The sequence below is a fragment of the Falco peregrinus genome, chromosome 4 (assembly GCF_023634155.1).
Source record: "Falco peregrinus isolate bFalPer1 chromosome 4, bFalPer1.pri, whole genome shotgun sequence".
Lineage (NCBI taxonomy): Eukaryota > Metazoa > Chordata > Aves > Falconiformes > Falconidae > Falco > Falco peregrinus.
The window spans coordinates 51,291,402-51,433,864 of record NC_073724.1 but is presented as its reverse complement, the minus strand read 5'-3'; the positions used below and the strand labels follow the sequence as shown (position 1 = coordinate 51,433,864).

The following is a 142,463-nucleotide window of genomic DNA, read 5'->3' as shown; positions in this document are numbered from 1 at the left end:
TGCAGTTGAAATGAGGGTGAGCACAGGGACGCGTGGAGCTGTTAGCCCCTGGTAGCTTTCCCATACACTTTCTTTAGTTCTTCAGTTTCTTTAGTTCCAAGTTTACAAGGAGGCACACCGCTTCCAGAAAGCAGTTAGAGACTTACCGCTCATCATTTGTCTCATGTATGTCAGGACACAGTGCACCTCGGAGTCTGGGCAGGCTGTTGTTAGATCCAAGTAAAGATGTTTATGAGTTCATGAAAGAGACGTCTTTAATATGTGATTACCAACGGTGGGCTGCAGACTGTCAGCTGAGTTTCCTCAGAGTCATCAGTGAGGCCCAGCAATGACGGCAACTGCCTTCATGAAGCACAATGAGAAAAGCTTCTAAGCCTTACTTTATATTTCACACAAATGTCTTTCCTTGTGCTTGCTAATGGACCACCATTATGTGACTGAAAATGCCAGTTTGTTCTGTTTGGAGGAGCTGGGCTGTATCCCTACCAGTGCTTCAGGCCTGAATAGCATTTTGCTGAAATTCTCCTAGGGGCAGCGGGATAGTTTTATTTTCACTAAGCAATAGGATTGTCCTGGGAAGCAATATAAAAAATTAAGTGTTCTTGTGTATGCTTATTATCCCAAGCTAGTCAGCTGGGAAACCTAGTCAATGAGGCTGCATTTGCAGTGACGTTTGTTTAAAGAGCAGCACAAAAAATCACAGAAATATCTCCACAGCTTCCTGAGCATCTGTGGCGCTTCTGCACAGCTCACCCAGCCTGTTTCTCCAGACTGTTTGGCTCACACAAGATGGCAAGTGAATTCACAGGTAGGCTAGCAGTCAGCAGGAATTTCCACACCTCTCTTAGGCCAGAAGCCGTGTCCCTGCTGTGACCTGAAGTCAGTGACCATGTGCTCCCTGTCTCTCAGGGCTCTCTCCTGACCGAGAACCAGGTACAGGCACGCACAGCGCTTTTCTGTGAAATGTTCTGTAAACTGGCTGTGCTACGGAAATGAGACAGCCAAGTGCTCGCTCAGGCAACAAGCAGGAAGGTTCCTTATCTATCTCTGTTGGTCTGCTCTTATGCAAATACCTGTATTTGCCGTGTCAGGAACACCAAACAATATTAGAGACTTACCTTTCATTCTTTGGAAAGTTTAGCCTGTAATGGCTTGTATTGTGATTTTGCTTGTAAAAACGGCTGGCTTAGGTGGATGCTAAAGCTTTCATTTCTATATCAAGGATCCAATCCTGTCACAACAAAATGTGTGGGATTCTTTCCATTGATTTCAATAGGACACAGCGGCTGCTGTGTATTTAGCATTTATTTCTATGCGAACCAAGGAAAAGCTCGTTCATTTTGGTTAGAAAAAGAATTGCACGCAGCCTTATCCTTCCCCCATACCGCACCTCCCCCCCAGGAGGTACATAACATGGAGGTTACAGGGTGGAACACTAAACAGGTATGTGTGCCCTTTTGCTTTTATTTATCAGAATATCTCTTGCTCTAGTAGGGCTAGTTTCTGAAAATGGCTTGGCCATGTTCACTTTTCTACAGTAGTCATTTCCCTGCAGGACTAGGTTGGTTCAGAACTGTGAAAATGCCTGTGATGTGGATTTCATCATATGCCCCATTTGAATGTTTCTATTCTTTATTTCTGTTTTTTATGCCTTTTGAATATTTTTGTCTTGCATTTGGATATGTGAACAGCATAGTTTTGTTCAACTGAACTCCTGTTCTGCAGATTATCTCCAAATCGTAACTCAAGCTGTTTAAATGTAAGTGGCTTTTTAAGACAAATCTAATCAGTGTTTCTCTTGGGAGTGAAACCAAATGAGCTTTCAATTCAGTGCAATTATTTTACAAATCTTTGTTCATTTAATTCCTCTGAAGTGGAACAATCAGAAGAAATGGGTCGGAACTACAGTGCAAACAGGAAATTACAGTTTCTTAACCTAAAGAAAATGAGATTTTCAGACACATTTATTTATTTATTTACTTATTTACTTACTTATTTTTAAACCTTATTCTTCTGTGATGCATCCTGGTGGTGCTATATGGCAGAGCATAGCAGTCTTGAGAGAACCAGTAGAACAATGTCAATGCCTCTCACAGCAGAACCACGCAGGCAAAGCCTCAGATACTGTAAATAAGCTCAGCTCTGTTGATTACCCTGGACCTACACTGGTTTAGAGCAGCAAAGAACTTGAAGTTCACTGGAATGAAAGGATGAGTGAGGTATCGCTTCTTGGGTAATACAATGACTTACGTTATTGTTAATCACCTAACGGATTCAGGAAGACTTCTAGCAGTGCCGCTAAACACTCCTTTTTGGCAACAAAGGACGATTTATTATGTACCAGAATTTCCACCATCTTCCCCATAGGACCTGACTCTCTCTGTGTCTTGGCTATTTATTACAGCAACATGGTCTGTGAGGTGTACTGCCTCAGCTGACTGAAAAATGGTGGTTGTTTTTATCTCAGGTTGTATCAGCTCTGATAACTAGTGCCAGGAATTGGCCTCAAGGTGTGGAAGGACAGCTCTGACATAACGCCTGCTTCTAGCTTGGGGCCTGATTCAACTCAGTGAAATCAGTGAAGCCGAACTCTGCATCAGTACTCTGAGTCCAAGCTAGCAGAGTGCAGGGCAGATTTACAGAACTAAGGTCACAATCTCAGCTGGCCTGATCCTCTTCTTAGATCTACTTTTTGCCTCACAGATTAAGCATTCTTCAAAATGCTGTCCTGCTGAACACAGAAGGACGCTGCAGTGAATCTTCCAGCCAGTGATGAGTTTTGAACGCTTCCAGTCTATCATGGGCTCAGGATTTCATCCTACAATGGACTAAGTCAAAGCTCTGAAAAGCTCCTGTTGCAATTACCTCCGGGTTTTCTGGTGCATTTGGGAGAAGTTACTGCTGCATCATCTGTCTTTTTTTTTTTTTTTTCTTTGTTTCTCAGAGGTGACTCTTGATTAGCCTGAAAACTCACAAGCCAGCTAGTCCCAGAGTTAAAGGGAGCTTCAAGACAGACTAACTGGAGACATCGAAAGCAGCTGGAGAATATCTGTGTGAAATTATTTCTTTCTCAGAAGATTGTGAAAGTACACGTTATAAAGAAGTGCAGTTTATGGACTCAATAGTTGTGAATTTTTCCCCCCAGTTTTGCTTCTTTTTTTGATTTTAAAGAAACTAGCTTAAGATTATGTATAATTCTTATGGTCATTTAGCAATTGTGTTATTGGCAGTATTTCTCTAACTCACAGGCATCTAGTTAACACAACAAAATGGAACTATTTAAAGACCACAGCATGATACAAGAGGCAATTTCATGATATGTAAGTAAAGGCAAATAACAAGACAGGCAGTGTCACAACATACAGAAAAAAAGGAAGGCTGTTTCCCCATTTTCCCTCCTGAAAATACTCTAAGCCATGCACTACAACCAACTAACTGAAGACAAAGATTTCCTAAAATGTATTGAGTGGAAAAAAAGGATTAATAGAAAATATTTTGTGACGCATCACCCCAGCTCGCTAGCCATTTTCTAGCAGCTATAGGATATTTTTAAGCACAGATATTCACTCTGAATTGATGTTGGAGAGATCGCACTTAGTGTTATACTCTGAAGCAAGAAAGGGATACCGCAAAACTAGAATGGGAGAGCTCTAAGAAGCAAAAGTTTTCAGGGGAAGCCAAAGGAATGCGGACTCTTTGCCATATCCCTCGGGTTGGTACATAATATTCCTGCATCATCTGCTTTGCTGATTGGTGAGAGGATAAAAGCATTTCATCTTGGCAAGGTCTTTTGACCAGAGGTTGTGTACTGGGTCTGGCTGATACGGAGTTAATTTTCCCCACAGCAGCCCTGCCAGTGCTGTGCTTTGTATTCATAGCTAGAAAGGCGTTGATAACACACCAGCGCTGGCACAGCACCCAGGCTGTCTCTCCAGCATTCCCCCCTCACAGCAGGCTGGGGTGGGCAAGAGCTTGGGGTGTCATAGCCAGGACAGCTGGCCCAAACCGACCAAAGGGATAGTCCATACCACATGAGGTCTGCTCAGATATAAAAGCTCAGAGAAAGGACGAGAAGGAGAGCATTCGTTATTAGGATGTTTGTCTTCTGGAGCCACCACTATGCGTACTGAAGCCCTGCTTCCCAGGAAATGGCTGGACATTGCCTGCTGATGGGAAGCAGAGAATAAATCTTTTTTTCTTTTTTTTTTTTTTTTTACCCCTTTACTTCTGCACGTGGCCTTTGCTTTATTAAATGCTCTTTATCTTGACCCATGAGTTCTTTCCATCTTATTTCCTCCCCTCCTAGCTGGTTGAGGAGGGAATTGATAGAGCAGCTTGGTGGGCATGTGGTGGCCAGCCAGGGTCAACCCGACCCACTACGGTCCTTTTTGGTGCCCACCATGGCTCCTCAGGAATTCAAGGTAAGGACAGTAACTGGGAGATGAAACAGACAAAACATGGACTGAATAGAGCTAGAGAGCAAAGAGTATAATCGTTATGGGGAATTTTGATGGTTGTAATTGTAGTGAAGGGGCGAGGGGTGGATTGTTTGTAAATCGTCCACTTTTGCTGGTGTTGTGGTGATGTTATTTTGGTGTGGGGAATTCTTTTTGTTGATATAAGTGAAGTTTGTGAAGATTGTAAATTGCGTGATGAATATGTACTTTAGTGAATATTCTTAAATATATGATTCACTGAGGCGAGGGATAGAATATATTGGGTTTTGCGAGGCACAGTTCTGGTAGTGGGGGGGCTACAGAGGTGCTTTGGTGAGAAGGTGCCAGAAGCTTCCCCTTTGTCAGACAGAGCTGATGCCAGCTGGCCGCAAGACAGACCTGCCTCTGGCCAAGGCTGAGCCCATCATTGACGGTGGTAGCACCTCTAGGATAACATATTTAAGAAGGGGGGAAAAATCCCCAAAACCTAGCAAGTGCAGCCAGGAGAGAGGGGCGAGGAGGTGTGAGCGCAGCACCCTGCAGCCCCCCGGCCGGGCAGGAGGGGCAGGGGGGGCTCCAGGCGCCCAGCAGAGATGCCCCGGCAGCCCCTGGCGAAGCCCCCGCTGGGGCAGGCCGTGCCCCCGGCCCATGGCGGCGAACGGGGGAGCAGATCCCCCCCCCGCAGCCCGCGGGGGACCCCAGGCCGGGGCAGGGGGTGCCCGAGGGAGGCTGCGACCCGCGGGCAGCCCGGCCGGAGCGGCTCCTGGCAGGGCCTGTGGCCCCGCGGGGGGGAGCCCGGGCCGGGGCGGGTTCGGGGCCTGTGACCCCGCGGGGGGCCCGGGCTGGAGCCGGCTGGGCCTGAAGGGCGGCACCGCGGGGGGGCCCGGCCGGGGCGGTGCGTGAAGAGCTGCAGCCCGGGGGAAGGGCCCCCGCGGGGGAAGGTCGCGGAGGAGCCGCTCCCGGGGGAGGGACCCCGGGCTGGAGCAGGGCAGAGTGTGGGGAGCCTCCCCCGGGGGGCAGGAGCGGCAGGGACCGCCGGAGGGACCCCCCAGCCCCAGCACCGTCCGCCGGCCCGCGGGGGGAGGGAGAGGCAGAGAAATCGGGAGCGGAGCTGAGCCCGAGGAAGAATTTGGTGAGTGAACTGACAGCTGAGAAGTTTTACTTGCTAGAAAAGAATAAAAATGAAAATAAAATGCGAAAGGAAGCTGAGAGAGAAGATTACGTTTAATAACCAGGTAGCTGAGGACCAAAGTATCAAAGACCGTAACATAAAGGGTTGCTTTTTCTTTCTTTCTTTCTTTCTCCTCCCCGCCCCGCTCCGCGCCCCCCCCCGAGGTGCTGGAGCTCCAGATTTTCCCTTTCTTATTGATTATAATCTCCAGCTGCAAACTATCACTGATGCTTTGCTTAATTATGGACAGAGTGGAACAAAATTGATATTAATTTGCATATAAAACTGCAAAATACTTTGTTCAAATAAGACATGGTAATTCATGATTGTGTTTTCAAGAGGTGTCTATCAGAGATCAATAATTGTAAGTCACTGAGCTAAATCATCAGTAGTGCTTTGCTGAACATAACTATTTTGATGGATGATACCCTGCAGCTGTCAACATGTTGGACCTACTTGTTGATGGCTCTCAGAGGACTGGTTTAATGATTGTGCAATTGAAGCAAGAGCTAAACTTGGAAAGAAAATTTCATGAAAATTAGGAAAATATCGGAAAGAAGGAATATTTTTTCCCTGAATAAGTATGTTTTCACTTATATCTAACAATTCAGAAAATGGGAAAGTGAAAAGGTATTTCTTTTTTCCTGTCATCTTCAATACCTAGGCAACTGGCCAAACTCTGCCAGTTGAAACCTACTAGTAAATAGGTTCAAATAAGAACATAATTAACACATAGGAGTAAATATGAGAACTGGAAAATGTTGCCAATTTAACTACAGGACTCAGGATGGTTTTCCGTCTCTTAATGCTTACTGCTATGACAATGACTGATGACAGTAAACAGCAATTAAACCTTTTTGTCAGTTTGCTGTGTGTACTTCATGCTATTAGCCAAATGTGTTTAGAGCGTTAGTGGTTCTGTGTCAACATTTCTCTGTTTTGTCTGTGTAGCTCTACATTTTAAATGTGTTTGTTCAATCTCTTTTGGGGATTATTTAGCAGAATTAAATCTGTGAGCTTTGCAACTAGTTACATTTCATTTTGGACATAATTTCAAATATAATTACTAGCCACATCACTAAGGCTGCCTTTGAAGAGGTATAGCCCCGATACCAATGTTTGGAACACTGATATTTATAAAAGCACTATATTAGCAAACCAAGTTTTCATTTGGGTAAATTTTCACCAACTAAATGCCTGTTCCAGCATCTTTAGTGGGTTAGCTAAATACTGTGGTGCTTAGGAGTTGTACAAAGCCCTCAGCAGCACCTGTGCCTCAGAAAGCAAACAATGCAAGAGGACCAGAAGGAGGGGTGATTGGTTCAGCAGCTCCCTACTATATGATGGCCACACCATGCCAGAGCATAGAGAGTGCTGGAGCCATTCTGGTCCCCTCTCACCTTGTGTATGCCTGCAGCACACGCTTTGTATGTATGGTGGAGAGGGGCTCTTTTGTTTGACTTGACATGTAATGGGAACATGTGTAATAAGCCTTCTTAAAATTGCAGCAAGTTTAAACCTTCTGTTGCCCTTTTAGGGCATTTTTCAATGCCTGAATGATGCTTGCATCCTACCACTTTGTCCTTCTCTTCATGAACTCCCAATTAACCCTACCTTCCTCCTCGAGGGGATTTTCTTCCCCTTGTCTTCCTCACCATTCCCTACTTTCTCCAGCAGCTTCACCCCTGCTTTGCTCCATGTTCTCCTCTGTTGTTTTTGTTCTGCTTTAGTGAGGCATGCCTTGCTATTTGGACATCAAATGGTTTTATAGCATATTTTGCTGGGAGGTGGTAAGGAGACCCCTGTCCCAGCTATCCTGCGCTAGCATCCATAATTGCTCTGAGGAGCTTCTCCTCCCAAACTGTCACTTCAGTGGGAGAGTAGCCGGACTCTCTCAGCTCTATTTACTGCTCTGTGAAGTTGTACCCTACTCCCCAGTCAATCAGGTGCATGTGGTAGCAGATGGTCACTTGCTGATAAAAATTCAGTGAGCTGTTGGGAGCTTAACTAAGTCTCTCTTCTGTGCTTACAGTCAATGGGAACAGTTGACATGGAATCTGTGACTGGAGGACCTCCGGTTATTTTTACAAAGAGGAACATGTAGCTGGAAGCAGGAGCTGGTTAAAGCACGGTTACTTGCTAGGGGCACAGGAAGGGCAGTGCTGATGGGGAACCAGCAGTTGTGATTTGGTACCACTAATAGCTCTGTTGTTCCAGGTAGTGCCTTTTCTGAAGGGAGAAACATGCAGTATTTCTCAGGGAATACAACTTTTTCAAGAGGCCCAAAGGGCTTCACATGAATTTGATGAGTGGATACTGTTTTTCCTGGTACTACTAGAAATTATATTTTCCCAGAATTTTTTTAATGTATTTGCTATACAAAAGCTTTTAGCATAGAAAGGGCTGTTTGTTCTAATGCAACAGGAAAATTTAATGTTGCTTATGTCTTTTTTATGTCTATTTTAACATAAAATAAAGTACAAAAGAATATTGGTGTTGGAATTTTAGTTTTTAATTAAGGCTTCTACCCCTTTACAGAACTGTAAATGTAGGTTTAGTATTTCTACAGAGAATGATGGTTCTAGGAAGAGCCCAGGAGAGAGAAAGGAAAACAACCAGTGCAGGCTGTACATTTATACACTGAGAAATCAACTACCTGTTCTAAAACGTATGCAAGTCAGATTAATCTAAAAATTGAGAAATCACAGAAAGGTCAGAGTTGGAAAGGACCTCTGAAGATCATCTAGTCCAATCTCCTGCTAAAGCAGGGTCACCTGGAGCAGATTGCACAGAATTGCATCCAGGTGGGTTTTGAATGTCTCCAGAGAAGGAGATTCTGCAACATCTCTGAGCAGCCTGCTCCAGTGCCCTGGCACCCTCAAGGAAAAGATGCTTTTCCTCACATTTGGAAGGAACTTCCTGTGTTGCAGTTTGTGCCTGTTGCCCCTTGTCCTGTCGCTGGGCACCACTGAAAAGAGCCTGGCCCCATCTTGACACTCGCCCTTAAGATACTTGTAGACACTGATAAGATCCCTTCCCAGTCTTCTCTTCCCCAGGCTAAAGAGGCCCAGCGCTCTCAGCCTTCCCTCATAAGGGAGATGCTCCAGTCCCCTCATCACCTTTGTAGCACTCTGCTGGAAAATCTCCAGTAGTTCCCTGTCCCTCTTGCACTGGGGAGCCCAGCACCAGACACAGCACTCCAGGTGCAGCCCCACCAGGGCAGAGCAGAGGGCGAGGATCACCTCCCTCAACCTGCTGGCCATGGTCCTCCTAATGCCCCCCAGGATCCCACTGGCCATCTTGGCCACCAGGGCACACTGCTGGCTCATGGGCATCTTGGTGTCCTCCAGGATTCCCAGGTTCTTCTCTGCAGAGCTGCCTTCCAGCAGGTCAGCCCCAGCCTGTGCTGGTGCATGGGGCTGTCCCTCCCCAGGGGCAGGACCTCACACTTGCCTTTGTTGAACTTCATCGGGTTCCTCTGTGCCCAACTCTCCAGCCTGTCCAGGTCTCGCTGAATGGCAGCGCAGCCTTCTGGTGTGTCAGCTGCTCCTCCCAGTTCTGTATCATCAGATCATCATCAATTCTGAGGGTACATTCTAATAATCCTGTATTTAAAAGAAAGATAGTTATATTGACAATGCATTATTTCCTTGAACAAAAAAATAGTATTTAAACAAACATGCATGTTATGATAAATGCTTAGATAAATTTAGTTAACGTTGCTTTCCTTCATTAAACATTTTTTCTCTCAGAGAGTTACCTCCGTGATGTAATGATTTGAAGAGAATCCTTTGATTAAGGGAAGTAAATTGAAGTACTGTGAAGATGTATTATAACTTTAACATAGTATTTTCTCTAAATTTTCTTACCCCAGTACCACTGAATACAATGACAGACTTTACAAAGTGATGCGTTCTAGATGTGGACATCCATTTTTGTTGATTCCGCCTGATCTCCATATTGTCGAGATATGGAACCTTCTGGAAATCTCCACAGCTTTTTCCTGGATTTCCTTCCCAGGTTTCTTCCCTGACGTGGCAACCTGAACACGGGGGCTAGGTGTATGACCAGACCTTGTAGGAGTAGGAAGCCATGACCTGCAAAGTGTGTGTATCTATGTATAGCACCTGGAAAGTTTAACTGCTGCTTGAGCTTTTTGAGGGACCATAGCAACCTGGTGCTTGGTGGAACTGAAGAGCAAACACATGCCTTTCAAATGCTTCCCATCTTTCCAGGCTTTTCTGTCCCAATCCCCCCAAAAAGCCTGTTACTCTGAAGACTGATGTGATAGCTACATGAGAAAGAGACCTCAAGTTTTTGATGGGGTTTTAAGAGTTTTTAAACATGGCCTTTCCTTCTCTTTGGTGCTTGCTGTGTGATGTGTTCATCTTTCTTATGTAAAATAATTCTTAGGGAGGGGAAAACGGTGAGTAACTCTGCCTCTCGGTAAACCCAGGGCTTACATGCGAGTTTCCAGCGTCATGTGTTCACCCTGGCTGAATCGACGCTGTGCAGCAAAGTGCAACAGCCTCTCAGTTGGGAATGACATGGCTTGTGCTGACTCTTTTTCCACCTGAAGAATCATTTTATGGAGCGGTCTTTGTTTCCAGCTTTTCCCATCACTGCGAAAAGCAGAACTCAACTGGGGAAGTTCGGGAGGGCGCGGAAGCCTTCGGGCAGCTTCAGCACAGCAGGCTGCGGGAAGCGGTCTGAGTCCCGGGAAGGTAAGCTCCCTCCGGCAGGCCAGGGAGAGAGGGCCGAAGTGTTGAAGAAGAAACCTCCTCAGCGGAACACCGAGGAGCAGGGGTGGGTGCCCGCAGCAGTTGGGGTGCCCGGCTGTGGGCCGGCACCGGCTCAGCGAACCCCTCCGGCGGGCGGACCGCGCAGGGGCGGCGGGCAGAGACCAGCCCCGCTGCCGGGCGGCTGCCCGGGGGACGCTTCCCGCGGGCAGCGGCAGGTCCCCGCACGCCTTCCCGACGAGGCCCCGCTCCGCGCCCGGCCAGCCCCGCTCCGCCGGCTCGGCCTTGCGCGGCAGGCGGGGGCTGCGGGGGCTGGTGCGGCGGGCAGCCCACCGGGCCCGGCCCCTCGGCGTCCGCCGCTGGCGGCAGATGGAGGCGCAGGCGGCGGCGTGTGCGGGGCCGCGGAGGCAGGGGCGGGCGGCGGGGAGCCGGCTCGCTCTGCCGGCCCACAGCGCTCCGCCGGAGCGGCGGCCGGCTCCTCCGGGCGGGCCGCGGAGCCTCCCCGAGCCTCCTGGCCTCTCCCCGCGGCACGGACCGCGGAGCGGCGGGAGGCACCGGCGGGAGCGGGGAGCGCGGCCGGGAGCCGGATGGCGTCGGCGACAGGACCCTGCCCGGCCGAGGGGGACCGCAGCTGAGGCGGGCTGCGCCCCGGCCCCGGCTCCGCCCCGCCGGTGGTGAGCGCCTCGGGGGGCCGGGGCGGTGTCGCTGCCGGGGGGCGCCGCGGAGTCGAGGGGAGCCGCCTCGCAGGGTCACGTCGCTTTCCGTGGGAGCGACCGCGTCGCCGCCCGGGGCCGCGGGTCCCCGCTCCGCCAGCGGCCCGGCCCGCCCCGCCCGCGGCGGGCTCCCAACTTTCCTCGGCGTGGCAAGAAACGTGCCGGGGCGCCGCCGGGCTGCTTTGACGTCTTGATCCGCTCCGAGCACTTAACAGGATCGCAAAGCCCTTCGAGCGGCTTTTCCCGGTGAGCCGGGCTTAGGCGTGCGGGCTTCGGCGCTAATCCGCCCGCGCCTCGCCGAGGGGCGGCCGCGGCGGGCCCTGCCCCGCCGCCCCCGCCGGGCCGGGCCGGGCCGCCCCGCCGGGGAGGGCTGCGCTGCCGGGGCTGCCCGGCGCCGCGGGCCGGCAGCGGGGTCCGGGCCGACACCGCGCCGGGGCAGGGCGGCGCTGCCCGCCGTGCTGCGGGATACCGGCCCCGAAGCGCCGGCGGCGGCGGGCAGGGCTTCTGTGTTCGGATGCTGCGGGGGAGAGCGTGGGAAGGTGAGTCTGAAAGCGGCGGCGGCAGCAAGCCCCCGCTCCAGTTATCCCCTGGGGGTGGTGGGATGGATCATGTCCTGCATCTGACTGCAATGTAAACCTTAACTCAAAACCTTGAAATGGAAACGCAACTTAGAAGCGCTCTCTCTCTCCCGTTTTAAAAAGTGTTAATTTTGTTAATTGACACAGGGATCCGCGTATCCGCAACTAAATTGGATTCAGGACACAAATCCGTATGGATTTGGGGCTGGGGGGAATTCCTACACTCCTGCTGGCAGAGGCTCAGTGTCACTAGTTCGGTCCATGTGTCTCTGACTTCTCTGCTGTCCGATGCCTGTGGTGTAAGCGTGAGGTTGTCAAAAACTATGTAAAGAAAATGCTAGTAAATGCTACAAGCTCAGTGCAAGGAAATAATTTTCCTGGGATTCCTGGTGCTCCCACTAAATTGACCTTATTTTGAGCGATATGACATCTTTTCCAAAACTTGTATAGCATAAATCTGGCCATAGTGTGTGTAAGAATGCACAAGATACAATGACTATAACCGGTGTCTTTCTCTAATGCACGGTCCACTTGCTAAGAGGAAATAGCCAAAAGAAGACCAGGAAAAATGACATGAATGTTAACTTTAAATCTCTGGTGAAAGGATGTTTAAATGTGAATATTGCTACTGGTTAGTAGTGGACGCTTTTTGCTATATTTTGTTTTCCAAATTCAGAGTTGTTACTTTTAAAGCCAATAGTACTAGGACTCTTGTATTTAAAATCTGTAATTGCATTGCTACAACTGAGTAAATTGTAGTTTCAGGTGTTACAGTCTTTGAAATGGCATAACTTCGCCTTCAGTCAGCACTGGGTGGTTTTTTTTTTTTTCTCTGATGTTTTCTATCTTGTTTTCTTCAAGTACGCATGCTAAAACCATCTGATTAGAAAAATACACGGTGCAGATGATAATGGGACTGTCAGGATGTCTGATCAGTGAGGGTAGTCATGGTAAACAAGCAATGAATGACTTGAGGGAAGAACACATCAGCTTGAAAAAATTATACACCATCCTTTCATGTCAGCATCTCTCAGCTTTGCCTTCTGTATACCTCTGCGCTTCCCAGCCTTTGTCATCCAATTTGCACCCAACTGTCATTTCAGTTCAGCACGTTATCCTGCAGCCTTCTCCGATGTTGCCATCTCTTTTCATTAGCATCTCTTAAATCCTCTTCGGTCGAATGCCTTGCTACTGCATGTGAAACGTGACACAAATTACCTCTCGTGTTTTCCTTCCCTAGCCATTTAAACGGGATGGCTCTGATAGTTTGCATAAAGTGAGCAGGGAGGGAATTTCAATGGGTAACCCTCACATGTATGCACATGCACACATGTAAACATATATTTTACAGAATACTCATTCAGAAATGTGAACCTGCTGTGCTGTAGCTGTATTCATGCCCTTGTTACGTTCACTTTTAAGAGTTACCGTGGCATATGAATACACTGACAGAGATGTTGGCAGAACTGATAAATTTTAGGCAGTGATTACAGAAGCCTTGCACAGAGCCAATTTGCTGCATAGAACCATGGATATGCATTCACGTTAACCTATACTAGCAACAGAAACAGCACGATGTGGCTTGGTTGTCCAGTCAGCTGTAATTTGTAATTTACTCTGTTATATTTACAATGTTATGTTCAATATACACAGCTAGTTTCTCCTGAATAGTTTCCAGTCTGAAAAACAATACATCCGTAGAAAATGGCCCACAGAAAAATTCAGTAAATCTTAGAAAATTGAACTGTATTACTAATAATTCATACATACAGAAGGGAAATTCAGTCCAAATAATTCCATTTATTTAAAAGATTATTTTGCTACTACAAGGTGCCAGGGACTCAACCATCAAATGGATTAAGGATAACATACACATCTAATTCTAAACCTATAAATTATACGTATATGAATATGCAGTGTTATGTGTAGTATATGCACATCCTGGGGTACTTGTGAGAGGTGGCATATTTGTTTGACAGATCTTTAGTACTGATGTTACTAGGCTATGCGTATAAATTATGCGTATTTTCAGGAGATACCAGTGCCCACAGACTATGGAAAATGCAATATGATGTAGTAGAGGGTAATAAAATTTGAAAAGTGTACTTCAAAAAGAGGTAATAGGATTTAAGAATTGTTGATACAAACTGTTACGCGTAATGATTCATGAGGGTAAAGTGATGCAGCCTGCTCATTATTTTTGCAGCCCCTTGGGTTTGGTCCAGTAGCCTTCATACAAAGCTTTCCACGAGAGTGTGCCAGAGTTAAATCTGCAGGTTTATTTACAAACCTCCAGATCATTGAAGAAAAAAGTTGCACCTTGTCTTCGAATCACATAGTTGCTTAAAGATCCAGTGTCCAGTCTTTGAAGTCCATTTGTTGCCTGTACTGGTTGATATGTTGGAACTGCAGACTGTCACACATGACATGCACAACATACATAATGTACAGCTGAGCTACAACTATTACCAAGTGATGTAACAAGGATCATGTAGGTGGAGGTCAAATCCCAAAGTAAATCCCAAAGACTTACCAGGGTTGAACCTGAGAGGCTGTGTGAGGATTTGGAACGTGACTTAACTAAAATGATGTAAGTGATCCTGTGCAGCTTATCACTGCTTCCATAGCAGTAAGTAAACTGTTGTTGAAAGCCTCAAAAGCAACAGTATCTTACCGACTACACAAATATATAAGATCCATGATAAAATCATATGTAAAGTCACCTTTTACTTTGTGACAGTGATACATATTTCACCTTGAAAAGCTGTTTTTTTTAATTCTGCCATATTTTCTGTCTGTAGTCCTTTTGGCCTGCACTTAGATGCTCAGTTATTTCCAGTCTCCCGTTTTAGCTTCAGTCATTTTGTATTGGCTAGCATATGTAGCTTCCTTCTCAGTGCCTTATTCCTGGGTACCTGATTTTCTGTGTGCCTCCTGTAGGAAATCCACTGGATAGTACGGCTCCTAAAATTTAGATACTGCAGCCTTTGTACCTCTAGTTCTAAGCCTTTAATGTTATAAAGAGATAAGTAGAACCTACTTTCAAGATTAGCAAATGCTTATGTGAATCTGAAGTTTTTGTGTTACTTGAACCTGTGTTTGCTGCCAAACAACTGGCTGTCTTGATTACACAGGTCTTTCATACCAGACAAACAACACATATAAAATATTTTGACACAAACCATCAGTTGCTATTGAATTCAAATGGAAGATGATGAAAGAGTACATGAACTATTTGTGTTTGGACTAGGGAGAGCTATCACTAATGTATAATTTGTTATATTTTTGGTAGGATAGTATGTCTTTCTCATTTAGCTCCAATTTCAGTCAGTGATTTATGTACTGAAAAGCAATATAATTGAGTATGGAATTATTATTCCTTCTTCAGGTTAGTACAAGTGGTAGCATGGAAAGAAATACTAAGTGAGAAAGCATGTTAAAATTCTGCTTAAGTCATTGGTAAAGATGTCAACCTTTCAAGAGCTAGGATTGTTGCAGTTACGTTTTACTTTGTGGACACTGGAAAATTCTTCAGCCTGAGGCAGTTTTTATTTTCCATAGTTTGACTTGGTGTGCTTAAAGATAAGTCACTTAATTCTGGAAAACTAAAAATTACAAGGAAACTTTCGGGGTTCAGTTCTCCAATTTGATTGCCTAAAACTGGGCGACTAGATTCAGGCTCTGAGGACTATGTGGTTGTCCATGTCTCTCTTGTTAAATCGCTTGTGAGCTAAATACCAGTTTTAAGTACCTAACATGGATTTATGGGACTCACCAGCCTTTAGGTAATCAGGTTTCACCCTGGGGTGTCATTACTAGCTTTACATATTCAGAGCAGAGAGTGTACCTCAAAGATAACAGAGATTTTATGAAAGGCAGATATCTACTTGCATCATGGGTGCCCAGGGGCTGGCAGGGGGCTGCAGGGCTCTGTGAGGGGTGGCCGGGGCTGCATGCGCTGGACACAGCGGCACAGGGCACAGCTGAGCCCCGCAGCCACCATGCTGGTGCCTCACGGGGAATGCATTTAAGAAAGGGTAAAATACCACACAGGCAGCATGTGGGGGGGGGGGGCGGGAGGGAGTGTGAGAAGCAGCTCTGCAGCCACCAAGGTCAGAGAAGGACGGGAGGTGGTGTTCCAGGCGCAGAGCAGAGATTCCCCAGCAGCCCATGAAGACAGCCATGCTGGAGCAAATATCCACTATGGAGGGCCCAGTGGCGGAGCATGTAGCTATCTCCTGAAGGAAACAGCAGCCAGTGGAGAGGAACCCATGCAGGAAGAGGTTCTCCTGACAGGAACTGTGGCCCATGCAGGACCCATGCTGGAGTAGGTTTGTCCTGAAGGACTGCAGCCTGTGGAGCGGACCCACATTGGAGCAGTTCATGAAGGACTGCAGCCCATGGGAAGGACCCACCCTGGAGCAGGGGAAGGGTGTGAGGAGGAAGGAGTGGCAGAGAGGAGATGCGATGGACTGATTGCAACCCCCATTCCCTCCCCCCTGCGCTGCCCAGCAGGGTGGGGGAGTTGAGACTGTAGGATTGAAGTTGCATCTGAGGAAAAAAAGAGGGGGGGAGGGAGTTTTGTCTTTGTTTCACACCATCACTATTTTAATGAGCAATAAATTAAATTAGTTTTCCCCAGTTCCGGTTGGTTTTGCCTCTGATGATGATTGGTAAGTGATGTCCCTGTCCTTATCTTGACCCATAAGCTTTCTTGGTTTACTTTTTGTGACAGGACTGCTGAGAGAGCAGCTGGGTGGGTGTCTGCCAGCCAGCCAAGGCCAACTCACCACACTACTGTAACAACTATGTTTTCAAATACAAAGCTGAGCTCTACTCCAGTCTTAAAACCATCTTGTAAGCACCAGCTTTTAGTGGCAGTTTTAGGACTGTAGATCCCAGCTAGCTGGAGCTGTCTCTTTGTAGCCCTGAAAAAGGTGTTTGTGGAATCTTGCGCCTCTACAGCATTTTTGTGCTGGCTCACTCCTGGTAGCTCCATGCTCATTTTAAGCTGCTCCCTAGTCAGTCGCTTGCCAGGTTTTGGATCTAGTTTTGAAATGCTGATCTTCTCCCTAGACTGTTAAAATCATGTATCATTAGGAATCTTGGCAGCCCAGAAAGAAATATTTCTCCTTTATCAGATGGCCAGTAATTTGTCAGAATGTTATGTGCTTCGTGCAAGGCCAAACCATGTTGCTTCAGGAGGTCTCACCACCTGTGCTGTACCCAAATTACTGCATAATTTTATTTCTACTAGTCCTGTGTTTTGTCTCTACCACAGATGGGCATGCATGGCACAATTTAATAATGAACCTTCATCCGCTCTCCCTACCTCCCTCCAAAAATATATTAATGAATTTTACTGCTTAATAGTAGGGTTGTATTTCTGTGAAATTTTCCCTTCCTCCTTCTCTCCAGTCTAGTGCAGAATAAGAGCTCAGACCACATTGTATATTGAATTTGCATTTTACAGCTGAAATCTTTGTAAGGACTCCCAAATTATCTCCAATTCTGCCTACATATTTTTATTTTATAGCTTCTTATTCTCTGCCTTTCTAGGGTGAATAAGCCCCATTTCTCTTTCTCTCTCTTTTCTATGTCCTTAATCATTCTTGCCATGCTTTTATTCTACATTATCTTTCTGTTTAAGAGCAGGGCTAATAGTATTTCAGCTAAGTCCTCCCTGTTGTTTTACGAAGCAGTTTTAGTATTCTTTCTGTCATGAATACTTTCCATGTATACATCGTTAGCTGTTGTGTCAGCAAGCCTGCTGTGCACTGAAACGGGCGTTTCACTGACCTGTACATATTTAATGTTCAGGTTCTCTTCTTGAGATCATATGGTTAATTTGGAAGCCTGTAAGGCAGTAGTTTACGTGCTTTTCACCTGTATTCATTGATATCCACTTGCCTATATTGCACATCACTTGCTGTCAAATTGGGAAATTGATCTAAATGGTGTGGGTCACCCTGAAGTTCCTTGCACTCCTCTTGTTTCTCCTGCCCATAGTGCTTTTTGCCATCCTGAGATCTCGTCTCACCGCTCCTTCTTTTTGTCAGCATCATTAAGTAGAGGTTTTCCTATGGAACCTCGAGGAATAGTGTTCTTAAACTTTTGTGGTGGTAAAGGTGACTGTTTAATCCCGTTCTTGCTTTCTGTCTTTTAAAAGAAGTTAGTTTTCAATCCAAAATAGTGTTTGGTTTCATATCCTATGACTTGTTTTGTTTCTTTAGTGGCACAGCTTTTGGAATTCTAAATAAGGTATCCAACTGTTTCCTGTATTCAGTGCTCCACTGGCATACTCAAGCTGTTCCAGGAGATTTAGAATATCTAATTCCAGTATCTATTAGTGTCTAATTCCAGACTAGCAATATCTAATTTCAGGAGATTAGTAACATCTGGAGAAGCCATTTCAGTTTGAAATTTAAAGTAATATTGTACTTAATGTTTTTTAACAAAACTTTCAGGAACTGATGCAGAAATAACAGGTTTGGAAATCCATGTGTCACACCTCCAGGATTTGAAATGTAGAAAAGCACTGCTAAGTACTCCCCAGGTTCAGAAGCCATGCGTCTTTTCAGTGAGATAATGCATGTTTGGTAGCAAATTAGCTACATCATCCCTAGACTTCAGAGGGGTTTTCTTATCTTATACTTTTATTGCTTTAACAGAGTTATTTATTTTGTTGGAGATTATGAAGCAGGTGACCCTTGTTTAAGAACTGCTGCAGATGGACATCGATCTGACTGTGAATCACCAGAACTAATGACGGGGTTACCGTTGTGTTAGGTGGCATAACTGGTCGAGCTCTTAACTCAGTGCTAACTTTGTGCTGGAAATACATCCTTACAAGAAAGTTAATGCTCTGTCACTTATCTTATGAATTGTTCTTCTTTTCCCACCATCAAACTTTTAGAACCAGGAACTAGAATAAAGTGGAAGTTGAATGGGGGTACACAAGGAATACATGACACTGTTCGATGGAAGAGTGACAACTCCTCCTTCCCTCCTGCAATGTGATAGAGAGTTTTATAACAATTAAAATAAACCCAATAAAATTATTTGCTGGGCTTTAAAGGAGAGCAGGGTCTATACAGAGCAGAAAAATCCGAGCAGCTCATGCCACTTTACTCTTAAATGTTATTTTTTGTGAGGCTTAGTATAGCTCAAAGCAGTGGAAATGAAATGGGCAGCAAGAGCAACTCTCAGTAGGAAGAAGCAATTTGCTGCTGTGCCTTGCCTTCTGTGCGTGCATAACAACCCGCCAGCGGGAAGCACGCTGCCTTTTTTAAATGAAGTGGCTGTGACAACCTGGCTACTGCCTTGTAGCCTCTTGTTCTAACTTCAGATCTTGGAGCCAGGGCATTGAGACAGAGTGTAAATTGTAGGCTACTTTTGCAGATTTTGGTAAGCTGAACTTTGAAGAAATCATTATCAACGGAAGGAAAAACACATTTTCTTCTTACCCTGAATTAATTATGTTCAAATTAATGTATGAGAAATGGGAGTTACCTTAATACTCACTGTTACAGCAAAATAAATGTTCTAATTACCAAAGCACTATTGCATGTCATCTAATTATGTGTTACAAAATATGTAGTAGAAGCACTAATTATAACTAAAAAATGATATATGAAAAATTTTCCTAGAGATGAGATATTTTTGGCATCATACTTATTTTGGAGCCTGCTCATTTGACTGGTTAATTTACTGGTAACAATGCTTATCTCTCAAAGGCTGAATCACTTAAAAAGAAATATTCCTTGGTATTTATAATGGATATACATTAACATATACATAAATAATTCGACAGATGTTTTTTGAACAGACAAACTTGATTAATTTTGTGAGACTGCTCAGTTAACATTTTTATATGTAGTTATGTTTTTAACGTAGGTTATCTGCACTTAAGGAATTAATTCTTCTGAGTGAACATTCAAATCTGAGAGCTGGTTGAAAAATCTCTGGGTTTTTTTTCATCAATTTGTAATAGAAACAGCCATTTTTTCCCAATAAAACTCAAGTTAACCAGTATGTACAGGGCTCAGTTTAAGGTGAGACAGTTATACATCAATGACCTACACTGAGGCAAAATGAGTAATGGGAAACACTAATCAGATTTTCAGGTGTTATATGATACCCAAGGGCTATTTAAAAAAAAAAAATTATTCTGTATTATATTCTGAAATATATGAAATAATTTTAAAACTTGTATGTAATTTACTTTAGTTATCTGGGAGTTGAGTGGAGGGTAAATCAGGTGTCTGGTTTTTAAGAAACTGGATGCATGACAGACTTCATCATGGATTGTGAACTTTGTTTGAGGAATACTTCAGGGCAGAAAGCTTCTATGAGATCTGTATTTCATTTGCTGCTAAAGCTGAATGTTGTATGGTCAGTGAGAGAAAGGATTATAGGTGAAAAAGGGACAGTAGATAGTCTGAGGTAGTTGAATGATCCCAAGAGAATTTCATTCTAGTCGTATCTCAAACAAAAAAGCTTCCTGAATGGAGTTTCAAAACTTAATTTTTTTTTTCCAAAATGTAAAGCTTTCACTAAAAGTCTTTCAGTCCCTGAATTTTCAAGACACTTGCCTTGAGTCTTAAAACCTGTTTTGCAGGTGGCAGATGTGTTACGAATTTGGTAAGGCATTGAAAGCCAAATCTTCCAAAGGAAAGGAATTTAGGTCAATTTCCTAAATCTTGTAGGAACTGGGCTGCTGATTATCTTCACAGAGCTTGTCTTGAAGCATAATAAAAATCACATATGGAAATGGAAAAAACCCTAGTGTATGTGTAGTGCAGAGTTTACATAATACAGAATTAATGCATATATTGGCGTTATGCATATACATGTAACATAATATAATGACATATATCAAACTGAGGGATACACTTCATTAATTATCTGGTTAATATGCATTTTTGGAATAAAAAAAATTAATCATAAAATAGATAAAATTAGCAGAAGAGGATCAACTTGAAGTGGAATGGGTTGTCCTCACACATGTATTACCTAGCATTTTTTTGGTTGATTTTCTAACTGTGACCTTCTTTTAATGAGATTTTAAATGCAATTTCACTGTGGATAATAGGTGTGATGGTGTAGGTATTCAGAAAGTCAGAGACTAAAAAGAATATAGTGTCATGTAATCCTTTTCTTTGGTCATAATGAGTTTTCTTTGTTACACTTCTACTAGCACTTTTGTCTGACTCGTGCAAATAAATCAAGAAACAGGTATCACATCAATATCACTGGTTATTTTTCAAATGGTTGAAATTGCTTTTTGTCATTTCGTTGTTTTAATGAATCGCTCTTTTTAAGTAATGAGCATGTTTCTTTTGCAGCCTTCACAGTATGTTTTTTTCTCCGTTTCAGCTGTCATTTAGATGTTGATATGTAAAGCAAAATGGCAAAAATCAACACCCAGCACTCCTACCCTGGTATGCACAGACTGTCTGTCAGAGCTACTGATGAAGATATTGAAAGGATTGAAAATGGCTGTATCAGGTAATATATTCCTTTCATCACAGTCAAGAGGGCAGATTGCTGCATCATTTGTGGCACTCCTCTAGCTCTGCATTATGGGAGGGTTACACCTTGATATTGTTGACCCAGTGCACTTAACTGACTTAATGTATATGGAAGCACAGAAGAGACAGCAACAGGAAGATTGTCATGGCTTGCAGTTTTGCAACCAGGATCTGTCTTACCTCAGGAATAAAAGCCCTTTTTCACATCAGTGGGAATTACACCAACTCATTAAGGAGAAATTTCTTTCTCAAGTCACCAGGCAAATAGCAGGGCCTGGGCTTCCCACAGTCTGTGGGAGTTGGAGAAAAAGGGAACCTCCCAGTGACATGCAGTGAAAAGCCTCAGGAAGTTTTTTGGTTCTGTTTTGTTGGTTTGTTTGTTGTTGTTGTTGTTTTTTGTGTGGTTTTTTGTTTTGTTTTTTTGTTTTTTAAGTAGCCCCTGCAAATCACCTAGTTCCTGTGATAGGGAGCATTTGCAGTGTGTAAAGAATATCAACATTTTTGTACTGGATTTTCAGAGTCTCTCACTGTATATATGTAGAACTATAATAGTTCTGTTACATTGACCTTTCTCTGTTTAGATAATTTTAAAGCGGCTGTTTAAATGTGCCAGTGAGCTTACATAGTACTAGTCATTTGCCTAGTCTGGGGAAGCCCTGCTGGGCCTGCAGGGAAGTGTCTGATGATCCACAACACCTGTGCAGACTCGGCTTGTGATGGCCAACCCCCTCTGCTATGTCGACCTTGTCAGGCTGCCTCTTGCTGTTCAGGAGTGTATCCTGCCTAGAGCGCTCAGAATCCTGCTGGGATGATAGGACCGCCCGTGTCATGATAATTTTGGATTGGATGCCCCTAGCATCTAGTATGGATGTAATCCCTGTCCTGTTTGAACTGGTCAGTTCTTTTCCTTTCTGCTTTGAAGGTGTACCCACACTAGTGAAAATAGAGCTGCTTTTATTCTGGACAGCATGGCTCGCTTGACTTAGTTATACTACCCCATGGTCTCCTTAGGGAGATTTGCAAGTACCCTTTGCCCCCATTTAGTGTTGTCTCAGAAACAGGGAAAACAGATCAAAATGAGCCTCCTACTTTCTGTTGTGTTTTTTTTTTTAATGTCCTTTTTGTAAAGGATATCAGTGATTTGCAATAAGAAAGGAATTACTGGCATGGATGTGAGAGTGTGGTTATAAGGGTTTAAATGTAGGATTAAATCACTGCAGTCATTTGCAGTTTCAGAGGCCATGACTTGCTTATGACAGAGGGACTGAAATACGAATTTATTGCAATGATGATGGTCTTGAAGAGGCATTTATTTAAAAGAAAGCTTGCTGTTATCAGCATTAATTACAGGAGTTCATAGATGGGTAAAAAGATACAATCTTACTCTGTGAAGGAGATCTTATATTTAAGGATTTGGGATTGCTGAAGTGATTGCCAGTAAGTATATACAATGCCTTTGTAATACCACTCAAAGAATCTGGATACTTTCTTTTAATTCAGAATTATTTTATAATTTGTCTGAACCAAAAGATAGATTCCATCCAGAATTTTAGCCCTTCTTTGTCTTGTAGCAAAATGTACAACTATAGACATTGGAAAGACTCCAGATTTTCTAGAGTAGCAACATTTCTCCTTTGCCTTTATCTTCTTCCAACTCCTGTTGGCTATAGTTCAACAGAGCAACTAAGCACATTACTTAGTTTTCATTAAAGTCAGTGGGTATTAAATTTATGCTTAATCCTAAGGATGCGCCTAAGTGCTTTTCTGCTGCGGTATGAGGTATTACCAAGAAAAAGCATTCACTGCAACAGTTAACAGGAAGTTGCTTTAAACTGTCATCCTCAATTATGCTGGAGTAGGTGATTCATGTGCCCGTATTCTTACAGTGTAGTATGCTATAAAGTTGGTCCATTGTGTTAAAACAAAAATCAGCAGACCAAAAAATAACAAACAACTCTCAATTTTTAAAATCCAGCCTCTGTATAGAAACAGCTCAAGCAGCACACTAGCCTATAGACACAGCTTGGCTATCTGAAAGTTGGAAGTAGGGCTCAGCTGTGCCTTGTAGACATCTGGATTTCAGTGTCTTTATGTAAATAGGTGTCTTAAGTTCCTGCTGTCATCAGTGGAGATGTTGTCAGTACTGATGGTGGCAATAGGGAACTGTTCAGCTTACCCTGAGGTTGAATATGTTGATTATTAGAGGTATTTAGTTGTCTAAAATGGGTATCTAAAGCTATTTAAAGTGATCGTCCCCCTGTACTGGGCACTGCTGAGGCCACGTCTCAAACACTGGATTCAGTGTTGGGCCCCTCACTGCAAAACAGACATGGAGGTGCTGGAGCGTGTCCAGAGAAGGGCAGCGGAGCTGGTGAAGGGTCTGGAGCACATGTCCTGCAAGGAGCAGCTGAGGGAACTGGGGGTGTTTAGCCTGGAGCAAAGGAGGCTCAGGGGGACCTTATCGCTCCCTACAGCTGCCTGAGAGGAGGCTGTGGGCAGGTGGGGGTCGGTCTCTTCTCCCAGGTAACAAGTGACAGGACAAGAGGAAACAGCCTCAAGTTGTGCCAGGGGAGGTTTAGGTCAGATATTAGGAAAAATTTCTCCACTGAGAGGGTGGTCAAGCATTGGAACAGGCTGCCCAGGAAGGTGGCTGAGTCACCATCCCTGGAGGTATTTAAAAGACATGTAGATGTGGTGCTTAGGGACATGGTTTAGTGGTGGCCTTGGCAGTGCTGGGTTAATGGTTGGACCTGGTGATCTTAAAGGTCTTTTCCAATGTGAATGATTTTATCTGAGATACCATAGGATATCTGAAGCATTTAGCTGGGGCTAGTGGATATGCGGTGAGACCTATGTGCTCTGGAGATGTCAGATAAAATATTTTGAGATGTTCCAAATGGTACTAGACTCCTGTATTAAGGCAACTGAATCAAACCTTAAGATGGCAATTGACTATAGTGGGAACTTAGAAACCCAGATTTTATTAGGCACCCTAATTTAGGTCACAGCCATCTGGAGCAAAATCCTGCCCTTGAAGTCTGTCTCGCAGTCAGCACTCAGAAGGGCTTCAGCAATTCCTGTGTAACTGATCTGAACATTAAAACAGTTACTACTAAATGAAAATTCTGGATTATTTACATACATTTTAGGTGAAAATGGTCTTCTAGGGTTTTCAGAACCCAGTTAAGTCAAGGCAAAAGACAGATACAGAAAAAGGTACAGAGTAGGTGCTGATGTACGTATCCTTCCCAGAGCTTAATATTCTAGATACCTTGAAAGCATGGGAATTAATTGGCCTTTAGAGAGCTGAAGAGGCATGGAGCAGAAACCTCAGTGTCAGTGAGTTTTCTCTAGGATATGGTGACATTGCTGCCCCTGGGGAAATAAAATATTTTTCAGCATAAGCCAAGGAGGCACAATCATCTGCTGACGTTTCTGCTTTGCAACCTGCTCTCTATTTCTTGCCTATTTATTCTCTTCTCGTGTGGATTTCAGACCGTGTAACACCCTTGGATAGTAATGGCAGTGGCTACTGGTTTGCTGCAGATAGCAAACACACTCATGGCATCCAGATGGGAATGAACCTGTCTTTGTGAAAATCAAGTAAAAACTATGCCGCATGCATTGAAGGTGTTACCTCAAAAGCCCCATCTGTAACCATCCCTCTGCATCAATATAAAGCTAGCTGAAAAATAAGGCCTCTTGTATTATCTGAACAGGGCTGAGGAAAGTCAGGAATGAGTATATGAATTTTACAATAAGGAATTATATTAATGGAAAGAAGAGTTAATTTTTGACTTGTGTTTGTGTGGATTAAAGTGGAATATGTTTGTGACTGCTGTATAATATTGGACAGGTGCTTTCCTAAAAGTTGCCTGACGGAGTCCTTTGTGTATTGTTTTCTGATCCCATTGCAGATATACATAAACTTATACATAAACTGTATTTATTAAAGTGAAATACAAGTGCATTATAATGCTGTTTCCACAAAATTATTTTGATCTTCCTGAGTCATCTACACATGTTACTGATACAACTTTTTTGTAAGGTAAACCTGAATTTATTTAGAAGTTGTTAAATTTAGTTATAACACAAACCTAGTTACAGAAATTCTTAATGCACATATAAAGTAATCAGAAAATTGTTTTTTAAAACCAGTCAAACAACCAAAATAAAAATATATTTAGAATTTCACTAGTTGAATAATCCACCCAATTTGATTCCAGCAGTTTAGGCTGAGAGTTTTGCTTTTTTTTTCTTCTACAGAATACATTTTTTTCAGGGAGGTTGTCTGATCATTTACTAATAAAAGTCTGGCCAGAAAGTAATGTAAAGATTTGAAATTTTTATCAGTTTTATGGGACGCTGGATCAGATTGGAAGGTATTCAGATCAGGTCACATTAAGCATGCTATTTTCTTTCACCTATATTAAAACATTTCTTCAACTTGCTTTTGTCTCTGGACACCAAAAGCCATACCCTGGATTGAAAACCTGGGGTTTTAGAGGGTGCCATTAAGTGCTCTGTTGTTACTTTAGCAAGAGGGCAGACAGCTGGTAAAACTCTCAGTGTTACAGACGCAGAAATTACCATGAGCACATGCAGGGACAGCGGAGCACAGCTTTCCACACTGCTGAGGAGTATGGAGGGGATGGTCAGGCATGCAAAGCACTTAACAGATGATACACTTAGAAAGTATGACTGTGCTGATTAAGGGGAGCTAGCAGGACAGTATTGCTTTTGGTGCCTGATCTAGCTTGTTTAGAGCTCACTCAACTCTCTGCACTATTCTACATTGCCCTCCTCGGCATTTACTTAAAACAAAGCTGAGCTCTCATTCCTAGCCTTTTATTTCTTGTCAGCAGATGCCCAAGCATAGTAGTGTCAGTAATGCAGGAGACTGGCACTAAACAAAGTTTACAAAAAAGAAATAAAGATAGTTAATAGTGCTTTTTTGGACAGCAATTTTCATCTCCTGCTTGGCTTTTGTTCTCAATGATAAGCCAGCACAGTTATATCAAGATAGAATGTCACATGGTGTTCATTATATTTCAGTATGCCTATAGAGGTTAATAAAATCAAAATAGTTCTCATTCTGAGACTTCAGAAAAAGTCTGATTGGCCTGATTTCTTGGGCCTTACTTCTGTGTAGGGTTTTCTAAGACTGATAAAGAATGCACTCTGATAATCTTTTTTCTTTTTAAAATTCTCCTTTCTACTTGGAAGGATACCTAGAGTATTTTAATCCATGTTCACTTTGTTATCTGTATTACTCTTTACTACTTTATTTTGTGATGCTTATATTTAATTACTTCTATTTAGAGCAAAGATAACAAGTTGTACAGTCACTAAAAGCAGTTGAGTTACTGCAGCTTAGTGAGATACTCCTCATTGTCTGAGTCATTGATTGAACACGGACTTCTAATCAATCCAAACATGAAATAAAAGATACTGGTTTAAGCCTCTATGAAAGGCTATCTATTTTTGCAAAGTGCTTTTTTTTCCCTGCAGCTGAATTGTGACACTTAAAATTATTTTCTAAGAAGTCCCACTATCTTCTTCTAAAAAGGTATTTTTGGGACTCAAAACAGTAATAATTGGTAAGTAAGAACAGAAGTAGCAATATTAGAATTTATTGCTAAGATCACACAAAATGTATATTTCTCTGTAAAAAGGAATAAAAGGGCTAGGGCTTAAGAACAGCCATAGCACTGCAGTCTAAAAGACTGACTAGTCCAGTATCCTTTCTCCAGCAGGTCTGTATGCAGATGCTTCAGGAAAAAGAAAATAAAAGTGGGCAAACTGCAAGTATCTGCAACAGACTTTCCTCTAAAACTCTCCCAGCATCCAGCTCAGGAGACTTGTATTGCTGAATGTGGGCTCTGTGTGTCTGTAATATGTAATGGATTTCTGTTCCATGAGTTTGTTCATTCTCCCCTAGAAGCTGTGTTAACTTTGACATCCACAACAGGAACTGGGTTGTAAAGTTTTTCAATACTAAGCAGTGTCTTCTTGGTGTTTTCTGACTAGAAGAGAAGAGGAAAGCAATTGAGAATTCTGGGACTGTGAGGATCTACCTTTTTTAGCATGATTCTTTGTGTAGAAATAATACAGTTTTAATTCTCTGTCAGTTTCTCAGCTGTGAGGACACACAAAATTGAGCTGCTAATTATCCTTTTGTGGGCATTCAAAATGCCGTTGCCAGTTCCTATGAAGATACCAAGTATCATTATAGTCAGTGTTTTCCTGGCAATACAGATTAACAGGGTCTCTATTTGTTCCTATTTGCAGAGAAAGTTCCTATTTGCATTACAAAGGGGGAAAAAAATGATCCTTAATGGATGAGACAAAGTCTTGTAAAAGTGAATACTGAAGTGTGAAAGACACAGAGAAAACCCTTGGAGTCTTACAAAAAAACCCAGAGTGAGCCCTGGTGAAGTCCAGGTTCCAGAGAAGTCAATTTCAAAATTCTGTTGCTGAAAGATGAGGCTAAAATGTCATCTGTGTTTCTCAAATGCTAATTATTTCAGTGCTGATAAGTAGTCTCACAATTACGGGAACTCACGGGAGTGGGCAGAGACTATATATGTATATATATAAACGTAGCTTAACGTTATAACAGCTGTCCACCGTTGTGTGCAACTGGGCTGTCACAGTGTTTGCCATGGTGGCAGTAGCCCGAGGTGCCTCATCTCCCCCGGCAGCCCTGGAGACCTGCAGCCTGTGCTGCTGTGCAGGAGGTGAAGCTTCAGGTGGGAATTCTGCAGCACGAGGGCTGCAGTATGTGCAGCTGGTGGCAGCAGCCTGGTAGGAACAGCAGATGCCCTGCTCGGGACTAACTGCTGTAAAATCCTTGTTCTCCCTTTCAGTCCAAGCAAGAGTGAAAGGAAAAAGAGACGTGTATTTGCTTTGAGTCGTGAATAGGACCTGCAGTGGTAGAAATTCCAGATTGTTAAATCCAAACCACGTCTAGGAGAACACTGAAAAAAGCAGTGGGTGCTCACTTTAAAGCCCTCTGGTGGTGAACTCCACGTTGAAGGAAAGCTGCTGATGCCTTACAGGAGGTGTTAGAGCAGAAAACCTGCTTCCCATAATTGTGTACTTGCACAGCACTGTAGTACTGACCAGTAAGGAATCAGCTTCTGAGCTTGCTGGAACAGATCAGAGCCTCTACTGACTTCATTTTGCAGTTGGATGGCTCCAGAAAAACAGGAATATAGGCTTAGGTCTGTGTTTATCAAATGCTTGCCATCTTACTAGGAAGAGGACAATTTGCTGCCCTGTTTCCTGATGTAGTGGCAGAAAGAATCAGATGGGGGGAAGTCTGCTGGAGGCTGTATGGAATTCTTAAAATAAAAATTTGTTTTTGCAGAACCCATTCACTGTGTGAGGATGCGTCTTCAGAACTGCAGAGAGTCATTTCTGTGGAGGAAAGACATGTATCTGAACCCCAGACGAGCTCCTTCACAGGCAGGGGAGCAATGGCAAGGTAAGGGGCTAATACCATTTCCAGTATTAAGTTTAACTTGTTGAAAGAGACTGATCACAATTTGGAGGCAACGTAAGAACAACCATCACTTTTCAAAGAAAATGGATGGAGTCCAACTGAAAAAAGCCTATAAAAAGTAACAGAAGCTGCTTTTGACTAATTCTAAACTCGTCACTTACTCGTTACTTACACTTACTTTTATTTCACAATAAAAACCTTAGAATCCTAGGGATGCTGAATGAGCTTACACAAATTAGTCTGAACACAATAAAGCAGATTATTTTTACGTGATCAGGTTGGAAAATATATTGAACGCTGAGGAAATGCATGAAGTGAGGCCAGACTGTAAAATAAATGGGTAAGTGTTCGGTTCTGGCTGATAGCTGATGCAATGTTTGTTTCCTATCAAATAGGATGTACTGATTGTTCATTTGTTGGTAGATGGCTTTGGTAAGGGAGGAGACAGGGGCCCTTCTGTTGGAAGTGCAAGTGTTTCTCTCAGTTTTTAGAATCCAGTTATGTTTATAATTGATTGGGAGCCTTAGTCGGCAAAATCAAAGTCAACCATTTGCTTAAGTAATTTACTTTACCGGGACTTAAACGTAAACCTGAAGTGGAGCTTCAAAAACTTACTGTGTCTGCTTTAAATATCCCCAGCTGAGAGTACAGAGCTCTGTCTACAGATACCATTGCTACAGACAATACAGATCATGCTCACATGCTCAGTCGAAGCATGTATATTTCAAAGAGGAAAGAAAAAAAATCATTATAAAACTAGAGTCAGTTAAAGATTCAGCTTTTTGGATGGTGAAGAATAACTTTTATTTCCCTGCTTGGTTTTCAGACAGTGACAACGCTGGTGTAGATTACAAATCTGCCACAAGTTGGTTTTAGGTGGAAAACGATTGTAGGTGTGTGTGTTGTGTGAAAACATAAACCACATGAATATGTAAACTCATATTGCGAACTTCCTTTTTAATCTTTGTTCATGTTGTTCTGTACCTTTTTTTCAGGATAGTTTGAATTACAAGTGTGTGGCTACACTTATGCTCTGAATATACAAGGAAGCCTGTGATGAAAGCATGAATGCATAGCAATTTACATATTATGGTAACGTAACATGCCTCTTGAATGCAGAGTCTCAAAGACCTAAGACGGCAACATTTGATGGACTTGACTGAGTATCTCACTTCAAGATACAAAGGACAAAAAAGTGAAAATTCTATTTCTTTGTACAAATGGAGAGGCTCTCAATGTCATTTAGTAAAATATGTTTGCTCCTTAACTGACAGGTCTCATCAAAATGCTTTATTTTCTAATTTAAGTAAGAACATCCATAGTGGTATTACTCCTTACCACTTCTTATGTGAAAACTGAGTTCTGCTCAGGCAAAGAGAAATTCTGTAGCTTAATTTTATGCAGCGTTTTTTTAATAGAGTGAGGAATCTATTAAATAATTTCAGACTTTTATGTGGAGCTTTTCTTTTGCGCTCTTTGTAGGCTTTGAATTCTCTTAGTTGTTGGGGGTTGTAGATGATTTACATGATACTGTCTTGGTGTAGTGCTGAAGAACAAGACATATATTTTTCTAATTTCTGATACGTGATATTATTCCTACCTTTTTTGTCCTTTTTATTTTAGGGTAAGAGAATTTGGGCAAGATCTATGAGGGGATGTAGTTAGGCCCTTGAGAACTGCAATCAAGAGGCAGATGTACTTTACCATAAGGTTTAAGTTGTTCATATCAACCTATTTGTGGATTCTGAGCATATGTAGTACTAGCTGATAGAGAGAAAATGTAAAGAGCTTGTCTTAAGTAGCCTGAGGTCTCTCTAAGAACTTAAGCATTGTTCAGGATTTCATTATGCTGTCTTTGAGGCCAAGTTTGGGAAACCTGAATTAACACCACTTTTCTCTAAACTAGACTGCTGATAGGAAATAATATATTGTGTGGGTAATAAATACAATAACTTTTGTAGATTTCAGTCTCCATTATTCTCAATTTTTCAGAAAGATGTTTCCTTTTGAACTTTGTCAGAAAGCATTGTAAACATGCATAATGTGAATTGTGAGTAGAGAGATACATATTGATACAGTGATAATTTAATTATGCTGTCGTGATTGTTTGCTTAGCTCATTTCAGTGCTCTGCTAGAAATCTAGGATGAGGAAATAATGCTCCCCATGCATTAGACAGGTTTATATGTGATAGTCAATTAATACGTTTGCAGACAGACCCTTTAAAAACACAGGGAACGTGGCTGAAATTTTATCATTCCTTATTCCAAAGCCCATCCTCCCTCACCCAGCTATTCAGTTTTTATTTCCACTGTGTGTACCAGCCCTTGAGCATGTGATCCTGTGAGCATTTTATATCTCCTAATTCTGTCAGACCAGGATTCCCCCGTTACCATGTCAGAAGTTTGTCAGTAGTCAACTGCCCCACCCCAAGCACTTGGTTTGCCCCCACTTGACAAGAATATTCTTCTCTTGCTCCTGAGGTGCTGGTAGAGTAGACTAGGAACTGATGTGTGAGATACTTTCCTGATCCATTGCAAAATGTGGTGTATGAAATTGTGGGAAGTGACTGAGTTCACACAGGTAATGCATCAAATTGAATTTTGTAGGCAGGTGGAGAAAAATCCTCCTGGGCTACTCTTTGCGGGGATGTTTGGAGCCATCTGATGCTCTTGTCTGGTTCAATGTTGTATGTCTGTTCTGTGCAGGCTGTCACGATTTGTCATATCTGTGAGGTCATGGGCCACAAGACATCTGCACCACGAAGACCAAAGACCCGATTCTTTCCTAGAACGTATCCGAGGGCCAGAGCTCATAGAAGTGTCCAGTAGGCAAAGTAACATACGCTCCTTTCTGGGTATGCGTGAGCGCCCTGGGGGAGTAAACAGGTAAGAAGATGTGTTTATACTTTAAACGAAGATGACTGAGGTTATGGCATTTTCTTGGTGATTAGGATGTAAGTTTTATTTTAAGAAGAGGGTAAGGAGCTTAGTGTGGGAGATGAACAGGATATCTAATGCTGCCCGGGATCTTCATCTAACAGAAGTGTTGCAGCTTTCAGCTGAATTTCTCTTTCCCACTCAAACACACTGTGGCAAAGATCTTGAAGTAGAGGATTCTGATCATGCTGCTTCAGGTAGAATGGTTTCTTAGAAGTGGAATTTTATCATATGCTACCTGTGCAACTTGATGTTGCTAAACTCCTCTCTGCTGAAGATGAATGCAATTTCAATTTCAAGAGTCTAGGTTGTTGCTAGTTGTGGCTTTTCAGGACGTTAATATTATGCACATTATCTGCAAGCATTAGGAAACTCCAAACACAGTTGTGCAAAATGTGTCATGGCTTTGTTACACCTACTTAGGTGTTCAGCTGCTAACATTACAGAAGGCTTCTGATGCAAAAATGAGAAAATCTGGCTGCTGACTTAACTTACTGGCACATAGTCTTTGGTATGGAAGACAAGTTCAGTCTTAAAGTTTTTCCAATAAAACAACAGAAGCTTGCAAGAGAAACCTTTATGTGTTTACAGTCTTTTGACTCGATAAATTATTACTACTTTATAAATACATGATACAGTGTTTTAAACAACTCCAGCTAAAAGAGAAAAATGAAGTCCCAAGATGTAAGTTGACTTTCTATTTTTCATTATGCTTTGAAGCATAGAACCCCATGTTTTTTTGCATAAAGATTGGTGGGTAAGCAAGTAATGAGTTGATTTGTTTCAAAATATCAGCTAGTAATTCAGATTAAAGCAAGAACCTTTGAAGAGCTGTGCATGATGCAGGTTACCTTGATTTGTTGTGGTCCAGCACAGCCTTGTTACCTTCACTTGATCTACTCCTTAGAAATTAGCTCAAAAGTACATTTTGTTGAATTCACCAGACTGAATTTTCAGAAGTCTGGAACAGTAGCGACGGCAGACTTGAAGTAATTAGAGAGGACAACATTGATCCTGGGCCAACAAACCTCTATATAAGGCTATTAGAAGTGAATTTGGGAGTATCCTTGCCTTCTCAGTTTTACACTGTTGCCACGTGACAGTAACTCCTAGTTGTTCTACCGTGAAGGCTTAATTCTGGCAGGTGTGCTTGTTAATGATCCACAAGTCTTGACACTGCATCTGTGAATACTTGAAAGGATTGAAGAAAGCTTAAAAAAAAAAAAAAAAAAAAAAAAGTAGCCAGATGAGTACAGAGCTAAAATTAGTCAGATGCATGTTGCCATGCACTAATACACCTAAGAACAAGCTTCAGACATCAGCACGAGGTAAAAAGAAACAGCTCCCCTTGAAGTAGTTATGCAAAGGCGCTTATCACGGCAGTCAAAGTTGACCTTCCTAATCTCATCAGTGCATATGTGAGAAGCTAGTAAGTCAGGCTGTCGTGTTGCTAAACACGTGTATGAAATACCAACAGTCTTTACACTCTTTAATGTGTTTTATTTAACCTGCTGCAGTCACTGGCCCTTGGCCAGGCTTAATGTCAACTATAGCAACAACACCAACGAAGAGTAAGTACTGGTAACTCCCAAACACCTTTCTGCCACTAGTTCCTTCTCTTTTCCTATTTCCAGCCTAGTAACATTTGTAGTATAGACTCCTTATCTCTTCCTGAGCCTTTCCCGAGAATATAGTTTAATTATAAAGAAAGATCTAATTTTCTTAGTATGAAAAGCATCCTTCTTGCTCCCTGTGAACTTGTTTTTGTCTGAAGTTACCCTTACCTCTCAAGGAATGAATTTGATTAAGCATTTAGTCCCTACCTCCTCTAGTTCAGCTGGCTGATTTTACTGTATTGCTGATTGATTTATTAATTCTTTGGTTTTTAGGTGATATTCATATACTGGTTTTCTAATAGTGATTTTCTTCTTGTAACACACTAGTCCCTTTTTGCAAATCAAGTGCCCCCCGAATGTCAAGCTGTCAAATGAGAAGTGGGTACTGATCAGGGTACCAAGAAAACACTCACGTGTGCAGTCTAAATGAAAACTAACAGTCTTCTTAAAATGTGTGTTTCAGTTCAGCAGTTATTGTTGGTGTAGATGTAGAGGAAGTGACAGGCAACGTAATAAGACTTGCATTGCAACAGAAGCTCTGACAGAAGCTTTGGAGCCTGTTTTATGTATTTGACAAGATATTTCACGTTGTTACACCAAAGAGAAATCTCATGAAAAGGTGAAGAGCTCCTGTAATTTAAAATCACCCAACACCAATGTATGTTGCAAGTCTTAGACCACAGCTGAGGACGCACCTGCTCTGTAGCATCCAGCAGCAGATCTGTTTGCACACATGATGACAGTGATTTTTTTTTTCATTGCTTTCCAGATGAAAACAAAAATTAAAAATAATCAGGACAGTTTCTGATTATGTCAGAAATAGTGCTGGGAAAATCTTGGTTTTTTCTCCAAATAGTTCCATCATGGGCTAGTTCAAACTGTACATTTTAAATGATGCTGCAAAATCTCTGTGCACATACCTGAACAAGAGGTCTTCCTTTTCCTCAAGCAACTTTTTAGTTTGGTTTGCATAACTTTTATTAAAAAGGAAAATCAGCGTGCGGTGAATGGTGACAGAAATGTGCAGAATTTTATTCACATTGGTATAAAAAAAGTGCAAAAATCCTGGAGCTTAGCCTCCTAGTCAGGGCCCAAAGGACCAATTAAGATGGAAGTGCTGCTTTCTTACTCTGTGTCTGACAATGACTCATGTACCTTGGGCAAAACTTTGATCCTTCCAATGTTTCATAATTTTTAAATGAAGACAACACCTGCCTGTCTACTTGCCTGACAGTGTGAAACATACTTGATTTGAAAACTACATGACAGATGAGAAATGCAAATATTTGACTCATTCAAAGATTATGACAGTGTTTTTACAGGGGCTGATGAAGATATGTTTTCTAAGTCTGAAGGTGCATGCTCCTTTTAATGTGCTGGAAACACAGAATGGATGCCACTGTATTGCTATCAAAGACGGCAGACACAAATAACACTTTTATTAGTTACTGGATTCCAGTTTACTCAGTAGCACTGATAAAAAAGATGCGGGTCTTTTTAAAGCTTCAGGATTTTCATTATGTTAAACACCTAAGAATACCTGCCTTCGGGGAACTGTAGGTGATGCTTTCAAGTTTTTGATTACGGCCGACCTTTTCCTCTGAGTGACTTCCACCACCAGACTACAAGTAGGTGAGAATATGATAAATTGGGAGTTACACAATGGAAAGATGAACAGAGGCCACAGAAACAGAAGAAACTCACTTATGAAAGATACATGTAGTTGACAGATGAGTTTGTAGGAGATCTTGGGCCAGAGAACAAGTATTGGCTTTAGATGCCACTGCTGTGTAGAAATTAGCCTTGGTAAATGGAAAACTGCTTTTTTGAGTTGAGATGCATGTGTAAGTAGAAGATTGGTCAACCCAAAGGTTCTTTCCTCCTCCAATTATGCTCCCTTGCAGTGTATAATTTTAAAGGTTTCGGTGGTGTTGGTCAGCTTGAGGTGTGCAAGATCTCAGCATTTTTTAGCAAATGGAGAAGAATGTCTGAGCAAACACAGACACCTGCATCTGAACTAGGCAACCCATTCTTCCTTTGCAGTTGATGGAAAGAAAAAATTGCTTTTAGGGCACAGATCATCTTGTAAATATGGAGTACGAGGTATGGATTATCTCATAGATACAGTAGGTCTCAACTGTGGAGATCTGAAACAGGTTGGCTTAATCATTTTGACTGTAAATCATTTCTAAAATAACTACTCTGTAGTTAAATGCGACACGCCTCTTTTCTCTGCATTTGCTGCTTTTGTTCAGACATTGACTGGGATTCTTCTCCAAGGCAATTGTTGAAGCCAGAGGTAATTAATTAATTATAGCTATGTTGCTTTTGAAGAACTGTGAGAGGAAATTCAGCCTTATTTCATTTAATTACCATTAAAGCTTCAGGCAGTCACTATGAGGTTTTGGATATGCAAAGAATATTGACAGTTTTTTAGTCCATTTGAAATTCTATTATCATTTGGTAGATTTTAAATGCCTGATTCTAAAGAAAGAAACAAACTGGAAGCATTTAATTAAAGTCAGCCAGGTAAACTGATGTCTGCAAAGGTCAGGAAAGTGTGGGTGACTAATGAGCAGAATCAGCCAGCTGGTTATCTGATGTGATGGTGTGGTGGTATTTGAGAGGTCCCAGCCTGCAAACCATTGTTACCAGTTGGATCCCTGTCCTGCTCTGTCCAGAGTCTAGTTTAGTTTCCTGTACCTCAGCATCCACCCTCTCTCTTAACTGCTAGAATATTGGTAATATTGCTAAGCCTTACATTATGTTGTACAGAAAAAAGGAAGAAAAGAAAGAGGTTAAAGAGGAAAAGAAAGAGGAAAAAAAAGAGGAAAAGAAAGAGGAAAAGAAAGATGACAAGAAAGAGGAAAAGAAAGATGACAAGAAAGATGACAAAAAAGATGATAAAAAAAAAGAAGAGTAAGTATAAAGAATGAATGTGTGCTTGTAACACACCTCCTACACTACAAGGCATGGTGTGGCATTTCATTGTTACACTTCCATGACAATTATTGTTCTGTAGGTTGCAGAACTGTCAAATCTTTAATATGTTTCCCCTTTGGAAAGATGCAACTGCTCAAAAAACTTGTTGCATCTTTAAGACCTATGTTTAGACTTGTCACAAACAGCTTCCTAGGTCAGTAAAAGGGAATTCAGCTATCTCTGGCTGCTTTGATTTGCTGTTGAAAATCACTTTTTTACTATGAGGGCATTTTAGGACAGCAGCCTGCTTTGCAGATCTACACAGGCTTTTCATTGTTCCACAATGTCCATAATGATTCAGAGCAGATGAACCAAAAGTCTGGTTTGGACAAGGAGCAAAAATCTTACATGTAGAAAATTACAGATTTACTAATAACTTTAGGTGTTACACTGACTAGCATATTTAATTGCTTAATATGGTGCAGTTCATTAACCGAGATAATTTGAATGCTTTTAACAGAAATGGATCCTGCTCTTGTTTTGCTCCCCCAAAGCTGACCCAAGTGTAGTACAATTTAGTATTAATAGTCATTAAAAATAATGATGATAGCATATAAAAATATGCATTTGAGTAGACTTCACAGTTAAGGAGTATGTTAGAGTAATATACTGGAAGTTTGTATGTATGTATATGGTAGCAAGTGCAATGTAGGCTTAGGGACATGTAGTTAGGAACTGCTTCCAAAGGTGGTTTTCAGCCTGGGCAATGTGAATTCTTACTTTTTCCAAAGTTGGGTGAAGCAGATAGGATGAAGCTGATATTTGGTATCTCATCTAGAGCTGCCTGCACGGATACTTTCTCTTAGGCAGCTGTGTGTTCATCATGAGATATGCTGCCTCCAGAAGAGGGAGATCCAGCAGGTCACTTCATTCCATTTCTAGTGTAAATCTGCACGTTTCACTTTACAGGAAGAAAAAAGAGATATTTGTGTTAGATCCTTCAAGCAATATTTACTACAACTGGCTGACCATAATTGCAGCACCCGTGTTCTATAACTGGTGTATGCTCGTGTGCAGGTATGGATTTAAGTTAATAATTTTAGGTTTCAAATTCAGTGTCTCATTGTGTTTCCTATATAAATCATCCTCTAATCTCCCTGCAGTATTTTTTGGGTGAGTTACCTAGAAGATTTACAGTTCATATACCCATAGGGATATATGATATACATACCACTGAGAATAGATGACCGATGTTTCTTTTTTACCTTTTTGTCTAAAACCAGTTTGTAGTAACTTGCAACAAAAGTCCTTGTGAGCAGCTGGCTGTGGCCTTTGTGTGCCACCTCCTGGCTAGATGCAGAGGTATGCCTTGGCCACTGCAGGCTCAGTAACCACTGCTAGAGACAGGTCTTCTCATCACCCAGTAGAGAACAGAAGGGAGGGGTGTCGGCAGCGCTGGGTCATCTTAAATTAGTATCATGCATCTATAGATATTTGAAGGGGAGGAAGATTTTACTCGAGCATTTATTTGCCCTTGCAAAATGCGGAAATCAGTTTGAGTCAAAGAAAAAAAAAATGGTGAGGAGAAATGAGGATGGCTTACCATTCAAAACCAGATCTTGTATTTGGGAATTGTCTTAATGGACATGTGTATCCCATGAAATCTGATGCGTGTTTAATTGTACAGATGTGTGCATTCCTCCTATATAAGTGCACTTGTGTGGCATATATGCGTTTAAGTTTTGTTCCTGGCCTGAACACCTTTTAATTCTGAAGGATCCTAGTTTCTGTTTAGACGTTGTTCTAGTGTGCAGATGTCTAGGCATGGGGATACCCTGCCTGTAATTCTTCAGTGCCAGTAATGTGCGCCAACATGCTGCTAGGACACACATTGCAGGTACTCTGCTTATGCAGTTGGTGTAAATGTTTCTTGTTTGTCTGTCCTTGTTTCTTTAGAGCCTGCTTTGATGAGCTACAAGCTGACCATCTTAAATTATGGGTGTTCTTGGATTATAGCTCCGATATCATCTATGTTATTGACATGCTTGTCAGATTCAGAACAGGTGAGTCCTTCTGGGGTTTTACAGTGTTTTCAGATACAGCATGGGTACAAACGCTGGAAGCAGAAATTCCTGTGGAGTCTGACCAGCGTAGTATCCCGTCTCCAGCACAGCCCAATAGTGGGGACTCTGGGGAGATGAAGTGTCTGATCAGCTTGGATTGTTTTAAGGCTGGACATCCCAACATCTGCACTTCACTTACCTCAAAATTCAGTTCTGTCAGTGCCTGCCAGGCATGCCAAGTGCTGACTGAAATAGCTGCTGCATGGGGAAGGGAGAATAAGGCACTTTGCTTGTCGTGATCATGGTATATTGTTTGTGCTCTTGTGAGCAAGAAACCAACAGCAGCCCACAAGTGCTGCTTTCTTAGCCAAGTTGTGCAGCATCCTGCTCAGAAGTGATGATTGAGTTGGTCAAGTGCAAGACCTGGCACCCGTCTCAGCCTAGAGCCTGCAGCCTTCTGCTGGAACCTGCAAGGCTGCCCCTCTGCCACCAACTGTCCCTGCAGCCCCTGCCGGGGCCTGGCTGGGTCTCCCACTGCCTGCTGGTGGTGTAGGGGCAACCAAGGAGGGTGATGGGGTGGGATTAACCCAGGCACCTCTGCTTAGGTCCTGCCTTCCTGAAGGAAGTGTGAACCTAAAGGATCTGCGAGGGCTGTGCCGTGTCACCTTCAGCATCCTGTCCCTGTTTCTGTAGCTCAGGAGCATGCCCAGCCAATACAGATTCTAGCCTTAAAAGGAGATCTGTTTTAAGCTAAACAAGGCCATAATATAGGCCTAAGCAATCACATACAGTGATCCACACCATTAAATTGCTAGAATAGCCCTTGATGTACTTTGGTGCATGAGCGTTGGTGTGTGCCAGCTAGCACTCTCAGGCAGTGTCTGGGCACAGCTGGAAGGACAGCAGAGGTTGGGTGTTGTTCACGGTATCATTTCTGAAGGGGGCTGGGAGAACTTACATGTGAATAGAAGCTGTCATGGCAGCTGGTCTCAGGGCCAGAAAACGTTTCCTGGCTTGTTCTATTTACTGGTATGGATGCATCCCCAAAATGTGCCTTGAAAGGGTCCAAAACCACACTGATCACTATAAAAATGAGAGTTCCTTTAAATCTTTTATTTTCACATTTATTTTGATTTTTTTTTTAAACCGTGCTGACAGCTTGACATTAGTTATGGCTTGTGAGAAGTTGTAAACATAATTACAAGACAGAGGCTAAAATGCTGTCATGTTGGGATGCAGTCAACTCATGGCAATCCAAATTCTTAAACTTAGCAAGCACCTTGTTCAACAAGGAAGTCTATTTCAGATAGCAGCCTAAATCACAAGACCGCTATATTTGAAGCGGGGCAGGGGGGCTTCATCTTCTTTGTGTGGTTAAAATGTTGACTGTGCCAACTGAATTTCTCTTCTGCAGTTATACCTGTTATCGTAATGGGAAAAAAAACGAGCAGAAACTGGACATGTCCAGGCAATGCAAGTTACAAAATTTCCGTAGGCTGTCCTAGTAATGATTGTATGGCCGTTAAAGCGTGGTTGGAAGGTCAGCTTTGCAGGCCTGGATTGGAACTGCAGAATTGCTGCAGAGATCCCTTGAACACTTAGGTACAGGTGTCTGCTGCAGTTTCAGGCACTCAGATAAGGAGGTAGCTTCTTTTAGGTGCCGAGATCTTTGTCAGCTCTCTTAACAATGCCTCCTCGTTCTGTCTGTGCCTGCTGCCTTTTTCTAACAGCCTGCAAGGTCCACCTGCCCTGAGGCAGAGGTCCTGGAAGCTTCTGGGGAGGAGTGTGACTCCCTGCTGTCTAAGGGCAGAGACAGGCTTTCAACTGGGACCTGGGTAGCCCTGCGACTATCGTGGTCCACATCAGCTCCTCTGTGGTGCATTCCTGTCTAGCTGCAGGGCCAGTTTCACTGTGTTTCACCTATGTGGTGACTGTGCACTGTGGAGCAGAAAAGATCCATGTCTCTCAGTGGCTGGTTGTGTTTAGCATACCCTATGTTTTGATGCTTTCAAAAGCTTTTACTATAGGACTTCAGTTCTGTGAGGGAGGCAAAAAAAGAGCTGAGGAGCTTTTATCTCCCTTCAGGAGGAAGGTGTTTTCAAGGTTATTTTTAATAATTTTGAGTCAGAAATTCATCTGCCTGGCCAACTTTTCTGTTCAGTTGCATGACTCTTAATATTTGACCAGCTTTTTCAGTAGTTTTCTGGGAGGTAATACATTCATGGCACAGGAACTACTTCCATTTGTAGTCACCATCAGTTTGCAGATATCCAGATACACACATAGACATGTGCAGTTACACACACGCACATAACAGAAGTACAGCTGGGCTGTGCAGGGCACAAAGAAATGCAGCTTGGTCTTTCTCAGCAGATGCTTCCCTGAGAAAACTGCTGCTTGTAGATTGCTAAGGGATTAACAAAATGTGATAATCCCCCATACATAAGGAATGGTTTGCTTTTCTCTCAGTGGACTTCTCCTGGCTGGCCTAGCGGGCAGGCGGTTGATCCCCACCCGCAATTGCATCAAGTATCTTGCAGTGCATAGGCTGTTCCCTGTGAACGTTTCCAGGGCCTTGAGCTTTCAAAGGTACAAAACAGCACTGCGGCTGTACTGCTCAGGCAGCCTTTCTCTGGGAACTCTTACACAGATGCAGTCTGCTTTAAGGTCTCTTACCGCAGTTTATGTCTTCTTATAATTTTTTAGACTCTAAAATACTTTCCAAAGTCTTCGGGTGAAGAAATACCAATATACAAAATTCTGCTTAGTAGCTCTCTCACTAGAAACACAAAAAAGTTGCAGAGGGTTTTCCCCAAATGAAAAGGAAAATCCTGTCAGCTTTAATATTGGGCACAAGAGGAAAACCATAGCTTGGGGCGGGGAAAAAACTGGATTTCTTTTTCTCAAGGTTATTTATATTGTTTGGAAAGATTTCCATCAATCCATTATGCGTACTTATTCTTGGTATTTATTTAAAAATATTCCACTCCGATTTTATACACAAGTGCTTAACACTTGCTTAACTTCAGTTATGACTCATGCCAATGATTCATGAAAAACAACAGACAGTTTTGCAAAGATAACTAAAAGAAAAAGATACAGCTATCCCAGAATAGGGTGGAAAACTGTAGGGAGCACTGTGGCAATTATAGAGTCACTGCTCTTTATCATTATATGTCTTCTCTGAAACTCAGTTAAGTATTTAAATTTGCACTTAAATGTTTTTCATTAAATGAACTTATAGTATATCAATGTCTTACGCAGAACAGTACAAATTTTAATGTTCTCAGATATCTGAAATGTAAGTCACTCAGTACTGTTGACGGTATTTTCATTCTAACAAGGAAAATATGTATTTTTATTCTTTGAAGGCTTCCTCGAGCAAGGCTTGCTAGTTCAGGATGAAAAGAAATTACGAGATCATTATACCGAAACTCTGCAGTTCAAACTAGATTTGCTGTCTCTTCTGCCAACAGACCTGGCATATTTAAAGGTTGGTTTGAACTACCCTGAACTGCGATTTAACCGCCTGCTGAGGATTTCTCGGCTGTTTGAGTTTTTTGACCGTACTGAAACGAGGACAAACTATCCAAACATGTTTCGCATTGGAAATCTTGTCTTATACATTCTTATCATCATCCACTGGAACGCATGTATATACTTTGCAATTTCGAAGCTCATTGGATTTGGAACTGACTCTTGGGTCTACCCCAATGTGTCCATTCCAGAGTACGGGCGCCTGTCTAGAAAGTACATCTACAGTCTGTACTGGTCAACGCTTACGCTGACAACCATCGGAGAAACACCTCCCCCGGTGAAAGATGAAGAGTATCTCTTTGTGGTCATTGACTTCCTGGTGGGCGTGCTCATCTTCGCTACCATTGTCGGTAACGTGGGCTCCATGATTTCCAACATGAACGCCTCCAGGGCAGAGTTCCAGGCCAAAGTGGATTCCATTAAACAGTACATGCATTTCCGAAAAGTGACTAAGGATTTGGAAGCCAGGGTTATTAAGTGGTTTGATTACCTCTGGACCAACAAGAAAACAGTGGATGAGAAGGAGGTTCTCAAAAATCTACCTGACAAGTTGAAGGCTGAAATTGCCATCAATGTCCATTTGGACACGCTGAGGAAAGTGCGTATATTCCAGGATTGTGAAGCTGGACTTCTCATTGAGCTGGTGCTGAAACTGAAACCTACGGTCTTCAGTCCTGGGGACTACATTTGCAAAAAGGGAGATATTGGGAGAGAAATGTACATTATTAAAGAGGGAAAATTGGCTGTGGTGGCAGATGATGGCATAACCCAATTTGTAGTCCTAAGCGATGGCAGCTACTTTGGTGAAATCAGCATCCTAAACATCAAAGGCAGCAAATCTGGCAACAGGAGGACAGCCAACATAAGGAGTATTGGTTATTCGGATTTGTTCTGCTTGTCTAAAGATGATTTAATGGAAGCCCTCACAGAATATCCAGAAGCCAAAAAGGCTTTGGAAGAGAAAGGGCGACAAATTCTGATGAAAGACAACTTAATAGATGAGGAAGCAGCAAAAGCAGGAGCTGACCCAAAAGACTTGGAAGAAAAAGTAGAAAAACTTGAAACAGCTCTGGATACGCTGCAGACCAGGTTTGCGAGGCTCCTGGCAGAGTACACCTCATCTCAACAAAAGGTGAAACAGAGACTTACCAGAGTAGAAACCCGAGTGAAAAAGTACGGTAGTGGCACCTTATCAGTTGGAGAAGCAGATGCTGAAAACCTTGAGGAGATAAAGCAGTAAATGGAGTATTTGTATTTCCTCATTTACTGGAGAAAGTTGAAGCGTGTGAAAGCCATAAATGTATGTAAATATGCATGTGCATACATAGACATGATTATTTTTATATGAACTCTGGAGAATGGTTTTTAGCATTTTTAACTGAAGCAGTATTTTCTTGTAAATAGAACATTGTCACCTTCTTAGGGGGAGACTTGGTCTGGTATTTGGGTACTTTTTTGTACTGGGAGTGGGTTTCTTACAAGTCATGCTCAGAACGTCTGTTGTGTATGGTCCATGTAGGTCTTGACACATTGTCTCTTCCCACACATATTGCATTAAGGCGGCATGGTACTTAAAGTAGAAGGGATTTGGGGTTTTTAAGGGCTTAAAAAACATTTCTAGGGTACGTGCTCTACCTTGCTACCTTAGTGGCTGATTAAATGCACGGACACAGATCTGGGCTTCTCAAAAATCTTTGTTCTTCCAGTGAAGCATCTGTGCAAAGAGTTGGACTACAGCTAAGCAGCTACACATACCTCACCTATGCAGTGTAGCCCTGCACCTGTATGAAACAGCCATGCGTCCTGATGCTTTAGTTTGATTCTTTCTAATGCGCTGGGCTCTGCACAAAGGGCTGTGCTGACAGAGTAGCAGTGCTCACTCATGTCCTTTCTGGCATGGTCTGTGACAGCCTTTGCTGCTCTGCAACTGCTTCGCTTGGGGAAAAGAGTGGGAGATCCTTTTTTTCTTTTTTTTTTTTTTTTTTTTTTTTTTAGCTTAGCCCCATCTTTGCTGGCAAAACCCTCACTTGGAAGGGAGCCCCCAAATGCTCAGTGGGGGAAGGTATTTGTGGCAATACAGCTTCACTAAACCTGGGAACAGAAAACAGGACCCTGGTGCGTGCAAGCTCCTGCGTGTGGAAACTTGAGTGAATTCTGAACTTGAGTGAATTCCCTCTCGGCACAGAGGGCGGTCCCAGAGGGAGGCTACTGAGAAGTTGCATGGGCTGGCAGAACAGGCTGTCCCTGCCTGCCAGCCCGCTTTAGCTCACGACAGGGTTTCTGTGAGGCAGGAAGAACAAGCTCTGCGTTGCAGTCATTCCTGCCGCCAGGCCTGTGTTTCCTTCCTATTTCTTTAAGGATGCCTACTACACCTCCCTTCGCTATTTACCGCCAGTTTCTCTCTGAAGTAGTTGCTGCACCACCATGTTTCCGTTAGGGAGAATGAAGACCACATCTGCTCAGGTCCTGCTGACAGGAGCCTAGCTGCGCTGGTTGCTTTTCTGCTCACTGCAGGGTAGTCATCTCTGCCGTCGGTCTGGCTCTGAGGTGAACAGAGAGGTCTGGTCCGCTCAGCCTGCTGTGACGTTCTGGCCAGAACGGTATCAGGAAGGTTTCTTGCTCCGTCACTTTGCAGCTTCAGGATTTGCCTCTTATACACTCCCCAGCCTCCTCCACCCTGCTGATTCCAGTTTCTTTCCAGGCTCCTCTCCCTTCCTCTGATATTCCTTCAATATTCTCCCACTGGGAAGATACCAGCTTTCATTTTTTGCTGTACAGTATTTTTCTGTCATGTAGGTTTCCCTGCATTACTTTCATCCTCCAGCACCTCACTGACTTCAGTTAAGTACAGAGTAGCAGAGGCTGTTCAGCATCTATGGCACAGGGGCTGGATCCCATGGAGGCTTTAGGAATCACCATGGGCAGTGCTCTGCCCTTTAGTTGGCCTCATCCCTGACAGGAGCCATAACAGCATGTGGGAATAGATGGCCTGTTGGAAAATAGGTAAGAAACCCACCGAGAAGAGGGTGGTTTACCTTGATGGTAGTAAAACGTAAAGAGGCATTTGCTAAACTGCGTACAACTTCTCTGACTAAGTGCTCATTTCTGGGCAAGCAGCTGTACCCCTCCTATTGACGCTTTTGAGTCTGGTGAGAGGCAAATCTAACAGGGACTAAGGAATGGGGCTTTTCCAGCAACACTGGCAAAGGGACCACCAGGTAGGAGATGTCCACACATGGCCCACATCTAAACTCCCGTTATCAGCCTAGAAGCCAACTAGACTTGGGTATCTGCTGTAGCTGGGCTTAACCTCTATAATCAAGACTTCCACTGACTATAACGAGGGCTCTGGAAAGTAGCCAAGACCTGTATGTGGCCAGTGGAGTCTGGGAGTTTTGGTCCTTCAGCTGAACCTTGTCTGTATTTTCTCCAAGGGCTTGAGACAAACGGGAGAGATAAGAGAGGCTGCTTTTGGCAGGGGTCTAGTGCCCTCGCTCCCGCACCGAGGAAGGCAGGGCTGAGGAGAAGCTGGGTGCTGGCTAGCTGCAGTGTGCCACTGTAAGCACGGAGGGCATGGTCACAGGCAGCTGACCTCGCAGCTCTCGCCTTGTTACAAGAGGCAGGTACCGCTCTTGCCTTTGGCCGATGTGCACTGCTGTGTTCCTCAAACGCCGTACCCAGCAGGGGTTTCATACTTACCGTCATGTTCTACATCAGTCGTCATTCTCTGTAAATATCTAACTAGCTACCTATCGTACTACAGCTGTTCCAGCCTACTAGGTATATACAAATAGAACTGTTTAAAGTATTATTTATACCAAATTTATACCTGTTAAAAAAACCCCACAAACACAAGAATGCTTCTTTACCTGCTGGATCACAACAGCTTAATCTATTGGTTAAATACATGCTTGCTTTTCCCTTTTTCATGCCTCTTGGTCTGGTTTTCGCATGCCAGAAAAAGAGCTATTTTGATGCTATTGGCTTCAGTCACTTCAAAATATACAGCTTTCGGCATGGTGAAATTACATCCTTTGGTGTCTTTCATCTGTGTAAGATTTTTCTCCCCTTCTTTAATGTGGCTACAGCATGTACATTAAAATATTTTTGAGTAATGTTCAAGCATTTCTGCGTTTCCTCTTATCCATATCCCTCTGGACTTTAGCGTTTCATGACAGACTTTGATCGTGCCAATATCACACGGCCCAGAAAATTGTTAGCTGGAACGGAGATCTGAAGTGACAGAAAACCGAGTGGGAATGGTGGTGTTCTCCCCTCACCGCGGGGCAGCTGGCACATCCCTTTGGTCTCGTGCCCGGTTTCGACACCGTTGCTGTGCCTGCAGATACCACGCAGGCACAAGAGCCCGACTGCCACCCTGCTTCCCCAGTGGGGCACGGAGCCCGCCGGGCTCCTCATGCCGCTGCCACCTTGTCTCCTGTCCCTTCCCCCGGCTCCGTGCAGGGTGACACAGCAGGGATGGTGCCTTGTCCAGCAGAAACAAAAGCGTTTGCAGCTTTCAGCTACTTGCACACACGTCACCTACCAAAAATCCTTCCCCCTCCCTCACCAAGGCATCAGGCAGCACCTGGCCTAGCCCTTCAGCCCCACCACAAGAGAAAGCAAGGCATGGGACAGCTCTTACAGAGCACGTGAACATAAGCCCTAAATCTGCACACAGGGGTTTAATGGCCACAGTGCTCACCTCACACAGGCACAGAGGCCAGCCCAGGTGGTGGCCGTGGGGTGGGACTGGAGCTCCCAGCTGCCTGTGCTGATCAAGACACTCGACAGATAAGGCCTGAGGTGTTCGAACATCTGCGGCAGGCGCAAATGGAGGGTAAAGCTGGTGGAGCAGCACTGCCATGCTCCAGGTGCTGCTTGGCATGAGCTTTTCCAGGGAAAGCACCTCGAGTCACGGGCCCTGCTCCCCAACAGCAAGTGATTCAAGCCTTGCTTGCTCTCCAAAGTGGTCTCAATAGCAGCACCCCACTCTTTTCCCCCCATCCCCTACTATTATTTTACTTCAACAGTTTTTACAGTAGAAAGCTCTGCTCTGGAAGATTCAATGAACTAGATGACAGAAATGGTGGTAACAGCAAAACGGCACCTGTGTTTGTACAGACCCCTCACACAGCCGAGGGCTGGGGTTAGCCTGACCGCGCAGAGCAGCCCGGGGAAGGAACAACCCTGCATTTAACCCTTTTCTCGAAGACATCTGCTTTTCAGTTTTTATTCCTGCCAAATATTTAGAAACGTACAACCAGAGAAGGCTCTGTTTTACCTTAAGAAAGAAACTGTTCATTTTCCTTTCCCCCACAAAAGCATCAGTGCTTTCTCTGGGCTGGTCTGTGTGTTGCTGATTTGGAAGACACATTCATTTCTGTAGGGCTGCTGACAGCAAGGATGACGGAGGGTTTCACAGGCCAAACCTAGTCTAGGTCCAGCAAGATAATGCAGTTAGGCCGACTAAAGGAGAGCTGCTCTTCATCCTGGAGATTTGTGAGAGGACAGCATTTGTACTTGGCTTCAGAGACCCCCAGCTCTTCTATTAATGTTTCCATCCTGGAACAGACAGAAAGAATCAGACCCTCATTTACATAATTCAGCATTCATAAAACCCCTTTGCTTACCCCTGAAAGCAAAATGAGTTCTGCTCTAAATGGATCTGGCAAGTGTACAGGCAGCTAAAGCACCAGATTTCAGCTGTGACGGCTCTCCTGAGGGAAGCCATCAGTCCAGGAATCCCCCGCTCCCCCCAGCCCTGTCCACAGTCCAGAGCCCAAGGAGGGGGCTGCCTGGGGACTCCTTACAGGGAGCAGGGCTTCCCCATGCTCCCTTCCACTCTGCCTTGGGTGGATGGGGAGAGAAACACATACAAGCCCTGAGGAACAACCTCTGAGGCTAAAAGTGGTTGAGCCTTTTGTTTCTGAAATTCAGATTTTTCAGCTGTTTCCAGCTCACAAAATCAAAGGCTGTGGCTTGCCGCTGCCAACTGCCCTTGCAGCTACACTGTGGAAAATAAAATTCTGCTGTTCTGTGGTTGCAATCCTCCTCACTCTGCACCCTAAGAGCAGAGTGAGAGGGAAAACGGAAGACTCATGTTATTTAAGCAAAATCGGTTTCTGCAACCTCAAGAGGAGGACAGCAGGTCCTCAGTTTCAAGGACAAACACTAGCTTTACTCCAGAAGCAGCAGCAGTTCTCACAAAGAGATTTCCTTCATCAGCTCTACCATTTCTGCTTGGCTTCTGCAGGGGAAGTGCAGGTTCCAGTGCCAATGGCTACAGCTCCGGTGCCAAAGGCAGTCCTCCAGAGAGGCTGAGGACGACACCGTCCAGCTCTAACAGAGTCCTGCCTCATTTGTATAGGTAAATTGGGGGTAGATTACTAAAACCAGCAGCGCAGAAATGTGAAAAGGGATTTACTAATGGTTGCTGTTCCATTTTTCTTAACGTTTGTAGTGGCTGGTATCAACCTCACTGTAACAGAGCAACTGAAGAACAGTAACACAGAAAATCAGGAAAGCACAACTGTATTCCAGACTGATGGACTGCTTGATGAATAGCTATTAATTTCTAGGGGTTTTTTTCCTGTTTTGACATGTAATTTCTTCAGTTTCCTGACAGGACCCGCCCCCCCCCGACATTCTCCTTTTATTCCCAGCAGCAATTTCCCCCACCTCGCCCCGGACGGGAGCCACCCCACAGCAGTCACTACATCTCCAGGTGGCTAGCACAGCAAGAACCAAGAACCAACGGGCACTACCTGCCTTTCCAGAGGAGATAAGAGCCTTTTGTGCTGGTTTTTTTTTTTTTTTTTTTTTTTTGGCACAGCTTGCCTCCAGGGCTGATGAATCAAACAGACCATGCTACAAAGATCTACTCTTCTTAGGAGAGCCAACTGTCAGCTGCCCACTGAAGTACAAATATTTTACTTGCAGAACAGTGCAGATAATTCATCCAACAAACTTCAGTGGGATTCTATTTTCTGATTATTATTTGCAGATTTCGTCTGTTTAAAGCAAGCCCTTGGGGCTGCTTGTTCACAGGTACTCATCCAGTGCTTGGCACAAGGAAGCCTCTCTTACATTTTGGGCACACTGTGATGAGGGAAACTATTCAGAGGCAGTTTTTTTTAATGGATTCTGCCTACTGAAACCCCAATGCCTCATCTCCTTGAGATAACACAGCTACCTCCAACCACACTTGCATGAACGGTAGTAGAAAACCCTTATGTCTAGCAACAAAAAGCTGCCGAGCTTTTCTAGGAAAGCACCTCATGCCTTTCCGAGCACATCAGTGCCCATGACAGCTCATTTATCCTGCCGGCCATGGCCAGGCTTCTCCATGCACGGTTCAGACTGGAGCGCTGACAGTCTGGGTGAGGTTCCTGGCATACAGGCACACTGACAGAGGAGCTGCCCCAAGTAAAATACTTTCAGTTCAGGGCTTCAAGGCCAACTGCTTTAAAAAGGGCTCACCTGCCATAACCTAGCTGCATCAGCCACAAGCGCTGGTAGCCAAAGGAGGATGAGCATGATCAGGAAGGAGGAGTGAGGAAAGAGCCATGCAATGCCTCCAGGCAGCCAGCGGCAGTTTTTGCAGCTGAGTGCAGGGGTGACAGAGCCATCCCAGCGAGGCAGAAGCACCAAGCAGCTCAGCTCGCTGCCAGCGGGGAAGAGAGGCTGTTACAGAAGAGCCAGAACAACCTGGAGCCCCGGAGAAAGCAGACAGGGAAGCCCCTTTCTGTTGACAGCCGGCTTTCTATGACAGATTTACACATAAACATTGGTGGCCAGAAGGGGCCCATGCCAGACTGACAGGTGGCAGGGGCATCACCAGCAGAGCACGCTCCCCCTCCCCAGCCATCGCTGGTGCCACAGGCTGGAGAAGCACTGTGCAGCACAGCAGAGCTACCTACTTTGCATGGGTTTCAGTCCTACAGGGTTTCACTCACTTGTGCGTATGAAATTGCAGAGGAGACTCAGAAGGTGTTTCCTTCTGACCAACACCATCAGCCACAAGGAGATTCCAGAGGCTGCAACCAACCTTGGAATAGGAGATTCCCAGAGGAAAGGTGAAAACAAGCGGGACAGCTGCTGGAGGCTCCAACCTTGCGGATGATGGCAAGAAACTGCCAAAGCAGCCTATTCTTACCACCCACAGCCCTATAGCAGTGAGGCTCAGAGGCACCACTGCTTCTGGACCTCCAGCTTTTCCATTGCAACTGCTGCTTTGCAGCAGGACTGAGCAGCCAAGAGCACTGGCATCAGGCCACCTGCTGTCCCTTCGGGAGAACCCAAGAGCACAAAAGAGAGTGAAGGGACTAAAACTGTCCTGTGAAGGTGCAACAGCAGCAGTGGGTGGTTCCAGAAACAAGAGTCCCAAACCCAGCAAACCTTTCCTAGGGCTGAGACACCAAGAAGGCCTATCTTCTCCAAGAGCAAAGCCAGCCAGGAAACTGGTTTGGATGATAAAGTCAAACTGCTTATCCAAAAAGCTGCAGGTCTGGAGCAGGACTCCCTCTGGAAGGCCTGAGGACCACTGTCTGGATTGACTCCTGGCACAGGAGCGATGCTCCCACCTGCGCTGGCTGCTGGCCGCTACTGCTGGGGCACAAAGCAGAGCCTGGCAAGGGCAGAGCCCAGTGGCTGCAGCCCTGCTTCAAAGCACCTGGACAGGAATTTTGTTAGAAAGGATATCCACATGGCCATTTAGTTTGGGAACATGAGACCCTCCCCAGAGACTCAAGGTGAAAAAACTGGCCCAAGAACTACCCTTATCAGATACTCACATAAAGAAGTCTGTGTTTTGAAAATTAAAGTATTCATGTTGATGAGGCTAAAATGTCACCTGCTTTATTTTAGGTGACTTGCTACAAAGTTCACAGGATTCTTCATGTGCAGATGACAATTAATAAAATCAGTTAAAAAAACCAATGTACATAGCACAAGGGAGATTCTTCTTTTGAAAACGTGCTTTCATCCAGGAAACATTCTAGTATTGAGTTTCCTATTTTTTCTTTAAATCAGTTATATTAGGAAATAATAAAATCCTCTTAATTGTATCATATTAGTTCACCTGATCTGTACCCTTTGCTGTCAAACACCGAGTGCTTGCAAAGGGAACTAATGAAATCAAATGCAGCAGCAGATAACATATGGCAGCTCAAAACTTTGAACAGAAACATTCCAAGTAGTTGTCATTTTATAGACAGTTACTTGCAAGCATCACTGCTGCTGTACTACACAGATTGGAAGCAAAAGGATGCAGGGGAAAGCCAGATTTAAGGCATTTTCTCTGTATGCGAACCCACTGGCACAGCAGAAACATACACCAGAGCTTTTGGTGACATTAAGAAGAAAGGCTTCACATCAGCTTTGCACATGACAACAGTTCAGTCACAAAAAACTGCAGCAGCTGGAAGATTGTCTTCACTTGACATTGCTCAGTACTACTTAATCAAGCCTGCGTGAGCAGCAGCATCCTTGCACACGTAGTTTATAGTTTAGCTGTGCTGCGTGTCCTTCCAAACGCAGAAGTCCAATTCCAGTGACCACTGGCTCACTTTCAGTCAGCTCAGTTTCATTTTTAAGTCAAAACTGTGCAAACCTACCCAGGAAGATAATGTAGCAGTTCCTAATGCCGCTTTATTATCCTAAAACAGAGTAATGATTCCCACCCTCTATCTCTAATGCCCTTGCCTCTTAGAAATTTCCCCCCCTAGAAATCCTGAAGCAGGATATATATTGAGCAACAAACGTTCACAAACACAAGCGTACTAGGTAGGCTTCAATTATTTACAGGACTGTAGGATGTATCCTACAAATACTGCAGAACAGAACAAATCCACACTCACATACTGCAAAGTGGCACATCAGCAATTAAAACCATCTCCCCACCAGTCCTTCTCTTCCCAAGATCCTTTACAAGCCTTGCAGTTTAAAAAAAATAAAACCTAAACACCCCCCCACTCCCTTCATGCTCCCTAGTCTCTTTCTCAAATCTGTTTCCCAACTGATTTGATTCCCACAGTGCTGGTCAGATTCTTCTGCTGACCCATCCTCTCCTCTCCCATCTCACCCTTTCACTTGCTCCTCCCACCACCCAATGCGACTACTCCAGCCAAGCCCAGCTCCCACCCAGGGCCCATCCCATAAACCAGCCATTGCAAAAGAGGGACCAATGTTTCATACAGTAGATTTTAGAGAAATGGGAATTTGCATCTGAGCAAAAGCAGTAATTTTTTTGAGGGGGTGGGGTGAGGGCAGAGAAGGGTTGATCATGGCTTTCAAAAGTCACAAGCCTTTTTACTTGCGATCTTATGCCCACAAAATTCCCTCCTCCTGTTCAAGGAGAATGCAGGATCCCAAACCAACACCTACCATTACCCCCACCTGTGCTCTTCAGAGAGCAAATCTCACAGGAGGCACGATCCACAGACACACCAAGGATGAAGCTGCTTTTTCTGCTCCCCATGGGTTCTGTCATAGCAGCTTTCAGCAGGCTGGGCAGTCCTTGGTCCACCTGGTCTGCAGTTGCAGTGCCCCGTCTCGGGCTTGGCCACGGTGCCACTTACCAGAAACTCAACCAAAGATGCACCGGAAACTTCTGGGAAAACGGGAGGGAGATTCCCACATTCAGTGACAAGATGGTACGTCAGGACACAATGTCAGCGGCAGGAAAGCCCTCCAACTGCAGGCCAGCCCCTCATGTGATGAGTTAATGACAGCAAAGCTATGAAGACAGAAACTTTATAGCTGTGCAGCATACAGCCAGTCATCTAGCAAATAACTTTTGAAATTACTGCTTAGAGAAATCCAGCAGCAACACCTTTTTCAATTTTGTCAATGAAAAATAATTAAAAAAAAAGTTGAAGACATCTTTAGATGGAAATATACATGTCATTATTAGTTCATGGGTTTTCCAAATTAATCTCTGTAAGTGAGCCGTCTAAAGGCACATGCCAGTATCAACTCATTTCCAAAGCGGTGTCCCTTCTATGGTAAGCTATGAAACTAAATTTCTTAATAAAATTCATTTCAAGTGCCTGATAGTCTTCTGAATTTGGTGACAATTTTGATCACTTCAGTAATTCTGAAAGTTTGAAGTTGTGCACAAGTACAAATGGAAACTGTAGGTAACATCACAAACCCCTGTGATTCTGAGACTAACCATAATAAACCAAGCGCTTGTTAGGAAAGGCTTGATTTTGCATAGCTGAACTCAAGACATTCCCACTCTGTCTTGCACGCTGAAATGCTGGCGTTTTTCTGCATAATAAATAGGGTACAGCTTACACATTCAGCCCAGCTAAGGTATCTTCCTCCTGAAAATTCAGACAACCAGGGAATTTTTAAACCCCTGGCGAGATTAGTAACTGGCTACAGCAGTGCCGGAGAAGCACCCTGAAGCTGAGGCGGTGGGGGTTGTTCTGCTGACCAGCAGCATGGAAACCTGCGCCCCACTCCTAGCTCCACAGAGCACAAACCCAGGCAAGCGCCTGGGTAGCTCACACCGCCAGCCACCTGGAGGCTCAGCCCATCAGGTGCATCACACCTGCATGGTTTGACGTGGTATGAAGTACCTGCTTCAGCAGTGAAGACCACCATTGGAGGAGAGGCATGGACCGGCTACCTTAACACAGAGCTGCTTGGAGCCCCGGGCTCACTGCCAGCCCGTTCCAGCGTCGGCTTTCCTCAAAGCACAGGGCTGGAGCGGGTCTCCTTGGCTGCCACAGTCCCATCTCAGGCTACTGCCTGCCGAACGGAAGATAAGCCCAGTCAGAAGTTCACAAAACACTGTTCCTTAAGTTAACTGAACTGTGCTCACTCCTGATGGCTGCTCCTGAAATCTTTTTGGCAACAAACAAGAGTTTTCGTCTTTTAAAAGGTAATGCTCTTTTCATGCGGAGTCATACGCTAACATTCCTTTAGAGCTAAACAAAACTATTCCGTCACTTCTAACGAAAACTGAAAAAATGCCGTGTTCGTTCGGTACCTAAGAGGATTCTTCTAATACATCTTGTGTTGCTCTCATTTCTGAGGCGTATACTACAAAGTACAGATAAAAGCCTGATGTCCCCTTTCAACCAAGGTTGGAAACATTTTGGCAGTCTATTAGGGTGCAGAAAGAAATGCTCAGAGACATTTTTCACTTGCCAAAGAGATAAAGCTGAGATGCCCCAAATATTTTTTTGTTAACAGACACCCTGAGGAGAGAGCACCAGCACACCGGCATCGGACTGCTGCCTTGGCAGAGGAGTCTTCTGTCTCAAGCGAGAGAGATATTTCAGCGACACACAAGCACACCTCAGTTTCAAAGTTTTGTAGACTCAAAATTTACTAAATGCTGCTGAAAGACTAAGGTTGAAAGACATTCCGGGTCTGCCTGGAGCCCAGAAAAATAAAAAAACCCACACCAACTTAAAATGGCGGTTTCCCCACTTTGACAAGCCTTTCAAGCAACAGAAGACCGACTAGAAATTCCGTAGGGCAGGAAAGCAGCATGCAGCTACAAAACTTTAAGATTTATTCATTTTAAACTATATAAATTGCTGCAGCTGGACAATCAGCACATTTACAGCACTGCTAAGGAGATCAGGTTTCAATACAGTGGCATTTTGGGGGAGGCGGTATATATTTAAACGGGAAGTCTGTCAAGTACGAAGTATTTATACCTTACCTGAAAACGATTCCTTGAAAAACAACTTATGCTTTTAAAGGTCAATGCAGTTATGTATTATTTTAATCTTAATGCTAAAGGAAAACGAAAAAGCATATTTGCAATGTCAACAACTTCAGTTAGAGAACTTTGTATTGCTAACCCATTACGCTCTCTGCCTAGCTTTTGGACCTATACAAAAAACTCAACATGAACCTTATACACTTGTCAGCTGGGTGTAACCACCATCCTAGATTGGATTAAAACAAGTATGAGGATACAGCTTAACAGTATTATTGACATAGTACATACCACACGGCAGTATCATGGCGTAGTTCATACTTGTAACAAAACACCTCAAGGCACTCTGCAAATCTTGTTCTCACCACCTACAACAGAAGGTGCCCCAGACCCGAAGGAATCGGCAAGCACTGTTGTCAGCCACCCTACTGAGAGGTAGGGTATCTTGTGTTTTCCTCTTCAAGGACACGCAGTGAGGTGGACATTCAAGAAGGCATGCCCTAAGTGCCACCCTGAGATCAAACACCAGAAGACAGCCTCCCTCCCCAGCAAGTCTCAATCCCCATGTCCCAGCCTTCTTGCACCAGCTTGGATTTGCGAGGGGAACATCGTCAGGCCCCACATCACTACAGTTCACTTCTGGAGAGTTTTACGTACCTGTAGCCCTCAAATTATGCTGTACTAATCAAATAATTTAATATCCAATTTATCAAAGTAAGGAAGTCACTTGTTTTCTTTTTCACTGAACCATGGTGAAAAAAGGTCACTGTTTTTATTCAGCATCATAGTTACATAACAGTTGTCTGCTTCTATTACTAGAAAGAATTTATTAAAATAGTCCTGAAAGACATCTTTTCTTTATCTGATGATTTCAAAACTATGCCTTTTATAATGCCAATTCCACACAGTCACGGGTTTGATCGGTAGTAGTCAGTTATAGCAATTGTCAAGGCACAAGCTCAGCTCTGCACATCCGCTGCAGCTTGTATTATAAAAGAGATATGCCAGTTACATCTTCACTTAAAAACGCATAATCCCTTTATCATATATTGCAACAGGAGAAATTAACATTAAACACAGACTACGAAAGGTAAAGGATTTATTTCTGATATGATTTGTAGAGTTAAATTAAAAACCTACTGAATACTTTATGTAGTAGATGAACATAACCTTAGTATTTACTTTCTAACAGTTCAATGGTTGGAAGTGTACAACATGAAGTAGGCCTTAGGTTTAATATTGTTCAATTTTGCTTATTGTTAGATGAGATTAAAATACAGTAGCCATCCCTTTAGATTATGTTGCAACACTGATCATGTGCCTTGATAAGTAAGAACAACGATTCATTAAATAAATGGTGATGACATAACATGTAGGGAAGACTTTGGATTGTCTATTTAAAATGTCAACATAATAGGCAATTAAGAATAAAACTTCATTTTAAGTGCACTTCCACATGCTTTGTTTATAATATAGCAAAAACTTCCTATCTTTTTTCCAAACACTTCACTCCCTACTCTAAAGCTGTTCAGTTGAAAATGCACTTTCCCCAGTAAACTTCTCTTTTTTAGAAAAATCGTAACTAAAATTTCTACCCTTTTATATGCTAAGAAATGTTTCCTAATTAAAAACACAGTTTATTACAAGACATGTGAAGACAACATATAGTGAAATGAATTTTAATTGTGCTGTGACTAAAGTAAAGTTCTCAAGGCTGCAATTTAACATTCCAAGTTCTCCCTTCCATCTTTATTGATTCTTAAGATTTTGCACAGAAACTCTTTGGGGGCTAGAACAGCAGTAATTGCATCACACTGTTTTCCAAGACTTCAAGTTTCAAAAGCAAACTCTTCAAAAAGTACAGTTCTTGATTTGATTAGATACAGGGACAAAAATATAGCACATACTTGAAGATTACATGGTCTACAAATGATGGCAATATTTTCCTTGGGAGAGTACAGTTTGTTTTCTTGTAAATACTCAAAAAGGCTCAACTTCAAGCAGTAATAAACACAAGCAAAAGTGATTTAACCCTTAAAATAAATATTCAGGAAAACCTCTCTGTACATACAAGTGAAAGAATATGTAACACTTTCACGCTAAAAGAAAAAATAAAGATTTTGTTCATATAAGCAGCTGAAATCTGCTGTTCCAGCCCAATGTCCCCAGTAAAGAAGGGAGGCACAAACACAGGTGACTACTGTAGCTCACTATCTTATGGCCTTTTTGGATAGGGACATCATCACCATCATTTTTTTAATCCCTTTTGTTATATTTATTACAGCATGCCAAATCCTTTGGCATATGTGATGGCCTTCAATAATCTTTCTTTAAGCTTTTCTTTGCTTGAGTACTCCGGAAGCAAAAGTACATTAAAGCATGTGTGAGATGTAGGTAACCTGTGGGGAAAAACAAAACAAAAAAGATTTCAGTTCTGGGAACATGCAAAGAAATACAACGCTATTTCACAAATCCAAAACAATGACTTCAAATAGAATCTATTTTGCTTGAAAGATTCAACTGTCTGATTTAACTAAGTTAGTAACTTAAAGCACAGAATTTGCTTTCATTTATAAACAAACAAGCAAAATGTAGATTATTTTTCTTTTACCTCTCTGTATCTGGCCCATTTTTGGCTATGATCATCTTTAATTTTCCAAGTCCTCCCACAGGGGCTCTGTCTGTGCCTGTTGTAAACTGTAAGAATAGTCTTTTCTGTTCATCTGTGAACGAATGGACTATTTCCCAGAATTCCCTATTAAGGAAGAAATAAATAAGTAAACTGAGAACTTTCTTTGGTATAAACGAGACTTTCCAAAGTAATTGAACTTTGAAGCTTTAGTAAGTCTAATTAGTCTTCACACCAAGTTTACAAGTTGCATTCATAAGCCAAAACAGTGATGTATTTGCCAATCAATGAGATTCAGAAGCAGAAGTCAGAAATACTACCAAAACACTGCATTTTAACTCTTTTTAAATCTTAATTCATCTTATAAGTGATCTGCAAACATTCTTCCTTTATTTTGTAATTCCTGTTTCCTATGGAATTTTACTGGGTCCACTACATTATCCATTTCTACTACCTTCTTAAACACCACAGTAAAAACTGCTGCAAAGATTTTCTACCCTAGCAGGAACTAGTTAAGTAGTTGGCAAGGTCTAGAGGACCAAAGATACATGCTTCTCTGACCCTTGTCTTCAGAGAGTTCTCTAATTAAAGGGGACAAGAAGGTAAAAACATTAAAAGCATTTCTAAATAAAGTTCTACACATGCAAACAATCCAGTGTTTGTGATTAATTTTTTTTTTTTTAAATAGCAGAGCAGTGGTATTTGTTGAAACAGCCCTGTTCATACTGGGGATTATTTAGCTATACAGTGTAAGAGAAAGACAAAAAACCAAAACCCATTGAAAAAAACCTTCTTAAGTTTTACCAAAGTTCACTGGAAGCTAAAAACAATGCTTATACTGTCTGCACTTTCCTAATGACAGTACCCGAGTAAAATGAAATTATATGTAATACACTTGCATCCTGTACTACAAAAATACTAAATATTACAATATTAAATTCAGTATGAAGAACAGGCATGTAAAGTGTTTTTAATCTTTCAGAAATTAGAAAAAATTACCTAATAATAACAGAGTCTCTTGTATAGCCACCATCATATTCCGTAGTTTCTTCTAGTGCTTGAAAATCTAAATTCTGTAAGAAGATTACATTTTTTAAAATGACCACTAAATACACTTAGGATCAAAAAAGCTCCACTTTCTGGTGTACGTTCAGGATTCTTACCCTACTTCCACAAATAAGTAATTCAATTTCCTCTGGTCTAAATAAATATTTCAAAGGAGATTCATTGGTCACCATGTGGAATCCTCTCCGAAAGGCCTTGAACTGCTTTTCTACTGATTTATTGAGTATATAGTCAGCATACAGATTGACAAATTCCTGTAAGGAAAAAAATCCCCAAAAAAACCTTAGCACTTTGACACATGCCACTTGAAGAATCTCCCAAAAATACAAGACCCCAAAAGACATTTAATTCTATAGTTCTGCATAGATTATCTGGGCTCAGCTTCTGCTCAGCAATAGTAAAAAGTAAGTCTCAAATATTTCTGAAATAGGTCAAACACCACATCCAGAAGCTATATATGAATGTATCAATGCTTTCTTTTAAAGAGAAACCTTTTCTGCTCACAACTACACTGTGCAATTTTAAAAGGCTTTTAAACTTAAATTATAAGTGAGACCAAACTTTTATAAAGGGCTACATAATTCTGCAGAGTATGTAAAAATTACAGATTACATTAAAAGCAAAATTATGAGTGTACCTTTCTATTTTCATTTGTAATAGGAATTTTATCACCGTTTTCCTTTAAATCATGCATCATTGGATTGCCAAAGAGATCCGTATGAGATATTTGAAACGTTATCATCATATCATCTTCCACACTTCCTTCATACTCTAGTAAGTCTCTCAAACTCTGGTAAAGAACCTAACAGAAAAGGAATACATCTCTGTCATAAGTATGTTTTAACAGATTTCACTGAGTAATACCAGAAGACATGAAATCATATACCTCAAAAAGGGTTGTCACATTCTATGACACAAGTCTGCTAAGATTGCCCATAACAGTCTAAACTTGTATTAAGCTCAGTGTTTTTTAAAAAAAAGCCAATAGCAGATATTGAGGAAAGATAAAAAAGAAACACGGTAATGAGTGATAACTCCCTTAGAATAGCCTATCAGTACTCAGAAATCTTCCTAAATGCAATGGTCAGATCTGTAGCTTAGAGCCACTGACCTCTTCCTCTTAACTCTTTGGAAACTGTATTTACTTTTGGCATCCAGAACATCTCACACCAGTAATCTGAACATATATGTGCTCAAGAAAACACTGTATTTTGTATCAGATAAAATTCAGGCAGCAGACATTTATCGCCTACATCTTGATATAAAACTCAAAAAAACCCCTAGGAAGTACTCTTGAAGCAACACAGATGGGGCAGTCATTAAAGTAAGGAAATATTCATGCATTAAAAAAAATATTCACAAGTTAGGTCAGAATTTGCCAAGTGGAATCTGAAATTACTTGTAAGAGTTTGCTCTTTTCAAAGGAGCAACCAGCCTTCCTCCCTGCTATGCCTTAGGAAAAGCCCAAGACAAGACTCTCTTGGAAACCAAAGGCTATGCAGAAAAGGAAAAATTATTTGGCTGAGACACAGGTGTAGGACTTAAGAATGCAAAGTGAAGGTAAAAGCAACAACTAAGTGCACTGTATTTTTATAGCGAAGTAGAAGTAATACATTTCCCCTCAATGTTTTAATCATTGAAAGTTTACGTATAAGCCTCATCCTCTCACTATCTGTATCCTGTTGATTCTTTCACAGCACCTTTAAAAATAACTTCCACTGAAAATGACTGGACTCAGAATTGTTGGTGGTGAGGGCTAGTGAACACCCTATCCTCCATGCTCCGGAGCATTAGAAAAAGCACTGGGAGGCTCGACTACTGCAAATTTAATTTTTGGTTTGAGAAGCTCCAAAGTGTTTAAGTCATATTAGAATACAAAGAGTTTAAATAGGATTATTTTAAAAGAAGTCAGTGTAGGTGTCAGAGGAGACACATAAGAGTAGGGGAGAAAAATTCAAAGGTTACTTGACTGCCTTGTTCCACAGAAATAAATCCACTTTTCCTGTCATAAAAGGTTTTGAGTATGTAATAAAAATTACAGGCAACTGGGAGCACTGTGTATTTCTCAACATCATTTTACTGATAAACTAGTCAAAACTGGCATACTGTTGTATGTAGCCATCCAAAGCAGACTGGATAACCCTTTTTGATCACACATGCTTCATTTTCAGATTATACAAAAATGACAGGCGAGTTCTTTTTAAACAGTGTCATTTTACTCATCTTTTCCGAACAGCTGAAGGTTTTGCTTAACTACTTATGAAAAGGGAAATGCCCCACGATTTGAAACGAAGCACACTAATAACTCATACTAGCTAGCATGAGGGAAAGCTACTGGTGATCTCTGAAGATGGAGCAGGGCCAAGACATCCTGCACACATGCTTCTATGCTCTGCCTACTAAAGCATGTGCACAGCTTAGTGTTTCTGTATAGCCACTTGGCTGGGGAGGGGCAGGGGAAGACTGACACCAATCGCTGCACCCAAACTGTAGGGATACTCGTGAACTGCCTCATCTGTCTTGCTTTAGACAAAAAACCAGTATAAACATCACACCTTTGCATGTCTCCAATCAATTTCACATTTTTCATAGAAATCTACTTCTGCAAATAGGTATCAACAGCCTAATTTCAGAAGTCTCTTTGAGAATATACTACTAATACTAATTTATGCTTAATAGTATTAAGCAATTTAGGCAGTATGTAAAAAAACAGAACAAAGCTTGATTGATACCCAGCCCTATTTGATGACTTGCCAGTTCTGCCTCTTCCAAATGAGATAGAGTTTTTATTGTTTTATGAATTTAACAAATACAGACTCTTCACACACATCACTGGTTATTTCACTCCAAATTTGACAGTGATCTTGGTGTTTAATTTAAGTCTATATTAAGTTATTGCATGAAACATGCATTAATAAACTCAAAGAACATAATTAACTTACAGGATGAGAGTCTGCCAGATCACGGAAAGTTCCTTTTTTGCCCATTAGCTTCCTGTAGACGACCATGGGGAAATGTACATCCAGTATACAGTTATTGTAAATAGCCAGACCAAGTACTATGCCAATCAGCGTAAACTGACCCTCAGTTTCAAAAGAGGACGGATTAAACCAGAACAGTTTTGTAGATTCATCATATGTGAACATCCCTGTAACATTAAAAAAAGATGTTAAATATGGTTACATTTCAATAAAAATGACACATAAAACATACATTATAAACCTATTTGCATTAGAGTGCCTCTAAAACATGTTTAACTTAACGTTATACTGAATTTAATGGCAAAGAGAAGCTACTTACCTTAGGGTAATTGGAGCTGCTCAACATAGTGCTACTCAAATTACCACAAAGTATGCAGGACATCCTGCAACACCCACTGATGCTGTACATACACAACTGTTCATCCCCTTTCATTACTGAGGAAGTAGCAACACGTTGTCAGCATAGATTGTAACTTTGATAAATACAAGAGCGCAAGAAAAGACCACAATCAAAAACCACATGGATGAAATAATCCTGAAGAACTCCAATTACTACAAAGTTATAGCCTTTCCTCAAAGGTTTTTTTCAGGCCAGTTCTAGCAAAGGAACAGGACTAGATGCAGCCTTATTAACTGGAAGCTATGATGATCAAGCAGGGATTAACCATCACATATGATTTTAAGAGTTAAGATGCCCAACAGATTGTTTGTTTAAAAGTACCCAGCAGGGCCCCTGTTGTTGCAGCTATCACACACATCGTAGCTTGAGGCGAAAATATAACATGGGACTGTTGTTTCACAGGAGGGGTTGCAATTTTAACAGCTTGTCACTGTTGAAAGGGAAAGGTTTTGCTTCCCCCCCCCCTCGCCATCCCTTCATCTGATTCAGCTCACTATTTCAGATGAGCAACGTCCTGCCAAGTTCACAAGCTGAGTACCTTCACAAAAACCTTCAACCAACAGCTGAACCGGCACACGCCAGGAAGTGGAGTGAGCAGATAGGACTGTACAGACAAGAGAAGGGCAAGGAGTCCTTTACAATAGTAAAGCCACTGTAGCAAGCCACTAGATTAGCTCTTGTTTATGAAACCAGAGTTTGTGTACAGGCAAAAAAGCTATTTAAATGAGTCCCACAGTCAAATCCATTTCTTGCCTAACTAGATACTGAAAGCAAGGCAAATGAAAAACCCAACAGACTTAAGGGGAAAGAGAGAGCCCACCCTGGACAAGTATAGTCCCGGTGACACGTTGCTTGTACAGCTAACTCTCACGATTTCCAGGCAGCACCTAAGGAAAAGTGGCAAGCTCCTTCCCTTCCAACACACCAGAAGTTAGATGCATGTAGTTTGTGTTCTCAAACACATTTGCCACAAGGATTTATCTTGTCAGCTCTTAAATGATACGGTTGTTTACAGCCTATGGAGATGTACAAATTGATTACAAAGCAACATGAACTGAGCCACAAAATTACTCCCAAGACTGAAAATAAGATCTCATCTTCAGCCAAGAGATAAAAGCCTGAATTCTCATTCAATGTAAGGAAATTAACTGCAAACCTATTCAGAGACTCTGTCTATTCCCCAAAGTTCAAGATTATTTATCTCAGTAAGGTACTAGGTCAGGGTCAGCTATTAGGGGAGCACACAGACTAAGACATCAGGTAAGGCAAACTGGAAATCAAAAATGGATGAGCAACACAAGCATATATAGGAGAAACATTAAACAGAAGCCTGCATTCCATTTTCTGCATTGACTGAAGTAACTTATGGATTACTGGCACAATAAAAGCAATGAGTTGTACTTTCTGAAAGATGATGGAAGAATTAAACAGTCAAAACAAAAAACTGCATCAAATGTCTAATGATGAAAGACTAACAGTTTACTCAGACCCACAACTGGTAACTCTAATATGAAATACAGTATTTTATTCACTGACCAAAATTAATACTAAAGTACATCAAAATCATAGTAAAATTCTGGAAGAAACTAGAAGCTGCAATAAGGGGAAAACAATTGTATAGCGTAGCTAGGAATATTACATGAAGTTATTCCTTCTTCCCTTTTGCTGTGGTGACTGTTGGTACTAAATCTAATATTTCATCTGAGTTATTGCCCCCTTTGAGTAAAACTTTAAGGTAGTTTAATATGAAAACACTTGAAATGTAACGGTAAAGAAACTATTACAGCAATAAACATCACTCCATACCCATCAGAGGACAGACATTTTAAATTCCATTTAAAGGATTTCCTTCATTTTATCTGGTAAATAAAGTGTTTACAAATCAAAAGTCACACTTGGTATATATGGTGTGTGAACTGTTATACAGCAGTGTGTATTAATAGGTGCAAAAGAAAAAACTGTGAATGCAAACTACATTTTCTGCTTTTACACATTTATGCCTTTCTTTTTCAAAGTTGATATGAATACAAAAAGCATACATACGTTTTTGTATTTTGAATACAGAAGTAAAATTTAAAACATGCACGCACATCCTATTACCCATCTTTACACACAGGGAGCATATATACACTGGCTGGATCTTAGCTGAATCAGACTTCAGTTACTAAATAGGAGTATTTCAGCATAGGCATCCCACACAACTCAGGTCAGAAACGTATTTCACATTGGAAATACAACTTCATCATTCCAAGTACTAAGACTTCCTTTTTTTGCCACACTAATTTATTCCAAGTAACCTTGCTAATTCAGATTCCAAATCTCTCCAAGTCTATAGTGGTTATTAGAGTAAGACTTGTCTATGGATCTGTATCACTTGTTACAAGAACTGACTGGTGTGCAGTGAAGGGGAAATGCTAAATTCTGTTACCAGTTCTGGGGACTTCCTCTTTAACACAGTCAAAATGAATTTCTGTGTTTCTTCACCAATCTTCTAAGCTACAAAATCAACAGCTTTCCTTTTTTAGAACAGTTCGATGTTTTACACAGTTCAAAACCCAAATTAACTAAAGGCCATAAGCTGTTGAGCTTCTTCAATGGAAGCCATTACAGGAACTACAAGGTGAATCATATTTCACAAACTATGAAGCATAGGATCCTGGTAGGTCTCGTTTCTACTCTAACTCGAAGTATTTTAAAAATCTTAATCTTTTCAGAACAGCAGACAAAATGCATATTAATAGCAGCAATGTCCTTTCATGTGTAAAGATGGAAGCATAAAAGACTGGTACAGGGAGCAAGGGAAGAAAAAAAAAAGATGGAAATGTGACTGTTTAAACACAAGTATAAAACTGTCTCCAATATATGAAATTACTGCTAATTCTTAACCAACTACAATCAAATTTGACATTACTGCCATACTTTGGATCTGTACCCTTCTTAGATGAAATCATTAGAAGAACTGAAACTGTCAGATCTTTTAAGCTGGAGGAAGGGGAGGAAATAACTCAAAAACTCACCATAGTCCTACTCTGGTTTTATTGCAGAAGCTCTTCCTCTTTGGTATGATTACTAATTCTAGAAGCTAATCACAAAGCAAAGCGAGGAGAAAGGTGAGAGAACAAACAAAGGAACCCTGCAAAGAAACCCTATACTACTGATTTTTATCTACACAAGCAATGGTAGCTTTCACTAACTATACAGTTATTCCTCTCATCGTTCCTCCTCAGGAGGATGACTGATTATGACATAGTGAGCCTCAAATGGGTCAAGTACTCATGATCACCAAGAAACCAAGAGCTTCAGAGAAGCAGCAGTAGATACAGGCAGGCACTGCATAAACATAGAACAGCCCAGGTTGGAAGGGATCTTAAAAGATCATCTGGTCCAACCTTTCGTGGGAAAAATCTCATACGTTAGTAAATTATTAGAACACGTACCAATATCTGGATTGAAGATTTCTTCCACAACCAGTTGAAAAAATTCTTTGGAAACACCTCCTTCATCTACCCCTTGCTCTCCTTCAAATTCAACATACAATTGCTTCTTCAAGTCTGCAGGATTTTCCATGGCAATCATCTCTAGCTATTGAGTGAACAGACATAAGTATTTCATTAGTAAATCTGTTACTAGAAGAGTCAATTGAGTATCAAATACCAAAATCAAAACTAGCCTCCACACCTAAGAAGAAAGCAAGTTTAAGTTACAATAGTAAAATATCAGAAACCAACAGTAATGCTAAATCAGTCTAAGCATGTATTAGAATTTGGGAATTAATGCAGCAAGAAACTGGCTAACAGATCTGATCTGTTAGCCTTCTCCATTTCTACTCTTTTAAGCACTTACTTTAAACAAGTTAGCATCGTGCAGCACAAAATTCTCAGAAAACAGTAAGAAACCAAGATGTATTACTTTAATTACTTTTAATTAAATTCATCTGACAATGAAAAGAGACTGCAGTCTGATCTACATGTCTGACAACAAATGGTTTTGTGAAGGCACTACACAGATACGTTTTCAGATCCTTTTTGTGATCATTTACAGTGGAATACAGAAGACAAGCCTCTGACTAGCAGTTGCATGTCACGAACAAAGAGCTGAGGAATGCCCCTGCACCAGAATAAACCCATGCTAATATATTAATTGAATCCATCCCCATTCCTCTTGACCTTAATGAAAGATCTCAGAAATCTCTTGCTCTTATTTCTTCAGTGCCTTTAAACAGGTCTTCTACCACATTGCTTCCATGAAAGCGCAAGTTCAGTTAAGGTAAAACAGAAGTTGTGACATTTCATAGGAAAGGGTCTCATGTCTATATAAAGGCCATTACAGGTCTTTCACTTTCTTCCAACAAAAATGTATCCTTTCAGTAAATCAAAATGCAGCAACATTTTGCAGGTGAGAAGAAATACGCTGCTTAAAAGCATAAATGTTGGTTAAACCTGTGCAGCATGATTACGTTAAACTTACTATATGGCAAAGAAATCTCAACAGCAGTAAAGGCACAGATGGATCTGTACAATCCTCCAAGACCGTATCACTAGTGAGATTTGCCTCTAAATTTGTGCTAGTGCAAACCGCACTTACCATTTATTTTTATTTCACTACCCTACCTTACCCAGACACACATGCCAATCCATTCTTTATGTACCAGAATTTTACTACAGAAGTATAAAGGAAAACAGGAACAGAACAGAGGATAAAGCCAGCAATGACGACACCAACTCATAAAGTGACACCACCAGTAAGATACATTTTTTCCTGGTAACTGCCAAGTTAGCCATCTTTCAAGCAGCATAGCAGGGGTAGATGGGTGACAGACCTAAGGCAGTCAGCGTAACATGTTTGAAGACTTTGAAGCTCCTCATGCAAGAGAATTATGTGGAGAAAGAACTGCACTAACTGGTACTGAAAACAAGTATGAGGGAAATAGAGTGTAACACAGCAGAATATAAAGCTCAGTTAAAAAAATGGAGGCAAGCCATGAAGATTCCAATAATGAATGCAAGTTAGATTAGCTAATTTACTAAATTACAATATTATCTGGAAAATTTAGTTATGTACTACATATAAATATTCAGTATTTATTGTACATCATTTGCAATGAACTATTTTTGCCCTAAGACCACCAAATAACATTTACTCTTTGAAATTCACTGTATTTTATCAAGAATACTTCTGCAGCAAAAACATGCTGCAGTAGTCCTGCTCTTCCCCAGTCTTTCCATCACATGATTTCCACAACAGTGTAGTTTTGCATCTTGCCTTTCATGTGAATCATGAAATTATGCATCTTATAGACCTATAAAAATTTTTCCTCCTATCCAAGAAGAAAATGGAGCTTAAGCAATGTTCCAAATACAACTGAGACTTTTTAAAAACAAAAATTAGCATTTATTTTAAGACCATAAGTACAGGTTATACATTCTATTTGAATCCCTTCTACTTACAACTGACACTAAAGCTTTCTTTTCTTCTCCCCAGTCATGACTTCATTGGCTTTGTAGTATTTACCATCGGCAATTTACTATTTTGTAAGGTTTATGAATTTTGATGAGTTCTGAGAAAGCAAATATTGCCTCTCCATTTCTTTTGGGACAGCAACCCTTTGTCATAGTATAAAGACTTTCTTGTGTCATAGGAATACACTTAGTATAAGGAGAGTGGCTAATATTTATACATATGAAGTAATTAAAATTATTTTCAAATTATTTTTTTGGCTGAAAACTACGCTGCAATGAGTGATGTAAAAGAAAAGCAGTATACAAAAAACGGGAAGGGCACATTCCTAGCTGAGCAAATGTTGACTGAGTAGATTTGAATGGTGCGCTGGATGTCTGTAAGCGAGTCAGATAAAGGATTACCAGAAAGCCAGTACTTTGAGTCAAAGTCTAATGTTCTTTGAAGTAGATTCTATAAACAGGACAACGTTCCCAAGCTGCTCAACTGAAGGTTGTGGGTTTAGCTGCTCCTTTGAACATCTATATCTTAGCACTGATGCTTCACAAGAAAACCAGAACTCCGTGGAAAACACAGCGTTAGTCATAACAGTAGAGGGGCATGAATTTTAGTAGAACTGCAGCAGTGTTTCTATAGCAAGGAAATATGAACTTCTGTTTAAGGTTGTTTGTGTTTTTTTTAAATAATCAGAGTTGTCTCAGTCATGTCAACACAGATGCTGCTCGGTAAACCCGATCTATGTGTGTGTGTGAATTCCCAAAGTTTTAGGAGCCAATACATTTTCTGTCATAATGGTTTGACTGGCCAAGCAGATGATGAAGTCATTAAATTTTCCAGGGACTTCTCAAGAAGCATGTGTAAAGCATGTGTGTAGCAGCAGCAAAAATTGATCATCTATAAATTGAAAAGCTGAAAGCTGAGATAGGATGCTGAAAAGAATAGCTGTATTTTGTTGGCTGAGACATAGTCTTGTGCAACAGCATTAAGAGACTGTATGATGTACTTTGCTTATGGAACAACACTGTGCTTTCCTGAAAGACTGGAATCTTCCACTGACTAACAGAACTGTGACAATGTTTAAAAGCTTAATGTAACACCAGAGTTTGTCTACCTTCTTAAAGCTGACAGTAACTGAAGTAATCTCTATTCAATTAAAAATGATCCACCCCCGCCCCCCCTCAAGTTCTAGCAATGTTACAGAAGTTTAACACATTCACACTACACTAGAAGGCAGAAGTGACATGAACACAACTACTTCAAGTTTGAAAGTACCAGTGACACATCATCACATGTTGGTCACTACGTTTTTCTGCAAAATGACATGTGAAGTAGTATTTAAAGTGACTTAAGAAGCATCCTCTCAAACTGTATTCTATGGTTCATGCATACACTTGCCAGCAGAGCTTGCATGCATCAACAGAGTCACACATACTCTGCATGCAACCAAGGGACACAGTGTCGAGATTTTCAAATGAACACACATGATCATCAATTTAGTCTAAGAGAACCTCAAAGCTCCTGAAGTACTTTGTTGCTAATATACTATGAGAGAATCTGCCTACTGGCTTTGGTTGCCACATAAGAGTTTTTGAACATCGATCTATTCAGCAGTCTCATTTACAAGCAAGAGAAGCTTGCTGCCTGCCAGCTGTCTACATCCAATGTGAAATTTACCACAGTGAGTTTCTAATTTGCAACTAAGTACCAGCCAGACTCTGCTGAAGGAATCCACCACATTTTCACTTGTAGAACTTGTGTGTTGTACTCATATCCTTTAAATCACTGCTACCTGAGAATAAATCCACATACAGTCTGGGGCATGGGGGTGGGAAAAGTAAACTCAGAGGAAGGGGATGAAAGAAACATCTGCTGGGGGATGAAGAGGCAGAAGAAGGGATTTAAGGATAAACTGACTTTCGTTGCTACCACATCCATGTAACATGACTCAGGAGGAGTAGAGCTAACCTCTTAAACGCATTAAGCCTCCAAAATGCATGTTAACTGCTTTCAACTGTAAACTGAGCTACCACCTCCGAAATATAAGGGTACCTTAATAAAAGTGGGGACTAGCACTTCACCAGTTCCAAAATCTCCTGCCCGCTCCGGTGACTTTTCAGACCAACATACATAAAAATAAATATACAATAAGTATATAATACAAAGAAAGCATGTTTCATTAAAGTCCACTTCAATAAAAAAAATGAAAAATAAGTTTCAGATGCAAGTTTCATGCATGCAAAGAAACTGAACAATGAATCCGTAAATAATATTTTTTGCTTACATGTATGTGGCTCTAGGGTGAACTAAGATTCTCATAATAAGCAACTTCAAACAAGTTATTGCTTCAAAGTTATTTAAAAGTTACTGATTCAAATTCTCAATAAGAGAAAAAATCCTCCAGGAATAATTAAAAAAAATCATCACTTACCAGTGCTCACATTTGTTTTAGTGAAGTCCAAAAAGTGGGAAGATGTACATACGAATTCTAAAAGTTTAAATATTAAGTATTGATAAGAGAAAAGCAGCTTGGTGATACCTTAATTAGCTTGTCTAATTAGCAAAGAAAGACCAGTACTTTGTCCATTTGCAAGAAGAAATTATGAAGGCTGGTCATTACATTGGCTTGAAAAATATCTAACATCAATATGGAAAATATGAGTAAGATCATCTCAACCTCATTTTAATCAATATTTCTGAAAATGCTTTTATCAGGAAGTTAAGAGTTATTCCATATACAGTCAAAAAAAGTCTGCACCGACGTTTTGTAAAGACACAGGTCTAGTGACATATGTAATTATTACTTATAATTCAAACAAGGCTTTAAGAACCACAGAAATAAAAATAAAGGGCAATTCAAAGGTAAAAATATTTGTAATCATAATTACTTACCTGTAATGTAAGCATATTTGGAAACATTTTGCCACTGAACAGATTCTAAGAATGTGCTTTTACTACCGAAGACTATCACCCTGGCAAGACCTTTGTGATAGCTTTCAGTGAGACCCTTCCAAAGTTCCATACTGCACCCTAAACTGCAACCATCACTGATGCAAACTCATACAATGTAGCTTTCACTTAGGTTTAATGCTGCTAGTGCTGCTACAGAAGCACATGGTACCCATCTTTGACTATAATCAGAGATAAAGCAAGTTATTTAAGGATTAGGACAAAAGACTGAAGATCTTCCTCCAGACCTGTTTCACACAATCAAGAAATGGAAACAAATTGTCAAAGTTACTAAAATCACTTCCCAAGCTGTTACAGGAAGTCCCTGTAGCAGTAGCATGCAATTTTACACAGATCAGGCGCTTGCTTCATGAAGAAAGAGGCAAGATGACCCTGTGGAACAGTATTTTCCCTACAATACTTCCCCAATTAACAGCAGACTTGCATCTTAGACTTCCTCAGGTTTCTGTTTGGGTCACATCAAAATGCCCTGTCATTACCTTTTGACAGATCTTTCTTTCATGATGAGCTACAAATTCTGGGTAAAGACATCCATAATTTTAAGATACACAGTGTGGACAAAATATGTCTTTTTGCTTATGTTAAGCCTGCATCCTGATAATATGACTGGGTACTACTAGTTGAGAAAACCAGTCCAAATTAGCCATGCCATCTTTTATGCGCTCTCCGTCACTTTTTTACCATTAAAAGGACTTGCAATCTCCCTGAAGAGACTCTGAACTCTCCAAATTTATTTCTATTGCATCCTTTTTGACATTAAAGTGAGAAGAGACAAATGAAAGAGACATAAGCAAACCATAGTAAACAAGAGAGACTGAATTGTTCCATCTGTTCCTTCCTTAACTCCTAACAATTCCTCAGGAGTATTTAAAATCTATTCCCTGAGCACTGATACTTTACATCATCAGTTAAAACACATCAATAGTTAAAAGGTGACTTCTGTACCCACTACATACATTTATCAACACAAATGTCTTTAAGTCCACGTCATCTCACAACAGCTACTTTGTTGTATTTTTGAAGTGGCACATACTCCCTTTCTCCAGTTAGGATGGTGACTCTTCACTCATCTCCGTTTTACTGAACATAATCTATTTTCCACTTTTGAGAAATGCCTGAGCTGCACATGGTCTCGTTGACTAACACTGCAGTTCAGCTCAGACTTGTATTTGGAACAATTTTATCTTTTTTCTTTAATTTCTGTCTCAGAATAAACAGTTTTAAATTCTTACTCTCCTGGGGGGGGGGTTGACAGAGTCAGATCACCATAAATTAGCATGTTCTGACAGCTTAAATTAACAGCCCTAAGAGGATCCATGGCAACTACCCAGGCATGTACTCATAGACTGCTAGGCTGTGCAAGGGCTGCTGCAAGTGCATCACAGTTTAAATCAGATTAAGCTCAAACATACTAATTTAAACTATGTAGGTTTCCAACAGCCCAAGAGTGTGCACAGTGGTGACTGCTGTGGCACCACTGTGATACAGCAGCTGCACCAACTTGATGTCACCTGTGAGCTTTCTAAGCAACACTAAACATTTTTTTGTCCTCAAAGATTTCAACTTCCTTCCACAACAAGCAGTATGTGGAAGAACGCCCTTTTTAGTATTTACAGTTTTTCCTTCCCATCATCATCATGAGGAGGAAGGTCTGCTTCCTCTCTGCTGGAACTGACATTAAACACTTCCCTAAAACCAAGCTCTTAAGGTTTTTTAGCCCACCCTCTCCTAAACAGATAGTACCGTCCCTCTTTTACATATCCCAAAGCTGAACAGTCAAGGAAATAAACTCCACCACACTAATGTAACAAAACATAACTGGATACAACTGTAAGTCTGATAGACAGTGAAATTACAAATTCTTGAGAATTAGAAAACTGTACATAGTACACTTTAATCTTAAAACAGTGCATTCCTCATTTGCCTAAGGTTGGCTTTACAGACACAACCCATTTCTACAACACAATTTTATTTGTCCTATTGGTACTGGAGACAAATGTTTTCCTTCCTAAGTCGTATCATCAGCAATTCCCATGAAGCAGCTAACCCATCTGGAAGTTCATAGGTACAAAGAAAAATCAAGGCGGGAGCTTGTTTAGGGCTCTCACAATTAAACTTCAGTAGCAGTTAAAAGTCACAAGATTTAACTAAAAGTAACAGCTGAGCTGAGAGGCAAAACCAGGTCCTTTCCCCACAGTCTCTCCAAACACCTGCCTGGCTCTTCAGCAACAAGTTGTAAAGCCATGGTTAAATCTAAAATTTTGTGAGCGTTGCTGTGCTTTAATAGCAGAACACAGAAAAATAACACCTTTAAGGAAAAAAAGAGTCCTAAAATTAAAGAACATTTTTGTAAAAAAGTTTACTGTGAAATACTCTGTATAGTTCGTATCTTGTATAATTCCCATCTTCCAAAGATGTGTCAAAAAATGGCTTTCAATTTTACTTTAGAAAGCCAGCATATTCAGAAACAGGCTGCTCTCACAGTTCTTAGGTACCAACAGGTCTGTCTTCTCCTTTCTCAGTTATATCATATTTGCACCAAATTGCAACAATGCTTAGAGAAATGATGTTCCACTTATCATGCAGGCACTCCACACATTTTGTATCTGCGAGTTCAGAAGTCCACATGAAGAGCCCACAACTGAAACAATTCCTACCTCCACCTAGAAAACCCTACTATGAGAAGATAATCCAAAACACTCCAGAGGACAAAGTAACAGAAGTTGGTCATTCTCACCATTAAGAGCTGTTAACAGCACAAAATCTATTAAGATTCTTAAAGGGAATAAGAACTATTTGGCACCTTAAAACATTTAAGTCTGCAACCGCCCCGAGTAGAATTAACTCCACTGAACATACAAATCTCCAGCAGCATACTTAGAATTCAAACTTAATATGGTACAACTATTTGAGTTTCTTCTAGGGTAGACGTAGTAAATAAAACACCGCACTTGCATGCAGTCCTCTTCAGTCAGTCAAAGCCCACATAGTTTGAACTAGACAGAACCAACAAACTTAAAATCCATGTTACTGTGTGACTTACCCGGACGAGCGCATCATCTATGATGTGATCACGTCTCACTTTAAGTCGCAAATAGGGGTTGAGCTGCTGTCCTTGAACTAAGCTGTAGAGCACAGTTATGCGTCTTTCACTGTACATCCGGATTCTATTGTCATAATACAATCCCAGGTTCTTGGTAACAGCATTCAATATGAAGGGGCAGGTCATAAAAGAGAATTTATTTTCTGTTTCTACTTTGAAGAAAGTGTAGTCTTTGTCCATTTCTAGAACATCATTCAGTGGTTCATTAATAAATTCTTCAAAAGGGATAAGTGGTTTTCTGCAATCTATAGTTTTAACACCAAGTTCAGTTTCCAGTGGGTCCACACGAGGACCTTTTTTATTTCTTCTTTCCTCACCCAACAGCTCTTGAAGAGTTAGTTCACTTGATTCTGGGATAGGTTCTTCATCTTCTTCCTCATTATGATCTGTGTCCACATCCCCTCCTACTACATTTGCATAGTAAACCATTTTCAAGCACTTTGAAGCAGCAACAACAGCATCATCATCATTCACTAGGTTACGACTATTGAACTCGTTGCTTATGACTTTGTAAGTAATAAGCTGCTGAAATGTTTCCATCATTCTCCGAATCTGGTCTGCTCTGTACTTAGACCACAATCTGACCAGTTTTGCTTGAGCTGCAAGGGGTAGTTTGCTCATTGCTTTGCAAAACAATGGTAGAGCCATTTCCAGATATTCTGGGCTATGAAGATTGCCATTCTCCATAACGATAATAAACAAATTCAGATAGTTAGGATCCCGAGAGTACACATTATGGTAAGTCAAGTCACATTCCACATTAGGTGACAAGTACACGAGTGCATTTAAAAAGGCAGTTTCTATTTTTTCATTAGAAAGTAATCTATCATAGACCCGTCTGACTGCTTCAATATCTACAGACACTTCATCCGGGCCTAGTTTTTGGAGGTTATTATCTCCCTGCGTGTTATCACCTATTCTTGACGATGAAGATGACGATGCACCTGAATCTTCTTCCATAGCAGCAGCCGAACAGGCAGCTTTTTCCTTTTCATCTTCATCTTTGTCTTCATCCTTTCCTTGAAGGGACTTGAGCTCCTCCTTGGTGTGCTGCTTGGCTTTTCGGAAACTCTGTACCAATGCTTCAGCACTAGAAAATACTCTCCCGATCACCCGGATTAAAGGGGAATAATCCTCTTTCTCTCGACATAGTTCAAGAATTTCATATATCTTGTCTTCTGTTAGAAAAGTTACATCTATAAAAACATAACATATTAATTTCATTAAGTTAAAAATTTAAAAAATACTTCTAATTTGCTCAAGACATCTGTGTATCGTATCATCATTAACACTGGAAAAACAGTGTCAATGCTGGATAAATTCAAGACATACTTTATAATTTCATTAGCATGAAGAAACATGATTTCATTCATTATGATTTTGTAAAATACATTATTCATAGATGTTGACCAGAGAACATGCTCAATGGTAAAAGTGTTTTGCAGCCAATTAACTGTATTTGGAAGTTAACAGTATTCTATCATCTGAACAAGAGCAATTAAATCAATCAGTAAGATGTTTAAAGGATTTAATGAGTCTTCTGGTAAATCTGCATAGTTAATGTGCAAGCAACTATACACAAAGTAAACTGTATCAACCTCTTTTCAAACATAGCATATGGACTTCATACACTGTGCCGCGCGCCCCGCGCGCCCCCCCCCCCCCCCCCCCCGCTTAAAAACCTTAAAAACAGGTCTTGAAGAAAGAATTCAGTAATTTGTTTTGTATATTAATGGGAAAGTAAGATTTCTTATTTCTATCTTTAATGCTTTCTGCAACTGTTTAGTATAAAAACTGATGCCTGAAAATCCTCCCAAAAACATGCTCAGAAATTTACACTGCCCTCTAAATTACACACTCAGTTGGGCATATGGGTTATTTCTTTGTACATCAGGCCTCACAGATAAACAACTTGAGTATACTCATCAATGTGCTATTCAGATGAACAAGCTGCTTTACATATATCATCTGCATGGGCTCCAAATACCTGTCTGTTCCCCTGTACCTGCAGACCCCTGATATGAAGTCATCTGGTGGTCCATTTGTTATTTGGAATCTTCCTTTCTCTTTAGAAAAGAGAAGGAGAAAACATTATTTATAGCTTTCTATGCTACTTCTCAAAGAGAATCCACAGATGCTTTCACATCAAGTGATTATTTGGAGTAGGATTACCACATGATCAGACCCCGAAAAGGTGTTCTAGGTTAAGCAGATTCTTCTGAACTGACACATAATTTAGAGCTAAAACTGAATCTGTTTAACAGCATCTCTGGAGATCTAAAACCACACACATCACAGCACTGTGTTCACCAACAATGCTGGCACAAGTACCCCTGCAGAAAGAAGGAAGTGTATCATTTTAATAAAGACAGTTATATGTTAAAAGTATTTTGAAATGTGATTGCCTACACTAACATTCATTCCAAGCAATCGTTCAGTTAAAAAATACAAACTAAATGATGCAAAGACAGACAACCCATTGATTTTCCACAGAGCCCCAAGCCATTTTTAGAGCACATATAACACAGGAAAGATTAAGCTTATGTCATGCTGCTGAGGTTGACTTCTAACCAATCTGAAGACAGTGAAAAAGCTTCAAAATTAAAATCTGTCCTCTTAAAGAAACAACAGCATTTAAAATATTATGAAACGATTCAAGCTTTGTGCAACATCTCCTATTTTTATCTGCCCTAATGCATGCTCAAGAAGCAAACCTGCCTAAAAGAAGTGTAACTGCCAATACAGATGCTGTTACACACCATAGCTCCTCAAAATGAGAGCCACAGCACCAAGTTCACTGACTCTGGACTGCAGACGTTATTCATAGCATAAGAATTATCAGCAAAAGTTGACGCTAACAGGACAACACATTTCAGATGTCCATACTTACAGCAGGAATACCCCAGTCAATCTTTCAAAGGTTTTAGTATTTAAGGAGTTAACCATGTACTATTTCCAGTTAAAACATTTAGTATTACCATCAGCAGTTTCATTAAGTTTTGAGTCATATCCTGTGACCATCCTCTAATTGAGCTGCCATAAGGGTCTGCCCCATTTTTACTTTACAGCAATTAGAACAGCTGCAGAAAGACAAAACGTTAAGTGAAGCATTCTTCTAACTCAAGTAAATTTTTGCTGAGTTGTGTCTGAACATGTAAGCTTTTACATGCCCTCTCCTCTTACCCTTTCTACTGCTACTAAGTGATCCAGCAAAGTAAACTTATCTCCTCTCAGACCTTGTTCTCAGTAATACTTCATGATGAATCCATCCACAAAATCAAGCTTTAGCAGTAATTCTTAAGTGAGAAAAAGGTTGCATGTGATCTATATCTCACCAACACACTCCCTAATTAGCAAACTTATTAATAATATTTTCATTATCTCTTAGGGAAGCTTTGTTACGATTGTGTGCTCACTGCCTGTCCACTGACATTCTCTGTTCCCAATTTAATGTTTTTGTGATCAGTTGAAAATAGCTTCCCAGGTAATTATAACATTGATTTTGAAATGGTGTTCTCATATATATGACTACATCTGTAACCTTTGCTTTTCATATATTTGCAATTTCTGTATTTGCTTCCTCTTTTTGGACTGCCATCTAAGATATTACTGAGATGCTGACAATGGACCCAGGTAAGTTTTCCCAATAGTCTTAGAGCTTAGCACTACAGAAAAGTAATTCAAACAATTCTTTCTGAAGGACATTTCTTTCAATTTATTTAGAATTTTCAATCCTATGTCAAGCATAAAAGCAAGCTACACATACTGTTCCTTGGCTTTCTTAAACATAACTGCAGTTTTCCCAGTAACTGTTGCTGTAGATGAACCTTAAAGACTTTCAGTGTACCACACTCCTTAGACATCATCCAATTCCAGAAGGTAACCAAGAGTCTCAAAGGTCTTTAAGAATGCATTAATGCTCTTTGTCTATACAGCTACAAAGACAGGTCAATACTTGCGATGCTGTGACAGATGAAGTCTGAGTCATTATTTTACACAACAGACTGTCTCTGGAGACAGTTTGAGAAGACTCTTAGATATCTATATTGGGGAGAGAGGACAGCAGGGTCAGAGGGAAGGAGATAAATTCTGTATGTACGCATCTCCATTAAAAATACACAAAATCAAGGGACAAAGCACAAAAGACATAATGTGCCTCTTGCCCATCTAACGGTACACCGACTCCCCTTTCCTTTCCATACTGTTTGCCTCCTTGCTTACTCAGGTCATAAATAATTTGGGGACAAATTTAACCTTGCATCAGATAAAGAACAAACTGATGCAGGTATTGACTGGAGCATCTTAGGTCTCTTATAACAGTGTTATGTTTTATTGCTGATTCTGTGGGGCTTTTTAATTCTTTGCAGTAAGCAGTTTCACCTTCTTTAGCTAAACTGAAAGAATCTGAAGTTCTGTGTTTATACCATTTATTGCAACAATACTTAAAAACGGTCTGCTCAAAGGTTAATGGCTTTGATTTCATTTAGCTTGTGATTTCCATTTGCACCACAGGTTTTGGTGACAACCAAGATTATTATTAAACAGTAAATACATACTACAAGAAAGTCAGAAAAGCTAAACAGAAGTTAGAAAAGACATACAGAACAGTATTTCACTTTTGTGCACTGGCTTAGAAATCACTTTGCTTAAACTTTTTTAGTTTGGTAAATGTACTGCCCATCATCCACTGTATATCATTTTTTGTTCCTCTATTAATTTTCTTAATATAGAATTCAGAATTATAAAAGTTATACTTTATCTAACTCATTAACTACATAAGAGTTACAAAATAAGCAAAACTAAAGCAGTCATACAACAACATTTAAAAAACCTCTCCATATTCGCAAAGCCAGTAATCTTAGAAAACAACAAATGCACATGAATCTTAACAGAGATTTGATAAAGATCCAGATTTGGAATCAGTGTTCAGCATTAATCAAGCCATTTTTCAGAATCCACAGTAAAATATTTCATTGCCTGCATTGTATTTTACTGAAGTCATCAGTAGAACACCACCACAGTGAATTCTACAGGGTTATACTTGTGCATATTAAATTATTTTATTTTAGGAAAATTCTAAAATAACATCTTACCTTTAAAGTCATCTCTTGGGCCTTGCATTTCCTTCTTGTTCATTTTTCTGTCAGTGCAGGAATTGTTATGGGCACCTTTGGAATTGTTTTCTAGGTAAGCTGAGCTCGTTCCTTTCTTGGAGGGATGAGGATCACAGAGTTTTGCATTAATCTTATAAAGCTCGAGGGCCTTAATGGCTGCTGCATTGTTATCCATACGGAGAAAAGTTGGACAGGAAGCACAAAATTCATTCGTGCAGGCTTCATTTCCACAGCCCTCAGTTAACTGGTGGTAGTAGCGCTCTATTAGATGCTTTGCAGCTGCTCGCTTCCTGTAGCAAACATTCAAACAGTAAGTACAAGGATTAGTAGAGCTTTCATATAAAAAGCTCATTCAAAAGCATCAGCAAGGCAGAGATTAGTCAGGCACTGAAACACAAGATTTCTGTGTCAGAGAGGACACATCAGGAGATTTTTTTTAAATGCAGGATTCTCATCTTGACAAATGCAAATATATTTAACCCGCAATTTAATTTGTGGGTCCTACGTAAGTGAAAGGTAAATCCTGTTTATGCACAGTTTTTAGCTTTACATTCTAGTGTTACAGTGTATAGAATCTTTTTCAGTTCTGAACAATCTCTATTGTCACTGAAAAAGAGAGGAATTTAGATGCAAAGCAAGGCTGCAAATGAAACAGAACTGGATTCATACAGGTGATTGAGTCTGATGTATAGTACTGAGGTATGGTTGCCACTGACAGAGGGAAAAGGCACGAAATACAAATGATCCAGACATTTTCTTAGTAATACTATCAATACTACACTGATAGGATATAAACCCTTCAGAATTCTAAACTTTTTTTTTTCCACTACCAGATTCCAGATGACTAAGTGATCAGATATTTAGTCTGTTTAAATCTGTAGGAAAAAAAAAATATTCCTTGGTTAATTAAACTGATGACAAAACAATGATCACAGATGAGCTCAAGGCTAAATATATCTCTCCTCAGCTTAATAAGGTGTATAGTTCACTTAAAAAAAAAAAGAGCTCCCTTTCTCCTGCAATTATACATGGCAAGTGTGTATTTTGAGGAATTACAACTGTATTGCTATACAAGTCAGTGTGCTCAGTACTATATATACACACACGAAAAATTTAATTGGCCAATTAATAAGGTCACAGACTTTTACAAAAACATGCAAATGGTAAAGAAATTGCTGTAAAGCTGCAGGTAACTGGGACAGAAGAAGCTGAGTGCAGCACCAAGAGCACCATATTTGATTGCATTTTGGAAAGAAACCCCCAAACCTTCACTTAAATTAAGGGAAGTTATTAATGAAAAATATCAACTATGAAACTTTACAAACATTCTGATTAGTTGTAACATGCAGGCTTTTTACCTAACTTTAGTGATATAGCATTATAAAGATTAAAACACGGGAAACAAGATTTCCCATCAGAAATTGTGATATTAACTTCAAGTTGCCTTTTCTGACGTCAGTGTATGTACACATTCTGCATAGAACAAGTATATGAGAACTGAAGTGCTACTTCAGTACCCTCTGGTACTACTCAGCAGCTAGCTGTTAATACTGGCTAGTTAAGTGTTAAAACGAGTTTCAAAGCAGCTGCTTCAGAAGGGAAAATATCCTCAAGTTCTGAAAGTAACTATTGACGTGTATATTATTCAGCAATTTTCACCTTTGCTCCTTCCTTTTCACCCTTCAAGATGTCATGATTCTAGAGAAGAAAACAGTTCTTACAAAGAAAACCATTACCTCAATGTCTACCTGACCTTCCAAATGCCTCAGTGCATTCAAAGACAAAAAAATTGAAGAGAAAGCTTTCCCTGGCACCTTGCGACAGAGGTGGAAGCCCATAAAAAAAAAATGAAAAAGCAGTATGAGCAATACCATCAAAATCACTGCTGTATAAACAGGGAATAGCTGTATTCTGATCCAAGGAAAGAGTTCTAACCTCCCCAACTTTTATATGTAGACTTAGGAAAACCTGCCTCTTTTCACATGCATATAAAAATGTAAGGGTTTTTTTAATGTCTTTCATACTTCAGCTTTTAGTATAGAGGCTTTAAAAAACCAAGTGTTTTAATACAGCTTAGACCAGTACATGATCTCATAGACTTCTATTTCTGAATGCCAAGACTTCATATTTCAGACCTTCAGATTTAGAGTGTAAAATATTGTCATTTGTAGGCAGATAAGTAGATCATGTGAAAGTCTTTCTTGGTTAATATTGAACTCTTACACCTGAGCTATGGCCAGCTGTCTCACTAACATGCTCCTTATTTACTCCTCTTGCAGTCTCTCCTATGCATTACTTTTGATGCCTTCATGAAAGCTCTTTCCAACTGAAGTTGAAAATTACTGTTCCTTTAATTTTCTTCCCTCTCTCTCACTGATCGTGTTTTCCACAGTGCATGTGGAAATGGCAGTTATTTCATATACACGCTATCATTTTCCTCATCACGTTTTCCTTTGATCTTTATTTCTCCATTGCAGTCTACAGGTAGATCACAAGTTTTTTACTATAATCTTCTGACCCATGAAATACACCTACGAATGTTATATGGATTATTTCTCACTGCTTTTCTAAGTGTATATATATTAGGGGTGTGTGTGTATTTATTGATTTATTTAAAGCATCTAGAGTTGTTAATCAGATTAAATAGATTGTGAAAAGCTGACCAATTCCATAAGCAAGAACTTATATTTTCAAATGGGAGAAATTGTTAAGTCTTAGAGGCATGCGCACCTTTCTAGCTTATGTAATAACTAGTTTGAGTAAAGTTTCAATGTATAAACACTGATATATTAACAAGGCATTTTATTATATTAAACAATACTCCACTTTAACCAAGTCATATCTGAGACACCAAGAGACAAAGCTAAGCTTAGACTTGTCTATCAGTTAAATTCTGAGGACCTCAATATTTTTTTGCTTCCAATATCTAACTACCAATTACTTCTCAAACTGTATCATGCCTATAATAATGATGTTTCTACAAAAATTTTAAATTTTGACTCATGGCCGTAGATGCATTAAGTGCTGTGAAATTCTATTAGAGATGGTAGGTCTGACTGAAAGTTAGAATTTATTTTTTTTTAAAGCAACCATGGAAGCTAACAATAGTGTACAACAGTATTAGAATACAACAGTACTAGAAATTCCCTCCATCTCTTCCTGATGGCTATTCCACAGACTTTTGACATGGCCTCAGATAAACTATTTAAATAAACAGAAAAGGTGGAGACTTAAAAGTGAGGATACAGACAGAAGGTAGAACAGAATTTACTGAGCCTTCCATAAGAGCTACCTTTACCAAGATCCACCCATGAAAGCATTTACAGAGAATGCAGTTCCAAGTAAGGCAATGAGTGATGTTACAGAACAGTAAGATATTCCATACCACATTCCCACGGGGGTAATTGAGGAATTATTGTCACTGTCCAGTGCCAAAAGCACACATTTCCTATATTATCCAGAAAAAAAATGTAGCATACCTTCTACGTTCTCCAGAGGTGAAAGCTTGATCTCTTTTCACATTCCCTTTCTCATTTAGTATGCAGAAAACTTAAATTTTTAGCCTTAGGCATTAAAACTTCACCAAGAGAGGTAACACAAACCCCCTCTCTATTCTTAGCTCCTGCTACACAGTGAAGACTGCAGCTCCCTTTAAGTTCCTGTATAGGGTTCTAGTGAGGAATAACTTGCCCCTTACAAACTCAGTGACTGGTTTACTGTACATTAGCACACAGACGCCTAGTGTAGTTAAGGCTGCAGTGACTGACTTGCATATATGTTTGCAAGGACTCACACTGCTGTTGTACATCCAAGTATGAAACTGCATGGGTGTAGGTGCAGTTGTAAACAGTTCACAGACATACCACAGGCATATCCTTATGCCTTAAGGGTAACTTCCCACACAGTGGGCCTTGCATAACCTCCTCAAGCAAGACACACCACTTCAGTGAGGAGAGGCACCTAAAATCAATGTCATCTTCCTTTCCCAAAGTCCAACAATTTCACAAGCAGATTTTTATATTTAAAAATAAATCAGTATTCACTCACTTTTGTAGTACTTAAAGAAAAAAGAATGCCTTTAGGCTTTTAGATTGTTCTTTAACCAATAAAAAGCCAGATAATAAGTACTTCGCATTTGTAATTTAAATGCTGCCAAAACTGCAGTATCACTAGAAGTGTGCACCACTGAGCCTCTGCCTTTCTAGATACTTAGGCAAAGGTGCACTGGGCTGCATTTTATATCATAAAGTCATTTTTGAATGTCTAAAACCTATATAAAACAAGAGATTGCATGCACTGGTTCACAAGTTCCTGTGTAACAGCACCTAATTTGCATTTCTCTCTCTTTTTTTTTTTTATACTAAATACAGAGAAATGCTACATAAAGAAAATTTTTTCTAACAGAGAAAATCAGAAGTTTAAGCATTTAAAGAATTTTAGAAACAGCTGAAGTATATAATTCCTTAAAGTCCACCTACAAAGCAAAGATTTTTCATCTAAGTTTCAAAACTTGCCTGAAGCTAAAAATATCCGTATAAATGCATCATTTTTGCTTCAAGTTTACCTAAATTTTAAAAATATGTATGAAAGTTTCGTACTTGTCTAGAAATATCAGTATAAAATATTTCTGAATTGTTTCTGCTTGGGACACAGCTACTTTTATGTTATTTCTACACAGACGTCTCACATTGCTCCACAATGGCAAATTTTAGTAAGTGGAAATTTACAACAGCCTGTTTTAAAAAAACTGCTAGTAATTCAGAAGTGCCAAAACGTTCATAAGCTGTTTTCTTTCTTAATGCAAAAAACCCACCAGAAGTATTAATGTGCATGGAAACTAGAGGAAAAATTATGTTTGTCTTTTGGATAGGAAGAAAACAGGCAACAGTTCTTTTAGTACTAATAGCAAAACATCTTCAGTATATGGCTTAACAGACAGGAGCATAGAGACTTACACACCTGCAACAATTATACTACACTTTGGAAGCAAGATGACCAGCAGATCAAAAACTTTAAAGAAAATATAGGTTATGGATGGACATCTTTGTGAAGTTAAATACTGTTTTCTGAGAGTTTCAGTTTCAAACCTTGCATGTTGGTTTCCTGCTTCTGTTTAGTCAGACTAAGAACAGCAGTGCTACAGAAGACAAGCTTCCAGTAAAAGCACTGCCCACACAGACCCTTCTGAAGTGGCCTGCACACGCCACTGCCAAACACTCCACCCAGAGCTGGAGCTGAGCACTCTGTTCCAGCAGTGCTGCAACACTTTCTGCCCACCTCAGCCTCTGGCACCCCAGTGAACGTATGCTGGCAAATGCACATGCGCATGGAGCCTGCATTTCCCAAACCTCGTTCTTTCCAGTATGGTAGACCCCAACAGCTGGGGTGTAGACCATGAACCCCCTTGGACTGTAGTGTTTTCACTCAAGAGACCAATCTCCCCACCACATACTCCAGATCTACTGTGCCTCTGGGAACATCATGTACTGATAAAGTCAGTCATGGCACTTCCTCAGGAAGGGCGAACCTGAGAACAGAAGAGTTGTACTGGCTTTACGTAGCAATGCACAAAGAGAGCTAGAGACAGGGGTCGAGAACACAGCACGTATCTCAGTCTTGACTCACAAACTACCTTGCTACAGTCCTATTAGGAAAACATCCTTCATTACTGCGCTTTCCTCGTCAGGTTGTTAGCTCCAGGACTCTGTAATGTCATTCCACAGGCCAACTGGTTTCATACCCTGGTTCCTACCTGTCCTTCTTAAGAAGGAAAGCAGTGCCCTGTCACCCATGTGATCCCTCCAACATTCTCGATTAGCCATAAAATTGAGATGAATAACGTGTCAAATATACCCTGGCTTTTCAACCCAAGCAATTTCAGGAGAAATCCTGCCCCCGCCCCCCAACCAACCAAACATAACTACAGGCCTGAAGCCACTAAATAACTGATTACAGGGAAACAATTATTAGGCAATTATTCTAAGCTATCAACATATGTAAATGGTAATGACTGTAGGCATACTTGATTATTAAATACCATGCTCACGTTTTCAGAATCAGTGCCTTTTGAAAAGGCGGGGAGAAATACAGCCTTCATAAAATAAGGCCATAAATTTATTTAACTACAAAGAAAAGTAACTTGAATTACTGCTGAAATAAACTTACTACTAAGTTTAGGACTGACTAAACTCAAAGCATCTTACGCTCACTGAACAGATTTGTTATTCTTAATATTTTAAAGAAAAGAAAATGTACGTAATTGTTACCAGCTATTAAACTTCTAAGGAGTATATCATGATATGTCTAACCACACAAAACATTTCAACAGTTCTCCAAATTCTGTTCTAAATTATCAAGCAAGGAGTCCAAAACTCTACTACTCTGTAGTGGCTGTGAGGTCACAGTAAGACCAGCTTTGTCTTTATTGGAAAGAAATGAAATTACAGTGACTTCACATACTTGGAGAAATCCTTCAGTGTCTTTTATATTCAGGACAAAACAAATAATATTTATCAATATTTAAGCAAAACCCATATTCTTTAGTACCTTCCATGTTGTTTTCCCTTGGTTAAAGAAGTCCTACCACTCAAGCAAGTACAATTAAACTTCAAGTTGTGCTCTACTGAGCAAGCTTAAATTTGTCAAGTATGGAATTTATACACTATATTCTGACCAGCAGGCCATCCAAAGAAAGGAGATTTGATATCTCACTGCAGAGATAATATTAAAGATACAGACAGTAACTTGAGGCCACTGATTCTGATTGTCTACTTCTGGACCACTGGAGTATTGCAGTAGAAAGCATGACACTCATGTAAGAGGACTGACCATTGCAACTTGTAAGACTGACCTGCAGAGACCTAAATGCTGATCAACCCTGTATTCTCTTTGTACAACCTGGAAGAGAAGAGGCCAAGTACAGGAAAGGGGCAATCACACCACTGTTTTCAAGTTATTAAAAACTCCAGAACACTTCTTTTGTTAGGCTTTCATGGCAGTGTTCTTTTGCGATGTCTTCATTCTCCACGACACAGCCCTAGAATGACGACCATGATCACACAGAAACTAAGTGCAAATAATACTGATCAGAGACTTAAACACCTGAGCTTCCAGTTTAAGAATAGTCCAGCATTTGTGGATTAGACACCTCCAGAGAGAAATATCTACTCTTTAAGCTTTCATTTTGTTTATTTTTAACTGGTAAATTTACAGCATCCAACAAGCTCCATGGGAACCAAGGTTTGTAATACATTTGCTTCAGTTACATTTTCTAGTGCAACAACTGGAATTCCTTTTCTTTCAAATCATTATAAAATTCAGTCTATTTATCTTACTGTGCTTTTGCTCTTGGAAGCAAAGGTAAAACAGACACTTAATTCTAACTTAAGCAGTTGCTAAATTTAAAAAAGTAATAATTCTTGAGTAGAGTCAATGCAGTCATATTAGCGGTGAAGTTTCCTCACAGGAATCACTGCCTGGCCAAATGATGCATTGCAAGGGGCTCTGAGAAGAAATTCTGTAGTTCAGCCTAGACAGATCACAGTGTAACAGAGTACAAGGCTGCAGGTGTAGATAATGATACTTCCTATATCTTTTCCTCCCAATAATAGTGATAAAACCACCAGCAAATGCCACAAAAAATACCTATATGTGACAAGGTTTGAGGCCACAATCAGTGTCCTGTGGTTATGTTATGCAAACCCACCTGTGTTTTCAGCCTTGAGGAAAGTAAGGCATTCTATTCTAGGAAGGCATCTGAAAGTATGTATCATTAAACACATGTACAGTAACTGTACAAGTATTCATTTGCAATGGTTGTAATTTGGTTTTCTGGCATGTTTTGAGGCTGCTGCAGAATTTTTATTTTTCCATTCTTTCAAGGGAAACAAACCAGCTATCAAATCTACTCCAATGTGAGGTCACTATTCATCAACTATAACTGCAACAAGACTTCAAATGGGAGGGGTGGGTGTTCAACGACTTTAGAAAGAGAGAGAGAAATTTCAAAATCACAAAGCATCCCATCCTCCAAAACCAGAAGATGAATGCACAGAAAGCCATCATGTCAAAATACCCAAACCTTTGCCCTGATGTGTGACAACATACAATATGTACAGTAAAAATACACACACTGATAAGTAGTCAAGTTATTGTTAAACAAGTTATGTAATTTAGTGCTAAAGAGGTTTTAAAAAAGTAATACTAATTGAATCTGAAAATTAACGCAAACCTGTGACAGGACCAGACAGGAGGAGATGCTGATCTTAAAAATTCAAAGACTTGGACAAATGTAAGGAAAAAAAAGACACCTAACTATGAGCTAGCACCAATATGTTCATCACACAGAGCCAGGACTTGAAAAATTTGAGATAATTAAGACTTATCCATTGAAGAACTTGCTGCATAACAGTCTGAAGGAGTAGATTATTTTTAATTCACACTTGTGAAACATACCTGACTAGGCTCTTGGTATAAAGCTTTGCAATGCAAAACAGGGAAACAAATGAAGCAATTGTATCAGCCAACCAGAGTAAAACCAAATTAACCATTCATTGTGTAAATAACTTAACACTTCATAGAAATCCCACATTTACTAACGAATTATAGGCATGTAACTAACATAGTAACTATTTTAGCTACACAGTAGGCTTGCAGGTCACAATGTATTACTCAGCCTGCCATTCCACCTTACAGCATGATTGCAGAAATTCTCTGTAGGTGATGTACACATCACATTGTGATACAGTTTTAAAAAATCTAGTTTTGCAAGTATAACATGCATTAATACTGTTTAGCTACTACTCAAAACACATGAATCCCTACAGCTTGACTGACTTACATCTATTTTAGACAGACACCCAAAATCTACCTAGTCAGGGCAACTCTTGATCACGCTGCAGAAAAAAAAAAACCCAACAAAAAAAAACACTGACAAAAATAAACCCCAAAAAACTCCAAACCACCAAAAAAAAAATCCCATTAAGCTTTCACACAGAAAACCTTGCTATTGTAGATTATTTTTTCAGGTTCAGTTTTAAGGAGGACAAAATATACGCACAAAAAAAGAATTGTCAGACTGCTAGAAGGAAAAAATTGTACTGCCTTCCATACAGAGTGTTTGCTTCACAGCCATCAAGTTGCTTGTTTCTGACACATCTTTCCTTACGAGTCCAACTGCCAATATCCAGAGTGGACTACCTCCAGTCTACAGCCTGATTTCCCCCCTTTGGCTAGGCCAGGAAAACAAAAGAACTCAACTCAACTTGCCACAGGAACAATAAAACACAATGCAGCAGGGGCTGGAGCAGAAGGGATCATGACAGGGTTTTTGCCCTGCAACCTCTGTCTCTAACACATTTTCACATAGCAACAGCCAGTCCCCTCTCAGGTCTGGATCCCTGCAACCTGTACTCCTGGGGAGCCAGACAGCACTTCTGTAACAGATGGCGTAAGAGAGGGAAAAGCAAATTCATTGTCCCAGAAGAAAAGCTCCTCCTAGTACAAGAATCACTGCAGTGAATTGGGAAAAACATATGGGAAAAGCGTTCCTTGTTTCCTTCTCATCACTTTTAAGGTTAGGTATGCAGTCCAGTGCAGAGGGGCTTACCTCAGCTTTGCTCCTCCCCAAGTTGGGCAGCTACAGCAGAGAAGTCCTTGAGCAATTCACACTATGTCCCTAGCCTGCAAAACATTCTGAAACTGGCATTCAGCCCACAGTGTGTAAAATCCTACACCACGTGGAGGGAGGGTGTGGAGGAGACAGTTTATGGTCAGAAGAGAAGTTTGTGGCAGAAGAAAAGTGAACTCGGATCTTCTGAAGCCTCAGACAGTACCCTAACATTGGGCTACACTCCCTCTGTTATTTTGGAACTCATGCTGTAAGTCAGAAAAGCAGAGTTTACAGTTTCTCTATTTGAATTCTGTTAACAGGATGGTTTGAATAGCTAGAAAAGAATCTTTGTTTGCTAACTCACAGAAGAATAAAGTCTCAATAACTTTTTTCTTTTTTTAAAATGCCCTCTCATACCTTCAACCCTTTTGAATTTGAAATGAACATTTCAGCCTATCACAACTTTGCTTCTAGGCTAATGAAGACAGACCAAAACAAGGTTCAAAACTATGAACAAGATGCTACATGAATACCCTTCAATGAAAGAAGTCCAGTTTTCCATTTCTAAAAGTAACTAGTGTATAAATTTGCCAAATTGTCAGACTTTTTTTTTTCCTCTTAGCGCAGCAATTCATCTGCCACAACAGGTATTAGCAGGCTTGTGCCTTAGTACTGAAGTGCCTTCAAACCCATGCAAGATGTTAGTGAATAGCAGGTAGAAATTACACCCTACTGTCAAGTCTGAATATAGGCCTTAAGATCTCTGGCATTGTATTATGCTACCATCTACTGGTTCACGTTAAACCTCTGAACTTCCCCTTTAACCGATTCACCCTCCAAAAAAAGTAAAAAAAAACCCCAAAAACCAAAAAACACACACATAGTTTTTACAGAGGCCTAAAATTATTTTTCCATAGCAAACTATTAACGTGAAATTTTCTAAGGTAATTCCACAGTTCTGCTCAGCTTTTGTCATCTTTTTTTTTTCTAAATAGGTGCAAGAGTAACTTACATACGGTCAAAACATTTTAAAACATGATATACCAAACTCATCCATTCATTTACTTACATTCGGCTAGTTTCAATGTTTTCAGAGTGAGGTTCTCCTGGTGATCTGCAAATACAGATGCAAAACCTTAAGCATTCTTTGTTACTTTCAGTCATTACAATATGAAGAATTAGGAAAGGTGGAAAGTGATGATGATTTATTATTGCCACTAAAAGCACTGACTCTTATGTGCTTGCACATTTGTCCAAACTCGAGAAGACAGTTCATAACATAAAATCTGACAATATAATTAAGCCAAATTTCTCTAGGGAAGACAGCACTTTTTCCCCACAGCTTACACAACAGCAGCCATTAGGGAAGAGTTCTGCTGGCAGTACTTCTGTATTCAGGTTGTATAGTGCACCAGTTCTGGGCTAATTCTTCATAACCACTTCTGTAACCAAAATGTATACTCAAGGTTTATCAGTGCTCAACTGTTACCAACAGATTATTCTCTGCACAATTGGACTCTAAAAAGCAGCAGCTCAAAAGCAGGTCTCAACAGAACCTCAAAACAAATTTCATGTCTCGCTTTACTTGAATTTATGGACATAAGCCTCACAGGCAGCTTTCTTTTACTTCCTTCCAGTCAACAGATCAGCCAGTAATATTCAGAATTTGGTGTTAGTGCCTAGCATTTTTGAACACCCTAGTAGCACCTGTATTCAGCTTGCCAACCCCCTTGACTTAATTTACAAATTTAAGGGGTATAGTTCCGTATTAAATTAAGTAGGCTAAACTTATGGCTGTTTAGCTCCTCCTTATTCCCATCTTCTTCCTTATGTGAGCACTGATTCAAAAAGTTAACATTTAATTTATTATTTTTTTAGACAGATTATTATTTTCTTTAGGCAGATTATTTTTTCCTCTCTTTGGGACTTCCTGCTACCCAGTCAGTTTGTAGCCAGATCCAGCTTGTAATTGGATGAGCCAGGAGACAAGGCAGTACGAATGCAGCAGTTTTGACTTCAATCACTGTAAGCTGCCTTGAAATCATATTCTGAAGAACCTTATCCAACCTTGACATGGGTCTAGATTCTGATACAGTTGACCAGAACTGATATACTGGATACACTGCACAAGAAGTGGAAATAGAGCACTGCCTATTGCAGTAAAACTCTGTAGCTTACATGAATAAAAATGCCTTTCATGACAGAGCTTTCTCAAAACAGAAGCGAGCTAAAATCTGCAAATAGAACTCACTTTGCGGGTTTAAACACGAGTTTTCTAGGGGACTTCAGTCAGCACAGCTAAGCAGGTTTTGTCATAGCTTTACCAGGGAAATCATTGCTTGTAGGAATGGAATTTCTCTATTTACTATATGACTATTATACTATTCTAAACACTAATGGAAATCTCCACCTGCAGCCTGAAACATTTCCTTTTTTTCCTATGTTTCATTGCACTACCTTACTGGATGGTCCCTCCTATTAAATCCTGGACTGTTCTCCAAATCTTTTACTAAAATCTTAGTCCTTTACTGACATATAAGATCTTAGCAACTTTCTGGATTTTACCAAACTGTAGTATATTAACAGACCCAGTGCCTAGAAAGCATTTCTGGCAGGCAAAATTCCTAGGCTAGCTGGATAATGTGCAGTGACAGCTGATGCAGAACACAGGAAGTTACTTGTTTATATTTCACTAAGTTATAAAATTCAACTGACACTAGGGACAGAACTCAACTTACTATCAAACTAACTTTATACTCATGCTTAAAACGCAAATACCCGCCTAACAGAAAAACTACCCAGTCTCAAAATCTGGCATCTATTTACTCCCTCCAAATGATGCTTTCCTTACTCATTAAAGACTGATTAGATAGCTGCTGACAAAAATAATGCTCAACAGCAAAACAAATCAAAATCTCATTTCCCTTCAACTCTAGTGACCAAACCAAATCACTAGATACTTAGAAAGAAAAGAACCTTTTTTTTTTCCCCTAATTATTCACCCAAACATGTAAGTGCTAGAAGCCATACAACCTGAGGAGCATTGGAAAGAAGAGTGTTTACATTCATACTGGCTAGCTCCACTATTCACATCCAGGACTTCAGAAACTGAGCAAAGAGCTTGGAAGTTTGAGGCGGTTGCTATCTTTCTTTTAGCCATAGGAAATACAACACAATGAAGCTTTGGGTAAGACTAGTGCTTTAAGTTGCTGTGAAAATACAAGTGAAATAGCAGTGTTAAAACAAAAACATCAAGAGTATTAATCACTTTGAGCCTTTAAAATACACAGCAGTATGAAAATTTACAGAAAAAGAGCAGACTGGCATCTAAACTTAGCATGTAAAAAAGGTAGCCTAGTGATCTGCAGTACAGACACGTAAACACAGCTATCAGTATATCCAAAATATTTTCCTATCCTTATCATTTGTGTGAGTTTTATCTGGGCTTTGAACAGACACTGCAGCTCTGTACATGCTATTCTGCAAATAAGGTTTCTTCTACAAGACAATGTAAGAACAAGTTTCAGGAAGGTTCAGAAAAAATAAAACTTAGCTAAGTCAAAAAAAGGTTTGGTCCTCTAAGGTAAGTCGTTCTGCTGAAAACAGGGATCAAATTCCTTCAGCATATTGTTTTTTACAACAGAAGCTGACCTAAAATAACTATGATTTGCAGAACTTTTACTGCACTTATTAACCGTATTTTAAAAGGTCTCAGATGACAATGTAAGCATTAAATAAAATGAGCTTTCAGTACTCATGGAAACAATGTGAAAGATCAATCTAATTACAGGAATTGTAATTGCTTGTTGAGAAGCTATTTACTCTGCAATGCCCAATTGTTTACAAACAAGATACCTTGTTATTCCTCTGAGCAGGCAACAGTACTGAAAAGCAACTATACAGTATGGCAAGACATCCTTTCATCACGCCTAAAATCTGAAACAAGAGTTCCGTTCAGAGAAAATCTCAGAGCAACTGCTCTTATAAATTTCAGCTTTGAATTAATCATAGATACTGATCACAAGACACCAGCTAATCTGAATACTGCAGTATGAGCTAGCAAATTCAAATGGTGGCTCACTTCCAGTAACACAGGGAGCAACTTCTCCATTCTGCAAGCCACTCCTTTTTACCCCCACTGTACCTCCCTAGGAGAGAAAAGTAAAGATATGCAAGCCTACAAATTTTAATGTCATCAAGCCTCCTGGACAAATACTCCAAAAAATTTAACAATTTGCTTCAGTAAGTATGCTAAACAATTTATACAGAATTGCAGTATGACAGTAAAAACCACCAGAGGCTTAAGAGATAGCATTGCTCTTAGGAGGGATACCATGGACCACCACTGTGCTCATATTTTAAAAGCAGGCAAGTAAGTAAGCTTTGAAATAACTCTAAGCAAGAGGGTAAGTCAACTTTGCCAGCTGACTTATCTTAAATAAACAATATACCTTAATAATACTTATGGAATTCACTTCAGGTCATACAGAATGAAATACTTTAAAAATAAACAATATACTAAAAAGGATCCTGAGAAACAACATAAGCGTATGCTTACCTTTTACAAGCTGTGGCCATTCGGTGACATCAGGGTGATCACAATTTTGAGTCACTGATTAAAAATGAGTTGTCACACCAGTCCTGTATCACGCTGGGCTAAGCATAAGCTTAACAACTCTAAATAAGTAAAAATAATTCAGTTAAAAGTCCTTACAAGTTATTTTCAGCTAGTTCACTAAAACATCATAAAACACAAGAACAATACTGATGCTACACATTGTTTTATCTGCAAGATTAAGACCTACTGCACAAAAATTAATACATTTTTGAATGACATTCTAAGATTTATAGAGTAACTAACAAGCAGAACTACTTACTAAAGTAAGTTTTTAGAGTAACTAACCAGTACATTCAACTGGTGAACTTGAAAATTCATTAACTTATTTTTAGCCTCAAAAACCCCTCCCAAAACCAAACCCCATCTCTTGGACCAGTAGAAAGCACCCAAAATCAAGCATTCAAAGATTTGGAAGCATGTGCATAAATATAAACTGTAATTTCTAAATAAAATAAAATTCCATTAGTTGTTTCCCTGTTACAACTCAATATTGGTCCCTAACAAGGCTCTGTGTTCCCAGGGGAGCAACATGTAACTTGCACTTTGCTGTATGCCCCTCCCCAAAACGAAGCAAGCTAAAGCCATGTGAAAGTTTCAAAGGAGCAATCTTTGCCATCTGTGGCCAAACTTTTAGGTTCTTTGCTCCATTCACGCCACATGTACTCTCTCCTCTCCCTTAAATTTTCAAAAGTGTATTTTACCTGTCAATTGTTTCCCGTGATCTGGCTCCACCGGTATAAATTGAAGGGTTGGTCCTTTACTTTGTCACGCAGGTGGCAGCCAATGATCACTCAGCAATACTCCTGCCCAGAGCGCCCTGGGACCACCCCAGCTGATTACTTCCATGGCTGAAAAGGAACCAGTTAGTCTCTTACCTACTGCTATTATCTACTCTAAAGTTAACTGATAAAATATTCCCAAACATAACCCTCAACACTCAACTCACCCCATTCTCTCTCCCACCCAAGCTCCTAGGTGCACTGGACAAAGTTTGTAAAGAAAAACGGCCTGATGGACAGTCAGATCACAAACAGCATTATTCACTTCTTGTTAACATAAAGTTTTGATTACAATTGAAGTGTTATTACTGTATTTGGTGAATAAAAAAAGTTATCTAACTTTCTCTAAACAGCAGGTAGCTATGAAGACAGACCTCTGTGCAGTATTTGGTAAGTTTATTCCTGCAGCTCTAACCCAGATGAAGCCTCACATTTGTTGCCATGCAGCAGAAGCCTCATACAGAAGCAGGGTGCAAAAAGGCTAGTGAGCTACTGAGGGCACACCCGCAGGTCTCTACAACACCCACAGTCACAACAGCTTGATACAAACGCCAAGAGAAGCACAGATAGTTATAAATGTTTCAGCCACAAAAGCTTTCATGCTTCAGTTCAATCTATTACAAAAGGTCTTAGGTTTGTTGAGGAATCAAGCATTTTTAATGCTAATTTGTATCTCTTGACTTGTTATAGATACAAAATCACTAATAGGGAAGCAAAGCCCTTTATTTTCTAAAGTTGGTCAGAAAAGCTGCTGACTTCTGTCCTTTTACTACAATTTGCCATCATGCTACAAACTCTGCAACAGAATAAAATTTGTAGTAGTTGTGGAACGATGCTTTTTAGTTTTATTGGGTATATTCCTCAAGGCAGGAGAAGTGCCATTTAATTATTTTAACAGCAGTAATATTTGAGTCTTCTCATCTAAACACAAGTACAGTTGAGATATGGAAAGTAAAAAAAAAAAGCAGATTACCAAAAACCTATGAAACAAAACAGAGGTTCTCTAGTACCTATGTTTTGCAGGTGTAAACTATCAAAGTTTAACAAGTCAATGCCAGAAACACAGTACAATGAATAAAAGTCAGTTGAAAAGGTTCCTCATCTGTCAACATTAAGTGACAAACAGGGTAAAGATTTTCAAATTAATATTTGCTGACCATCAGCTCTACAGAAAAGCAAACAGCAAAAACCAAGACGCTGATGCAAAACTAAGAAGCCTTAAAACACTGCTTATGGCATTCTGATTGAGACCTGACAATGCCCACTTTCAGGCAAGTCTCAGCTTTAAAGAAACAGATACCTATTCTAAGGCAGTGCTTTCTTCTAAAGTTAAACCTAAATTCTTGCTGCTTTCTAAACTGATGTGAAATGGCTCTGTAAAAGTGCATTTAGAAATTAACACCACTTCTAGCGCTTTACCCAAGTAACTTTTAGCATGCTGGTCAAGAAGGACAGGGGTGTAGCCTCTAAGGCCTCAGTGGTTGGGAAATCCACATTCTGTTTGACTGCTGGAAGTATCAGTTCATGTTCGGGATACCAAATCAATCACTCCCTCCCTAGACTTGTATCACCCAGACCACAGGCAAAAGCTAATTACAGTAGTCTTCAATTCAAATGGAAGCATGTTAGAACAACAGGCTGACAGCAACCTTCATAAAACAGGGTTTTCCTGAGGCTGCTTCATGTGGGAGAAGTCATGAACGGGATTGTCAACAGTGAAGGAATGCATGAAGTATCGGTGCTGGATTAAAAAAACATCAGATTTTATAATGTTAAATAATACGCTCTGAGGTGGCAGTCCACAATCTTGGCCAAGACACATTTGTGCCCAGGCCTGACATAGATCCAACTTTGTTAGTCAGATTTACCACACCACCATAGTACCTACAGCAGCTCCATGAAGAGAGGCAGTATCCCAACTGGTATGAATCTCACCAAGCTGAATTTAACTGATTTAAGTTTTGCAGTGAAATTTGCCTCTACATATTTAATATATTGTGAATTAGAGCTTTGAATTCTGTAGTTGCAGCACTTCTAATCCATTACAGGATACCTTAAAGCTAGATTTATGGTACTACGGTCTAAAAATCTCATGCTATTTTCAATAATCCAGACGCAAGAAATCTTAATGAATCATTTCCCCCTTCTATCGCTTTGTACTACTTTCCCCATCTATCCTTGCCACCACTCCTGTAGGACAGAATACGATTGGCAAGGATTCCCTAGCACAGATGAAAGAATTAGTTTTTCTAAAACCTTACTCATTCACCCATCAGCAGAGTACTGTCTGCTGGTAAAGAGACCAGCATGTTGAAACATGGGGTGAGTAGTGAAGGAGACTGCCATCAAAGATACCTTATCCTGAATCTAGTTTGAACAACATTTTGACTGCTGGATCCAAACAAGGCAGAAAAAAAGACTGGTCTAAGAGTCAAAGAACACTACTTGATCAGGAAAGGGAAACTACACTGATGAATATGCTAAAATCATGAAGGGCATTATGAAGAATAGGAAACTGACCTAAACCAACTGCTTACAAAAAAATAATCTCTGGGTAGAACTTACTTTTTACAGGGTAGGAACAGCGGCATCAGAACAGACATTTATTCTTATCACTCAGATTTCTCTGGTCTTCACTGTCATGATTAGCATGGCTTACAGTTTAGGCTTTCACAGACACACATAGCAGCTGAAGGTATCAAACAAGGTTTGTGCCTTTGGAGTATGTCTGAGAAACCAGAGATGGCTGCTAGACTCTTTGGGACTGGGCAGGCTCCAGTATAGACACATCTATAGCTGCCTAGTGACTACTTAGAAGAGGTAGCTTCAACCAGGACTACAACAACCCGTTGTAATTTGCAAGACAATAGACAAGATCCGTGCCTTCACACCATGTACCTGAAGAACCTTGCATGGTTTGGAGCAACCCTCATGGAAAGGCAACAGGATAAATAACATTTATGCAGTAGTGTGAGACAACAGTCATTTCTCCAAGATGGAAAAAGTGCAGATTTTCTGAAAAAAAAAAAAATGTTCTTATTGACTCAAAAAGAGGGGGAAAATAAATAATAAATGACTGGAAGAATAAGAAGTCAGAAACCAAGTTCAGATGCATCAAAAGGGACTAAAAGCAACTTTGTGGCATAGCCTGATGAGATCTTCTCTTTGCATATTTCATTTAATCTTGAAAGTCTGCAATCACAAACATGAGCCAAGAAGAGGTCCTCGGCTTCAACATACAGAACCTAAAGCCATACCATGGAGAATGTAAGTACCTATTCGTAAACAATGAAAAATAAAGCCAAAAAAATTCCAGCTACAAATCACTTAATCGAAAGTTGTCACTTACATGGATTTCATATACCTTATCACTTTCTCTGCATTATTTGATGTTCATTTTCTGTGACAGCACAGCAATCTGGCAGTTAACACCCAGGATGTGAGGTCTAGGAAGATCCCTGAGAGGAAGAACACTTTTATTTAAACTAAACAACTTACTGACCTGACTGTAGGATGGTTTACCCTGGGAGGTGGTATTTGTAAGAATTTAAGTTTCCTTTACAAAAGAATTTTAAGTATACACTTGAGTAATCCTTGATCCAAATTTTTTTAAGATTCTCTTGTTGACAGATGATCTAATGAAAACAAGGTGATTCACCTGTACAAAGTAGTACATGATCTTCTTTACCTTTCAGTGCCAGAATTTGAGTTGCTTAATCAAAAATAACCATCCCCAAGAAGAAACCTTTGTATGTTTTCTGAAGAATCCCTCTGAATCCCCCAAGAATGAATCTGATCTGTTTCCAGAATGACTTTGAGCGCCATGATGAAACAGTCATCATCTATACAGTAAGAGGTGCCCTCAGGACTACCCTAGCTAGCTTACTACTTCAAACAAGGAACCAACAACTAATAAGAAAACTGTCCTTTTATAACATAAGATTGATTGAAGTGTCCTGGAAGAAACTATAGAATATTCACCAAATCCCCAAGCTCAATCTCAACTGTCACTTGTAGAAAAAAAAATATATTAATAGGCATGTTTGAGACTTAATTTCTTGATATGGTTGGAAACATCAATTACTTTTGTTGACTGCACGCTGTTTCCAACACAGAAAACGTGAAAAGACGTAAGATTCCAGAAGTTTTCTTCATGCAGCTAATACCAGGTTGAATTATCAATTATCCTAAAGGAAAATAAACCAGCCACTAATAAAACCTGATAAAACAAACTCCCAAAAAGCTGCAAAAAAACTGTAGTAAGACATCTATATGATTTCTTCTCCCACTGCCTGGTAAACCAAACCATTCAACTAATACCGATAAATACAAAATTACATAGTTAGAAGACCAAAGGAATTGGGTTCTATCCCGGAAAATGCCAACCTAAAGTGACTAAGGCAGTCACAACTGATGAGCAAATGCACACATGGTCCCAGTTATTACAGCTAGGACAACAGATATGACTCATGAAGGGTTCCTGGAAAGGTGTCTGTTCATCTGCACAAAATACATCAGACATATTCAAAACTTAAGCCCAGTTCTCCAAGTATTTGCTATTCTTCAAAAATGTTCCAGAAGTAGCAGAAAAGAGCCACAAAGACAGCATGAAGATAGAGAGTGCCTTGTGACTAGATAACGGAAACAGTTCCAAGTTATTCAAGCTAATCAATATGGATATGGGAAGAAACTAAGTCCTCTCATAGCACAGAAATACATAAAAAAGATCTTCCAATTAAAAGCAAGCATATGAAACCCTCACATGACTAGAAACTGAAGGCTGAGCAATACAAATTAGAGTAGGAACAAAAACATGCAGGGTAGTGAGATCAATTAACACTTGAGTCAGTTATCTGGGGTGGGGATCTGAATTTGCTTATATCTTCAAATCAAAGCTGGTGCCATTCTAGAATTCATACTCCAGTAAAAACACAAGTTACTGACTTTAATAAAGGTAGACTATAGTGCATTGGAATATAAAGAGATCAACTACAGATTTTAAAAGCTTCACCCTATAATATCCGTATACTTTTTGATACAACGTATCAATTTGCTTTGATGTTAATATTTCACAAATCAAAGCAAGAGAAAAAGGTCTACTGTTCACTCCCATTCTCTCCCCTCACCCCAAAGCTAAAGGCCAATGTGTAATTCTCATTTTCTACAACTGCCCCCACAACTCTGAACACAGATTTTTTTCCTTCAACATTTGTTTTCAGTTTGATATTTCAGCAGATCATAGAGGTACTTTCTTCACCTTTGTAAAAAGGGGAAAGCCTGAAATTATCTTTAGCTTCTGCATTTTTCCCTTTAACCACAACTCATTTTTCTTCCACTACACATACTCCTTATTTTTTCCAGCTGAACCACTTGTTTCTATCTCAGTCATGCCTGCTACTTTAGGCTCCCTCCAAAGCGATGTGCAGTTATGAATGGAAAGCCCCTCCTACATCTGGAGTGAAATCCAATCATCTATTTAAATTTCCTTTAGTAGCTCTCCTTTTACTGGCTAGGTATCAAGTTATTTTCCAAACAGGTAAGTTTTACAGCTTCACTTCAGCTTTAATATTTAAACTTTTATTCCATCCATCTTTTTACCTATGCTTTGTTATTTGCTTTCTTTTGCCACCCATCTTTCATGCAGCCTTCCACGTAAAGTATATTGCTGTTCACCAAGTTCTTCAGCATTTGTTTATATGCAGTTTATATTAAGACCAAGCGATCATGCAATCCTGTAGCATAACATTCAGCTTTTCTGATGTTCCATTAGTATTTATTACTCACAAGTTGTGGGGGATTAGAGGGGAATTCTTTGTCAATTTATGAAGTGCATACCCTTACAACGATTATGCATACAGTGGGAAGTGGTTAAACATTAAAAAAAAAAAAAAGGCAGCCAGCAGAAATAATGGCTTCAGTTTGAAGAGCCATCATATACACAACTGGTATTGACACTGAAGAGCAAGAAGCAGGTGGGTGGTCCCAGTGGTGCTGTGGGTACAAAATTGAATATACGCTACCTGCCAGATGCCTGCTAGAGTAAAGGACCAATCTATACAATTCTCTCAGGAACATCTGGATTGTGATAACGTAACACTATATCTTCAAGAGATTTACAGTTTTTAATTAGCACACACTATATTTAATGTTTCAGCTTAGAATCAGTCATTTTATCTCCTGTCTATAGCTTCCTACAAAACAGAACTTAACCAAGAAAAAAAAGACAGCCTTATGCAAGGTTGAGATTTCAAAACTTCAAATATGTTAAGTATCTTCAAAAGAAAAATCTAGACATAAACCTACAGCATATAAAATTCTTTTTCTGCAGTTATGAGTTCTTCCCCACATTTTAAGTGTTTAAACAAGAAAGTACACACATAGCTTAGAAGCAGTTGTTGAACTACATACAATTTTATATATGCATTAACAGACCTATTTAATATGGTTGAAAAATGTACTTATACATATTTTTTTCCTGAATGCAGCAATGCATAAAGTTTCAAAAATTCTCTGTGTAACAAGTTGCAGAACCACAGAACTTAAGCAACATTAGAGTGGTGCAGCTGTTCCATACTACCACGTATCTCTCCACAGGACTATAGCAGAATAAACTTAGAAAACAGAAATTAAAATAACTACAAGTTAAGGTTCCAACCTTGCTGTAATACATGTACATACTTTTAAGCTGGCTGGACATTTAAGAGCCTAGACAAAAAGAGATACCACATGCTCATGTTGGCACTGGTAATGAAGGTTCCACTTCTGTATTTCCTAAGATTCCAATTTGCAAGTTTGACTTACACTGATGTTTGCTTAAGTCTTCTAGTAGCTCTGAACTTACTTTTCAAGTCATACCTAAAAACTGTATGAGCCTCACTATAAATATGCTCAGTAGCATATTTATAAGCATATATAAGCATATATGCCCACCGCCCCAAACTTTCAGAAAGAGCACCAATTCTTATGTAATCCATGAAGAAACAGATGGATGGTGAAACTGAGTTTGTTTGCAACTGTAAAACAAATTAAAAGGGAATTCATCAATGGTGTATCATCAGTATTTATTTTCACTATGAGAAAAAGAAATTAAATAACTCAGTTTTCTAGACAACTATGCCTAAGTAAAAGACCACAGTCAAAAGAAATGGGGGAAAATGAACGTGTGTTTCTTCTCTTCCTGGATTTATTTTCAACTTTTTTTTTTTTTAAATCAGGGAACAAAAGTATAATTATTAGCATACACACAATATAAGTGAAAACATAAACATACCATATCTTTCCAGAGCTTCAGAAACTTGTCCTTTCAAATTCTAAAATGGACTTCTACAGTTCTTGTACCTATAATGCAAAACATTACATTTCAGTTTTTGCACTACACTCCATACCAATCTGAAGCTCAATACATCTTCAAAACAATACAATCAAGAATGGCCATCCAACTAGTCACAAGTTTGCAACTAAAGGAAACATACTTAATCACAGAATATCTCAAGTTGGAAGGCACCCATAAGGATCACCGACTGCAACGCCCTGCTCCTCGCAGGACTACCTAAAACTAAACCACATGACTTCCCAAATTAAGTCATACTTCCCATAAAAACCACATCAGAAAATACTTAGTATGTCAGGGAAACTACGAAAGCAGAAAGTCCATACACACAATGTTCCTTATTCTTTCCTCTGTAGCGATGCAATAGTTTTACAATTCCATTCATCCAGTTCCTTACAAATGTCCATTTCCTTTATCTTGAAGATTTTGGCAAGGTTTCTCCTTCCCCTCCCCACCTCCCACCCTTTTTTTTTTTTTTAAAGAATTTGTATTTATAATTAGAAAAAACCCACACCCAACACTGAAAAGAAGTCACAGACAGAACCACATCTTTACATCTTTGTCCTGGCTGCACAAAATTGCTAGAGTTTGGTAAGTTTTTTCTAGCAATTGTTCATTTTCAGGAAAGCCATAATTAACAAGAGACACACAACTAAAACTGACTTCAAAATGTTTTCAACAAATACGTAAAAGCACAATAAATTTCATGGGGAAAAAGTGACAAATGGGCATATAGGCATATAACTAAAGAAATCTAGTAATTACTTTCCAAAGAGTTACTCATTTGTACAGACTACCACATTTCCAGTACTGTGAAGATTTAATACTTAAGTTTCTTGGTTCTAAAACTCTATTAAGAGCAAATAGCTGATTTAGGCTTATCTCCAATATAGATCAAAGTTCCCATCAAGGAAACCCTGATTTGGTTACCTTAAGAGTACATTCAGGTTTTTCTTAAAAGATGTCAAACCACAGAGAACCCATCCAATACCAAAGGCCCAATTCTTTATCAGGGATGTGAAATGGGGTGATCCTGGACTGACAGTCATCAGTCATGCCAGTAAAGCTCTAAAGCACTAGCAGTCCGTACACAATTTTTTTTATTTAAAGAAAAAAGTTAATTAGGGCACCCTACCTGTTTCATGAAACAAGATTGCTATTTCAACAAACAATTATGGTAATTATGTGGATTTATGTACAATTAGGATTAATGAGTTAATGTTATGCAACTGTGTCAATAAAGCTTTACTACCATTCAGAAGAAGAAAAAGAATAAGTTTATCTGAACAATGAGACAGTAACTGATTTTCCTATGTGGAGGTGGCACTTCTACTCCACACCAACAACAGAAATACAGAATATCTACCTTATATTCTACTAAAGAATAATTCTTCATTCACAATGATGCCATTAGGCAAACTCAGTTGAAAGTATTCTGGCAATGTGACCAATTTCACAGCTTGTATCACAGAGCTTCTAGCTTAAACTCCAACATATATATTTGTTCATGTACACACATAGAGCAATGTCATCTCTATGAAATTCACTCACTCTCTCCTAAGGTGCAAAAGCTCCAGCATTCACTATGCACAGAGTACGAGCAGAACAGAAAGTACAGCATGAAAAAGTATCTATCAAACAAACACATCCATCTGGGATCTTAAGACTATTGCCCAGCAATAGGAGAAGTGAAAACAAAGGTTCTCAACATAACTGAAGCTATGCAGTTTAAGACAGTACAATTTACAGAAGAAACAAGACCATAGTTGGAGGAGATGGAGACAAGGGTCTCGCTTGATAACATGTACCTAACAGCAGAAAAGCAAGAAATCCCAACAGCACAGAACTGAGGCTCCCAGACTTCCAGTTCTCTTTACTCAGTCCTCCCCCAACAGCTACCACCAAGGCAGAGCAGGAGTTCTGCAGTCTACTAAAAAAATTTGCTCAAAGGCTACACAACCACCAGCATGCAATACAAAAATTTGTAATGCATGTCTAAAAGGAATGAAAATAATTTCATGAAGTCAGATGTGCTTTCACATTCACCTTTAGTATACTTATTAGCATTAAGCCACATCTGCCTAAAAAAAATGCAAATGGAAAATATGACTAAAAGCATGGCTAACACTATTGCTTCCACTCAACCTAAAGAAATCTTGATCTGCCACATGACCAGAGTCAAGAGCTGCTTGTTTACAACAGTGTCATACATTTTCAACAAGGAAGAGACTTCAAGGCACACAATGATGTTAGCAAAGATGGTAAGCCACTGAATTAACAAAACGGCAGCAAACAAAACTGCGAAATATTAAAGAAATTAATTATAGATCACAGAAAATACTCTGCAACTCTTATGTCTGGCTTGATGAAAGGCATCATGAAATCACCCCTATCAGGTGCTTAAACAATGTTTCCCACTTTTTTTTTTTCCAAGAACTGTCACAACACAGGAGCAGAAAATAGATTGTTAACATAATTTCAAATGAGAATAATTTTCTTCCACAACTGACATATTTATCTAACAACATTAGCCAAATAAACAACAACTATTCACAAACAGCCTTCTTTCAATAAGATATTCAGGTCATAGGAACCATGCAAATGGAATATTTATCATCACCTTACAATGTAAAGGGCTCAACCAATGCCACCAAGAAACACCACTATTTTCTGTGAAAGTGAAGCATCCTCCTGTGCCCTTGACCTCTGATGGGACTTGCAGGTTGTGTGGACTATAAGTATGTATTTCTATGGTCCACAACAGACTAAGTTTTGCTACAACAGCTGAAACACACCTAGATGCTAGTATACCTTGGACTTTCTAAAAATAACATAGACTATATACACATACTAAACCACAATTCGAAACAAAAATCATTGTCTGAATCATTATCTGAATATAAGGCTATACAAATAAAAGATGAAAACATATTGGAAGTAGCGATAGACCTCCTCAGTATTATCTAGCTTTATAAGAGTTTTTGAACTCTTTTAAGATAACAAAAAACATGATACTTTAAAATCAAAATATTTTAGGCATTGAAGTAATCAGCTCAAACACATGAATAACCATAATGCAAAAGAAAAAACTCATCTACAACTATGACAGCATTTCCTGAAATATTTTGACCTGCAGCCCATTTTAGAAGTTCAGCTCCTTTAAGAGTCACACCACCACCCTCTAACACCCCAAGCCTGCTGAACCGCAGCTGCTGCAACCTGGGTCCCAGAGCATACCAGAGCAGGAGCACACAAGCAGTGCCAGAGCCTGGCTGCCTGGACAAGTCTGGCATCCCTCAGCACCGTGCAAGCTTGGCAACATGTTAGATAGCTCTTGAGGCTCCCCTGCACACAGCTCCTTAAGGTAAGGGAGAGTAGGTGTTTGTCATTCTAATCTCCCGATTTCACCGATTTCTTTGGTGTAATGATTATCAACAAGTCCAAAAAGGGGTCCACCAAAGGGAGCAGAAGTGTGGTCTCTTCTATGAAGGAAAGACAAAGAACTAGCTTCGCTCCTGAAAATCTAGGTTGGTCAAGACAGCAGAAGTCCTGCCACAGTCCCCACAGGACACCAGAGTGAAAAGCAGATGATGTGGACTAATCCCTGCCAACGAATTATGCAACAACTACCAAACCCAAATACAGGTTCCACAGTTTTCTGCTTGTGATCCCACTGGCTGATGCGAGGCCCAGCAAGACCAACTGGGTTTCAAACTGAGACAATGTACCTTACAGGTTTTGGTACACTTTAGTTTTGTCTTACTTAGGTCACAGCTTTGAAATTATGTGATACAAGTATTGCACATGAAGGCACATGGAGGACAGGGAGGTGATTCAAGACATCCAGCATGGCTTCACCAAGGGCTAGTCTTGCTTGACCAACTTTGTGGCCTTTTACAATGGAGTGACTACATAAATGGACAAGGGAAGAGCCAGAGATGTAATCTACCTGGACTTTTGTAAGGCTTTTGACACAGTCACATACAATATCCTTCTCTCTAAATTGGAGAGATGTGGATTTGATGGGTGGGCTATTCAGTGGATGAGGAATTGGTTGGATGGTTGCATTCAGAGGGTAGTGGTTAACAGCTCAATGTACAGATGGAAATCGGTGACAAGTGGTGTCCCTCAGGGGTCTGTATTAGGACCAGTAATGTTCAGTATCTTCTGCTGTGGTTGACATGGCTGAGGGACAGGATGCCATCCAAAGGGACCTGCACAAGGTCGAGAAGTGGGCCCATGTGAACCTCATGAGGTTCAACAAGGCCAAGTGCAAGGTCCTGCACCTGGGTCAGGGCAACCCCCAGTATCTATACAGGCTGGGCAATGAAGGGATTGAGAGCAGCCCTGCAGAGAAAGACTTGGGGGTACTGGTGGGTGAAAAACTGGACACGAGACAACAATGTGCACTCACAGCGCAGAAGGCCAACCATATATATACTGGGCTGCATCAAAAGCAGTGTGGCCAGCAGGTTGAGGGAGGTGATTCTGCCCCTCTGCTCTGCTCTGGTGAGACCCCACCAGGAGTGCTGCATCCAGCTGTGGGGCTCCCGGCACTGGAAAGACATGGATGGACTTGTTGGAGCAGGTCAAGGAGGGCCACAAAAACTATGAGAGGGATGGACCACCTCTCCTGCAAGGAAAGGCTGAGACAGTTGGGGTTATTCAGCCTGGAGAAGGCTCTGGGGAGAAGGCTCTGGGGAGACCTGATTGCAGCCTTTCAGTATTTAAAGGGGGAACAGAGAAAGATGGGGATAAACTTTATAGCAGGGCCTGTTGCAACAGGACAAGGGGTAATGGTTTTAAACTAAAAAAGGGTAGATTTAGACTAGACATAACAAAGAAATTTCTTACAATGAGGGTGGCAAAACACTGTAACAGGCTGTCCAGAGAAGCGGTAGATGCCCCAGGCCTGGAAACACTCAAGGTCAAGTTGGACAAGGCTCTGGATCAACCTGATCTAGTTGAAGATGCTCCTGCTCACTGCAGGGGGGTTGGAATAGATGACCTTCAATGGTCCCTTCCAACCCATGCTATTCCATGATTCTATGAAAAAACAAAAAGTAGTACCGTCCATATCAAGCAGCCAGCTGGTAGATCAGTTTGAGTTTGGGCTAAACCATCACCACTGTAATGCACCTCTGGGACAGTTCCACTGTTGACATATGACATAAGCATGATTTCCAAAGGTAAAGTATATGAAGACAGAGCATGTTTTTAAAGCTATTTGGATGGATGCAAATAATAATGCTTTTTGATCCAAAGTTATGATCAGCCACATACTGTGAATATCCTTTCCAAGCCAGCAGAATAATAAAAAAAAATCCAGAAAAGAAAAAGTCCAATCCTCTGCTTTGCTAACTAGAAGCTTCTCTTAACACACACATACCCCTGTTCTAAGGAAATGCAAGTTGCTTCAAAAGGTCACCCCTCTTACCGAAGACAGTGAAGTGAGGGTCCAGAGGGAAGCCACCCATTTAGTTCCACTCAGCTGAACAACTGCAGCTTCTCCTAATTCTTCACCACTCTGTAAAACATGGGTAAAGAACCATGCAGGATGGTAACAGAAAAAGGATCTGTAAAGACTGACTTCCACCCCCCTCCTCCATTCCTCAGTTTGCATAATACAGGAAAGCAAGCTCAACCTATTAGAAGTAGTTAATGCTTCCTTTAAGAGATTTGTTTGTAAGAAAGAATATGAGAGTTCTGTGAGACAGAACACTATAGTAATATTTAATTTATAATGTAAGCTTGCAACCCAAAAGTTTTTCTGTCAATAAATTATGCCAGTCCTAGCCACAAGAAGGTGGAGCTATTTAAAAACAGCAATTTAAAGCGCTGTTTGCTCACACGTTTCTGGATCTCAACTTTATTTGATTTTATCTATTTTATATTTCTCCTATGAGGTTATTTTCCTGAAGAAACATGTCACCAGCTGGTATAGCTACTGAAGTGTTGCTTCATTACAAATTATTACCTTTACACTGTATTTGCTTTCTGCTAATGAACCAGCTACATTACACACAGTACTACTCATATGAACCAGCTTTTTTCCAAACTTTTATTCATGAGCAATACAGCCTTCCGAGGCTGACAGGCACTGCTTATAAATACAGGAAGTTAATGCAGTAAATGTTAAGGTCAAAGTATTTAAGGTGACAAAAGTCACTTCAATCATGCAATTTGCTTATTGCTGCGTCTCTGGGAACCAACTATTTTGCAAAGCTTACAACACTCTCCAGGGGTGGGGAGGAGTTTATTTTCTAAAATAAGTTAATATTCTATTCTAAATGTTACAAACTGATAGCAAATGTATTACCCCTCTCCTTCCATGTACAAATCAGAATTTGATTAATGACAGAAACCCTTTCAAAACCTCTTTTCAATAAAACTCATAGCTACCTTAAGTATACTGGTTACTTCAGGAAAATGTGTAAAACATACTTTCTTTGTTTAAAAATCAGTATCAATTCATTTACTAAAGTGAAGCAAAAACCTGGCCCACAGTACCAGAAACAAAGATTGATACTGGAAATGAGATATATGCCTACATACTTTAGGAATTTTCTCTCCTTGTCCTTCAATTGCACATTCTATTTTTAAGAGTTAGTGGCTTTTATCTTCCAGTGTACAAATACACTGGTGTGGGGAGGGAGAAAGACATTTCCTGCATTTAAAAAACAAAGATGAGTTCTCTCTGGACATTCAGTTAGTAAACTGAAAGCAAAAGTAGCTGGGGAGAGGGGAAATAATAATTAACATAACATTCCTGCATAGCAAAAACTAAGATGATGCAAATTTACAAAAAAGTAAACACTAAATTCATTGCATGATAGCTGTCATATCATATACTACACTAATTATTGTTTATAAAAAATATTATATGCTTAAACATGTTCACAATTAAACATGTTTATGACTACTAAAACTTGACTCAAAGATATTCCTCTCCCCCCGCCCCAGTTATGGGTTTGGTTAAGCAGAACCTCTGAATTCATAAAGAGCTAGTGAAGAACAGATTAAAGTACAGATTGATAATGAAGTAAGTATGATTTTATACTGAGGTACATATTTCATATTTCCAAAGCAAGTTTTCTCCTACAAAAAGTGAAGTTAAATAAAAAAAAAACCCCAAACCTGTTTATTTTCTCAAGTGGATTACAACACAGACAATCTCAAGTTGCTCTAACAGGGACTTTTAACAAGCTGAGAACATCCCTAGATGTTTTTAACATATACACACAGTTTTAAATTCGATTCACAAAAGACATACCATTTGCATATGTCTTTAAGCAGCGGCAGTAATTAAAAAAAAAAAGACTAAAACTTTTATTTCCTGTTAAAAAGGGGATCAAACCCACACAATGTTAAAGAGTCCTGAAGAGGACCTGGACTGAGAGATCTAGGCTTTGAAACACACTGCTGTGAAAAAGTTAACCACCTCTGGTTTTTCAAACCTGCCTTTCCTTCAGGACATTTTTTCATTTGTTGTTGGGGTTTTTTGTTTGGTTTGGGTTGCGTTTTTTTTTTTTTTTTTTTTTTGTCACACAGCCATACCCCTAAAAAACCGCAAACAAATCAAAGCATTTATTGTGCCATCTAGTAGCTTGGTGCTTTTATTTCTAAATTCTTGGGAGATACGCAGGATACTCCAGTGAGAGAAATAGCAAACAACTCCAGTAAACAGAAAAATAACTTGTTAATTCCAGTATGAAAGATGCTACATTAAACACCAAACACTTAGAGTGGAATGGAAGGCATTCATAAAAGAGACATGAAGTAGCTGTAATATTGTGCAGAAATAATTTCAGTTAAAGGCACTTTTTAGCCCTGTAAACCTAAGCAGTGGTCTAGCTTTTCTTCCAAGGTTTGCCTGTATTGAATTGACAGAACATTATTGTTATGAAGACAAGTCATAACCACTCCAAACTGCATCTGTTTTAGAAGACAAATGTATGTGAGGAAAACTATCAAATATCCATAGCAATCTGGTAATGCACATTTCATGTTTTCAATTCAATGCACTAGTTAAACTCTGAATTTCACAGTTATTTTCAGCTTTTGGAAAAAAAGCACCTTCAACTGTTTCCAAGATGAAAGGGCACAGGGTATTGTGCCACCATCCAAACCAAGCAGTTTGTGAGAACCATAAAGTCCATTTTCCAGCAGTTTTCATTCTTATCAAGAGGAACCTCTCACCACATCCATTATTCTCCCACCCAGTCATAAATGTCTAACAATGCAGTTAAGCTTAAAGAGTGTAGCTTCTCCCTTAGTAGGGAATCTCTAACTGGATGCTATCTGCATGAATTAGGAACTTGATCTTGTCTTTTAGACCTCTCCCTTTCAAACCAGTCAAAAAAAATTATAAACTGACAATACAATCACTTAGGTCTTACTTCATTGGAAATCAAAGCTAAAATCAGGTACAATTCCTCACTGAGGAACTTTTCAGTAGAGAGGCATGGTAAAAGTAATTTGACAAGCTGATTCTCACAGAGCCTCAGGTTTGCACTGACTCCTACTGAGGCAGGGAAGTTTCCATACAGACACAGAGGGACCATCCCTGAAGTGATGTGTAAGTCACAGGCTTTGTCCCAGAATTAGAACATCAGTTACGAAGAAGGAAACAAACAACTATTTCCATTAGCTGAAGAAAGAAAGAAGAAAAAAAAAGTGTAACTACAAGTCTATAGATTACAGGTTCTTGCCACTTAGAGGAGAGCTGTGGAATATGTTTTGTTTCCCAAGCAGTAGTAACTTCTGAATGACCACATCACGTCATGTTAGACATCGACTTACAAATCGACTGAACCACAACAACCCATAGAGTTCCTTTCACAGAAACACTGCAGGTACAGGTTAAAACTGAAACCCAGGAAGCCGCGCAGTCAGGAGCGCCAGGTCACATTTACCAGCAAAGCCGCCAGTTCACGAGTTAGCAGATCCAACTCTTCAGAAACACGAACAAGTGAACATACTTTGTTAAGCAGGCCTTGCGCACTAGTTACACACCCTCGCAGTGCTTCACATACCCGTACCTCCCCGACTGCCACAGCCGGCCATGCCGAAGGCACCGCGGTGCCCCGTGCCCGCAGCAGTCCCGCGGAGCGGGCACCGCCGCTGCGCCCTCGGGCGAGACGGGAAACTGAGGCCGGGGCGGGCTGGGTTCACCCAAGGTCGCCCAGCGAGCCCGGTCCCCCCGAGGGGCGGGCAGAGCCCGGAGCCACCCGGCCTTCCCGCTTACGGGGAGGCGCGGGGCGGCCCCGCAGCCATGTGCCTCACGGGGAGGAGAGGGAGGGCCGCCGAGGCCACGCACCCCTGCCGCCGGAGCCTCCCGCCCGCCTTCCCCACCCCAGCCGGGGGATCACCCGGCGGAGGAAAGCGGGCAGGGCCACCTCCCGGCTCCCTCCCCTTCAGGGCCGGCGTGAGACGGGCGCCATCCCCCCTCCCGGCCCTCCCTCGGGCCGGGCGCTGCGCAGCGCCTACCGACCTGGGCGCCACGGCCTGCTGCTCCCAGTCACTCCCGCCGCCGCCCGGGCTCATGCGGGGGCCGCGCCGCAGGCGAGGAGGCGCCGCCGCTGCTGCTGCTGCTGCCGCCGCCAGCGGAGCCGTCGGGGCCCCGGGGCGGAGGAGACGGGGCCGCGGCCTGGAGGGGCGGGGAAGGGAGAGGCAAGAAGCCTGGCGAGGCGGGCGGCGCGCAGGGGCGGAGGGCAGGCCGGGCCCGCGGGTGCGCCTCCTCTCGCGGACTCACTCGCTCTCAGCCCGAGCCCCGCGCCACCATCTTGGGAGCAACGCGGATATCGGCGCGGCGCAAGCTCGGAGGACTCGCAGCGGGCGGGGGTGGGGCGGCAGGAAGGAGGACCCACTGTGTCCCGGCGTGCACCGCGGGCGGGGGCGGGCGGACGAGGCGGCTGCGCCACGCTACCCACCGCGCGAAAACCATAGAGTTCCCGGACCGGTTCCTTCCTGTCTTTTTCACTCGCGGCGCCCGGCGGAAGGGGGTGAGGCGGCGCCTGCGTGCCCGCACGCGTGAGGTGGGAGCCGCCATGTTGGAAGAGGGCAACTAGGGCGATGGGATGGGGGCGGGGCTTCCCTCCCTAAGGAGCGGCGGGCAACCCAGTGCGCGGGGTGGTGACGCGCGGACGGGGCGGAGCCCGCGTTTGAGCATGCGGAGGCTGCCGGGGGGGGGAGGGCTCCTGCACGGGCTGGGGCTGGGGCTGGGGCTGGGGCTGGCGGTGTGAAGGCGCGCGGCCGTTCGGGGGGCGCGCGGGGCCGCCGGGAGCGCGCGCCTGCGCGCACATACACGAGTGTACGGATGCGCGCACGTACGCACACACATGTGCACATACCCAGGCATACGGGCCAGGGGATGTACACGGGCATATGTGTCCGCACACATGCATATACCCAGGCATGCACATGCATGTAGTATGCACATACATGTGGTATGCACATACATGCATGCACCCTGACGCACAACAGGTGCGCCAGCATACATGTACGCACATGCGCGTGCATACATGCATTTGCATGTGCACATGTGCCCCCACACCCGCTTGCCCAGCCACAGGCCGCCCAGCGCTCTGCCGCCCAAGCAAGCACGGGGCACAGCCGCCACAGCACAGCACCAGGCCATGGCTGCAGCCGCGAGGAGAGCGGCTGCCACCACCTCCTCCAAGCCCCTCAGAGAGGTCCCCACCGAACCCCCGCCACCGCCAAGCCCTGCGAGGCTGGGCCTGGCCAGCACGCCCCATGGCAGCCCGCCCAGGGTTTATCAAGTTTAATCTGGGCAGGGGGCCAGGGAGGGAGTGCAGGAAGGGGGACGGCCGGTGGCTGGGTGCTGCTGCTGCTGCTGGCCGAGGCACACGGGGACAGGCAGTGCCTGGCCTGGCCGCCCCGGGCCCCTTGCCAGGCGAGGGGAGGCCAGGCCGGGTGGGAGCTGGAGGCCAGCTCGCAGTGAGGTGCAGGGAGGGCCTCACTGTCACAGCCCGCGGCAGAGGCCACCACGGCATAAATTGAGGTCACTGAAAGCCCCGTGTTACCCAAAGCCCAGACCCTGGGGGGCACCCAGGGCAGAACTGGCTGGCGGTGCTGGGAGGGTCAGAACGCAGCAGGGCCCTGAGCGTGGGCAAGAAGCCCCCTGGTCCTGCACAGCCCTGCGCGAAGCCCGGCTCATCTGCCCCAACAAATTCTTCCGTTGCCTCTTGGGTCATTTCTTTCCCTCCCCTGCCTACGACCAGGCCTATACATTGCAAGCGTGCCTTTTTTAGGGATTTTAAAAGCAAAAGTAAAATTTGTGTTTTGGCTAGTCAATATTGAAAGCAGGTTGATAAAATAATTTCAAAGTTGGGCAAAGCATACAAAATCTTACTCTTTGGGATATTGAGTTTTTGTGTACGTTAACTATATGGAGCTGCAAGCATGGTTGTAGGAGACTAAGTAGAAAGAAAAAAGGAAAATGGGTCTGAATCTTTCTTACATTATCCCTTAATAATTAAAATAATAAATAATTACATAGAAGTCATTCTACCCTGGCAAAGAGTATACTTTTTCTTTTTAATTAAAATGTATAATCTAGAAGCATGAGAACTTCTTAAATGTTAGAATAAGCTGTTAAAACCATCAACATAAATTCTCAAAGGCAAGATACTGAAGCCAAGGGTTTGTTTTGGGCCAGGAAATGTGTGTTTAAGATCTTTAAGAAGACATGGATACATGTTTTTAGCAAAATTTTGGAAGACCTAATGTGTCTGTTACAAGGTAATAGCTGGTAAGAACAGTGGACTTAAACTAAATCATTAAAAATCAGCTCAGAGAGTCCTGGTACTCACAGAGAATGTGGTGGGCAGATGTATAATTGAAATACTAAGACTGAGTGAAGTACTCTCTACTTCAGTGTGGTCTGAAAGCAGGGTACATTGCCGTGCTCAGATAGACATCAGTATGCATCTAAAAATAATAACTGGGATGAACGCAGACTTCTGCATCTGGAGGCTCTTTCCCTCACAGCAGCAAAACCTGCCAACTTTGATGTATTAAAATTTCAAATTCAGGACAAAGTTTATTTGCTAAGAGCTTTCCTGTTACCTCAGATAGAGTAATACTAAGAAAACTGGCTCTGGAAGGTGCACTCTTTCACTGGTTTTCCCTTGTTGTGCTGCCGAGCCCACATGTCCAGTCCTTATCTCCTGCTTGATTATAAGGATGCTATAGGGAAGTGTGTCACAGGCTAAAGTCCGAGTAAGCAACATCAGCTGCTCTCCTCTTGCCTACAGAGCCTGTCTTCTCATCACAGAAGTGCTCAGGCTGGTCAAGCATAGTTTGCTTCTGGTAAATCCATGCTGGCTGTACCCAGTCACCTTCTTGCTCTTACTGAGTCTGGAAAGAACCTCCCAGAGTTTCAGGTGAAGCTGATCAAGACATGTCCTCCTTGATCATACTCCAGATCCTCCTTGCCTCCAGCCCTTAGAGACTTCCCATGAACACCATGATCATTCAGAGATGACAGATGGTGGCCTCACAGTGACAATGGCCAGCTCTCAGTGTGCTTGGTCGCTTCCCATCTGATCCCATGGGCTTAGTCCATAACTTCGTCCTCCTCTTGTGTGAGCAGCACCTTTTCTGTCAAGGTTTGCTACTACCCATAGGGATCTGGGAGCCCCAAGACCACACCTTGCCAGTAGCAAGGGCACCAATCTAGTCTTTTCTGTGTCTTGTGCCACTAGGTGCTCTGCCCCATTAAGCAGCAATACCACAATTTCCTTAGTCCTTTTGCTGCTGATGTACCTACAGATGCTCTTACTGTCCTTCACATCCCTCACCAGTTTCAACTTTGGCATATCAGGCTTAGATGATGCTTCTAAAGCCCTTCCTGGAATATACCCCAGACAGTCATGGCATGGAAGCTGTCTCCATAACTTTTATCAGGTCATTTAGCCATCTTCTTGCATCCTTATAGCAGGAAGGACCAGGACTGCTCAAAATATCCAAGACAGGGACACTGTGGATTTATATGATGGCCATCTTCTTTACCACTCATTCTTTCCAAATAGTAGCTGACACTTGGTTTGGAGTTGGTTTTTTTGGCCCTTGCAGAGCATCAAATGCATTTTTTTCCCATGGAACTATTGATTGCAATCCTGAGATCTGGTCCCTAGTTAGTAGTGAGCAGCTTGTGGTCCATCACTGCTCAGAGGTAATATTGCTTAGACATATCACAGGTTTTCCTCTGAAGAAACCAATGCAATTTTGGTAGAAACCAGGCAGATGATAACAGACAGAGGAAGTGTGCATGATAGATTGAGCTGATGTGGATGCTGGGGTTTATGTATTGCACTGAGTGGGTGCAGAGGTAATGGAAGGAGACTTCTCTGAATAGGACACGTATAAAAAGGCTCTGCCTTCTTTCTGTTTTGTGGAGGCATGGGACAAATCACATTGGCTGTGGACATGCAAAGAATGATACGTTAAGGAATATCCCCAGAGCAAATCACTCTATAGCAGTGTTCCATGGATGACCAAGCTGCATGATGGATTTCACTTTGATTCTGCTAGGGAGAAATTGCTATATTTGGGGAAGTACTAAATCACTTTTAGGCTTTATAGCATGTGCTTGCAACTTTTTTTTTTATTACTCTGAAGTAGCTTGACTAGCCATAGATTAACTATGGGCATTGGTTTCTGTTACAAAGGGGATAATTGTACTTTCCTGCCTCATTTAAGTATGTTACATATTCTGCAGTGCTTGGCTATTAGGGTACAGAAATGCTTTTGCTGCCTGGAGTGCTTTCAGCTACTTTACGTTGGTATAGTCAGCTGCTGGAAAGCAACTGGATCTGCCCAGCTGAGCAGACTCCGAATTTGGAGAAGTCTGATTGGAATTCCTAGTGGAAAAGGCACCACTCCCTCCCTGCTTCCTCCCTAATCCCTGCTGCAGCTCTGGAGCCTGGGTGTGGACTGCAGCTGAGGCGAACAAGTGGTTTGACTATTTTGCGGCCATCCCCTCCACAGAGCAGGCTCCAGTGAGGTGCTTCAATTGCGTGGCTGAAGTAATGCTTTGTAAAAAAGTAAAAATCAACAACTATAGCTAATAACCTGGTCACTAAGTAGAAGCCACACAGAATATCTAATCTTAACATTTGAACATTTGGAAACAAGCGGTTTTTTTTAACTGCTGAAGGGGATCAAATACGACTTGCCTCATACACAAATTATATGGAATAGGCAGCGGTTTCCAGCAGGAGGAAAAGGACATTAAAAATAGAATCCCAAGCCTCTTTCACCATTTACTATTGATGCTGGAGAAATGCCATTGTGAACCAAGTCTGCTGCATATTAATTTCAGTAGACAATGATGTCTCATTTCAGAGCTTTGTAGAAAACAGTTTCCTCTGGAGATGTCTTCGTAAACGCACGCAAAACACCGAATGTGTCCTGTTTTCATTTCATGTGAAACCCCCAATACAAAAGGCCTGGTAATACTTTTTTTGTGTGGTGACTTCTAATAATTATGTGAGTGAAAATCAGATTGTGGGGCTCTGTAAGTGTAACCTCTTAGATGATAGCATCTTTTTGTGAACAATCTACCTTAGCTAATCCTCTTTAGATGGAAGGGGTACACTGAAGTGTTATGAGCCTTTGGGAGCCAAGCCAAAAGCTTCAGCTTGCTGACAGCTGAAGCCTTTATGCCTGCCTTTGCAGATAAAAAGATAAGGAAGGAGAAAAGATCATCAGCAATATAGTGAAATACTGAAGTCCTGAGGTAGAGTTTACTCTGGGCAACTGGGAGGTAAAAAATCCCTGTGGTGGGTGGATGATGATGATGCTGGACTGCGGTGGTCCGTACTCTCATCTGTTCCTCCCTTTCCCTGGTAGAAGTTTGGAGATGGATGGAACATTCTTGACTCAGATCTCATTTTCAATGCAGATAGGGAGACTTGAGCTCTTAAGGCTATCTATAGGGGACTGCAAGTCAGTTGACTTAATACAGTGTAATCCTTAGCTTAAGTAGGCGGTGAAGGGAAGACAGTGCAGTGGAGTGTGCATAGCCAGGCCTTGGCAGGCGAGTGAGTTGCTTTGAGCTCAAGCCCTGGATGCAGGAGAAGTCAGGTCACAACTGAAGTGGGTGTTGCTTCTAACCTTTTCTCCTCTCATTCCTGGCATGATGGTGAGGAGTTAACTAATTTGAAGTGGTTAGTAACGTGCCCCCCAAAACTTAAAGCCTGTCCAACCCCTTCTGGCCACTCCACCCTTTGCCCCTTATGGCAAACGTGACCCCTCTCTGTACTGAGAGCTGTGGTAAAACTCTCAGTGGAGTCAGATACAAGTGATGCAAGTGGAAACAGGGAAACAGGCACTTCACTTCTAAGAGTCATCTGGAGATGGACTAGATATGATTCCCACCACCACATATATATTTGTATACAGGTGTGGGTTTTTGCCAGCGTTGATTTTTAGTGTCTGAAACCCATCTTAGGTTTTGTTATTGGTTTGTTATCTAGGAATAGCAAAGAGAATGTTTAAACTCTACCAAATCACGGCTTTTTTTTATTCACAAGACAGAAACGTTAGTTTGAAAAATATAGAAGCAAAATGCAAGCAGTATTCAGAAAAGTTTATTTCATCCCTTGACTAAACTCAACATTGCCTTTTGTCAGGTATGCCTCCAATTAACTTAAATCCCCCCCACCTGGAGAAAGAAAAGGTGATGAGTGATCAGCGATCATACTGTTGAGAGTGGTTTTCAATATTTCATTCTAGGATCTGAGCTACTTTACCTCTAGTTCTTCATCTTAACCTGAAGGACTGCACTTTTCTGTGGGCATTCTTGAAGGGCCATGCATGCTTCTGAGTTCTGAAAAGCACATTTGATCTCCCCTTTCTCCGCACAAAGAAATTAACTGGTCTCTTGGTTGAGGTGTGATGTAGAGGCTCATGTTGTCTTGAAGCGGTTCCCGTTTCTGGGATGAAGACTGAGCTTGATCGAGTGAGGTTGTTTTGGTCCCTCCCTGCAAGCCGAGGGAGATTTCCCGCTGTGTTTTGCTGAAATAAGCTCATCAGGGGAGAGCCTTGTTTTCCCTGAATGCTTTGCTTGGCACAGTGCCCTCTGTAAAGAAACAGGGTGAAAGGGGAAGCAGCTCATGTGCACCCCTTCGTCTCCGAGTCTAGTGTACCATCTCTCTGCCAGCCTTGCATTTACCTCCTCCAGTCTTCTTGAAGGAGCAGAATAGAAGACATTTCTATTCTTCCCCATGGGGCGAGGGATTTGTGCTTTGCTGCAGGTCTCCACGATAGTTCCTTCGGTCACCTCCGCAGATGAACTGGAAATGCTCTTTTTTTTGGCCATTCTGCATTCTTTCCAGTTCTGTACCATGAAGATGCTGGCACTGCAGGGATTTTCAACCCAGTTTTTCTGCCTTTTTGCTCCCTGCTGTGCTGTATCACGCACTTTTCTACACTCACAGCCTGGCCCTGGTTCCTGACGTGGTGTCTGGTTTCAGAAAGAAGTCTTGAGCGGTTGCTGTAGTTGTGAAAGATGCTTAGGAGCAGTACTTTTATTTACTCAGAGATTTTGTGGGGACATCTTGATATGTTCTGCAGCATGCAGCGCAGCTGAAACTGCCTTACATCACATAGCTATGCAGGTTTGGGTGAACTGTTGTGTTGATTGTAAAAGAGGAGCCTGACTGACAGCTGGTTTTCTGACCACATGCCTACATTATTTTTCCAAGATATATATAGAAGTCTGACTTGCTGAGCAGAGCAAAATGACTTTGTGCAATTAATGTGACATGCTTAATAATGGTTGGAAGGGTGCAGGCATCTGCATTTATCAACCTGCCATGGCTAAAAAAAAAAAAAAGTCTGACAAGGAATTCCAGCACAAACACAGCGCATGTTTTTATAAAACAAGGGACTGCACAATGTCCAATTGGTAATACTGCTTTTGAGACAAGCCATTCAGTTTTTCGAAGAGAAACTTGTATCATGCCAGAAACTCACTTTACCCTTGGGTTGTACTACAGAGTGACAAACTCAGTTTACAGCTTTTCTTCTTTGACATTTTAATGTCGTAATTAGTTTCCTATTTAAACAGCTCATTCCTTGAATACAAAGTATCTTTTGGTTATTAGGACTGCAGCAGCACCTTGGTGAGAGCCAAAATACCAACTATCCGTATTTTTCCCAGTCAATAAATGATTTTTAATAGGTCATCGTGATATAATTGAAAAAATTGAAGGCTCAAGTAATTAGCATACATTATGCAGCTTTCCACACCTGGTATTTTTATACAGTTGCATTAGTAATACTGTTGTTTTACTAATTTTAAAAAAGGGAGGTTTTAATTTGAAAAGGAGGGCACTCCCAAAGGGTGTCTGCTTGAAGATGAAACCTTATTTAGCTTGAGAAGAAAAAGCATCAGCCACAGCTCCAGCCTTTCAGCTCAGGTGCTGGAAGATGCTAGAAGAGAAGCCCGGCTCCCTTGCTTTCCTCAGCAGCAGTACTCATTTTACTGTAGCTCTCGCTGCTGCAGACACAGCTATTCCAGGTTGAACCTCCTGTAGCTATTGGGACCTACCCTACAATATGTCCTTATCCAAAAGGTGGAGTATACAAGTCACAACATTCTTTCATCGGTATATAAACACCAGATGCTTGGCTGACTGCCCTTTGCAGGAAGATACAGAAATAGAAGGGGATAGGGGAGAAGAACAGTTTAAGGTGCCTTAAACATGCCTTATCAGAGTGAAATGCCTGATTTTAGTATTAGGAGGAAATCAAATTCCTGCGTTTTGGGTCTTGTTCCCTGCCTTACTTCCAAGGAACATCAGAGGAGGGGGGAAGGACAAGGATGTGGGAGGCATTGACTATTGAAGAGCATAGCTGCGGAGAAAGGGATGAAAATGTTTGTTTATTACCAAAGTGGAGATGAGTTGTGTTTGAACCCAGAGGTTAAAAGTACTGTAGCTTGTTTGTCTCCTGAGGCAACCACTGTCCCCAGTGCTGAGCTCACTGCAGAAGTGTAGGATTGGGATATGCCGTACAGATAACTGCTGGAGGACGTAGTTTTATGCCTGGGTTCCTGCTACAGGGTGTGCAGGCTGTATCTGACCCATGTGCCTACATTGCCTTTCTATGGAAACTACTGTATAATCCCCATCTCAGCCCCATGTGACATTGGCCTGTGGCCATGTCACACTTCTTGACCCCAGAGCTGAAGTATACTCTGGGCTAGTAATACCTGTGTTGCAGAAGATATCATCCAGGCCATTATGTACCCAGCAGATGCATTCAATAGATGTTTTGTTCTGGGAAAGTATTGAACATGTATCCCATGCATGTCAATCCACCACTGCCCAAACATAGATCTACAGTAAAGGGTCTTCTTTCATTTGTGCTTTTGCTTTCACAGCTTTGCTGTCTTAATTTTATATGTTGTAATATTAGAAAACAATACTTTCTCTCTGTCATGCTGAAGAAATACAGGTATTTTAACTGAGAAAGCGAAATACACAACAGAGGAAAATCCAGTTGAAATATGTGGGAGTTTTGCCTGAATAAGTACTGAAAGGTTTGGCTCTTGTGATGGAAATAGACCTTGGAGTTTTACCAAGGTGCTTCATTGCTCCTTGTTCCCATTGCTTTCCTCTTTCAAATACGATGGCTGGAGCTGTCTGGATGCAGAACTCATTTGAACTAAAATTAAGTATCTTTTAAAGCAAGATCTTCATTCTCTGGTCTCTCAGAAAGCTCAGGTATGAAACAGTGTATTGCTTTGTGTGCTGATTTTCTAAGGTGATGTTTAATCTGGGTGAATTTTATATCGAAAAGGCCAGACTTGTGAGCAAATTATTGTGTTGCTAAAGATCGGACAAGCTCCTTTGAACTAGTTTCTTTACTAACCTAGAGTGATCATTTATTGCAGGCACTTAAAAATAAAAACCAGGCACTTCACACTGTTTAGAGACATTGAAGAAGAAATATAGAGCTCTTCATGCACATGAGAATCAGATTCAAACAGGTACAATAAATGTTAATTGTGACTTCTTGTCAGGCTTTCCTTTGTAAGCCTACAAGTTCCCTGACAGCCTTGCAATTACAGAAAGTAATATTAAAAAAAACCAAAAAAACCACCACAGAGCAGATGTGATTCTGTGCCCAGGGATTATTCTGTTAGCCTGAAAGATTGAACTGACATGACTTTTGCAAAAAGAAGCAGCAGGTAAGTGCTTATATGCTTTTTTACAAGTGATGCCTGATTTCAGAAGTATCTCATCTGGTATACTCAGCTATCTAGAGAGGATATTGAAAATTAATACAATCTCACTCTTCTAAATTGATCAAAATTGGTGTCATTACAGACATAAAGGCATTGTAAAGCTGAATGAATGCTCACAAACTTCAAGGGTAAGATCCTTATACGACATAGATTCTGTAACAGTGGACATCATGGTGTAGTCTGCTGGTTTTCAGTTTCTTATTCTTACTGTATGAACAAGACTGAATGCTTGCCTGTTGTTTAGGACTTCCTATCTGTAATGACCATAAAGGAGGTGAAAAGTCATAAAAATTGCATCTTTGAGACTCAATCACTAGTGCAAACTTCTGTGTTGGAATGGAAAGGTTTCTTTCAAGGCAAAACTACCCTCTCCAGCTTGGAGTGAACAGCTGGAAATTGCTGAAGGGCCTGTCCCTCAGAGGGGAAATGTGGTAAGATGCATTGTGTAGGATGAGGTTTATCTTTCATTACAGTATCCACACTGGTGTTTTAAGACTGCCATGTTATGCTCCAGAAGGAACATCCTCCAGTTTTCATCTTTTAAGTTTGGTTAATTCCATGCTTACAGGCACCGTTATACTCTCCACTTTTCAATTAAATAAATGAGCTCCTAAATATAAGAACTGCCCCCACCTGCTTTTTTTTTTTTTTCTGTCTCCATAAAAACACTCCTACTAAACCTGAAAGCAAGATTTACACACAGTCTTTGCCTTGAGAGTGAATACTGTGGTTTGATTTCTCTGCCAAGACTCCAGGTTCTCAACAGCTTCATTATAAGCATGTAGGATCCTCAGCTAAGTGTTATATAGTATAGTAAGTGCTTGTAGTAATTTATGAACTGGATTTAAAGTTGCACAGTGATTTCTAATGCTGTAATGCTTGTAATGCTGGAAATAGTACTTTCATACAGTGTGTCATAAGTGCATCATATGCTTAATTACTAATTAAGGCATAACTAGCTAAAACACTAGCTATCATGCCTAAATCCCCACCCCCAAATAAAGTGATGCCAAATCTGTAAAATCATGAACTGAAAGTTCTTGAAAATAATATCAAAATTAGTGTCAAAACACTCAGGACTAGATATGAGCCCTGAAGTTGAACACCAAGTGAAGTTCTGATCCTCGGTCTTACTGTGGCAATATGCACATATTTGGGTAAGGATTGCATAAGGAACAACAGCTTTATACTTCAGGCTGAACTTTCTTTAGAAGAAGAAAACACCTCTCATGCTGTCCCGTCACAGACACAGAGGGCATGTGACCTTTATCTTCCTTCCACAGACACACGTGTTTATGGTGAGGGACAACTGGAGAGGCCACCTCACAGAGTGACACCCATTGATGATTCCTTTGTGCTCATATTTCAGATTCCACTCTCTTAAATTAGTAAAAATAAAAGTATACTTAGTACAAGAGAAGCTCATTTTCCATGCTGTTTATGCCACAGACTATATGCAAGTCTTGTGAATGATGGAATATTTGAATTGTAAAGTCTTTTACATTACATTTACATTAAACAACATCCTAGGCCAAGTCTTCCCTGACCTACCTGAGCAAATAATTATCTTATGTATGGAGATTATGATTTGTCTCATTTTCAAGGAACCGTTTCTAGCAGTGGCTGGGCTAGAAAGCATTTTGTTTTCCTTAGCTTGTCTGTTTGTATTTATCTGTGTGTGTGATGCATGAAAAGACAAGGCAAACAGGATAAAAGCTAACACTTGAAAAGGTTGCTTTGGAGTATTAAAACCTACCTGTACTGGGATATCATACACCTATGACAAAGACAATTTTTATTACCCTAATAAGGAATTGGTAGGAAAAAAACAGTGGGTTATTTTTAATTGAAAAAAAAAGTTTTGTGGTTTTAATGACTCCACACATTGTTAACATAAAATGGGGATAAATGGAATACATTGCTAATTGTTTATATAGATGCATTGTAAATCTACGTAAGCGTTCATAAGGAACGACCTTACTGATGAAACCCTTATATGATATAGATTCTACATCAGTGGTTATCACTATGTAGTCTGCTGTTTTACAATTTTTTTTACTGTATGAGGAAGACTTGATGTTTGAAATGATGTATGATATTGTTAGTTTTGTGGCTGTGAAAATGTTTTCAGTCAAGGCAGCATAGATGAACTGGCTTCAGGGAAAGCATCACAAGAGATGTCTTTTCTTTGTGGGCGCTGGCAGAAGCTGATTATTGAAACAGAGTTGCTCCCTGGAAGTTTGTGCCAGGTTCTGATAGCTGGAAAGAGTGACGATTACTATAGGGTTGTCTGTGAAAAGCTAAATTTTATCTGTAGGTAAAGCAATTATAAAGGTAACATATGCACTGTTATCACAATATTAATTTTTTAGCCACTTGGGAAAGTAATGTGAGAGGCTTTGGACAGTCCCCATTGTTCACAGGGAAGGTCAAACGAGGCAGGTTTTGCAGCTTCAGTTGTTTGTACTGTTCTTTGCAAGAAGAGGGATTGTAATGTGCGGAAACCTTGCCATAGACCGAAATTCTCTTTCAGCTGTCTTGTGATTTGAGTTCTGAAACCTGATTTTTCATATATGAATTCATGAATACAAATCAAAGGATCTTGTATCTTTAGTAGAATTCCTTATGATGGTTGTATGTTGTGTTTTCTCCCTGCTCAATGGACGTCATCTCAGGTGTCTACCTCAGCTGGAATTTCAGATTCCATTTATATTGTAGGAATATGGTTAAAATCAATATGATTAATTTTATTCCTTTTTTCTTTTATTTGATGCATCTATACACCACCTCCACATACACTTACACTCGACACAGATAAACTGAGCAGCAAAGTTAACTAGCAAGCATAGACTAAAGGACTGAAATACCCTTTGAGCTCTCTGGACTTCTCAATAACACTGTGGAAGTGGTCTGGTTAAACAACTAATTATCCTCAAAGCATCCTCTGAAGTTGATTAAATTTGGTCTTTGCCAGGGAAAGGGACTTTGAATGGTATATCCTCCGAGACACGAGGCATCTATTTGGGCAGCCACGAGGATGCCTCTAAGCTGTGGTACCGGCACCCTAACAACTCATTAGAGAGAGAGCCAGCATACATCACTTCTCCCCCACTGCCTACCCTGGTTTCCATTGGAAGAAAATTTGTAAGAAATTCAAGGAAGAATCTGTGGTGGGCTCCATCAGTCCCTTCATCTGGACACTGATGGACTGAAGCTTTGGGACACAGTGCAGAAGGCATTGCATTTGCATGTGTTGCATCAGAGCCCTCTGGCTGATGAATTACTAGGCTGAAAATACCTGGTACTGGATTTGGACTGGAGAACTGAATTTGGAAGCCAGTGGAGTTTATGCAACATGGGAGTTGTATGGCCCCAGGGAACAAACCTGGGTGTGCAGCTGCCTGAGATCTGAGTTGAGCATAGAGTAACAGCACTTGGGGAATTGCAGTGAGGTCCACACCTCCAAGAGAGGCTTCCAACTCATTAACCAACTGGACAGGCAGAACCAACCCTGGCTACTGCTGCTAGCCATCACATCCTGAAACAATGTGAGATTCAAGCAGGAGACTTTATATTTGGGGATCAAATTCTTGAGGGGATGTAAAATGGCCCCCTCACGTCTTCTGCAGTGGGTGGCAGATGAGTCATCCTTGCTGCAGAGTGTTACACACCGAGCAGGGATGGGATTTTCCAGTGCATTCAGTACTGACCTAATAACTTCCTTACTGGTGTCATGCAGAACAGAAATGGGCCAGGGCTAACCATTTATTGCAGCTATTTAAGTAAGTGGTGCAAGTAACACTTCATATGTATAACTTGCAGGAAGTCCAAGGGCATTGTGGTGGACATCTGAGCCATGGGGAGGGCAGGTCACAGAGAAAGAACTTCCTTCTCAGATCTCCTGGCTTTTGTTCTCAAAGATTTAAAACAGGTTTTGCCTTCATAAACCAAGTGGTTTTTCCCAATTCCATCATTTAAGTCTATGGTGCCCAAACCGAATGGCCTTTAACGTTAGTCTTTAAATCTTTTAATGTAGTGATTAAACATGACAGGGATTAAGTCCCTGTCCAATAGCAGCTCACCTGGGTGTGTTGCTGGTTAGATGCAGAGCACAAAGCCAAATGCTCTTAAGCACCCAAGCATACTGCCGATTTAAAACACAGCAAGCCCCGTCACGTCTGGTGATTAGGAGGCATTTCTTTTTTATTGAAGATAGAGTGGAACAAAAAGCTGATAAAAAGAAAGTTTTCCAGAGCAAAAAAATAGATTGTGGACAAATGTGTTAGAGCAGAAACGGAAGGATTTTATCCTAAATATTTTTAAAAATATATATGGTAGAGTTTAGATAAATTTATGAGGTATCTAGTCTAATGGAAAAAGAACTTACGTATCCAGGAAAGAAACTAAATTACGCATACAGGGCAAATTAAATAGATTTTGACACAAAACCCATTAACTAATAAAAACATTTTTCTGGTTACCAAGTCACCTAAAAATCTCCCAGGAAATGTCAGAAAGAAGGTGCCTGTCTGAGCCATGGAGCTTTTAATTATATCAGTATACAGCACAGTTATTCTTGAGGATTTTTGCCTCAGTATGTTCTTTTTCCTCCTCATTGTTTTATGTGGGTCTTAAGGTTAACGTACAGTTCATGCATGATTTAAACCCTGTTCTGGAGATAATGTCCTTTTCTTCCTCCTTGGCCTTTCCCTACTATGCTAATTACTATAGCAACTGAGTGCTTCACGTGGCTTTATTTTCGTAGCATCTCAAAGTGATGGTTAGGTAGCATTACTGCACTTTGCAGATTTACAATAGAAAGTTTGAGGTAAAAAATGAAGTAAGTTTTTTAATTTATTGAGGGAAGTACCATTTCAAGAAAATTAAATTGTCTATTGGTGGGTTTTGCTTTTAGCTGGAAACCACTCTGGAAAGTGTGATTATGTCAGTCTGGAAGTGTGATGCTTCCCCCTGCACCCCCCCCCCCCTCCAGAAAAATAAAATTAAGATGTTTTGTGTGCTTGAATGACGAGGAACACATTTGGGTTTTTTGGACTGGCTCCAAATATATAATTTGAAATCTCTTCTCTTTTTAAAAAGAAGTAAACTTGGTCAGTGGAACAGAATCCTTGGCAGGCTGTGTCTCCTAATGCGTGTTCTCTGTACAGAGGTTACGTGATGCTTCATGCTGTGGTAGCTGAAATCAAGACTGGGAGCCTGGGTTTCTAAAAAGCAAAGGAATCACATATTGATACCTGTGGACATGACAACAGCCAGGACAAAAGTGCGAGTTTCCCTGCAGGACTGATACCAGGTATGCAATGAGGTAAAGGCGGCAGAGAGCAGCTGCCAGCTGACCTGTGCAGGGTGGCTGAGGCTTTTGGGAGAGTTGGGATGCTTTGTCAGAAACTTTCATAGGCATTTCTGGAAAGAAAAGAAAAAAAAGCCTCAATGCCTCTCAGCTCCTGAGGACAGAAGCTTTTGCTTTAATCTTTCTATTTTTTCTTTGTACACTGCTTTGCACCTCTCGCTCTCTCCTGATGACATGTGCTCACCTTTCTTTGCGTTCCCAGTTGTCCCCAGACTTCTGTGCTTCTTGTACTGTGTTTATTTATACATTGCTCTTCCTACTGCCTTCCTGAATGCCAGTCCCTGCTTTGCTTTTTCATGCTCTCGCTACTCAGCCAGTCCTAGTTTTCCTTTTCTACTCTCCCTGCTTGCAGTTTCCCTTATGGGCTTGCCAGCCTCCAGACCTGTGCCCTCCTCATTTTGCCCTCCTGATCTATTTTGCCTTTTTCTGTCCCAGCTGCTGGTCCTCATCTGCTCCCTGCCTCCCCCAAACCCTGCGGACTATGCTGATCCCCAGGCACTCCACATCTGAATCAGATGTCTTCTTACACAGTGCTTGGATGGCATGTTGCTCTGCATTTTGGCCACTGCTGAAGCATCCCAGAGCCACAGAAGGATGGCTCTGGGTGAAAGCAAGCAAATCCAGCATGTGGCAGTACTGTCAGTCGCTTTGAGGAGAGTTTTCTGGAGGTGGAGAGGCTGTGGACATCAGTAGGGGGTGCTCACGGACAAGCAGGATATATAAAACAGGATCCTTCAGCAAGCCTGGGGAGGATGTCGGGGGCAGAGTTGCAGTGGAGAGGGAATGTGGGTGGCAGGCAGGGGGTCAGTGTGGGAGACTGCCCTGTTCTTCCATGGTGGCCTTTTAGACGGCCCCGTTATTGCAGGCTCCTCCCCAGGGTTTGCTTTTCCTGTCCTTTCCAAGGGAGCAAGAGTTAACGCAGAGGGTGGCAGCTGGACATGGCCAAAGCCCTTGGCATGCCTGCGTGACCTGGCCGCTGGCACCTGCCTCCTTCACTCTCCCTGACCCATTGCCCTCCATGCACAGGGCTGCCTCCTTTCTCAGGCAGAAAGACGGTGTGAGGCAGGTGCTGTTTCAACTCTGCTCTCTTTTTTTGAGGCACAGCGGTGTGATCTGGCTACGATTTCTTGGGGAGGAGTAAAGGATGCTCTGGCCCTTCACAAAATCCCCTTGCATGAGCTGCTGCTGGAGGGAAGCTGCCCTCCGATGGGGAGAGATTTTTCTGCATGGAAGATTATTTGAAGCAATGTGCAAGCAGGTGGTCAGAGCGGTCCTCCAGTTCAGCTGTTGCCTAACCCTGATTTCAAAGTTGTCTGAAGAGGGCTGAAGAAACAGGGAACTGGTGCATAAACTGAGGACAAAGCACTCTGAAACCAAAAAGGCTGCACCCTAAGGAGGAAAGACACCATCTACATGGCAAAGAAACTGTAGTCTGCTTACTGCTGGACTTACCTGTACTTTATTTCTGAAAACTGTTCATCTGTATGAGTAGTACAGCTGAGTTAAGTTTAAGGAAAAAAAGACTTTTGCCCAAAGGTATTCTCTGTCCCAGCAAATGAACTGAAAATATAAAACATATGGGGCAATCTGATTTTTGACAATAGTTAAAAAAAAAGAAAAAGAAAAAGCTTTTACTGTGTATTTTAGAGTTTCAAGGACAGCAAAAATCACTGGCGTGATTTAGCTGTATCCGGAGAGCTGATGCAATCCATATCAGTAGGGAATTGCTTAACACATCTGGGCAGGGTTCCTGCTGGTGGCGTCTGCTGGACGTCTTTGTAGTGTAATAGGTGATATGTGGGTGTTTTGGGGCCCCTGCTCTAGATTCCTCTCTTTGAGCCTGTCATTCCTGATTGCCGTGTTTGCTGATGGTCACCAGCTGGGTCCCGACTTTGAGGCTGGGCTGTCCCACCAAATGAACATGCACATTTGAGCTCATGGTGCCTCAGACCCCCCAAAAGTATGGATAGAAATGGTAGAGGCCTTTCTGATTGCTTCAGTTGGTGTATTTTGCTATTATTTGTATTTTCTTTTTGGTCTGAGAGGCTCCCCAAAGAGGATTTAAGTCCCCTTGCACTGAGTTTCCCAGGCAAAGTGATCATGAGCATTGACAGTAAAAGTGCCTGTGTCATACCCTCCGCAGAGAGAAGCAGGAGGTGAAGACAGCAGGTACCTTGAACACTGCCACAATGATGGTCATTGCAGTAAGCAAAGATCCCAGTAAGCCTATAAGCTTATAAAAACCCTTTTCAGCTAACATAAAGCATTGCAGCTTCCCCCTCACAGCTGACCAGAGATTTACTGAGTTTACACTCAGTTTAGGATCCTCCCAAAGCGCTTACATCCTCCACACGAATAATCCCTGGCTCCTGCTAAATGTCTGTACAGTCCAAAAATAATTTATATCTTTATGCTTTCAAATATTACTGTTGCTGCAGGGAAATCCCCGCTGTTTCCTCCTCGGCTTTCTCTTTGCTGCTCTCCCCCCTTGCTGGTGAGGATTGGGCTTGACCGCAGCCGACTTTGCTGTCTCACTCCCTGCAACTGGGTGCCAAGCATTACGGAGTGATGCAGCTGCTTTTCCCCCCATTCCCTCCATCTCCCCTGGCTGCTGCTGCTCCCTCAAAGCCCAGGGCTGCAGTTTCTGCCCGGGGCAGGGAGATGATAAGGCTCTGAGCATTTGCTGGGGGCTGGCTTGGTGCAGTGGGTCTGAAGGGTGCAGCGAGGTGAGGGAGCAGACGAGAGGCCGAGGGACCACCCGAAAGCTCCCAGGTGGACGATGCCAGGCTCACCTTGTTTCCCTCCGAGTTTTGAGCTGGCAGTACGTCCTGCCAGGTCTGGCTGCACAGCTGGGCTGGCTGCAGTCATGCTGGGAAGCTCGAGCCTTTCTCTTGACTTGTATTTTTACTTATTTTACCATTTTAAACAGTCTTGTAGGAACAGAGCTATAAGATTTTCTTTCATTTTTAAAGGGTGTGGACTTCCTTTTTCAGAGGTGAATTCTTTGTTGCCAAAATATGTATATAACCTTGGGATCCCCAAAGCCTGTTTTAGAATCTGTGAATGGGCTGCACATGATTCTCTTACAAACTGTCACTTTAAAGCACTTCTCTTTTTCTTCCATTGGATCTTAATGGACCTTACCGAGACTGAGGGGGGAACCAATTCAGTTTTTGCTAATATTCTGCATTGGTAAAACAATACAAACCCACCTCTTTGTTTTTTGTGGGAGGAAGGAAATAGTTCTGAAAAAAATGTAAGGATGTGCACACATGCTAATTTTGATTCAGAAGTAGAAGTGATGGCAACTAACACTGACAAAATGGAAGTGTATTTTTTGCTCCCATTGGGCTTTTTCATGAGCCTAAAGCACTGTCACAGAACTCTACTGGTTGTTGGTTTAAAAAAATGCCATAAAGTTATGATGCCATTGAAATTTCTGTGAATTTAATAGATATGAGCTGTTAAGGCTGTGAATAAACCCTAAAAGACCTAGCTTTTCTCTTGCCTGTTTGAGATATGGTGGTTTATCATGATTGTTGTCATCCTTGCTGCCAGTCTGAGATGCTGATACTAAATTTCAATATTTTGAAGAGTCTTCTGGAAAACAAAGTAAAAAGAATCTGCATTAACATGGACAACTCACATTCCGCTCTAATTGGTACATTATAATTTTCCCTCTTCCTATTCTCCTTCTGGTTTTCAAAAGTACTTTTTAGTTTCTCCAAATCACATTGTAAATTTAAATTCTGGCTTAGCTGATCTATTTTTCTATTTTAGAAAAGTCAAGATGGCTTGGCAAAGCACGTTCATTTCCTTCAGATGGGAAGGGTTTCACTGAAGTCTTAGTGCACAAGACACAGTCCCCTCAGAGCTGAGCTGCGTTGTTACTTACACAGATGCAAAGCTGTCCAGCTGGAGGAGTTGCTACTTGCAAAGGCATGGGTAGGAAAGAAAGGTTCCCGCTGTCGCCCCCACCACCCCACCACCCCCTCCCCACCCTCCATGTTACCTGTATATCCAAGACCAAGTCCAAGTCTTTGGGTGGGGTGCCTGCAAGGCAAGCCACGATGGAAGGGATCTTGCTGCTGCTTTTTCTTTCAGGTTTCGCACACATGCTCGCACTCTGCCACAGTTGCCTCTGCCACAATCGCTTTGGTCTTCCCTGGATTAAGTTTTTAACTTAAGCTGCCTGTCTCAGCTGAACTTCAAAGAACCCAGGAAAGCACATCATCTGGTTACAGGGAGCAGAGGTGCAGAACCAAGTGACATGAGAGCACCTGTGCAAATCCAGCTGATGCCATTGCAGAGGCTGAAGGTATCAAACTCACCTTGTTTCATTTTTTTGTTTGTTTTATATTTACACTGTATCCTGCTGGCATCAGCAGAGAAGCTTGAGCTGGAGATGATCACATAGACAAGCCTGTCCTTTCTGTTCATTGGCTTTCATCATCTGTTAAAAAAGTTTTCTACACTCTGAGCTGCTTAAAGGCTTTTGACTTTACAGGGTTTTTTTCACTGAAATCCTTCTATGTATCTCTGATCGGTCTGAGAAGTCTTATGCAGACACAGAACTGGGTTGTGAAAGGTCTGTGAATAATCATTTCAGGTTAATATTCCCTGCCTGGTGCTGGACAGCAAAGTATCTCTGTATGTATTTAAATGCTGACCATTCTAAGCACTGGTTTAAAGCTTACATTGCTTATTGCAAAACCTCACCAACGGGTTGATAATTATCTGTGTACTGGAACAGCCCCTCTATACAAAAAACTGAAAATCAAAGAGCAGATCATGTTGAAGGTGTTCTCAGCCGTATTTGTTTCTGTCAGTACATGCTGAGAGTCTGAAGAGGAGAGGTGTGTGAAATTCTTCCCAGGCCACGCTTGGCTGTTTTTGCCTGCTGCTCTGCCCGGCTGTCCCCTTTGGCTGTGCTCAGAGGATGAATGCTTGCGCTGAAATGGGGAAGAAAATCTCAGAGCATGCATGGCCCTCAGAACAGTAGCTTGCCCTTTATAGAAGAAAGAACTTCTAGCAAGTAATGGTTTACATATCTCTAAGTGAAAGGAAAGTGACTTGCAAATTAATGATTTTATATGCCATGGAATTTCAGGTTACTAAGCAAAAAGAAACACACGTAGTGTATGGATAGACACATCAAGTGAATCTTTTCACCTGGGCTTTTGGAAAATGCTACCCAATAAAATAATTTGTTATGTAAAAACCTACATCATGCTTAACTCTGCAAGCAGAGTGACTGCGTAATTAACCATGCTAGCTGGGGAGGATGCCGTATTTGAAGATCAGGTGAGAGAAGTGGAGTTAAAATAGTACAAAAAGAAGAACTGAGGGGCAGAACCAATGCTAGAAATTCCGTCCACACACACAAATCTATTGCATTTTAAATTTAGGTCAGAGCAGACTTCAGAACCTTTGCTACTTTGGAAGAGACAGAACATCTCTAAAAACATGCTGAAACAAGGAAGAAGGTGGAACATTTCTGAAATACTGCAAACTTGTGTGCATTGTATACCACCTCCTTTGGGTCACAAAGTTTTGTTCCTAGGTTTGGAGCTTGGCCGACCTCAAGTCCCTCAGTAGGCAACGGAGAGAGAGGGACCTGTGCTTGGCATCTCCAAAAGTGGTAAAGCACCCCTGCTTGTTCATAAAGTCCTTGAGAGCAACACAGTGGGACTTACTGAAAATTTTAACACAGAGTATGCTAGAAGAAGTGTAATATGGTGCATATGCCAAAACTGGCCCTATTTTTCTATTTCATGGCTTCAAAAAAAGTCAAAAAAGATTCAGTTTTAGCCAAGCCACTAAGAAAAAATGAAATTAATGTAGCTGTTACAGTTTGTTTCAACTGTAGCAACAATACAGGAAAGTTGTCAATTAAACCAATAAATAGAGTGAGTATGAGTTACCACGTGTGATCATACAGAGGTTAAGTGAGACCGGTTAGGGAGGTACAGGGAATCCTTGTTCCTCTCTGGGAGCAAAGACACCATCTCCAGTTTTCACGTGGACAGCTGCTGTTTTCTGCTGCCCTCGGTTCTTCCCGGGTTACTCACAGCTCTTCTGCTTTGCACAGGCGGTGAGATTTCCTCTTAGTAGCTTATGGCAGTTTAATAATCTTTCCTGAAAAGCACTGTGCTCAGAGCTTCTCTCTGTTTTCCCCTGCTAGTTTCCAAGTAGGAACATCACACTCTGGAAGTTTGGCTGTTTAGGAACTGAGCCGAACTGTGGGGCTGGTTTTCATTTTTGTGCTCTTGCAAACTCCATCTCTTTTTGTCTCCCTGTGGCCACATTTAGCTTCTCCCAGCTTTTTCCTGTTTGCTGGTGCAGTAGAACTGAACCTGCTGTTCCATAAACAGCCATTCCTGCATCTACTCCAGCATCTTCTCTGGGTCAGTGGAAAGTCCTGGGTCCAACAGTGAAAGGTCTGAGAAGCGCTGGAGCAAGGTAGTTAAAAAGAAGAGGGGGAGGGGAAAAAAGGGGACAAAGTTTGCTCTTGCCCATCCTTAAGGACTGCTTTATGTCCTGCAGCCTATGCTGGAAGGTAAGATCCATTAAAATTGAATCACAACTTTATTTTTAGTGCTTAACGTACTATCTTTTTCCCATGCCCATTTCCATTCCTTTTGATTTGTGAAACTCCTGGCCTTGGTTGCCTCCAGTGGGAAGGAACTGCACCAGGCAGTCAGGCTGTGGGAAAGGACTGCTTTTCACCCATTGCCTTACAATTTTCAGCAGATGCCCTCCTGCTCATGTACGACAGGAAATGATGAACAGGACTCACTTTCTTTGGTGCCATTCATTATTTTGAACACTTTTATCTTTTCCCTTATCTAAAGTGAACAGGTTTGATTTTACTACTTATCTAAAAGCTTTTCGTCCCTCTAATTATTTTCATTGTAATTTCTGAACTCATTTAATTTCTGCTTTGCCTTCTCAAGGTGTCCAGAACTGATCACGATGAGCTAAGTTGGGGCTATAAAAGGTATTTTCAGTATTGCTTCTCTGTTCCATTCTTTTTCCTTCCTAACTATTCCTTTTTTTAGCACTGCAAGACATCTCCAACAAAATGCCTACAGTGACACCCAAGTGTTTTTCTGACTCTCGACAGTTAAATTTAGAAGCCAGAAGATGTAGTTCATATTTTTGCTCTCAGAAAGCACCATCTTCTGTTTGAAAACGCTGCATTCATCTGAGATGTCATCTTGCTTTGCTGGTATCTCATCCAAGATCCTCTCTTGGTTTACTTTAAAAATTTTTGCCTTCCACCATTCTCACTCCCCTGTTTCTTTATTCACTTTCAAACTTGCTCAGCAAAAAAAATTTCTGTCACTTGACTCTCCAAGACTGTTTTGTGTCTGCATTTTATTCCTCTTCATTTCCGAAGCCTGAGTTTGTCTCTGTTTGTGTACTTTTTAGTATTATCCATTTTTAAAAATCCATTTTTAAATCCGGGTCAGATCGAGGCATTATCATGATTTATTAGTGGGTCTGGAAATCTTTGGCCTGACTAGTCTGTACTTATGGCAAAACCACTTCATCAACTAGGATAAATCACTGCGGTTTATTTGGAAGCACAGGCACCGATCAGCTCATCAGTCATACAGGCTGCAGAAGGCCATGGTGCAGCAAATAATAATAATAGATTGATAATTTGTGGGCTTTTATTTTCCATTAGACATACTGACCTACAAACAAGGAGAACACCTTAGCTGTGTGTTTTGTGATTACATCAGCCACCACAGGGGCAAATGGACTGATCAGAAAAGAAGATTCCAAACTTTTTTTTTAAATGAAAATGCTTAAGCAATTCTCATGACCAAAAAATAGTAACAGATTAAAAAAATGTAATTACTGTTTTTAAAACATTTGGAAAAAAACCCACAGCCTCAGTTTCTTTTCTCTGAATTGCCAGTTTCTGACTTGGGGACTCTGTTTCCAGGGCAACAGTTGATAACATAACAAACACTGAAGGAAGTACACGAGAGAATTCCCTCTTCTATTTTAGGTGAGAGTTATGTCCCTCCGTTATGGCTGAGGAAATGAGGAGTATTTTGCACTGAAAAGCATTTATCGTGCGTCCTTGCAAGTACGAAGAGCCTTGGTAGCGTGTTTGTTACCTGATGTTTGCCAAGAGATGGAGCTGCAGAGTCAGACACCTGTAGCGAGTGTGACCCTCGTACATCAGGATGATTGAATAAAACCCTTGGCAGCAAAAGCCTGTAGCCTCTCATACTGATGCATGCTACTCTTCCCCCAGTGACGACAGGCTTGTGTTGGGCACTTAGCCAACTCTGTCCAATCTATTTCAATTTATTTCATTAAGCCACGGTTCAGAAAAGCCAAGAAACAACCTATATTAATCTTGGTAGACCCTGGCCTCTGCTCAGTTAATGTTATAGAAAATGCTCAGCAGTCCCACAGCTGAGCAGTAGCAGGATGGCCTCTTGGACTTGCCTTAAAATCTCCGTTCCCTACATACATCTCTGTAAAATGCCACTTGTGCCGCACAGCTTTTACTCGGTAATTTTCTGGGGCTAGCTTCACAATTAAGGCGTTGCTCAAAACCTTGTCTCAGTTTCTAGGCACCTGCAGTGTGAGTCAGAAGACAGCAAAGAGATTCCCAAACTGCCAGGGACCTGAGTTTGTCAGTCCGTGAAGGGTCCTGCCCCACACGGATTTACGGGTTTAGCTCTGGAAGCTGTAAACCTGTGTCAGCACAGAGCAAAGCCAAGTATTTTTGGAGCAGACCTCGGGTTCAGCTCTGGGTTAATGCAGTGATCCAGCATCTCTGAGCCAGCTCCCATCCACACCATGCTCCTGTCCTTCCTGTCCCAGCACGTTGCGGGGCGGAACAGGTCCAGGTTTGTCTGTACCTGCCGGCAACATCCTGGGATTGCCCGGAGCTACTTTGAGATTAGGTACAAGCCTGGGGAGCCCGCTGAGCTAATTGGGCTCCCACTGCCATCCAAGCCCCAGGGGAATCTCAGAATTGACGCTCCTGCAAAGCAAGTCACTCCACCCTCTGAGTCTTTCCACAACGTGTCTGTCTGTCACATCAGTTATTATGCAAAAAAACAAGCCAGGAAAGGGCAGAAATGGATTTGCCTAAGTACCCTCTTGCAACCGTGAGCAGTTGGGGCATTTCTCTGTTTTAAAATCTGTGTCCTGCTTCATTTGCTTTGTTCAAAATCCTCATGCTTACTGATTCTTTTGGTGAGAACCAGCGGATTATCATGGGATACATTCTCCCTCAGTTGCGCTCCCAGGTGAGGGAGGAAGGGAGAGAGGGAGGTGAGCAAAGGGAGGTCAGGCTGCCTCTGCCTTTGGCTGCGGTACGAACCTTGGGTCTGTGCAAAGCAGTGTTGAACCTTGCTTCCAATAAAGATTTCATTCCTTGTGTTAAGATGTATGTCAATAAAAGAGACTCAAAACTAAATAGATTAGAAGAAAGGCCACTTGTCTATTTGCTAAACAGGATTGAGAAAAGTCCTTTTTCATCCCCGTTTTTTCATGGGAAAAGGCTGACCTGGGTTACATGCATAAATCCAGCAGAAATATCTTGGCTGGGAATACTGATCAGAGTGAGGGGTTCAAATACTTTTGGGATAAGGATCAGACAGAGTGTGTCTAGTTGGTATTTCCTTTTGGGTGTCAGAGGCAACTCTTTGCTTGGTAATTTCTGAAATTGGTATTCTTCTCCCTAACTGAGCTATGATTCACCTTGGTTGACAGATAACCTGAAAATTTGGCACAGCAACCCCAAGTGCTCTTAGAAGTTTTAGACTACACAGAGCTTGGTGAAATATTTTTTCATCTGACTTCCCAGTGAAAAGTCTGTTTGTCAGTCACTGTCATTTGGTGGTTGGGTAGGGAAGGAAATAAAAAAAATAGTACAGGAGTGAAACAGACTATTATCCTTTTAGATGGCAGGTGGCTGATCAAAATATATGTTCCTTTCGTCCATGTGTAGATCCAAAAGAGCATAACAGACATCATCCCTTGCTGTGGTGTCAAAAGAAAGAAGAATTTCAGTTAAGAGAAAAAAAAAATCTATCTGCTGGAAACCTGACTTCAGGTAATAACTTCTTGAAATACCTGTGGTGGTTTTAGTGAAGTAAATAAATTATGATTTTTTTAAATCAAAATAACCCCCTTGGACTTAAGGTCTTCTGACACATGGACCTGCAGGTCCATACACTCCACTGGAGAAGTGACTCCCAGTTTTCATAGCCATGTCCCCAAGTCCAGCAAGTCACTGGAGCCTGCACTGGACCAGTGGGTCTGCTAGCTTGAGCACGGGGCTGTAGATCAGGTATAATATGCTTGGTCCTCACCTCTGAGTCCCACATCACTTGTTAGAAACTGTAGCTCTAGGTAAGCCCTGGTAGCTCACTGAGCCTCTGTGCCTCAGCCTCCCTGTGCTGGTAAATAGAAGGATCAGTGATCAATGAACATAACGTGTTTTGTCATAGCTTAAAGAAGTTCTGCTTCATACAGGTAAGCAATGCTTTCTTACTATCCCTGCTTTAGAGATGTGGTTACTGATAGGGGAGTGGGTAAGTGGCTCAGCATGGAGCTCACCAAAGACTTAGAGACTTCAGCTAGGACTGGAAAGATGCCAGTATATTTATGTACATATATCAGCTGATGAAAATACAGCTTGTTTGGCATTTTTGCTCTGTGTAAGACCTAGGGAAATTTGGTCCTATCTCCTGTACATGTTTATCTGAGTTTTCAGGCAGCGGGTTTGTGCACTGGAGAGCAGACAAACCACATATGTGTGAGCTGAGCTGTATTTTAATTAAGCAATCACGAGTAATATTTTTGCATTGCACAGGTAGTCGGTATTCTAAATTATGTAATTACGTGCACATACTTTGTTTATTAAAGATAAAGTGGCTCTATTAACGTACTGTAATTAAGTAACCACCTTTTGTTGGAGCAACTCTATTTTCTACATTACAAAACTGCTTTCCCCCAGTAAAAAACTTGTCCCAGTGCTCAGTTGCCCCTGAGGCCATGTTCAAAATTGCAAATGCTCTGCTCCACCTTACCCAGGAGCTGGATGGGTCTGGTGGTCAAAACGTGCCAACTTCCAACAGAAGCAGTAAGCTTTGGTGGTTACTTCTGGAGTTAATTCTTGAGACCAGACAAAACCTTTAATCACTGTTTAAATAACAGCTTTTCTCACACTCTGGCTGAAGTGCTATGTTAAACTGATGTTGAATACTTAAAGAGTGTATCAGGTCAAGCAGACATCTCATGGATATTCTAGTTTTGCTCCTCTGGTAAGCCATGGGGTAATGTGACTCAGACTTTAGGAATTTTTAAAGTCATGGGATGCCAGGACTATTTGAACCCCTGCTTCTTCCTGTCCTTACCTGTTTGTGGAACAATGATTCAGTGTCAGTTATAATGCGACAACAATGGGGTGAGTATCCACCACGTATTACTTGAAAAACAATTTCTATGTGTATTGTTAACTGATGTCATACATAAGATTGTTGAGTGGGAAAAGAAAACCAGCACAATTGGGTTTTTAACATAGAAGTACTAATGGAGCAGCTTAGAGAGACTGGACAACAGATGACAATGGTCCATGTGCTTTCCTTCAGCTTGCCAGACATTTTCCAGAGAAGCATGCTTCTGATAAAAAACGGTTATTTGAACACAGACTATTTCATAGACACATCCCAGCATCAATGATCATTCAGTATCCACAAGCAGGGGTCTCCTAGCCATAACAAGGCTTGGAAGCAGGCCCCCTGCAAGGCTCTCCAGCTGTGGCTAAGGGGGAAAAAACCCCAATACTAGCTGGATTGATGGATACCCAGCAATGAGTAGTAGAGGTGAAATAACCAATGCTAGGAGAATGTTGTTTACAGGACACAACAGCTGCTGATGGCCCAGCTTATGACAGTTTTGCCATGGAGAAGGGTTATGGGAAATACCTAAATACCTGGGATTGATAGTAGTAGGGCACATGGCCAAAGATCCCTCCTACCTCACAGCTGTCAGATTATTTATATTAAATTTTTTTGTTGTTTTTCTTTAAAAACACTTTTTTACTTCTTTTTCATTCCAAAGTATGTGATTACAGTGGAGATTGTAGTCTACATTACAAAAAGTCACTTATCGTCAGCTCATATCTAAAGACATCAGAAAATCCTGCTGAGTAAAAGAGTGACTAAGACCTGTGTAGACATGGAGACCTAATTCCTGCCTTGGCTTTTTGGGCGTTCCTTCAGGACTATGTGAATAACATTTTCTAGGGTAATGTGTGTAAGAGCAGTTTGCTCTTTGAGAGGCTTGGGATGAACAAACAGCTTGTGGAAAATTCAGGTTCACTCTTTCCATGTGTTGGGGTAAGCAGCTTGAAAGACCTTCAGGGATTGCCTTTCTTCTCAAATCTTCTTCTCCGATGTTTGTTAACCTCACCGCTGTTAGGTTTAAGACTTATCACAGTATATATAAGCTCCAGTTCAGGGGTCTTTTGATTCACCGGTGTGGGTGGATGGGGTAACACATGTCCCACTGCTGCTAATGCCAGGTACTGGAAAGAAGATGTAAACTCCTTCAGCTTCTGGAGCTGGCATTCATGGCACCTTTCACAAGCAGCACATGCAGCCTTTCTGCTGTGCTGGTGGTTCAAGCTGTTCCCACCGAGCCTCCTGCACTGTGTTGATATGGCAACAGGCTGCCAGATTGTACATCAAGAACAGTGCTGCAGCACTTCATTCTAACAATTTATGGTTGTTGATTCAAGTTATCTGGAGAACTTTCTTCACTGCTTCCCTTACCTCTCTGGACCTTCAAGGTCTATTTTTCTTCCTACAAAGCTGTCAGGTTATTTCCTTTCCTATTGCATTCCCCTCTGGAGCACTCCATCCATACATGTACACCTGTATGGAGAAGTATAGGCAACGCCTGGGTATTTTAGATGTGTGTTTTAACAATGCCAAGTGCTTGTAACTTCTGGACCATTAAGCTGCTGGAAAGCCTAGCTCCAGTGGAAATCTGCCTAGTTTCCCATCAACTCATAAGCTCAAGCTTCTGGTCAGGGGTCCTGAGGCAGCCCTGCCTTTCTGGTAGCTTTTGAGTTTTATGTTCTTATAAAGTGAGACAACAGGTCTGAGGCTCCCTGGCACAGACTGGGCAAGGGGACACTGCAGGAGGTGCCCATTAGCTGGGCTTCTGAGCTCCATCTGTGCTCATAAGAGTCAGGACACAGGTCTGAGCACTGTCCTGTGGTTTCCTACACCACTTGGCTGGGCTAGCCCAGCTGCTGGTGGGTTTGGCCAGTACCAACTACCAGCTGCAGACACCGGGTGCTGTGAGGAGAGTGGCATATGACAAGGACCCTTCCTGCCAAGCAGTCTCGGTACAACCACGCTGTTTTGGGGAGGAGAAGAGTCTGCTGTGCAGGGGAGCTGGGCTCTGCTGTTTGTCCTCAGTGTCAGAGCACAGCCCTTGGCCTGTCCTATTTTACTGGTGCAGACAAAGTGGTAGGTGACTGCTAAGTGATTAAATGTGCCCTGGCTGCTCCAGGGCAGGGTGCTCTCACAGCAGGTCAGGCTGTGCAAAGCAGTCCTGTTCAGATGGCTCAAAGCTGGCTGCCTCTAGGGCAAGCTGGAGGCAGCCCCGTGGCACCGCTGGGCATCCTGTGCTGCCCTTTGGCTCTGTGACTGCTGCTGTTGCTGCTATTACTGTTATTGCTGTTGTGGTGATGATGATGGTGATGTGTGACTTTTTGACCTTCCAACCTCCAAAGCGATCTGAAGGCTCTGCTCTAACCTACCGCAGCAATGCTTTAATGTCAGGAAACCGAGGATGCAAGCTTCATGCCCCGGGCTGTGGCATCAAAGCCTGCAGGAGCGCATGAAGGTCAAGAACAGGCAGGGGTCATGCTGGAAGGTGGCAGTGGGTGGACTGATGCAAAGCTGGTGCCCCCACTTCCAAACTGCCCAGCAGGAGCTGCTCCTGGAGCCTGCTGTCACCCACAGCTGAGACCAAACAAACATCCAGTGTGGAAGATCATCAGAGGCCAGGGCTAAACCGGAGAACTGAGTTGTTTGAGAGCAGAGGTACCCTCAGGGTTTAAACTAGCAGTCATGAAACCCCAGCTCTGCAACCTCTTACGTCCTCGGGGCCTTCAGGGATTCGGCACTGGGCTGTCTGTCCCCAGGATTTCTTCCAGGTGGGCTGGATGCTTCCTTGAAGACTGGCAGCTGCCCTGCCCAGCCTTTCAAGTGGCTCCTCAGGATTCACAGTGCTGTGAATATCAGTAAACAGAGACAGCAGCAAGCAGGCATTTTGTCAGTTTCCTCCCTGAGACTGATGGGCACATCTGAGTATTGTCTTTTCTTGTGGGATGTCCAAAATGGCACAGCTGCACTCCAGCAGTGTTTGTGAGAGCTCTTGGTGGGCCTTTCCCACTTGGATGCAACCCTTTTAGCATTCCAGTCAGCTCAATTCCGTGTGCAAGAAATATGTGAGATTATTTCTTGTACTTTAAGAGATGAGGAAACAAAGTTTGGGAATCTAACAGAGTGAACCAAAACTTCAGGGATGTGGTTTTTCAGGATGACTAGTTTTACAGTCCTGGTGGAATTTCTCCTTTTAATTAAAAAACAACCAATTTTCAGAGCGTGTTATGTGTGTCTGGAATAAGAACTGTTCTAGGAGCTTGAAAAACTATATCTGAAATAGTTATCCTTAAGCTTAAGTAAGCGATCCACTGCTACAAGAAGTCAAGAGAGGGGGTAAAACCTTTCCGCTATGAATCGTAAGTGCAATATCCTTGTTCATCGTCGTTTAATTGGTGGCAAAGACAGTTTTTGTGTTGCACACATCACCACTTCCCAGTTGGTGCCACGCTGAATGGCTAGACCTTAAAGTGGAAAAAGGAATTCAGGTCTGAAAAAGCTGTACGGCTTCCTGAGGTATTGTTGTCATTCTGACATCATTATCATTTAGAATAACAAAGCATGAGTAGAACAGTTGCTGTTTCCTTCCCATTGTGATCCCATATATATTCTCTATTTATACCTGTGCTAACACATTATCTTAGCATGGAAGGAGATAGCAATTTGTACAGTTATTAGTCATGCTCCTCAGCCTCATATTTTACTGGAGCTAAACCCATGAACCATTTCATGGTTAGCTTCAACCCCACATTTGAAGATCTGAAGCTCATGGGAGCATGAATCCAGAACCAATCATGAATGATAACATTGCTGAATTTCCTAGTACTAGTTGTTGCTTTAGTGGTACACTTTTTCTTCAGGGTTGTCTAAAAAAGGATAAAAATGTATTTCTAAAAACATGCTGAATATGTTAACTAAGAAGTTTTAGTATTTAGACCAGGCAAGGATAGCTGAACCTTGTGTCATTAGTTGGTTGACATGGAGTCTGGTGTTAAAAAAACATCTTCAAGGAAACACCAGACTCTAAGTATTGCAATGCTAAGATATTATTAAAAGACATTAAATGGTTTTTTTTAGATTTTTGAAGAGACAATATCTTCTTTTCTAATTCATAAAAGCAATATTTTTTGAAAGACACAGTAAAAGCATCCATTCAGTCCTTAAAAGAGACATACTAGTTGCACTAGTTGCAAAACCAGTAAGAAGTCGTGGAGCTTGCAGTCAGTTATATATCCAAATAGGAATAAACATATCAAGCTAACTCCTTTTACTGGACTCCAAGGTAAAAAAGGGGAAATAGAGATGACATATTTTGGTTATATGCTACTCAAAGCCGATCTTTATTCCTATCATAGGAAGTAAGATCTATAGGACTCTCTTTTTAGTCTATGATCAATAGATGGCATTACACAAGTGTGCCATCTCACACTCCCTTTGAACTTAATGAGATTTCCTGAGGAAAATTTACCCTAATTTGTACCAAGTTGTTCCACTTTTAAAAAACATTTTGTTCTGCATTTATTTTATGGCATTGCACTGAGCAAATATAATTCAATTGCTTCTCAGTGTTTTGCTGATGTGACATCATTATTGAAATACAAACCATCTTTCTATTGTCAGTAAATGGTTAAACAGTTTTAAAAAAGACTTATCCTGGAAATAGCTATAGTCAAAGACTACAGGAATTGCTTTACTTAAGATTAAGTAGTTACCTTACCCACCAGAAGAATGATATAATTAAATATAATTAATAGACTGAATTTTTCATCTCTATGACATTGGCAGTGAACTCAAAATGTAATCTTTCTGCATTTTGATTTTTTTCTATTTCCTTGTAGAAGTGATCACGCTGTACTAATAAGAGGCAAACTCTTCCTGTGTATATTTCCAGTTATTGTGGGTTTATATTTCATTACTTGAGTGTGAAAGCACTTCTAAAAGATCTTATTTTCTAAGAATATCTGCCAGTTGTTTCTCATTCCTGTCCCAACTGGGTTAAGGACATGTATTAATCATATCTAAGTTTGATTTTGGAGATACCTCCAGAACTGGAAAGGCATGAGAACATCCAGAGATATCATATACGGCTGCACTTGGACACCTGAATGGGAGTGGAAGAAGAGAAAGGATAACACCCCCGTGTTGTTTCATTACATACAGATAGCCACAACTAACACTTATACATATGCTTTTGCCTTTAGCTTGGTAGTCTTTTTTTCCCCATGCAGCTCTGTGTCACTCTGCATCACATATTATGAAAGGTGTTGAAAAGCATATAGGCTGTTACAACAGGAATATTTCCCCACCTAGGTACCATCTGCTCATGAGTGCTGGAAGTTGAATCCACCAGTTGAACTGCTTGTAGGCAGCAGAAGCAAGATATGGAAACACGATCAGAGGGCACTGCTTGATGCTTCTGCTTCTTTCTGATCCTTTGGTGTAACCATTCTGGCCTAAGGAAAACCAGACCCTGCCTGCTCTTGGTTGTTTAAAATTAAAATAAAATAAAAAATATATATATATGCTCATCTTAGAAGTTTCTAGAATCAAAGAAAATGCTTGAGTATCTGTTATTTCATTTTAAGAAAGAGTCTACCCTGCCTGTTTACTGGGGAGAGTTTGAAGACATAAAATGGGTTTTGATAGTGGCAGAGAGATCAATGAGGCTTTCCTGTACCTGTCAAATTTGAACAGAATGACCCTTAATGGGGTTTTCTCTTCCCTTCCCTTCCCTTGCCTTTCCTCTCCTTTCCTTGCCTTGCCTTGCCCTGCCTTCCCTTCCCTTCAAGAAGGTTATTAGGTCTTAGTTGCTGATATCAATGCAGCTCCTTGTGCCTGCTGTTTCTTCTGAAGTTAGGTCAAGAAGAAAATGGAA

The 142,463-nt window shown here is 41.4% G+C and overlaps 2 protein-coding genes and 1 long non-coding RNA gene across 16 annotated transcripts; 2 read left to right on the top strand and 1 right to left on the bottom strand.

The window, feature by feature from the left end:
- The first annotated feature begins 5,462 nt into the window (after positions 1-5,462).
- CNGA3 (cyclic nucleotide gated channel subunit alpha 3) lies at positions 5,463-48,395 on the top strand. Of its 3 annotated transcripts, none has more exons than XM_027788256.2 (9): positions 5,463-5,568; positions 21,016-21,147; positions 28,543-28,659; positions 31,385-31,564; positions 33,133-33,186; positions 36,007-36,150; positions 37,123-37,230; positions 38,110-38,216; positions 41,588-48,395. In XM_027788256.2, the coding sequence occupies exons 2-9, from the start codon at positions 21,047-21,049 to the stop codon at positions 42,991-42,993; spliced, it is 2,217 nt and encodes a 738-aa protein (XP_027644057.1). In that variant the 5' UTR covers positions 5,463-5,568; positions 21,016-21,046; the 3' UTR covers positions 42,994-48,395. The 3 variants fall into 3 exon arrangements, with proteins under 3 accessions (XP_027644057.1, XP_005228741.1, XP_055657364.1); XM_005228684.4 differs by lacking the exon at positions 5,463-5,568 and adding an exon at positions 10,092-10,331; XM_055801389.1 differs by lacking the exon at positions 5,463-5,568 and adding an exon at positions 11,302-11,598.
- Positions 48,396-56,101: 7,706 nt separating this feature from the next.
- Positions 56,102-110,588, bottom strand: UBE3A (ubiquitin protein ligase E3A). 12 transcript variants are annotated; one of them, XM_055801383.1, is made up of 15 exons: positions 109,985-110,282; positions 100,432-100,499; positions 92,323-92,441; positions 91,620-91,700; positions 90,798-90,973; positions 88,834-88,878; positions 78,134-78,444; positions 72,981-74,236; positions 64,951-65,095; positions 61,075-61,280; positions 58,770-58,934; positions 58,231-58,386; positions 58,067-58,140; positions 57,050-57,193; positions 56,102-56,837 (listed from the first exon to the last, which is right to left on the bottom strand). In XM_055801383.1, exons 5-15 carry the CDS (start codon positions 90,806-90,808, stop codon positions 56,717-56,719), a joined length of 2,634 nt encoding a protein of 877 aa, XP_055657358.1. In that variant the 5' UTR covers positions 90,809-90,973; positions 91,620-91,700; positions 92,323-92,441; positions 100,432-100,499; positions 109,985-110,282; the 3' UTR covers positions 56,102-56,716. The 12 variants fall into 12 exon arrangements, with proteins under 12 accessions (XP_055657358.1, XP_055657353.1, XP_055657354.1 ...); XM_055801378.1 differs by lacking the exons at positions 90,798-90,973; positions 91,620-91,700 and adding exons at positions 93,084-93,230; positions 105,929-106,018 and having other exon boundaries at positions 109,985-110,070; XM_055801379.1 differs by lacking the exons at positions 90,798-90,973; positions 91,620-91,700; positions 109,985-110,282 and adding exons at positions 93,084-93,230; positions 110,424-110,588.
- On the top strand, positions 110,406-142,058 carry LOC114012487 (uncharacterized). The gene is made up of 6 exons (XR_008746761.1): positions 110,406-110,528; positions 119,420-119,515; positions 124,942-125,087; positions 128,925-129,089; positions 129,249-129,462; positions 141,899-142,058. It is a non-coding gene; the product is annotated as an uncharacterized LOC114012487 (long non-coding RNA).
- Positions 142,059-142,463: the final 405 nt, after the last annotated feature.

Bases quoted from the DNA above. Each gene is read 5' to 3' on its own strand.
- CNGA3 (XM_027788256.2), top strand. From the start codon at position 21,047: ATGGCAAAAATCAACACCCAGCACTCCTACCCTGGTATGCACAGACTG. The intron at 33,187-36,006 runs GTAAGTACTGGT...TATGTTGTACAG, and splicing joins AGCAACAACACCAACGAAGA to AAAAAAGGAAGAAAAGAAAG. The intron at 38,217-41,587 runs GTGAGTCCTTCT...TATTCTTTGAAG, and splicing joins GCTTGTCAGATTCAGAACAG to GCTTCCTCGAGCAAGGCTTG.
- UBE3A (XM_055801379.1), bottom strand. From the start codon at position 92,342: ATGGCCACAGCTTGTAAAAG. The intron at 78,445-88,833 runs GTAAGTAAATGA...TGTTTGCTACAG, and splicing joins AACATTGAAACTAGCCGAAT to GAAGCGAGCAGCTGCAAAGC. The intron at 57,194-58,066 runs GTAATTTTTTCT...CTTCCTTAATAG, and splicing joins AGAGACTCTGTTATTATTAG to GGAATTCTGGGAAATAGTCC.